Below are 144,179 nucleotides of genomic sequence, written 5' to 3' on the forward strand. Positions count from 1 at the left end.
ATTAGAGGCAGTCTAAGGATAAGTGGAAGAGCTAGTCACATTAAATTCTCTAAGGCAGATCTGTGGAGGAGCGCGGGTTGACTCATAAGTTACTCTCCTTCCACTATCTGATGCCTCACATTTCATTATTTTTAAATGAAAAATGTCAAGATAGTCTCAATTGAGCTGTAGGGAATGATAAACATATTACAACCTCTCCTCGGGGCAATGTAATATGTGATAAAGTAATGCATTCTTCCTCCTACGAAACAAAAGTGGTCTTCCTTGGTCACTAGGAGCAGAGATCAAACATTCAAGAAATGGAAGCCTTTGTTGTTGACAGAGTAATGAATTCTGAAGTGCACTCTAATAGTAACTTCAGATGGGGCTCTTGAACTCAGGACATACATTAAGAGGAACCATTAAGTTAGGGCACACTATAACAATAATGATCAATAAATCTAATCCATTCGTATAGTTTTCTCTACAGTGTTCTCTCTTCTCTCACCTCTCTCTTTCTCTCTGTCTCTTTGTCTCTCTGTTTCTCTGTATGTGTGTGAATGTGTGTGTGTATGTGTGTCTATTTTGTTTATGTACTGGTTTTCAATATATAAACTCCATAATTAAAAATTTAACAATGTGCAGAAACACTAGTATGTTAAAAGTGGTGAACAATTTTATTTCTGACTATGTCTTAATTATATCAAACATCGAGATTCTTCGCTTCAAAAACTTTCTTACCAATATTTAAACTTTTATTAAATGGATGTGATTCTCTGAGACCAAAGTAGACTGTGGACTCCCATAACTTTTTCAGAATTCAAATGGAGTTTATGCTTCTTTTTGAGGGAAAAGTGCCAAGCTGAGTATCTTTGATAAAGTAACAGGCCGAATAACTTTCTTGTATTAATACAAGACTTTCTAGAAAAAAATTAGTATTCTCTGTCATATTGTCCAGTATACTTACATCTTTATGCTCCTAAGTATTGGGATTTGCAATAGAAAAAGTATCTGTGAAAGGATTATAGAGTGTGGTGGTTCAATGATAAATGTTCATCACAGGGTCATACCTTTGCACACTTGGACCTCAGTTGGTAGTCCTGTTGGGGAAGATTATGAAATTTTTCCCTGCCATTATAGATTTCATTCTTCTGGAATTCTAATACAATTTAAATCATTTTCTCCTCTGAAATGGGCTTTTGTCACAAACATGTGTGTTCTGCAAGATATTTTAAAGAAGTCAATGTTCTCCTGTATTTAAGGGAGTTACTTATGTCCTTAAAGAACATGAGCTAGAGGAAGGGAAGGACGTGGGATAGAGAGAGGAGGGTGAGAGAAAAAAGGGATGCAGGAACGGGTATTGGAAGATACAGGAGAGAAGTGTATAGGATCAGGAAATTGAACAGAAACATGCAGCAGTGGAAGATGTGGGAACTGGGTTAGCCACTAGAAAGTCCCAGACTCCAAGTGAGCAAGAGGCTCCCAGGAGCCAATGGTGATGACTTTAGTGGAAATACCCAACAAAGGCGAGATACCATCTGTACAGACCACCTCCAGTAGATAGACACAGCCCCCTGTTGAGGTATGGGGCCACCCACACATCTCACAATTTTAAACCCTGAAATGTTCCTGTCCAAAGGAAAGACGAGGACAGAAACCGAAGGAAATGTCATCCAGAGGCCTCCCCACCTAGGGATCCATTCCATCTGCAGATACAAAACCCCACACTATTGCTGATGCCAAGAAACACTTGCTGACAGAAGCCTGGTATGACTGCTCTCTAAGAGATTCTATTAGAACCTGACTAGTACAGATGCAGATACAGCCAACCATCTGATTGAGCCCAGGGACCCCAAAGGGAGAGGGAGGGGAAGGACTAAAGGAGCTGAAGGGGATTGAAACTCCATAAGAAGAACAATATCAACCAATTGGCCCACCCAGAGATCCCAGGGACTAAACCACCAACCAGAGTACACATGGAAAGAGCCAGGACTCCAGATACATATGCCGTAGCGGATAGCCTTATCTCACATCAGTGGGAGGGGAAGTAGGCTTGATGCCTGCAATGTCTATTCCTGGTTGTCAACTTGACTATATTTGGAATGAACTACAATCCAGAATTGGAAGTCTCACCTGTGATCCTGATCTTGAGGCTGGGAGATACAAGTTTCTGACCTGGATCTTGGCAGGGAGATGTTGAATATGAATCTCAGAAGACTAAGGCAAGGAGATCTCTGAGTTCAATGTCTTTGATCTGGGGCAAAGCAAGTTCCAGATCCAGGTGTGGTAGTAAACACCTTTAATCTGGGCCACACCTTCTGCTGGAGACCTACATAAGGACATTGGAAGAAGGAAGATTCTCTCTTCTTAGCCTGCTTGCCTTGTGGGACTAAGCAAATGCTAGATCCTTGGACTTCCATTCACAGCTGCTCCTGACCATTGTTGGGAGTTGGACTACAGACTGTAGTTCATCAACAAATTCCCTTACTGTATAGAAATTATCCATAAGTTTTGTGACTCTAAAAATTCCGAATAATACAATGCCCCAGCATAGGGCAATGCTAGAAGGGTAAAGTGGGGGGTGGGTGAATGGGTGGAAGAACACCCTCATAGAGGTGAAGAAGAGGGGGGTGAAGAGGGTAAGGAAGGATGGGATGGGGGTGGAGGGGTAATCAGGAAGGGAGGTATCATTTGAAATGTAAATGAATAAAATGATTAATTAAAAAATGACATCATGAAATTAAAACGATTTTTAAGTTAAAAAATAAAAGAAGGCAACTACTAATCCCTGTGTATTCAATCACAGCAACAGAGGAGAAAGTATTGTAAACTAGAAGTAATAATTATATTCTGTATGATTTTACAAAGATCACAGAGGAAACTTCATGGTATTCAGAGGGATATCATCAGCCATACAGGGATTGTGTTAATATTGTTTGTTTAAAAGGGTAAGAGACTACAATACACCTGAAACAACAGAGTTACAGCTGTGTGGTTTGGGAAGGTCTTAGGAAATTACCTCAGGTGCTGTTTCCTACACTTTGCAAGGAAGACTGTAAAATGATAACTATATATGCAAAATCAAAACTATGATCAAAACAGCCTGTTTAAACTATATATAATGTTAGTCTATTTATACTATACATCTTGGATGGAAGAGATAATCCCTTCAGCACGTCAGTAGCTCCCTTCTAGATAGTGCACAACTATCTTTCTCTTCCTTCCTGAGGCTACAAGGTGAGATTTACTTCCATTGGATGGAAATGTGCAGGAGTGCAAGGCCAGCAAATGAAAAGGAAAATAAAATCAGAATGAATATTCTCCATACCATCTTCCTTGTTTCTTCTTTTTTTTCATGATTCCACTAGATACATTCATGAAACACAATGAACAACTATGAAGGATTTGTGTGCTCTTCAACAGGCTGTTGAGCTCACTTTTCACACTAACCTCAACTCACATGAGGCATTACATGCACTCATGCATGAGGAAAATAACTACCATCTCTTGTGTGAAGCAACTCTAATTTCATGTGTTTTACTATAGTTCACATTTTCACATAAAACAATGAAGTGTTTGGATAGCTCAACAATACGTGTAACCCATAATAAGTCTTCAAATTATTTACAAGTTTTTATAGATACTTATTGCTCAATAAACTACCTGGTAATTTTCCAATGGAATGAACTAATTTGGTAAATAATGTTTTTCTTATCTCTATGAGGTAAATCTTCTATCACTTATAAGCAATACTTAAAGTTGCTAACTCCAGCTGAGAATTTTGATGGGAATTTCTCAGGCAGGATTTGGAAGGACAGTTAATTGTTCCACAGACTGGGTATTTGTCAGCTCTACACTTGTATTAAATAACCTGGAGAGGTTACTTTTATTTTCAGGAACTGAGGAGCGGCCTGGGACAGGAGCTTTACAGTTTTCCTCTGCTCTGGGAGCTGATTCTGTGGCACAGGGCCCAGAGCTGATCCTGTACTTCAGTGATCCATACCCAAATACCACTGGGAGAGAGCTGACCTCTCAGGAGTGTGGAGAAGCCTTTGAGTTCAGGTTAGACCACCACTACTGCTCAGAGGGACCCGCCCAGAACCCTCAGGATACTTTTATTTTCAATGTATTTTATCATTCCTTGTTTTTGATGGTTTGTCAACATTAATTTTATTATTGTTATTATATTATTTGTAAACATTATGACTAAAATAATATTTTAATAAAATATACAATATGTTATATTGCATTGTGTTATTTATGTGTGTACTTTGACATTCGAGTATAATTTTTTTGCTGTGGACAATCAAAGTTATTCTATAATATTGCACTAAAGATCATCTTATTTTCATAAGTCTAATTTTCTTAGGAGTAACACTAATTTCCATACTAAATTCATACTAATGATTGATTTGAGATCCCATGAACTGATTATTTGAAACTATTGAGCAAAGCATAAAATCCCCCCAAATTCATTAAATCTATATTATATATTTTTCAATTAATATTCTTATAAATTGAACTTATGTTCACTTACCAAATACTCAGAAAAGCAAAATTCCTTTGGTCTTTGAATGTCTTACTTGAAAGAGAACATGCAAATGTAATTGGTTCTGGATAATTTGCATTCCTTTCCAGCGTAAAAGAGATTAAGATGGTGAAGTAATAATTTAATACATCCAACTTAGACTAACATTGACTTCACTAGGTTTTCACAGTTATCCCCATGCAAAAGTCATGATTTGTAAGCTTTGAGATAACTAATAAATGCCTACTGCTTTCAGGAAAATAGCTAATATGTCCCTATTTTATAAAAGTTTTATAAAGCATGGGTACCCTATTAAGAATGGATTATTTTAATGACATACTTGAAACACTCTAAAATATTTTCAATTTTTAAACTGCTTCTGGCTAACAAACACTTATCACTTTATTAAATTAAATTGAAAATTCATGTTACAGTCCAAAAGGTTTCTCTTCATATAACACAAACTAAGCATTTCCAATGAGTATGAGTTAATTTAAACTGTATGTTATATAAAATTTCAACAAGTAGAGTGTAATTTATATAAACACATTAAATTTTTATTAATTATAAAATATCCAGTTAATTGCAACATTCAACAGTATTTCATAAAACTATTTTAAAATATTTAAATATTACCTACTAACTAAAAGATTTTTTTGAAGTTTCCTAATGACTGACATAAGGATTGTCTAGGGTTCTAGGTTGTCTGTTTTTATTTTTAGCTTTTCTTATTTTATTTATTTACATTTCAAATTTTCCCCTTCCCAGTCTCCCCTCTGCAAGCCCACTTACCCATTCCTCCCTTTCCTTCCCCGCCATGAGGGTGCTCCCCCACCCATCCACTCCTTCCTCACCGCTTCTAGCATCCCCATATTACGGGGCATCAAGCCACCACAGGACCAAGGACTTCACCTCCCACTAATGTCAGATAAGGCAATCTTCTACTACATATGTAGCTGGAGCCATGGATCCCTCCATGTATACTCCTTGGTTGGTGGTTCACTCCCTGTGAACTCTGGATGGTCTGGTTAGTTGATGTTGTTCTTCCTATAGGGTTGTAGTAACTTTCAGCTCATTCAGAGCTTCCTCTAGCTCCTCCACTGGGGTCCCGAGACTGATGGTTGGCTGTGAGTATCAGTATCTGTATTGGTTAGGCTCTGACAGAACTTCTCAGGGAACAGGTTCCTATAACAGCCTCTATAGCAGCCTACTGTCAGCACCTTGGCATCAACAACAGTGCCTGGGTTTGGTGTCTGTAGATGGGATGGATCCTTAGGTGGGGCAGTCTCTGGATGCCTTTCCTTCAGTCTCTGCTCCAATTTTTGTACCTGTTTCTTTAGACAGGAATAATTTTAGGTTAAAAAATTTGAGATGGTTGGGTGGCCCTATCCCTCACCTTGGAGCCTTTGTAGCTACTGGAGGTGGTCTTTACAGGTCCCAGCTCCCCTTTGTTGGGTATTTTGGCTAATGTCATCCACACTGGGTCCTGAGAACCTCTTCCTTTTCTGGCATCTGGGACTTTTTAGTGGCTACCACCAGTTCCCCATCTACCACTGCTACATATTTCTATTCATTTTCCTTTGTATTTCTCTCCTTTTTCTTCCCATACCTGATCATGCCCCCTTTTCCCCTCCCCCTCTCCCTCCAGGATCCCTCCCTACCTCTGCCTCCTGTGATAATTTTGTTCCCCTTTCTAAGTAGATTTGAAACATTCACACTCTGATCTTCCTTCTTCTTAAGCTTCATATGGTCTTTCTTCTAAACTTTATAAAAAATATGGTCAAGTGTTAAGAATTTCTGGAACAGGTGTCAGATTTAATGTGATATTGTCAGACTAAAATGTAGCTTTGAGAATTTCTTATAGAATCTCAAATTAGCCCCAGTGAGAAGCTGCTGTCTCTGTTGGTTATCATCTTATGCTGCAATTCTGCATGGCTCACTATTCTTGGTATACATAGGTGCTTAACTCCTTCCCCCAGTCCTATCCCTAAGTCTAGAATTGCGATGACAATAAGAATTCTCACTTTTTGGTGTTAAAAAATTCACAAAATTGGATGAACTGGTATTGAAATTACTGCAAACAAACTGATATCATCTTTTCCATGAAATTCAGATGAAATTAGCTTGTGTATCACAATTAACTAATGTTGAAATAATTTAAGTAATTTTTCAAAACTCCTATGGTCTTAAAAATAAGCATTTTCTCCTTAGTCTTTTGAAACAACTTCACAAAAATTCTTATATCTAGCCTAAGAAGGCATTTGAAGACCACTGAAACATTTTGCAGCTGTGGATTATATTATAATAATACTGGTATTTAGATAGCATGTTTATGAACTTAGCTGTTCTCTCGTCTTAACAAGTTCTTCTGACTGATTGTTTATCTACATGACATACACTATAGGCCATTTTAAAAGGCAGAAACTCAGCTGAAAAAATGCCCCCCACAATCCTACTGTGTGCAAGTGGTGCCTGTTCTGTAGTGATGATTGATATGGGATAGCATAGCTCACTGTGAGCAGTGCCTGCTCTGGACAGGTTGTCTTGGATGCTCTGAAAAAGGCAGTGTAAGTAAAACAGGAAGAGCAAGCCAGTAAGCAGCACCTCTTTCTGTCCTTTGCAGTAGCCTATTTCCTCAAGCTACCCACCCTGCCAGAATTCCTTCCATGACTAATATAAATAGACAGGCTGTGTCCTGGAACTGTAAAGGGAATAAACTCTTCCCCATGTAACCTCAGACCATGGCCCGAATAGACAGCAATAGAAACCCTAAATCTACACAAGGACGATTCATAAAAGAGTTTCAACGGTAATTACTCTTTCTGTCTCCTCCCATTTTCTTGCCCACACTCTGCTTGCTGTCTCTCAGTACAGCAGTGACATTGCTCCCCTCAGGACCATCATTTGCTGTTCTTTTCTCAAATGCATTGGCCAAGTCTTGTAGTCCCTTTTTTTCAGCAGCAACTAATATGAATGTCAGCACACCTTCCTGTCGTCAATGTATGCTCTTCTAGGACATTGATTTTTGCTAGCATTTTCCTCATTTTACTGGATTTTTCTTCTTATTAGACCTATAACTGTGATGTGTGTATATCAGACCATTTACTTACACTACAGAATTACATGTGTAATGGCCTTCAACTTAGCAAAACCAAAACTATCTTGGGGTTTGTTTTTTTCTCACATGTATTCCACATTCTTTCCTTGGTACCTTAGACATAAAGAGATTCAAGTTTTCACTTTTTCAAATTGAAAGTTTACAGCTTTATTTAATTTCTGACTTCAGTTTACATTTCACATCAAATATTTCAAGAGGCTAAATCTAAGTGTAAGGGGAGATTGATCTATATTTAGCAAACAGTAACCCAAAGGGCAATCATGTATTGCTTAATGTTGAAAAAAATCAGGGATGTGTACTGAATCTTCCATAACAAATATTAGAATAAGAGGGAATGCCCAAGTTAATTTGTTGGTACACAAGCTCAGCTGAATGGTTCTTTGCTGTCCCCATGCAATTAGAAACTTGATCATTGGTCATAAACTGTACTAACAATGGGATCAAGATTTTCAATTTGATCACTTTCTTTGTAATCCCACCCTTCCTGCTGAATCACTTGTTCCAAATCTTCTAGATTTTATATTTAGCCCATAAACTTGAATATTTAAGCATGGTACCACCTCCACTGATGAATAATTGATGAGTTTATGATGTCTAGTTGTGTGTCAGTACTTCCATCAGCCTGGAAGCAAGGCTTTAACAGAGGACACTTTTGGGGAGATACTTTCATATGCAAACCAAAACAAACATCGTATGTTATCCTTTAATATTTAAATTGTTGTGAGGTTAGGGGCTAAACAGTTTTAAATCATTAAGGTGGCATATGGCAGTCACATCCCCAAAGTATGTCTATGCATTTTACCTAGGTCAAAATTTATAAATTTTATTAACAAAATCAGCATTTGTTTTCAAATTATATAAAATATTTAATGAACATGAAATATGTTTGAAAACTTACATAGTTAAAAAACCTGAGAGAGGAATATAAAGGTGAGTTATGCAAATTATAAATGATTGATTTTGTATATCATAGTCTTATCAAGTTAAAAATAAATATTTGAAATCACATGTAATCCTGGTATAAACACGCATTGTGCATGTGAGTGCGAGTGCGCGCGCGCACACACACACACACACACACACACACACACACATAGAGGGCATATAATAGAGTTAATACAGTATAGCTCTGATCTTGCTATCTATGAGGGCCTCATTCAAGTTCAGTCTGTTTAATTTTAGATCCTTGATATGTAAATAGTGCTACCTAGTCCAATTTGTTTTTCATGAAATTCAGTGGATCTTCCATACTTAAAACATGTTTTTGAAATTGTAATTAGTGTGCCTTAAAAAGTATAAAATACAGCTGTAGTTTAGTCCTTATTTCCAAATGTTACTAGCAAGTGAGATTTATTAGTTCATGTGTAACCAGCACAATTAAATTCTGGGCAAGGCTCACTGGGCTCTTGATAACAACAACGGCTGGGCTTCACACAGTTAATAGAGCAGAGCACAATACACAGTTTAACTGTAATATCACATGATGAAGGCCTAATTGTTTTATTGTATGCTGCCAATGTATTTTGTCAAATTTCTTTATTGAACATTTGGTTTTAGTATATCATGCTAAAATTTTTAATTTGGGGAAAAACAAAAACAACACCCATTATAGACTTTGTTCTCTGGTTAATTCTCAAGAAGATCATTTTTAACAAGTGCAGCAAACTGAGAAAGGGAAAGTACAAAATATATGGTTCAAGTATTAAAGGGGCACCAGGAAGTAAAATGAAGCTAAATCTTGTTGTTTATGGATAATAAATTGAATTAAGGGAGTAGTGACCTTGGGGCAAGATCTCACCTAGCTAAATTTAGGTCAAGGCATGCTAGTACTAGCCGTTAATCCAAAGAGGCACAGACAAGCAGATCTCTGAGTTCAAGGCCAGCCTAGAACAGAGCAAGTTCTAGGAGAAGGAAATCTTACACCCAGGATTGGTGAACCAAACCTTTAATCCCAGTGTTTAGAAGACAGGCATGAAGATCTCTGAGTTCAAAGTCAGTCTATAGAGCAAGTTCTAGGACAGCCAAGCTTAGGCAGTGAGGTGTGGGACTGTGTTCTGATTGAGCTAGGTTTGAACCCTGGAGCCCCACCACACAATTCTGGAAGGGACAGAAGTTCAGTTTGCAATTCTCTCAGACACCAGGCTCCTGACAGGAGGCCTCAGCTCTACACAATGCTGTGGCCATTAGTCATGTAGGACAATGCCCCAAGCTCCTGGTATTCTGTCTGGATTCCACCCCACAGTTACCTGGAAACAACCAGGTATGCTCCTCCCCACAGTTAACTGGAAATAGCCAGGTAGGCCTGGCCTACTCTAAAGGGAGATGTTTGCCCCCTCCTCCCTCTCTTAATCGCCCTCTTCCTCTCTGTTCTCTTCCTCTTTCCCCCTTCCTCTCCCCCTCCCCTCCATTCTGGCCCTTTCTTCACATGGCCATGGCTGGCCTCTTCTTTGTACTCATCACAACCCTCCACCAACAATAAACACTTTGAAGCCATGGACTGCCTCCTCTCATTTATACCCGCAGTACTGGAGCAATGGCGCAGGTCTCCATCTCAAGAGCCTCATCTTATCTCCCACAGGGAAACATCTCTGTGTTCCAGCCAAGGTCACCTCCAAGCCAAGTCGAGCTGAACAAGCCAAGGACTCCTGTCCCTTAGGGAAGCAGCTGAGCTCCTCCTTTCCATCTTTTTATTTCAGCTAGACCCAGTCTGGCAGGACCCTGCCCTGTTCTCAGATCTTCTGTGACATCCAGTGGCATCTGTGGTGTCCAAGAGTGAGAACTTGTCTTCTCTACTTCCACGAGGCCGGAGGACCCATGACCTCAGGCCTGCCAGTTCCCAGGGAACACCAGACTGCCCTTTCTCCACCTAGGGAGTGGGGTTCCTGCAGCCTCTCACAGCCTGATGCTCACCCAGTGGCAGAGTAGGGGTGAGCACAATCCAATTACCCTCATCTGCCTTGCCTTGTGGCCCTAGTCCTGGCCAGATGAGTGCCATTACTCTTAACCCACAGTGGGGGAGTTAGAAAACAGGAAGCTGGTAATAGGATAAAGGGCCATGTTCCATCTCCAGCAAGCTGCAGGACTTGGCAGCTTTGTCTGTGTGACACTGGCTTTAGAGTCCAGAATATAAGGGACTACTGGGACCATTGATGTTGGTGAGCTAGAGCTAAGAAATTGGTCATGATTAATAAAAGACCAGCATCACTGAGGTAAAATCTTCTGGGAAGTGTTTTCTGAGAAGACAAAGCAGCTGTGTTCCAGAGATAGTCAAAGTTTTACCTCATACTGCAGAACTGTAAGAGTCTCCCAGGTAGTACTGGTTTTGAAGGCATGAAGGCTAAATGAAAAACAGCTGAGGCTTGACACTGTGAGAAGCCATGGAAGGTCATTGGTGAAGGTGCAGCCTTAGTTGTAGTTGATAGCCCAGGACTGAAGGGGTCATGCAAAGGATTTGAGGCTTGGCACCATGAAAATAGCCTACAAGAGGCTACTGGTGAAGCCTAGTTGCAGTGAAAGACAGCAGCATTTTGGAGAGTTCAGTTCCATGGGATTATCATCCATGCTGGACCATGATGGAACAGCAGCACCAATGGAATGGATCAACGTGACCTTAGAGTGCTACAGGGGGCAGTGCTGGAGAAATGATACCAGCCCTTTGGAGGAGCCTAAGATATTTGCGATAACAGAGCCATGGGCTATCTGCCAAGGAAAGCTGCTAAGTGGGAGTGGAACCAGCCCAGGAGAAAGAAGTTTGTTGCAGTCAACAAAGGTGAAATAAAGGAGTTGGAGATCTGAAGATTGCTTTGACATCAAACATGGAATTGCAGAGTGTGGAGTTTGCCCAGCTGCTTTCCTGCCTTGCTTTGGGGAATACAGTTAATTGATAGGATGAATCTCAGAAAAGACATTGAATGTTGAACTTTTAACATTGTTGAGCCTGCTATAGACTATGAGGACTTTGGAAGTTGGACTAAATGGATTTTGCATTATGCTATGCTTAGGTATGGCCCCCATAGACTCATATGTTTAAACAAGCCTATGGGGCCCAGGGAGTGTAATGTTGTGGTTTGAGTAGGTTTAGCCAATGGAGTGGCACTATTTAGAAGTGTGGCCTTGTTGGAGTAGGTGAGTTACTGTAGGTATGGGCTTTAAGATTCTATTCTAACTTCCTAAAAGTGAGTCTTTCACTAGCAGCCCTCAGATGAAGATGTAGAATTCTTAGCTCCTCCTGCTTCATGCCTGCCTGGATGCTGCCGTGTTCCCACCTTTACGATAATTGACTGAATCCTGGAACCTGTAAGCCAGTCCCAATTAAATGTTGTCCTTATAAGAGTTGCCTTGGTCATGGTATCTGTTTATAGCAATAAAACCCTAAGTAAGACACAAGACAAAGAAAAATGTTAGTTTCTCAAACATCTAATCAGAAAAGAACGTCATATCATACTGATTTGGATATGAAAGTGTCCCCCCAAATCTGTGAAGAGCACAGGTTCCAACACATGAAAATATCACTTAGCCAGGATTTGTCACTGCTGGCCTTGTTCAGTTTATTAACAAAACCCATCATAACCACACCCTTGCCACCTTTAATCTTCAAGATATCCATGATTATTTCTTACCTGTAACTCAGGTAGATTCATTCAGGGAGATTTTGCATTCCCAAAATGTTTTGCATTGCAGCCTTCTTCCTTTGCTTGCTGACACAGATAACAATCATGATTTCTCCAAGAGACATTTTAGAAAGATGAATGGTTCACTTAGACTAGTATGTCCAGACCTTGATTCATGTACACATGTCAGAACTGACATGTATGCTGACGCAGCTCTGGCAGTTAGACTTCTCACTAAAACTTCTGGCTGATTTCTTGTGAAGGCCATGTGACAATGGGCTGACAATCTAGGGACCTGTGTTCTTAGTGCCACCATAATCTAGGATATGCCTGCTTCTTTTATATGACACCTCTTACATATCTATGAAGGATGGATGCACACACAATGTCTTTAGTAAAATCAAAAATGAAGTTTATGGTAACCTTTTCTTGTATCAAATTGAACAAGCATTGAATGACAGTTCTTTCTATTGTTTCCTTGGGATCAAATTCTCTTCTTGGAAGGAATGTGAAACTTGATGGAATATGGAAAATTAAATTCTAAATATATTTGAAAAATATTGAAACAAATTAAATCTTAAGAGAGATAAAGAATATTTAACAGATGTGGGGATAAATGCAGACGTTAGGAATGGGTTTCAGATCCCAGAGAGCTAGAGGTACTGATGGTTGTGGGTCACCTTATGTGGATTCTCAAAACCTGACTAGGGTCCTTTGAAAGAGATGCAAGTGTTATTCATCCCTGAAGCATCTCTCCAGACCCCACTTCTAATTTACTTTTTGATAACTTATCACTGTTCTCTACAGCTAGTTGTTGTCCTGTCACTTAACACAGGTAAGCACAGCATCATGGTGTATTACCTACTTCCCAGGTAGCCAGTCTTGGAATTATATGGCAACCATATTTTAATTATATATTAATCATTATATATTTTATATAATATATTAGATATTAATATATTTTATATTAGAACTGATAGGAAGGTTAAGAAATGAATGCATCTTATGAGGAAAATGACAAGAGGCAAGACACCTGCTGAAGCCTGCAACCTTACCATTTCTGAATCTTATTTTAAGTATAGATGGTTAATTAATATTCCACTTATGTAAATTTTAATAAAACCACTTATTGAAGTCCTTTTGATCATGCTGTGGCCCAAAATGAAGAAATAAAAGGAAATACATAATTTATGAAGGCCTTTTCACTTTAAAAAGGGAATTAAAAAATAAACAGGAATAGACTTGGATTTACTTAGATCAGTAAATATGACACTGTGAATATATAGTAATCCAGGATATGTTAACTTTAATTATTATAGACTTATTTCCTACCAGACAATAGACAGAAAATAATTTTCTTTTGATGGGAGAACAGGGGGAGGGAAGAGGGCTTATGGGACTTTCAGGGAGTGGGGGACCAGAAAAGGGGAAATCATTTGAAACGTAAATAAAAAATATATTGAATAAAAAAAACACTGTCCATGTTTCCAAAAAAAAATTATTTCTAGGAGGTTTGAACATGAAAAGAGTCATGTTTCTGCTGGCTTGCACAACAGGGATAGGTGGCCTGGTTGGAGAACAGCAGGCAGAGTCTAATGCAAACAATGTCTCTCCTCGTTCCTGTAAATTAATCGTGGCCTTCCTCCTGGTGACCTTTCCATACAGCAGTGCAGAAGTACACCTGTGACCTGCTGGTTGGCTGATCAGCACATCTGTGCAGAGGACAGTTGCCAGGACAAAGCCATGAGGCGCTGAGCCAGGACTTGTCACCGCCATCCCACCACATGCTGGCCCTGTTGAATTTATGAACAAAACCAAAGCCCTAAAGACTTTAATGATAGGAGAGAAGATGGTAGCTCATCATATTACCAGTGATCACAGCAAAATGAACCTTGCAAAGCCAGACGCTATAAAGCCAATTGGCTGAACTCCACATAAAACTGATTCTGAGCATGTTAATTGAGCATAAATTAATGTGAATGCTATAATGATCCATGTGGATTGCGATGATTGACTCTATCATTTATCTCCAAAGCATGAATAATGTGAACCCCCTTCTCCTCTAAATGATTATGGAAAACACATAAGACCTAACTGGATAGTGAAATAGAGGAAATGAAGATGTAGAAGTAGGGTTCAAGGGTAATTGATCAACATCTGCATTACTAGAATTCAGGACATTCTTAAATTGATAACTTTCTCACAAAGCTTATATTGAATGCCAAATTGAGGTAGCATTTATAGTGATATTTATCCAGGGACCGCCCTGTATATTAACTGTAAAGTTATCTATTGAAAATTTAACAGAAAAAATATTTAAAAAATCATTTATCACTTAATTTTTAAAATAAAGGTACATTCATGCTGGTTGTTCCCAGTGATCTCTCTACTTGATATTAAAATATTGAATGTGACCAGGAAATACTAAAATTGCACATCACAAATATGTGCTCACATTGCACACACACACATACACACACACACACACACAGATGCACACGCACACACACATACAAACACACACACATACGTGCAAAAACCTACTCACAAAAACTGTTAAATAATGGTAAAGAAAAGAAATACAATAAATGATCACATATTGTCAAGGCAGAATGTTGTTTACTTTTAAATTTAAAGTGAATGACTCATACTCAGAAAAATAATAATATATTATTGATAAAATTTTGACACTTTAATCTGATTATAAGTATGTCCTTTCTTTTTTATTTTGGTGTTAAAAAAAAAGTATACAACCTGTTTCTGAAATGTTGAGGGGTTTCTTGTTATTCTTTATTTTATTTTTTAAGACAGGGTCTGATTATGTATATACTAAAACTTTCAGTGTCATTTCTTTGCCAGGTCACACAAAGATCCTCCTGAGTGCTGTGAGTAAAAGCAAGGGATAGCGTGCCCAGCTCAATCCTGTACTTTTCAAAAGACAAGGAGCCTGGCATGGCTGTTCCCTGAGAGGTTCTGCCAGCACCTGACCAATACAAATGCAAATACAGCCAACCATCTGACTGAGCCTGAGGACTCTAATTGAAGAGCTAAGGGAAGGACTAAAGGAGCTGAAGGAGATTGTAACCCCTTATGAAGAACAGTATCAATTAAGTGGACCACCCAGAGATTCCAGGGACCAAACCACCAACCAAAGAGGGAACTAGTACTCTAGATACATATGTAGCAGAGGATGGCATTATTTCACATCAGTGGGAGGGGAGGGAAGCTTGATGACCCAGTGTAGGGGAATTGTAGTGGGGTAGACAGGAGTGGGTGAGTGGGTGGAGGAGCACCCTCTTAGAAGCAAGGGGGAGGGCGAAGAGAATGGATGGGGTGAGGGGAAGGTTGTGGAGGGGTACCCAGGAATGGGAATATCATTTGAAATGTAAATAAATAATATCATTAATAAAAAGAATTATCAAGGTAATCAAAAAAATGATCTCTTCTGCCTAGTCAAAAGAAAAGACACTGAACTTTAAGTGTGTTGGACATTTAAAGAATGTGGGAATTTTAAAGTTGTGTTACAGTTTATATCATTATATTAACATGAAACCTTTAAAACAAACAAGAAAGCAAAGAACGGGATTTGAAGTGCTATGTTTTTGTATAGTGACATGGAATGAAATGACATGCTAAGTTTAGCTGTGAATTTGATATAACCAAGAGACACCCCAGAAGACAGACCTTCAGTTGAGAACAGTTCCTAATCCAACTGGCCTATGGCATTTTCTGTGTGGCAATTTTTTTTTCTTTTCTGCATATTTTATTTATTTTTTCTTATATTGGATATTTTCTTTATTTATGTTTCAAATGTTATCCACTTTCCAGGTGTCCCCTCTGGAAAGCCCTTATCCCTTCCCCCTTCCCCTACCTGTATGAGGGTGCTCCTCCACCAACCCACCACTCCTGCCTTCTTGTCCTGGCACGCCCCTCAGACCCAAGGGCAGCTCCTCCCACTGATGGCCAACAAATCCATCCTCTGCCACATATGCAGCTGGATCCCTGTGTCCCTCCATGTCTACTCTTTGGTTGGTAGTCCAGTCCCCGGGAGCTCCAGGGGGTCTGCAGGCACCCGCTGATGTACTTGTCAGGCTCTGAAAGAGCCTCTCAGAGGACAGCTATGTCAGGCTACTGTCTGCAAGCACTTCCAAGCATCTCAATAGCGTCCGGTCTGGCGACTGTATATGGGATGGATCCCCATGTGGGGCAGTGTCGGATGGAGCCTGTGTGGCAATTTTTAAAATTGCTAATTGACATAGAAGGGTTCAGTCCACTGTGGGTGGTGCCATCTCTAGATACGTTGGCATGGGCTATAAAGGAATGGTAGCTGAGCAAATGATTAAGCAGTGTTCCTCTGTTTATGTGTGCTTCAAGTTCCTGCCTGGAACTGCTTTCCTGACGCCCATGGATGAAGAACTACAGTTTGTGTTATAAAACTCCCTTTCCTTTTAAAGGTGCCTTTATGGTGTTTATCATGGCAACAGAAAGCAAAATAAGCCAGGCAGCCTCCTAGCACTCAATTAAAGGGATGCTGTGTTCAGAGACTGTCTGCTACGCAATAATCCTCCACTCCTTCAGATGACAACGGGATCAGGAAGGAACCAGAAGCAACACTGGTGGTAAGGTGAGATTCTTTGACTTTCTCTTTATAGAAATGGTCAATGAGATAAATACCTACGGTGAGAGGAATTAAACTTGGGTAGTGAAGTTACATGTTTATAAACTCTGTGTGTCTCTTGATTTAGCGCTAACTATAGAAAGACTCATGGGGATTGTGGAATAGTGTGTTAGCACAAAGGAGGAGAAAGGTACTTCTGAAGAAGATGCTTTGCAAAGCATCCGGAGATGGCACAGCTAAACAAATATGCTTACGTTATTAAGATGCACAAAACTTTTTCTGAAATTGGTACAAAACCCATTAACCAAATGAATTCCAAGTGGAGAAATAACAGACAGTATTCAAATATGGTAGTTATGAAATATTTGTGAAGAGACACCACAACAGAAGGAGAAGAAAGTGTAATTAAAAATATAATTATTTTATAATATATTTATATTTATATTTAAAAATATAAAGTCTTCATATTTATATTTAAAAATAAAATTATTTTTATTATGTTTGGGAGGCAGAAGCAGGTGGATCTATGACTTTAAGGCCAGACTGGTATACAGAACAAATGCAGTATAGTCAAGGCTACATAGAGATTTGTATGTATCTCTGTCACAAAACAATAAAACAAAGAAGAAAGGAAGAAAGAAAGAAAAAAAAAGAAAGAGAAAGAAAGGAAGAAAAAAATGAAGGAAGGAAGAAGAAAGAAAGAGGATTCTACAGCAAATCCAACTAAAATGTTATAAAGGACAGACATTTAATATTCCCACAGAATGCTGAAATAACAACTGAGTAAAATTTAAAAGTGTAGGGATGTAGCTGAAAAACATAACTTAATTATAGGGTGAGCAGGTTCACTGAAAAATAAGAAGGCTAATTTAAATATAAATGTATATTATAAAAATAAAAGGAAGTCGTACGAATTTCAAAAACAACTAAATGCATAAAATCAAATTAAGTTCCTGAGATTTCAGATGGAAGAGCTCATGCTTTTCCTTTGAAGTCTCCTCTAGAAGAAATCAATCTCGAACTTGTGGAAGGTGCTAATTACAGTCATAAAACTGAATTAAAGTGATCGGAGCAGCATATATCAGTGTTGAGAATGGCTCACACATCTTCAGATGACCTTCTCTCTCTACCTTATCCCAGTCCATAGGGGAAAGCACTGAGGAGCAGACAGGATAGATGCTTTCTAAGGTAGGCCAAGATGTCATGGGCTGAGAGAGATGGTAATAGGGAAGGATTAGCTTGCTCGCTTTAGTGTATCTCACTCCCTAGTTAAGATAAATGAATTTTCATAGTCCATTATAGGTGGAAACTCAGCATATGCTACTGATCATACCTAGATGTAGAGGACACAGCCCTGCAGTTCCAAATGACTCAGCCAACAGGCAGACACATTAGCAAGAGCTATAAACAGCACTGAGCAAGAAGTTTGTGAGACACGAGATCAATGACAGATGGCTGAATATCCTAGCACCTCAGTGTTATCTCTGTGTACAACAAAAAGGGAGAAGATAAGTACTGGCGGAGGAGAAACTACTTAGCTTATGTATGTTGAACATGAAAAGTAAACAATACTTTATCAGACAGTTTAAGGCTGATACCTGATGCCCGCAGCTCATTTGTGACAAGTGTTTGTAATCCTGCCTATATTCTCTTCAGTGAGACGCCCATCTTTAGGAACACTAAAACAGAGTGTATTGTGTACTATTGACCATTTTTTACATAATTTCTATGATTTTCATCACCTTACTTTATCATTTCTATCATTGCATCAAAATTCTAGTAAGTTGTGAGAGTTTATACTTTAATTCTGGCCCTCCAGGGCCAAGGATTTAGGATCATGTCTTCAAGACAGCTTGGGACACATAATTAAATCACAGTTTAATTTAATAACTTAGTTACTAGGCTACTTGCCAAGCATGAAGGAAGCCGTGGGTTTACCCACAGCACTGCATCAACAGGGCATGGTGATAGGTACCTCTTAATCTCAGGCCTAGGGAAGTGGAAGCAAGAGAGATCCAATGTTCAAGACTATCCTCTCCTTCCTTCCTCCCCTTCCTCCTCTCGTTCCTTCCCTTCCTCCTCTCCTTCCTTCCTTCTCTTCCTCCTCTCCTTCCTTCCTTCCCTTCCTCCTCTCCTTCCTTCCTTCCCTTCCTTCCTTCCTTTCTTCCTTCCTTCCTTCCTTCCTTCCTTCCTTCCTTCCTTCCTTCCTTCCTTCCTTTCTTTCCTTATTCTTGAATTGCTTCGGTTTTAAAGACAAGAACAAAGATTTTTTTAATTGATTTGATATAATTTGACTAATCTGATAGCATAACTGTACACATTATTTTGACTTTATAGTGAAATGGGATGGCCTCAAGAAATCTTGGAATAGAGAAATTCCTTTATTCCACATTTGATTTCACCACATTCAACTCAAGAAGTTTCTTTGAAGGCATCAGAGGTTCTGTAGATACTGGGTAGTGGGCACTGGGCATCCTTCAAATTAAATTTTCTGAACTGTTAATGAAGTTTTACCTGAATACTAAATGCTCCTTAAGAATTTGGCTAAGTATACAGATAAATAAGGATTCTTCAAATAATGAAGTAATAAAAATCATAACCAAATTACTTCTAAGGCATAAGATGACAAGACATTATTTGAATAAAAAACAGAAAGTATAAAAGTCTCTTGGATATTTGGGGATGTTAAGTATTTAACATACAGTTAGGGTATTTTGAAAATTAATATGTTAATTTTCAATGTGTGACTGTTTCAAGTCTGGGGAGTCTCTCTCCTATAAACATTTTTTTCTAATTTTTTGGGCAAAATATTCATTCTTAGAGATAATTTCTCAATGTCTTACATTTCTCATCCCTTCCACATCCTGTGAAAAGTTTGGATTAAAATATCCCTGTACCATGAAGGAGAGGTCTGTGTTCATTTGTTTTCTTCTCTGCATATGGAAGGTATTTGGCCTCTTTAAATTCCACCATTTCATTGGGCACTGTCCTGTGAACTTTGACCATTAGAGGAGAAATTTCAGTGCTATTTCTTCTGCTTCTCCTCATATTCCTAGTTGTCTTTCCTTTTTCAAATATTTATGGACTGTCTGGACAAGGCACTATGCAGGACACTTGTGGGAACAAGGGAATGAAAGGGGATGTTGAAATGAGACATGCACTGGGAAGGCCAGTGCATTAAAGGGTGATGATCTCTCTAAGACCAGGACCAGGAGACCATGTCTGATGCTACTTAACCAGAACAAGGATTTTAGATGAAGTCTGAGGAGGATAAGATGCTCAGAGCATCACAGATGATTAGAACCAATCTGGAGAAGGTGATTTCCATTAGGATAGACAAAATTGAATGAAGAAATTACAGAGACAATGCTATCAGTCAGGAAAAAGATTAATCAATTGCTGATGATAAAAGATCATTTTTGAGGGAGGGCTATGTCAAGACAGATTGCATCTGGGAATTCCTTCTCTTGAACATTAGAGTATTCACTACTATCTGGCCTTTCATTATGGATTATCTATTCTGTTAACATCTTTGGAGTATCATTTTCATATGAGTGGCTGTGCTATCTTTCTTTCACTACCCTTGCCTCAGATTTTTCAATCTAGATTTTGAAAGTATGGACTCCCCTGTCCTCATGCAGGAATGATTTATTGAATGAAGAGCCTGTCTTCTGAAGATTCCATCTTACAAACCTTCCACAAACTCATCTAAATTATTTTCAAATTCTTAAGTCTTTCAGTCACTTCATATGTTCCTCTTGCGTTGCCATCTATAAGAAATTCGTAACTTATTCTTCAAACAGATTTTTTAATGGAGTTCCAGTCACAAAGCTGTGTTTTTTGAATATCATAAATTTTCATGTAACCGTTAGCCATCTGTAAAGAAAGGTTTTAGGAACTTGAGCTATAAAGTCAGGCTGGTAATCTGTTCCCTATTAACCCTGTGTCTTTAGCAACATTACCTAACCTCTTTGTGTTTCAAATATGAAAGGATATTGGCTTCACCATTATCTATTGAATACAGGATTTCATAAGATCTATGAATAAATTGAAAAATGGCATTGCTGTGTGCGTGCCTCAATTGAATAGCAACATGAGATTTTGTCCAAGCCTCTTATTATGGTAGGTACCATAATAAGAGGCTTGGACAAAGACTACATTTTTTTCTCATTGATAAAAGCCCTTTTACTTCTATCTTATCTATCTATCTATCTATCTATCTATCTATCTATCTTCATCATCATCATCATCATCATCATCATCATCATCAGCTCTTTACCTCCCTGTGTATGCACATATGCACATATATACCTGCGTCTGTCTGGTTGATAAACAAGTCATTGTTCATTTTATTGCACTGTACCTCACAAATAGAACTTTCTATTCAGCAACATTTCATTCAGTATATATAAAATGGTTTCATAGATTTCAAATACACAACCCTTTCAAACAGAATCTTAAAATAATAACCCAAGCTGTCAAATGCACGAAGTTTTCTTTTTCTTGATTGTCAAAGACTTTTACTTGTACATGGTATATTTCATTCTTTGAAATACAAAGCTATTTCTATTTAATTCTAAATAAAAGTACTCGACTTTTTTCTTTGAAAACAGTGCAGCGGTTATAACGTTTTCAATTCTCAGTGGCGTAACTTGTAAATAACTTCACTTTGCTTTTAGAGATTCTGCTAACATCCTATCTGAGACGCCATAGGTAGAGTGGGTGTGAGTTTATTCAGTGTTGTCCAAACCAGTTATGAAAACAATTGCACATTCTCATGTGAGAAGGCATTTCATCAATTCCGCCAGCTTTGGTAAACAACACATTTTCAAATGCTTCACATAAGAATGAAAAATATTTCACAAAGAATTCTTTAAAGATATTTTATCAAGAATGGGCTGAAGCCAGTGAATGTTAAGTTCATTCACTTTTGTATTCATTTTTGTATTTACCCATCAAACTAAGGCTATTGCTGAAAAGATATGAATGCTTAAAATTATACTAAACGATGAGAAGTGTAACAAGTGAAGTTAAAAATATACTGTATGAGTAACAAAGTAGAGGGAAGTTCAATGCTCTGTGAAGATAAACAGTGCGGGTGGAGGTCTGGGGAGGTGGTGGGTCTGCCCCTGAGGAAATAGGATGATTAAGACAGCTTATCAGAGGAATGAATTCATAATAGTGTCTAGGATGAAAGCTTCTTGTGGTGACTAATGAATGATATGATGATACTCCACACAGACACGTGGCATGCACCAAGTGTGAAGTCATGAAATGCAGAATGGAGTCACAGGTTTTCATTTTTGAAGTGGACAAAAAAAAAAAAAAGCACAGAAACTGGACAAGAACAGAGACTAGACTGAAACATCTTCAGTTCAGTGATGTGTGGGTGGATCGTTGTAAGATCAGTTAAGATTCTCCTGAATCTTGCATTCATCATTTATTTCTGACTTGCAAGAACTTGAATCAACTCACCCCTGATTGTAGCACAAATTAAGAAGACTTATCTTGAGCCAAAACAAGACTAAAGTGAAAGAGTTGCCTCAAAATGTCCCTCAGAAGCCTTGACGCAGAATATACATACATTCTAAGCGCTCCTCAGTGATAGGAAGGATGCAGATAGGTGATCTGACATTTTCTCAGAATCAAAGAAGAGCCACCATAGACTCAAGCTGTAGCCACCATCAGGACACCCTGGAGAATTAATCGGAAAAAAGCCAGCGCTCCTGAGCCCCTCTCTGCCCCCCAGTGTTCTCCAGCTCCCTGGTTTCTGCTGACTTGTAGCCAGAACCCTGAGGGTTGCTTTCCCTAGTCTAATGTGCTTTTGGAGTTGAAATTACAAGGCTTCGTGGACCAAGAGGATAAAACCAATGGTAGTTTACTTCCTATTTTGAGGTCACAGCCATGTAAACTAGAGAGGCAATTGTCTCCCATCACAGCTTTATCTGGTTACAAGCACCTTGCTAAACAAGATCTGCTCTCTCTCTTTACTCTAAGCTAGAGCACCTCTCTGACGGCCTCTCTTCCCCTCTTCCTGCAGTGATGCCCAGTCATATCTAGAGCACCTCTCTGATGGCCTCTCTTCCCCTCTTCCTGCAGTGATGCCCAGTCCTATCTATTCTGGAGAAAAGGAAAAGGAAGCCCACTTCCAGGCCGGTGTTTCTTAAAGTAGTCTTTGTTATCATTTCTTTGTGTTTATTCTTCTGCGTTTTTAAAGAGATGGTTTGTAAAGTATCTACTGCCATCTGGGACCAAAGTTGAATAAAGATGAAAATAGATTCAAAGCTGGGTCCTATTTCTCATAAACAAAATATTTATTATATTGAAACTTTGCTAGGTAGATAGAGTTAATAGAAAGATTCACTTTATTAGTAGACTAGGTGTGTGTGTGTGTGTGTGTGTGTGTGTGTGTGTATGGGCCATTATACATGAACATGTAAATGAGTTACATAATTTTATGCCCTAGTGTACCTAGTTATGATATCACTCTTATCTGATGGTTATAAAATAAATTAACACATTTCTGAATGGATTAAAAGTATAAAGTCTTTATCATGTCATTCAAGATTTTTAAATGTGGATCTCACTGAGTAAGTCTGAAAATCATTCATTTTATGAAGGTATTTACAGTGAGTCCTTGTAAACTAATTCTATTTATTCATCCACAGAAAATTAGTTTCATAATGAACAAACTCATGATGAGCAACAAATTGATTCCTTCATGGTAATTTTTATGATTATTTCTGCCCAAATCATTTATCAATGCAAATATTTCTCAAAATATGTGTTGTTATTAACATGGTTAAAGTTATTTTATACCAAGGCATTTCCTGCTACACTATAGGTTTGCTTTGTCACTGTGTGAACTCTGAAGAGTCCTCGTGGTACGTTGTTGTACCCTTATGTCCAAGAATTTCCATATCAGGGTCATTCCAAATTCCTCTGTAGTTTGTCCTCTTTGTGGCCATATTGGTATCTAATGCTACAATCTATTAAAGACATGATTACTGATTGCCTCATGCTTGAGGAAAGATAGGGTTAATGTGTAGCTTTAAAAAAATCTAATGATTTATGGCAGCTTGTTATTTTTCTCTTTTGTAACATTAAATTGAAGAACTACTAAGAATTTACATATGTTACTAGAGATGAGGAGAGAGAGAGAGAGAGAGAGAGAGACTTTAAGATTACACAAAATGCCAATGCTAAGTTCCTCACATTGTTGATGAGGTAGTGCTTAAACTAAGCGGTTGAAACAACACAGTGTGGACAACTACGGGAAAACGAGAAGCATTGTGAGTGCAAGCATCCTTACACGTCCTCCTCTGGATGCCATTGTGCTCGGATCTCACAAGGATAGGAGCACATTACTGGGAGAATGTCCACTTTGCGGGTCACATTGGCTGACAGGCATTGAGCTTTGTTAGTCTGGTCATCACTGCAAACTGAAGACTCATGTTCCTGTAACACAGAGGCCTACATAAAAATGCCCTTCCTTTCCTGCTGTGGCTGCCTTCCCTCAGTTTGCATCCATCTCCTTTCACTCTTACAGACAGACACAAGGCAAGTGAGTGCATCTGTAAGTACAAAGTAAGTTGTGGTAAAATGTACTTACATTTCTATATATTTGATTTTTGGCAGTAACCCATATTTTATGGCACATTTTGTATGTTTGTCCAATACTTCATTTTTCTTTCAAGATTAAAATACTTCTATCAAAACTTCACCTGAAATTGCATAGAGATGGTATATATTATATATCTTATTTTAAAATGATGTTGTCAATATTTATGTATCAAAGATCACTTTAAATTCTAGCTACAGTATAGCATTGTACAATTATTTGTCATCCTAGATTTTCAATGCATGAACATGCTCATCTAAGATTCATTCATACGATAGACTGTTGATGTTGATCTAATGGCAGTCCCTAAGGCAAATGGCAATTCATTCACTTTAATGTTTCAAGCATAAATTACCAATAATTCCATTAGAGTTATTTTGAAAACTCTATAATTTCAGTACATCTAATGCGTTATGGCAAATTGGGAGATTTGATGCATTCATTTAATGACAGAAAGTCATAATAAAATACATAGCAATTAATTACAAAATATTTATGCAAAACACACAAATTTCAACGAGAATAAAGTAAAGCAAAAATGAAGACCACAAGAACCAACTCTGGCTCTTTTGCCTGTGCTTGGCACCTTTCCCCTCCTACTGGGTTCCCCTTTCAGCCTTGACACAGGGGGGCCTGTGCTTACTCTTACTGCATCTTGTTAAGCTGGGTTCAGTTGATACCTCTGGGGGGCCTGCTCTTGTCTAAGGGGAAACTCAAGAGGAGTCCATCTGGGGGAGACAGGAGGTTGGGGGATATCTGGGACGAGTGGAGGGAGGGGGATCAGTTTGGGCTGTACTGTATGAAAGAAGAATAAATACATAAACAGGAAAGAGAGAAAGAAACAGAGAGAGGGAGACAGAGAGAGGAGAGAGGAGAGGGAGAGAGAAAGAGAGAGAGAGAGAGAGAGAGAGAGAGAGAGAGAGAGAGAAAGGAAAGGAAGGAAGGAAGGAAAGAAGGAAGGAAAGAAAGAAAGAAGGAAAGAAAGTAGAAAGATGTGCAACTAATCTAAAAATCAAGTATTAGAAAATCAGAATGATTGGGCTGAGCATAGCCTATAGAAGCAGAAAATGTATATGAATATAGTCTGATGTGCAAATTGATGAGTAAAGACAGGCCAAAGTTAAATGTTACAATTTTAACAAACATATAACTGAAAGCTAAAATACCTGTCTGGGGGAAAAAAAAAGGAACCAATGAGTGTATCTCCTTGGTTCGTTCCCTCTGTCGGAAGGAACACACCCTTACACACATCCCTTAAATATGCAAGACCACAAGCCTTTTGTTTACAATGATTTATTTTTATTGAGAATTCATAGTCCTCCATCTAGCCCTGGCGCCTATATTCAGAAGTACCAGATAAGACCACTCCAGATCAGTTGCACACCCAAACACTTACTTGAGGTTTGGTGTGTCTCTCTCATTAGTATACATTTTTAATGTAAATAAACTCAATATAGCACATCCAGAATTCCAGACAATGTTCTGACAGTGTGAACTCATAATCTAATTGCTGTCAACCTGGACCAGCAGCACTGTATGTGATGCAGCTCATGGAGCGGAAGGGAGAGGCATTACACCTTCCCCTCACATCTCATCCAGGTTAAAATGACTTCAGTTAAGACTCAAACCCCAAAGTAAGGGATAGATACCTTCTTTCTTTAAGAAAAATAACCGAAATGGAACAAAAAAAAATTCCAAATAAAATAATTAAGTCAGATATTTTTAGTTGATAAAACTTCTAAAATCAAATGTAAAAATAAGTGAAGTTATTTCATCTCTAGCTAATATGACAGTGATGAGCTTTTTGTTGTTGTAGATGATAAAAAACCATTTAAAGAGAAAACTTGAGTTTCTTTTCAAACCATCTTTATCAATGTAGTTGGAAGCCAGTCAATCCTTATGCATGAAGGATGACTTTTGATTCCTTTTCATTTTATATGAGTGTATAGAGACATGAAACATTTCTTATAAAGCATTAGAAATAATTCTAAGCTGATCAATCACAATATACAATCATTTGAGAGGAGAAAAGTTACAGTTAGATAAAAAACATAATCTTAGATTGATTTAGAATTAGTTCACATGCAAGATATAACTGTGTTGTCTTTGAAAATAAGTAATTAATACACACAAACAGGAAAAGTCAGGAAACACACCAATAAATATAACACATAATCTTGAGAGACAAAGCTTTATTATTATCCACGAAACACCGAAAAAATATACTTGAACTCAAGGTAGAAAAGGGGATAGTTAAAATAAATTCTTAGTGTTAAATTCTGGTGTTCTGAATATTTTATATTCTATATTTATAAATTCTCATATTTGAGCTGTTTATGTATTGTTTTTTATCTTCTAAAAATATAAGAAAAATGCCCATGTATATAACTATTTACTGAGTTTCTACTATCTATCAATGTCCTAGATATAAATCATTCTTATCATTTAGTCTTTGTTGCAAAAGTCTTCACTACTAATCTCACTTCATGACTTATGACATCAGGATTTAGACCAGAAGTTGCTAGACAAATTGGTACAAAATAACCAGAATTCTGAACTCTATCTTTACTAACCTACCAGTCACCTCTGTGAAAGAGGTGAATATGCAATTATCAACACTAAAATAGATAGGGAACAGCCTATTCCATTAAGTCATATTAATAACTACATATTTATATGCATGTCACTAATAATATATCTGAATTCTCCAAGCATGATTTTTCCTATCAACACATAACAATTTCAGCACAAAATTTAAGAAATGTTAACTTTCTTGGCTGAAAAATGTTACACCTTAATGTATATATTTCAATAAGTGGATTTCATGCATCTCTCATCCTGAGGAGAATTTTTAAATTTTTAACTTCTGTTGAAAGTCTACTTGAAAATCTGAACTTGTCTAGTGTGTGTTAAGAAAGAACAGCTGCACATTGGCAGCCCTGGAAGGGGGCCCAGTCAGTGTGAATCCAGAAGGCAACCAACAGGCTACTGTCATTTATTTGGGAGAGAAGAGTCATTTGTTTGACACACTGAAGTCAGCCTCGGGTGAGGAAGCTTTGTTCAGCAATGATCAGGCAGGAAATCTGATTCCTCAGTGTTCTTTCTGATGGGCAAACAACAGAGCTTTGAGCTAGCCACTTCTGGATAAATATAAAAGGCTGAGAAACAGTATGTGTGAGGGGAGTAGTATGAAAGTCTTAAGATGTCACCTCCCTTCATTTCTAAGATGTGAATAAATGAGTTGATGCTCAACAAGTTTATGAATATTCATTTTCACTCACCTGGTTTTCCTGAGGAAAAAGTTTCCCCTTGTCTAATCTTTATTTGAATGACTGGGTTTGCTTATATGCTTTGTTGCCTATCTCTGTGATCAAAATATTCAGCTAGACACATTCAAGACTTGATGAATTACTTGCTTGAAGAAATTAATGTGCTACTGCATTCAGAATTAAAGATGTACTTGTGTGTGAGTGCAAACACAATTGATAATACTGAGAAACTAGAAAATGTCAAGGCAAAAACAAAATTCGTTTTGTGTAAAAATATTGAACTCAGAGCTGCTTCTTGTATATAGTTTTATTGCACATCATGAAGGGTAAAATGAGAGGCTTTTATGTCCAGATCACAGCATGCACTAAACATCAAAGAGATGGGAGTCAGTCTTTGGAGGACAGACTTAAATGATGTAGGTTGCAGAAACTAAAACAAACAAACAAATAAATAAATAAAGTAAAGATTAAAGATGTGAGGGTTGATGAAGGAATGGTTCTGAATTCAGTGATCTCTTTCAAAGAACTTCCTTTGAATCAAGAGAGAAGAAAATTGAAAGTATATAAAAGAAACTATATTTGGCTTGGAGCAATGGTTCTCAGCCTTCCTAAGGCTACAACCCTTTAATACAGTTCCTCATGTTGTAATGACCTCCAACAATAAAATTATTTTCATTGCTACTTAATAACAGTAATTTTGCTACTACAATTATAAAATCTATATTTTCTGGTGATCTTCAATGGCACTCATGAAAGGGTCCTGGGACCCCTGAAGGATTCGAGACTCACAGGTTGAGAAAGACTGATTTAGGATAATTATTTCATGAAGTTCACTCTTGTAGTTTACATTGCTAGAGTCAGAATTAAGACTGGTCTAAAAATAAAATATTCTGAGTATACATAGATTGATTTTTACTGTAATAGACAGGAAAACAGAAGATCAGTACACTATGTATTTCTTCTTGTCTATGACTAAATTGAGCTAAAGAATTTCAACAGTAGGCTGAGAGAATGAATTTTGCAATGTTCTTAGCAAGATTTTCTATTCCAGATCACCAGAGTCCTTGCCAGTTTTGGGGAATCTCATTGCTCCGCTACACAGAGCCTTTCCATGGAATGGCCCACACCAACTTGCCATACTTCAATGTTTCTTTCATGGTGTGTACAAAGATATCCATTGAATTTTCATTCCATCTAATAGCTTGTGATAATGGCTGGCCTATATTCAGGTTAGTTTGAATTCAGCCCCATGGAAGAATTTGGTCTGCCACTTTTAACTCACTCCTTTCTTAGGTACAAAAAATTCTATTTTCTTATTTTGTCTATAGAGATGACACTTGTGTTTTGCAGAAACTTTTCCACCTGCTGGATGTTGTGACCCTATCAACTCCCTGGGAACAGACATTATTCATAGATTCAGAGCTAAGGTGACAAGGCTTAGGAACGTGTATAAAATTACATGACCAACATGAGCCAGTTTCTGTCTTCTAATTACAAATCTTGTGGAGACAACTCCTGGCCCCTTGTTCTGTAGACCAAGAATTCTGATTAGAGGACAATCATTTTCATGAGGTCCCATGCTGTGCAGCTCAAGAAAGAATATCCATTCTCATGTCTTCAGAATTCATTAAGCCTTTGGCAGTTCTTGATGTTCACATTCTTCTCTTGCTTCATGACACAATAAGTCCTCAAGTACAAAGTAATCAAAGGCCTAATGGAAGTGTACATGTACTGATACTTGTGAGTAATTGAGTTAAATAGAACTTGTCACACAAATAGTTACCTATATGAGTGTCTGGGGAGGGGTGCATAATTCAGTCCATTTCACTGAAACTTAACTATTTCTTCCGAAGTCATTTCTATTATTTCATTTGTTACTGGTTACATCTCTGTCATCTTTATACTCTGTAGCCAGGGTTGTACATTTACACATAGAGGCAGAGGCAGTTTTCCAGACGGTGCCTTGGGGATTAGAATTGCTTTGACTTGATTTCTGTTTCGAAGCCCCAGCCATTAACAGGAAACAAGTTAAACAAAACTCCTACAAGAACCTAGCATCTGGTATACTGTTATTATGAATTCATGTCTATTGTACTTTACCGCAAACAAGAGATTTCTTATTATTTCCCTGTCTGCCTTTTAGTGAGTCCTGCCCTACAAGAATGGTAGAAGACAATGAAATTAATACCACTTCACAAAACAAAGCATGACTCACCCACCTAAATAACTTTTCTCTTTGGACAGATTAAAATATGCAGCAGTTAAGCATCTTATATAAGAGTACTCACTGCAATAGAGGGATACTTAAAGGAATATGCACTTATTATATCATGATTTCTTCAATTATTGCTTGGAATTTGTATATTTAATTAATTTGTGCTTCTGTGGAATTTTGGAAATAAAATGCTTAAGTGAGCATTGATTGGATCTCCTTAGTATTTTGTAACTCAAGAGTGCCATATAAATATAAGTCTTTCACTAGAATAATGCTTTCTTTTTTTGAAAGGTTTATTTACTTATTTTCTGTATATAAGTACACTATAGCGGTCTTCAGACAGATCATAAGAGGGCATCAGATCTCATTCCAGATGGTTGGTAACCATTATGTGATTGCTGGGAATTGAACTCAGGATTTTTGGAAGAGCAGTCAGTGTTCTCAACTATTGAGCCATCTCTCTGGGACCAAAATAATGCTTTCTTCTAAATTGGTTTGATCTTTTTGTACTGTTTTATTAGTTTACCAGCTTTAAATAACCTGTTGTAGTCATAGCCACACTGTGAGAACATGGCTGTATAAATTTTGAGAATGAATTAAACTCAAATTACAAAATCAAAATGTGTGTGTGTGTGCATGTGTGTGTATGCATGTGTAAACACATATATGGAAATGTGTATGTGTATTTGTAATAATGTATAATATGAGACCATTAAATCTAAAACTTACTGTTAGCTTTATAAGTTTTGCACATTGTACACTCACCTGGGAAACAGACTCTCAGTAGTGAATCCTCTAGATTAGGTTATTCTGTTGGCATGTCTAAGAGAGATTATCTTACTTGAGTTAATTGAGGTAGGGAGGCACTTCCACTCTTGGTGAAGCCATTTTTCTGATTGAGATCTAGGCTTCTATGAAACTAGAGAAAGTCAACTGAGCATATATGTCTTAATGGATTAATCTATCAATTCCTGCTCTTAGATGCTGATATAACATGACTTATTCTGTCAGGTTTTGCCACCAATATGTCCCTGCCAACTGGACCTGGAAGTCACAGAAATCCTTTATCCTGAAATTACTTGTTCAAGATAACAACAGGATTCAGCAACAGTAAAGGAACCAGGAACCGAGACACTAAGCTTAGAGTTCCATGAATAGTTAATAATTTTGTGTCATCATCATATCAAGAGTTTATGCATCCTCATAATCCATTCATGTTCCATCCAGTTAATTATCTTAGGCCTCCAGTTAATTATCTTATCTTTCTGCTACAATGATATCTGGGGCAATTGTATCTGCTACAAGAGTATCAGCTGTAATGGTGTCTGCTGCAAAAGTATCTGTTGTAATTCTGTCTCCTACAGTGGTGTCTGCTGCAATGGTATCTATTGTAATGATGTCAGCTGCAACAGTATCTGCTGAAAGGATGTCTGCTACAATGGAATCTGCTGCAACAGTATCTGCTGTAATGATGATGTCTGCTGCAGTGATGTCTGCTGTGAAGGAATATGATGAAATGGTATCTGTTGCCATGGTGCCTGCTATCCAAGCTTTAATGGTATAAGTTAGCTTCCTTTTTAAGTTTGTCTGTAAAAAGACCATATTAAATTATACATTTTAATACAGATAACAAATGTCAAATTTGACAATGTCTTGGCCTAAGATTTGGTTATAACAGTCAACTGAGATTCTTATAAAAAATAATTGATGCATCTTGTCCAAACATGGATGTTTAAGAAATCAAGCCTTGATTTCATTCATCAGGATTCCAAACAGAAATTCAAACCTAAATAAAAGATAAAAAATGAACTTTGGAATTAATTTAATATAAGGGATCCTTATAGCTCATTTCTTCCTTAAATCTTACCACTCACACTAAATTATTACTGCATCTATTATTGTTAATATTATGTTTAAGCATGCTCCTCAGTTTGAGATATGTTTGACTTTACAATTTAGCTAGGAAATCCTCTTCTGTGACACACTATATGATACCTGGTAATGTACTAGTCAGAGTCTATGGCCACACACACAGTTAGCCTCATTATTACAAGTACGAGCATGCATAATTCTTTACCATAGGCCTAAGCCAGGGTGTTCAGAAGGCCAGGCCTACTTAGTACATTTTCACTTACTACATTGTCTAGTAATATATCAAGATGTAACTTGGCAAATCTCAAGCAGCATCCATATCACGTCATAGGCAAATCTATAGAAGTGGTTTCCAGTGGTTAATATATAATAACATTTCACAACAAAATATTATTAAAATTATTTTAAAGTGTTATTTATACATTTTATCATGATAATTATTTATAAAAATTATAAACCCTAAGTGAATGTGGACCACCAGTTAGCATAGGTGAACTAAGTGCCCTTACACGCGTGACAGTAGGGGTGATGACTTTACATTCAATTAACTCTAACACTAACCACACCTTATTCCTAGCAATCTGTACTAACGTGTTTTATTGTCTTCATAAACTCATGAAACAGATGATAACTTTAGGAGATATGGAGATGGCCCAGTGGTTAAGATAACTGGCTTCTCTTATAGAACCTGAATTCATTCCTAGAAGCCATATGCCACCTCATAACCATCTGTGACTTCAGTTCCATGGGACAGGATGGTTTCTTCTAGCCTCTCAGGTGCCAGGCACCTAAACATGAAATGCACATAAATGCACATAAATTTTCATATACAAATTAAAAATAAGTAAACCTAAAAGAAAAATATAACTTTATTATAATCTACATTATACAAAAATATATACCATGTCAGACAGTTCTTAAGAGTATGTAAGAGTTCAGGATGGCTATGAAAACTATTCTGACAAACTATATTGCACATAATTTGTTTTGCAAATATTCTTCATAAATACAGACATAGTCATAGAGAGGGAATAAGGCTGATAATGTTGGCATGAACAAGTGATAAGTTACCAAACTGCATTTAAAGGGTACTCTACTGACCATATTCATGAAGATTTAATTAAAGTTTCTTCCAAACTATATCGTATATAAGATAGGTTTTATGGAGTGGTTTTTCTCATTTCCAAACTCATACATTGAATGCATTTGGAAGAAAACCCAGGGCTCTAGTTACATATGTAGCAGAGGATGGCCTTGTCGGGCATCAGTGGGAGGAGTGGTCCTTGGTTCTGTGAAGGCTTAATGCCCCAGCATAGGGGAATGTGAAGGCAGTAAGGAGGGTGGGTGGGTAGGACAACACCCTCATAGAATCAGAGGGAGGTGGGATGGGATAGGGGTTCCCAGAGTGGAAACTGGGAAAGGGGATAACATTTGAAATATAAATAAATAAAATATCCAACTAAAAATAGATTCTAAAAATAAATAAATCACTGAGCTAATGATAACTCTGCTATATAATCAGCTCTCTGCTTCAGCACTCTGATGGACTTTCCTGAGTTGACTAGGTTAGTGCCTTTGGAGATGGGCTGTGGACATGAAATAGTACCAGAAAAGTCACATACAGAAAAATCACTTCAAAGTGATATTAAAGACTAAGTGACTGAAAGAGGGAAAAGGCAGTCAGTCCCTTATCATAAACTTCCGGATTCTTCTATGATCTGACTTATCCACCCACACAAACTGTGATTACCCAGCCAAGACTTGATTTCATACCTCATTGGAAAATACGTGGATTTGCAAGTTACATTTTTATGGGCTATTAACAAAATAATTTATTCTGAAATTACTTAAAATATATTTACTTCTACTTTCCTCATAGGTTGTACAACTATTTAAAATGATGACTTTTAGCTAGACATATCATTGAGAACATTGGTAAACATTGGGCATGTGAGTAACACATAAAACTAGATTAAAGTTAGTTGACACTATTGCTTGAAGAAATATATAGCTTTCTTAAAAAAGAAGGATGTTCTTCCCTCTAGGAAAAAAGTTATTGTTTTATAGTCAGAAGCTTGGACAGTCTTGCAATCACTTTAACATAAGCTATGGCATAATATAGACCACAGCAAACAAGAAATTGGTAACCCCTAACAAAGCAACATGGTGCATTGAGGACAGAGCTGAAAATGACCTCCATACATACACATTGCAAGCAAGCAAATCTTGTGAATTCCTGATAGTGCAAGTGTGGAAGGAAGTACCTAGTCTTCTAGTACCTGGTGTGTTAATAACTGTACCAATCTCAATTGCAAAGATATTTCATTACATAAATTGGTTATCTCATATGCCAATAGTCTTATGAAAAAGTCAATATTTCAGCATGGCGAATACATACCCCTCCTCAAAACATTATTTTACCCTGTGAAGAAAAGACAAACTAAGGTGCCAATGCTAAATGCTGGTAACACATCAGTGCTCTGCATGGAAGGTTGTATGATGGTCCAGACAATCTTCCTCTAGCCATGTGACTATTGTGAACAGCTGTTTATTACATGTGACTGCCAAGCACATGGCATAAAGCAGATGACAGTGAAGCAGTGCAGTTTACATGTCATCTAAACCTTGACATTGAAGGGCTGCAGTGCCTAAGTGATTGTCATTTGGGGACAGGACTCACAGTCTGGGGATTAAGCACAACCACTTACCTGCTCATTCTTCAGCTTTCTTATAGGAGTAAATTAAGACTCATGCATTGTCAAAAAGACAAATTGAAAGTTACCCTGTTTTGAGTTGTTGAGGAATAAATTTTATAATTCTAAATTAGTATCCTGCCTTGTTTTTTTCTCTTTGCCAACCAGCTAAGCAAACATTATAGTTTATAATTATAATTTTGTAGTCTCAATATTAAAATATATCATACTTTAGAAGTAAGTTAAATATTTTTAAAATGTAAATAATATGTAGTATTTTCAAAACATATATAGCTGCAATTACAAGGATAAATATTCGCAGAGGCTTTAACTGAAGTTACTAGACTACAAGTACTTTTCGGTATGTTCTCTAGCGGAAGCCATATTAGAACAAGATCAATGTTGGTCCATTGACTTATTGATAAAAGTCTTTGCAGCCTAGTCTGTCACCCATGATTCCCATACACAAAGGAAAAACAAATCTCTATATGTACAACACACACACACACACACACACACACACACACTACACACACACCACACACACACACACACACACACCACGCACACAAACACACACACTACACGCACACACACACACACACACACAACACGCACACACACACACTACACACACACACACACACACACACTACACGCACACACACACACTACACGCACACACACACACACACCCTAGAATAAGTTATTCTCATTGAGGCTTTTCAGTTTCCCTTGCTAACCCATATAAATCTATGAAGGACTAGCTTGCAAATCAATATGATATGCTTCAATTATATTGATAACTTTTAATTATATGAAATCACTCAGGTTGTTGTGAGATAATACTGACAGAGACAGAACACCTGGCAGTTGCCCTTTTAAAGAGTAGAGTCAGGATCAAACAGCCTCCAAGTATATCTTTCTACCTAAATTAGTCAATATTTGTTATCCTAATCATGTATGCCTTAATTTATCTTTTCCTGTCATTAATCTGCAATAAAACAGGACTATAATTCAAGCTAATATTATGGTATTAAGTGCATTTTCATCATCAAAAAAATCGTCTAATTATTTCATCAATAGATCTATTGCTTAATTGCTGTTTACCTAATCCCTCTGTATATATCAGAACTGAATCAGAAGAAACACCAGGAGTGATTTTTTTCTACATGCCCTCAATGAACCTGTGATGTTGTCTTGGAAACAAAATATGTTTTTAAACTTAGAGACAAAGAACTTAGCATCAAGAGTAAAACTTACACCTCTCTTTTTCTAGCTGTATTTCCTTCAGTGCTTATTGGAACTCTAGCAATTAACACTCAGATATATTTATAGAATAGATGTTATATGAATAGCATTTAATTGGCATCTTGGCCTGATAATGTAACTTCCTGCAGTAAAATTAATGTTACACCACTAATCTATTCTTAAAATTTAACCTTGTTGCTAAGAAGGAAACATAACTAAAGGAATTAAAAAACAATAGTGTTCTGTTGTTTTGCTGATGGGGGCTGAGGCTTTCAGCTCTGTTTCCATCAAACTCCAAGAGTGATTTTCTCTTCTGTTCCTCTGTCCTCTGCCAGTTTAAACCATGAATCTGGAGTCTATACACAGATATTTCTATACCAACATGAAATAATTTTTAGTGTCCACTCAACCTAATCGGTTTTACTTCTCAATGTGTCCTTAGCTGCAACTTCAATATTTAAAGTATATCTGACATCCGGTCTTACAACACAAGTGCTTCTGAAGAGTAAAGGTAGCATGTGGCATGTTGATTACAGTCATTATTTCCTTTTTCTCCACCAAGTCAAAAAGCTCCTGGAGGTGAGAACTGTTATTTGTTGGGCTTTATTGATTAATTATTCATCTTCTCAGAAGTCACAGCTTAAATACAATACAGTAGTGGGTAAAGGTGGATCTAATTTCTGTGATGACAGATCTTTTAACAAGAATCAAATAGGAAAATAAATGACTCCATGATTACAATCCAAAACCTTCTTTATAACTGGGTAAAATAAACCTAAAGAAACATGAAATATTGCTCAAACTGGAAAGGGGAACATTGTGAAAGGACCTTCTCCTTAAACAATGTGACTTTAAAGGAATGACCAAATAAAATATTTGGATCTTAGTCCATGGTCATTATGAATTGCAAGATAGTTAAAAGTGATCAATATAATAAATGAATAATAATTTAAGTTCTTATTATTGAGACAGTGTAGGAGGAAGAGGAAGTAAATAGACTCTAGGAGGAAAATTAGCTGGTTACCATAGTAATTCTGGGGAAAGTGTTCTAGATGGGAACAGAGTAGGAGTTGCTATCAGAATAGTAGGCTACATTAAGATGCACTTTGAAAGGAAATTTGATACTTGGTAACAGGACATAGTGGCTTTCAAACACTGCTCACCACATACCACATACCTCTGAGTCCTTTATCCAGATACTTAACATTACATGCAAATGTAATTTCCATTCCTATCCAACATTCATTTTTTTCCCTTTTCCTAAAAATGGGAGTCAGTGAATCATTGACAGGATTTTATGCCTCAGGTGACAACAGCTCATGATAGTCTAATTAGATAGCTTTCAGTTTTGTTAATCTGTATTTTTGTTTGTTTTGTGTTGTTTGCTAGTGATTGATAACAGAAGGTCCCCAGCCCTTATTCTAAATAATATCAAAAGGAAATGACAGGCTAGGGTTCCTAAAAAGATATTGTTTTTCTGATACCAGCATCATGAATCCTGCTGTGTACCCTTTGCTGTTTTTCCTCATGCTTGACTAAGTTTCTTATTACTGCTAGGACAGATTACCACAGAGTTGATGACACAAACACAAAAAAGTAATTATCAAACAGATCAAAGGTCACAAGTATGAGGCAGAATCCACCTAATAGATTCATCTCCAGCCCTTAAGGAAGGCAGTCTCTTTGCCATTCTGAGTTTCTGAACTATATTTTTCTTCTGGCTCTGCCTGGTTCCCCAACTTCCTCCAGTGAATGAAATAGTGGGTCCAGAGCTTCCCTCATATACTATGTATGCCCAGCTCCTCCTCTGAAAGTCCTGCCCCCTTCTTTTATTGTAAGATCTCTTTGAAACTCCCAAACAAAAGCCAGAATGCCCTCTTCTTAAATGATATCCTCATACTTTCTTTGACTTTACGATCAACCATTTGGGGAATAGTGAGTAGACATATTTGAAGTTAGGTTTTTGCTGGCCTATGTCACTCTTTTCCTTTCTTGGACTATAAACATGAGGTATAGAATAGCCTGCCCTCCTAGGATGGTAAGACCATTCCAAAACAAAAGAGTTGACAATAACCAGGTCAATGAACTATGAATGTTAACTTCAAGTCCTTACTGTGCATCACAACCATCTTACAGCAAGAAAGCTATTTTATGTTCTCACCTTTCATCTTGTCTGGAAACCTTATTTTAAAATGTAATTTTCTATGAATAAGGATTTTTAAGTTCTGTTTGTTTTTATGTTCTCCACATTAAACTACATTGTATTTGAATTATGCAAACAAAACAATTTTCACAATGCAAACACTTAAGGAAGACACTACCAGATGCTGTTGAGCATGTGAAGGATGAACCCATAACATGTTCACCAGCATCTGGTAGTGTCAATGAGGTTTCATTCCTGAAATCCCCCCATCCTCCACATCCAAGAAAAGACTCTGCTTCATTGTGCCTGGCCAATTTGCATTCTTTGTGATGATTTGTCTTCCACTGGTTGTCAATAACTGTACAGACTCAAGGCATTTGGATTTTAAAGTCTTTGAACAGGAGCTATAATGTTAAGTGCATTTTATACCAGAAACTACCACTTCTACTATGATGATGACAATGACAATGTTTTGTATGTGCATATACACAAACACATGCACGCACACTTGTGTGCATGTGTTTGTTTGTTGTGTGTTTTAATTCATAGCTGTTAATTCCAACATTAAATTTCCAAGAAAAATTAGGTGCTGTCTAGAAAGATTACCCATATTATCAATAGAACCCAAACACATGTTCAGCTTCGTAATATACTTATTTTAGACAATTGCCCACATTCTGTTTCATACTGGATTATTACATTTGTAAGAAAAAAATCTCTTATGTCTGTGAAATGACAAGGAGGATCAGGAAAAGAATGACACAAAACCCCTCCAGTTCCACTCTGTTCATTGGCACTTAAGAATAGTTTCCAGGAGTTTCACTGTATCAGGTTTTACACTGAATTCCTTCATCCACATGAACTTGAGTCTGTGCAGAGTGATAAATATATATCAATTTGCATTATTCCTCATGCAGACATCCAGTTAGACCAGCACTATTTGTTGAAGATGCCTTCTTTCTTTTTTTTTGTATTGTTTTGGCTTCTTTATCAAAAATCAAATGTCCATAAGTTTTTGGGTTTATTTCTGGGTCTTCAATTCCATTGATGAACGTGTCTGTCTCTGTGTGATATACCATGCAGTTTTTACCACTATTTCTCTGTAGTATAACTTGAAGTCAGGGCTGGTGATTCCTCTCAAAGTTGTTTTATTGATAAGGATTGTTTTGGCTATTCTGGGGTTTTATTTTTCCATATGAAGTTGAGAATTATGCTTTCAAAGTTTATAAAAATTTTCTTGCAATTTTTATGGGGATGACATTGATTCTGTAAATTGCTTTTAATAAGATAGCCATGTTCACTATGATAATCCTATCTATCCATGAGCATGGGAGATCTTTCTATTTTCTGATATCTTCTTCAATTTCTTTCTTCAGGGACTTGAAGTCCTTGTCACACAAAACTTTCACTTGCTTAGGAAGAGTTACACTAATTGTAAAGGGTTTGCTTCCACAGTTTCTTTCTCAGTCCATTTATCATTTGTATAAAGGAGGGCTACTGAGTCTTTGAATTAATTTTGCATCCAGCCACTTTGTTGAAGGTGTTTATCAGCTGTAGGTGTTTTCTGGTAGAAATTTTGGAATCATTTGTATACAGAGAACTTTCCACAAAGGAATCTCAAATGGCTGTGAAGCACTTAAAGGAATGCTCAAAGTCCTCAGGGAAATGCAAATCAAGACAACTCTGGGTTCCATCTTACACTGGTCAGAAGGGCTAAGCTCAAAAACTCGAGAGATAGAATATCCAGGCAAGGATGTGGATCAAAGAGAGTACTTTTTCATTGTTTTGTGGAACGCAAACTTGTACAAACACTTTGGAAATCAATTTAGCAGTTTCTCAGAAAACTGGGAATAGTTCTACCTTAAGACCCAGCTTTAACATTCCTGGGCATATACCCAAAAGATGATTCAACAACACACAGACACTTGCTCAACTATTTTCATAGCAGCTTTATTTGTAATAGTCGGAAAGTAGAAACAATCTAGATCTCCCTCAACTGAAGAATAAATAAAGAAAATGTGGTATACAAATTGAATACTAGTCAGCTATTAAAAACAGACACATCATATGTTTTACAGGCAAATGGATGGATCTTGACAAAATCATCATGAGTGAAATAACCCAGTTGCAACAGGACATGCATGATGTGTACTCACTTGTAAATAGATATTAACCATAAAATACGGGTAGTATGCTATACTCCACAGACCCAAAGAAGCTAAACAAGGCAATAGCTCCCACCAAGGGAGCTTGAATCTCACTTAGAAGTGGTGGTGGGGGAGAGATAAAATAGTAATAAGAGGCAGATGGAGGGAGAAAACTAGGGGAGAGGGGAGAGGGAGGGTGGTGGAAGGTTCAGGATTAGGTGTGGGGAAGGATAGGAGAGATGGCTAGTTGGCAATGAAAATGAATGGAGTAAGGATGTGGGGATATCTCCAGTATGAGGCAGAAACCTGAAATGAGAGAGGTGACCAAGAATCAATCTTACAACCTTGGCTTATATGGAACCAGAAGGGGCCACCTCCTATAGCCAGGCATGAATCCCGCTGAAGCAATAGAGACACCAACCCATCCACAAAACTTTCAACCAAAAACTTATCTATCTACAAGAAATTCAGGAAGTGGGGATGGAGCAGAGACTGAGAGAATGACCAACCAATAACAGGCCCAATTTGAGATCCATTCCATGAACAAATACCAATCCCTGATGCTATTAATGATAATCTGCTATTCTTGCAGGCAGGAGCATGTTGTCTTCTGAGAGGCTCCACCAAGCAGCTCACTCAGACAGATGCAGACATCCACAGCCAAAGAGTGGATGGAGTTTGGGGACTCTTATGGAAGAATAGGAGGAAGGATTGAAGGCCCCAGAGGAGATAGCAACTCCATAGGACGACCGGCAGAATCAACTAACCTGGACCCTTGGGGTTCTCAGAGGCTGAACCACCAAGCAAAGAACATAGATGTGCTGGACCTAGTCTTTCTAGCACATCTATAGAAAATATGCAGCCTGGTCTTCATGTGTGTCCCAAACACCTGGAGCAGTGGCTACCCCAAAAGCTGTTGCCTGTACATGAGATATATTCTTTTAGATGGGCTGTCATGACTGGCTTCAGTGGGAGAGGATGTACCTAGCCTTGCAGAGTCTTCAAATGCCATAGTTGGAGGATACCCAGGGTTCTCCACCTGCTCAGAGGAGAAGGACATGGGGGATGAGGGAAGGATTGTGGGAGGGGTAATTGGAAGGGGGCAGTGAGTGGAATATAAACTGAATAAGTAAAATTTAAAATAAAATTGTTTCTAAAACTTTTGTCTAATCAAGGCCTGCTCCTCTTACCTCCTCTTGCTCCTGAAATAACTATAACTAGCCTTCCATTTTCAATCATTCATAAGCTGACTCTTAGTGCTCAAAACTCAGAGACTTCTGATTCCATACCCTGTGCATTACCTATGACCAATGTCACTTATCTCTGTTAAGAGTCTCATGTTCTTACAACTCCTCGTTCTCTCTCTTCCTTGTGTGTCTTCCAGTCCCTATTGGTTTGCTATCCACCTTATATGTGAGATCTGTCTCCCAGTTTTGTTATAAACACTGGACTCTTTTGTGAGTCTTCAATTATTTTTCATATGTAAAGGTAGCATCATTGAAAAATTGAGTACTCAGTATGGACCAGCCTACATAGTGACAGAATTTTAGGTCATCACATTCATTCTTAGCTCACCTTGTAAGCGTGACACGTGTAAGAAATGGCAGATTTAGTGTAGAACATTATAGGTGTCGATGGTTAAATTTGATCTGACTTCATTTAACTTCCTAAATGAGATGCTGTATGGCTTGCCCAGATCCTCAGTTAAGTCCAAATGTGAGCAGAGTTTCTGCAGGCCAAAACCATAAGCCACTCTTCCTACAATATGAAAAAGCACAGATGATGAATGAACAAGTTAGAAGGTAAGAACTGGCAGCAATGCAAGGAGAGTGTCCAGAATTGTGCCAGTCCCTACTAGACAAACTCAGGCTGTGTTGGAGCTCAAACTGAGAATTATAGCAAGCCTCAATTTAAAGAATTATAGCTCAATTAAAGCTATTCTTTAATAGCTCAATCAGATTCTTATATATTCACTTTTCTCTCTTGTGATAGTTTCTACTGGACAGATTCATGTTTACTATCCACAAATCTGATTTTATCCTAGTTTATTGATTAAAAATAATCACCATGTTGATAGGTTATTTGCTTGTGAAATGAGCCAATTCAAGACAGATTAGATTCTATTAAGGGCAGGTTTATTGGGAAGCTGATCTCCTGCAAGTTCACTGGCCCCAAGGATTGAGACCAAGGGAGTCACATTGGAAGAGACAGGCGTGGGGTCAGGGAAAAGAGAAGAAGAAAGAGAGAAGAGAGGCCAAAGTGTCTGGATTATATATAAAGGAGTCTGTGGTGGAAGGGCAGTCCAGACTCTGGGTTGGAAAGTTCAAGTTTGGGAGCAGGGTATGCCAGGTAGGGACTGAGGGATGAGGGATTCTGGGAGAACCTGGAAGCCAAATCTGCTTTGCTATGTACAATGATGCACCAAAGTCCCTTGTCCCAGCGACTGAAACCAACACAAGGTATTACATGTCAGTGTTGGGTAGGGTTTCTTTGTATGCTGTGGTGGTTTCAGATAGCCATCACTCTAAGGGCAGTGCATATTTATAGTATCCCATTCAATAGTTGCTGTTTATTTAGAGTTTGCTGAGATTCTGATCACTTATGCAAATCTTGAAGCCTCAGAACTCAAAGGTGATTTTCTGTAATATTTGTCTTTAATAGTATAGTTTATACTGAACCATCTTTATTGACATGCATTTTAAGGATCAAAAAGACATTTCTGTCTTTGACACCCAGCATTTGAAAGTGTATATTAACTATTAAAGAACAAATTCTGGACATAATAGATGTCTCTGCTGAGTCTTCATTCAGTAATGTTAATTATCAGAATAAACAATCCAGACTGAGTTTCCAGCTCATAATTGGAAGTTTCTGTGATCATGGAGATGACTCAGTTAGGGCAAATTGCAGATAAATGCTGGGCAGCCATAAGGCAAACAGGGAAATAACAAGAGAAATTATCTGTATCAAAAACAAAGTTTCAAGCCCAAAATATTTAAGAGTAGTACAAAATTGTCTGACTCAGGAAAACCAATCAAATTCCAACCATTTAATGCTAAAGTGATTACAGGAACCAGGTACTAGAGGTACTTAACAAATTTCATGACAGTTTTCCAATGAGTACCACTAACATTAGTGCAGCTATATCAGGAAGGACTACTGGTTTATTTTTCCTGATAACTACATACAGCTGTAATAACTCTACATTATCCTTTGTTCTAGTAACCTCTAGAGAACCTACACTGCAATGAACCAGGAAGCTGAAAGGACATATTTCAGAGTTTCAGTTTAGAGAAAAGATTCTCAGTCATTTTTGTGGATTTTGCTAATGAAAATTTTATAGAGGTTAAAGTAAAGTTTTACTACAGTGTTACAGAAATACAAAGAAATCATATTGTATATTTCAGGAAGAAATGAAAACTAAATTCAGCTGATTTCTTTCACTTCAGGGAGGGGATAAAATGCTAGAAAATTTGAGAAGGAACAGAAAGTTGTGGCGAAAAAGAAGGTTACCAAGAACTCAAAGGCATGCCTGTGGTTTTCTCTAGATACTCTCTCCACAGAGCCTTCATTCTCAGAATGCTACAGTATTGAGTTTATTTTTTCCTGACAAATACTTTCATTTTATTCATTTTAAACAATTTTCACTTACAATAGATGAATGGTTTGTGAGAGTGTATATTTAACCAACACACGAGGTTTAATTTGTTTCTCATCCCCATCAAAAGTATCTCACCAAGTAGAATATTTTCAAAAAAATTTGTGCTTAAATACAGTGGTATAGTAAAACTTACTTATTAAATGCCTTGAGTTTTGAAACTAGGAGTAAGACTCTGTGGTAAAGTCCAAGATAAGACTTTTCAGAACCTGAGTTGGGAGTCCCCAGAATGCACATAAAGGCCGAAATGTGCAGCACCAGTGTATACAAACCGAGCACAGCCACAATATGGGAAGCAGAGAGTGGAACGTTTCAGAGGGTCATAGGCCCACTATTCTGATTTATGCAGTGAAAAGTGATATTGCCTCAATGAGGTAGAAAGGCAAGAGGATCCTGCAAAGATTGTCCTGTGACCTACACACACATGCCTTGGTGCACCTCTACCTGCATACACATGCAGAGACAAGAAGAAAAACCCACATGCCCTCAGACATAATGCATATATTTGTGTACAAATATATGTGTATATGTATGTTTATATTTATATACATAAAATGTATATATTTATGTATGTAAGTGTATAAACACATATACATATATTCATATGTATATATACACATATACATACGTGTATATATAAATTTGTGTGTGCTTTATGTCATTGAAATGTTAAATTATTTATTATTCAGCAATTATTTGAATAACATACTCAGCTTATTAAAACTTATGGAAATAATTCAAATGATTTCAAATTTAAATAATTATTTGAATAAAACAATATTATTATTTATTGTTTTCAACACTGCTTTGGTTCAGCTGTGGACTGAAAGACTTGCAAGTCATGTGAATATAGTCCATGCTTATCATTACTAGTTAGAACTGAACTTGAAGGAAGTATTACTTCATATTTCTAGCAAAATTAGGGAGACATTGCTTGTATTTTTCATATTCAACAGAAGACTTTGTTTTATGATTTCATGGTAAGACATGATCTTAGGACAAAATACAACTTTGAAGTAATCACCAAGAATTGCATTTCCAAGCACGTCTTGACCATATAAATAATATCACAGAGTCATCCTATTTGCTGGCTTTGCTCTGCCAGGTCAAGCCCAAGTACCTTTGGGCTATCTATCCATTACAAGAGAACATTTTGATGTGGGATTACACTACTGTAAAACACTGTCTAAAGTAACTCAGTTTTATAAAGACAAAGTGCACTTGTCGTTGATTGTAAAGCTATAGAGAATGCACATTTCTATTCTCAGTTGACAGATTTTCCCCTATCACAAAGAAGATATTAATTCTTTGTCTGAAAATTAAACCGTATGCATTTCTCTCAAAGCCATTTGATGTGAAATACTGCCTATTAGAAGCAAGCCAAGCATTTTGCCTATATACAATTCATTTTATGAGAGATGGCGTTTCTCAGTAGGTCATAATCTGAAGATCCATTGCTTAGTGCTAATTATGACTCCTCCCAACGAGTATCTGAAATAATTGCAAATAGTCACACAATACAATTATTTGAAGTTTCGCTTTAAAACTTTTTTCATTTAGAAGTCCAACATACAATAAAGGTTACACGGCTCGGTCTGTCTGACAGACCCTTAGATGGATGGGCCTATTACAATCTCTCCAAACAGGGAGGCCAGGTCACTCATTAAACCATGGTCAATAAAAAATGGTGAAATGGGTTTGTCCCAAGGACTGATGGCTCAATAATTTGACAAAGGAACAGAGAAAAATTGTGAAAAACCAGAAGATCGATGGCTATTAATTTAGAAGCAACACATATCCTAGAATGAAACAGTTTATGTTGTTATGTAGGATAATTACCAGTTTCAATTAGCTGACATTCTACACTGCTTTGGGACTTTAGCAAGAAAATAAGCCTCACCATCTAACACCAGAGCTGTATAGTCAGTGGCCCCCTGATGCTGCTTCCCATGCAAACTGAATATTTACTCCAGAGTAGTGGCTCTTTTTGTCATAAACAGCAAGAGTTCAAAGGAAGTTCAAATAGTAGAGAGATGTGGGAAAAATGTGTCATTAATATTTTCCTGTATACTTCAATTTTTCTGACAATTTTGTTAATAAGGATGTATGCTTTAAATTCAGTGGAACAATAATTTAATTATATTTTGATGATATTATGAAAAATAATAAAATTAGAAGCTTCTATGCACAGATTTCTATCCCTATAGTGTCTATAGACAGCTACCTATTTGAAACCATATTTTAATATGAAATATTTATGTATTTTACTTACTATGGGTTCTAAATGCAAAGAGTAATAGTCATCTTAGCTTTAAATGAATCCATTTTAAATTTCTCATAGAAAAAGCCACCACTAATCTACCAAGGTAATGTAAGGGTCTATGGTTTGCCAAAGAATGATACACCAGACACGAATAGTATGTAAATGCAAAGAGTGTTTTATTCTGCAGAAGTCCAGCATGCTAGGGTCTCCCATTAATAGCTAGAAGCAACCAAATGAATTCACAGGCCTGAATTAAGGCACTTTAGGGGAATTCTGGGCTAGCTTACATTTATCTTGCTCCATCTCTAGGGATATGAGAATGGTTCTACCAGTAATGGTTCTATTACTGAGGCATGGAGGCTGGAAACTAGAGCTGAGGAAGTCTAGAAACTACTGCTGACTCATTATTCTTGCCTGAGGCCAGGTGAGAAGGCAGCTTCTGAGGACTAAACTTGCCTGGATTTGCCCAATTCTTGGAAACAGAGATTTAGGCCTAGTCTCCTGACCTGACAATTTGAAGCCTCTCATGGTGTCAGCATTGCCTTCTCAGTAAAATGTAATTTTAGGGATGATAATAATATTCTTATTTACCCAACATAACATGCCATTAATACAAAGACATAGTGTTAACTCTATTCTATTGTATAATTCACACAATATGTACTTAATATCTCATCCTGTGCTGAATAACAGATTTAACTAAAAATTCCAGAGCTGTGGAGAAATCTTATGAAATATATACTAAGTAAAACACTACAACTCAAACCTTCTGAAACCTAAAATTTAAAATAATTGATCAATAACATAATCTGTATTTACAAGGTATTAAAACATTAGCAAGAAGTGAACATATAAGCTTGTAAAATCATCCTGAGAATCTGGTGAAATAATAAACATCTGGCTCAGGAAAGAAGAAACCAGACACTTTCTAAGACACCAGTGTTTCAAAATTAGATACCAAATGTTATATGTTACTTCAGGACATTTGAGAAACTTAATCCACATTTTTATCATTTTTTTTCATGTTGGATAAATAACCATGTTTGAGATCAAGTTTTCCATTTCAAACCATCTAAAACTACTGAAGTATAAAAAGCCAATCATAAATAAGATGCTATCCAATTAAATCCCTTTGTTAACATAGAGTTTCAGAATTATACTATTTTACATGCTTCTCAGGATTTTAATTTCACACCCTTCAGAGTCATAGCTATATTGTCAATTAAGAATGCCATTAACAAAATTGGAGAATCTTCAGACATAGTCCAGCACCCTGAGCAGCAATTAATACCAATGTGGTAGTTCCTGAAATGAATCCATGAGTAAGACCTATTTCATTCTAGTGCAAGGAAAGGATTCCATTCAGAGTCATATTATATTTTCATCCTCAGTGTAGAGTCACTGGATGACAAGAATTAGTTGGGTGTTCTAACTTTCATAAGTTCAACATTTTTACTAGAGTTGTCTAGCTCTTTTGGTCTTTGATCCAGCTGTGCCATTTGAAAAATTGTCAAAGGACCTTGAAGCTCTTGTTCATGATGTCCAACAAGGGCATTCCTAGGTCTTTTATGAGAATAAAAGGTATCGGTGCAAATTTACTATAAGCGAACTAACTCATTTATATATGTTAGTCCATCTCAGTTTTCTAGTCTAAATATTCTATCACATTAAAGGCAGAATTAGTTTTGTTCAGTCCTGTCTGTTAAGGCTGTGAGCCACGAGCACTGAGAGTAAATCTTGATAAACATTCCTAGGAATCAAGAATTTATAAGTGAAAGATAAAGACAATGCCATTAGACTTCCTTAAACATGGAAAATTCAGAAACATCCACAGAAAAAGAAGCTACGTTTCCCAAGATGATAGAAAGAAGAAACTATACAGACTCAGAATTAAAATCCTTATTAAAACAAGCAAAAAGCAAACCCTAAAATCTGCTTAAAATATTCTTTGACTTGCATCAGTGGCTAGTTAGCCTTCTGGTTGCTCTAGCATGAAATCTCACAACATACATTCAGACAGAAAAAAGTTAGTTCGCTGGGTGGTGGCGGTGCACGCCCGTAATCCCAGCATTCTGGGAGGCAGAGGCAGGAGGATTTCTGAGTTCGAGGCCAGCCTGGTCTACAGAGTGAGTTCCAGGACAGCCAGGGCTATACAGAGAAACCCTGTCTTGAAAAAACCAAATCAAAGAAACAAACAACAACAACAACAACAACAACAAGTTAGTTCACCTGTTTCAGAGGGCTCATTCAGTCCATGGTACCTGGCTACATTTCATCTGGATCTGCACTCACAGTAAGGCAGAACACCACATTGAAAGATAAACAGTGCTGGCAGCAAACCATTGGACTGAGTTCAGGGTTCCAGATGGAGGAGTTGGAGAAGGAACTGAAGGAGCTGAGGGATTTGCAGCCTCATGGGGGGAGCAACAGTGTCAACCAGACAGATATACTAGAGCTCCCGGGGACTGGACCACCAACCAAAGAGAACACATGGAGGGACCCATGGCTCCGGCTGCATATGTGACAGAGGATGACCTTGTTGGACATCAGTGGGAGGAGCGGCTCTTGATCTTATTGGGGATTTGATGCCCCAGTGTAGGGGAATTCCAGGGCAGGAAGGCAGGAGTAGGTAGGTGGGTAAGAGGTAGGTAGAAGGAGGATGAGATAAGGGGTTTCTGGAGGGGAGACTAGAAAGGGTATGACAATTGCATTGTAAATAAAGAAAATATCTAATAAAAACAAACAAAAAATAGTAGTAAGAAAAATAAGCAGTGAAGTGAAATGGCCCACATCATGGCAACAAGGAATCTCTGGCTTTCCTTCCCTCTGTGAATGTATAGAGAAGGCCGAAGAACCACTGACCAGTTGTTCAAATGGTAAGACCTGTTCAGGGACTAGGAGAGAAGGTCCACCATGCTTATATCACTCAACTTTGAAGGGACCTTTAACACATAGTTCTTTTTTTTTTTAACTGAGCACTTACTATATGGCAAATTCTGTGCAAAACCCTGGGCATGCATCCACAGTGACTGATGACATAACACAAAGTTCTTGTCTTCTAGATTTTTCATTGTTGCTGATTGTTAAAATGAATGATGGCTTAATCTAGATTTCATCCCTTCTCTGAATGCACACAGATTGTCTACCTGTGGCAGTCATTCCCAATTTCTGTGTTGTAAGCCCTATTGGAATCACATCAGATATCCTGTATATCATATATTTTTCTACAGTTCACAATAGTAGCAAAATTACAGTTATGAAGTAGTATGAAATATTGAAATAATGTTATTTTGGGGATCACTACAACATTAGGGACTATATTAAAAGGTTGTGACATTAGGGATATTGATAACTACTAGCCTATGGAATGGTGCCTCCTATGATGAGGATATATCACTCCCTCTTTAGTTGATTGATAGTCTTTGGACATACCATCACTAATATTCACAGAGAGGTATTTTTTGTTGGTCTCCTAGGCCTTTCTCGATTGCAATGGTGTTTTTCACCACAATATATACCAGCTTAATTTGCATCTTTGAATTATTATCTATGATGTCAGTCAAAAGCCACCAACAAAAAGGCTTTTTATTAGTTAGAACTGAAATGTGAAACAGACACTGATCAAATGCCCTGTCAAAACATTTCTGCCATGTTCCCAGTTTATAGAGACAGAACTCTTGAGGTGAGAGGTTGGAATAGGCAAACTTGTATGATTTGACCCTCCTGCTCCGTCTTTTGTCGTATTAATTTGTATCAGGTATACTCTGTTTCACTATAACCTAGTGCATAAGGACAACAATAAAAATATCCACAAAAGATATGTTTTAGATAATCATATATTCATGTAATTGATTGTGTTCCTGGAAAATGAGTTGTTACCATGGGTAACAGTGAAATGCCACCAATTACTCATTTTATGAAACTGTATAGCTCTCGGCTATTAATTATATAGGTATTTTAGCTTCCATTCTAAATCCATTCATTGTAAAAACAGCTAAGGAACTCCAAAACTGCATCCTCGGGTGGTATGTTTATAAATACAGAGAGATTGATAACAGTATGGTCCCACCGTCTACCTCTGGAGTCCCATCCTCTGCTGCCTCTCAGGGAGTTATAATCACATGCATTGCACAGTTTCACCTGGATATTTCTTTAAATTCTACCTCTAAATTACACCAAGTTACTGTCGCTGCATTCTTAAAAGAGTTCAAGAGTCCAGGGTATTAGAATTATCTTTAACAATTCAACATAAATTGTGAAATGAAAATAAGTTAGAAAATATAAACACTGACAAATGAGGTTATAAGGTGCACATTTCTGATGGTTCCTGAAAAACTTCTGGATGTCATTTCCATATGCCCCTTTCACATCTTGGGAGAGAACATGATCTCTTCAACCCCAATAAGACTTGGCATCTAATGAGTGTATGGTCTCCAGACAGCTGCAGGGAAGGGCCTATGGTCTTTCTAATTACATGGTTGTGGGCAGTTTCTGCCATTTAAATCTTTAGAGGACCATCCCATTGTCAACTCTGTATATTATTTTAATCTCTCATTATGAAACTTCCAACTTTTCCCATGTGGTTAGTTGCTATGTAATAGTTGATATAAAAATGTTGCCCAGAAAAACTGTAACATCAAAGAGACAGACCAAATGTCCCCAAACTTGCTCTGAACATGTGAAAATGATATTTGCACATAATCATGTTAATTTTATGCCCTTCTTATAGATTTGAAGACTGAGTAACTAATGAGTAAGTTTAACAATTTTCTACAAATTCAGATAGGTCGATCTTTGTAAATTTACCCAGAACACAAAAGCTTGTTCAATTCTGTGTCAGCCCTTGTTTCTCTGATTTCCTCAACTCATTTCTGATCGTTGTCTTCAGTAATAGCATTACAACAGATGGTCTGAAAATTTAAAGAGACCTTAGAAAAAAACTATTTGAGGGAGTAGGTGGGGGAGGGTGTTCTCAGTTTTGCCTTAGATAAGGGATTCATCTTAAATAGCAATAGCTATTCAAACTGTCTAAAATATATGTTACCAAGTCCTATATAACCTTCCTCATGACATAACTTGGAGTTTAGACACTTAATCACATCAAAGAACAGTTAAACGAAAATTTTCACCTTCGCCAGTTTTGGTAATAGAAACAGGACTCCATGAACATGTCCCACAACTAGACAATGGATTCGGGGAAGGAGGTTCTCCAGAAGAAAGATACATTCATTCTTCATTTGCAAATAACTTTGCTTTGTGTAAAAGGCATTTGCCATTTGGAATTTCCTTTGTTTAAAATTACACATCGTCTGGGCAGTACAGCAATCCAAAACTTGTATTAGGAATGTTTCCTTGTTTGTGTAATAGTTCTAGATATTGAAAAAGTCATTCTGTATCCTCAGATTTACCTTCCTCACTTATGAGATATGTATAATGCATACTTCTGTATGTGTATGCATAAAAATAAAATAAAATGGACAACATATGTGTGGAACAGGCAATGGTATAATAAATAAGCAACATACTCCTCAATTGGGTAATCTGCTTCTCTGCAGTCTTGTTTTTTGGAATATGAATATAAAGAATAATCATCTATACAAATTTACATATATTTCTAAACTTATACTAATATATATGTTCTTACTTAAATTTCCAACTTGGCTGTTGTGTGCTTTTCTTAATGTGGGTAGGAAGTTTGGCCTATTATCTTCTCTCTTTCTCTTATTGTCTTCAAAGGACACCAATCACATCCAAACAAGCTTGGATGATTAAGGTGAAATGGTTCAAGGGCCTTATTAACTTTTAAAGAACTTTTATGATGTTCAAAACTTCTAAGACTCTCTTCAAAGGCCATTTGAGAGAGGCTTGTTCACATATCAGATTACAAAGCATTATTGGCAGGCAGAAGTAGAAATGCTGTCCTACATCAAGGAAATGGACGCCTCAGCCTGCCAGCTCTGATTAGAAAGGACAGAAAGAACAGTGAGAAAACAGTTTAGCATGGTGCACACCAAACCCTTAATTAGCACCTCATACTCAGTCCTTTCGAGTCAATTGAATCAAAGCATAGCCTCCTTCATTTTCAGAATGAACAAAAATGAAGGGATTGGTATTTTCTCCATGGTATTTATCATGCCCTTATTATGTTCAAAACATCATGCCAATATTTTAAACAAAGTACATCTGTTCATGTTTGCATACTCCTATAATATAAATATATATTATAAAGGACAATATATTATATAACTTATATAATATATATGTTATATTATATATTATATTATATATAAATTATATTTATATATAATATATAATATAGTATATATTATATTATATATGTTATATATTATATAATATATATATAAGTTATATTTTATATTACTCCTATAATATAAATTAACTGCAACAGGTTAAAACATTCATTCACAATATATGGCTTCATATTTGCATTTGTATTTTATTTTTATGTAACCCTAATCTTACAGACAGATATTCCCCAACACTTATCTTACAGAGATAAAAATAAGTTATTGTTTTTGTTGATGATGTATTTCTCTTCTAATCAAAGTTCAATAACAGAATGATTTTTTTAAAATGTTGTATGATTTAGAATCAACCAGGCCTAGCATTTTAGTTTTAGCTACCTTGATGGTCTTGACTAAGTGGGGCAGGCCTCACTCAATGCAGGTAGAACAACATCTCCTGGTGGTATCCTGGATGATGTAAGTGGAGAAAAAATGCTGTGTAGAAACTTGCATGTATCACCTCCTGCTTTTGGACTGTGGATTAGAAATGACCAGTTGCCAAAACTTTTGCCATAGGACTTTACTCCCTTGATAGACTTCAGCTAGAGGTGTGAGCTAGAGAAAACTCTTTGTCCCTTAACTTAACTTTGTCAGTTATTTTGTCATAGTGGTAGAGAAAGTACTAGGAGAGTCAGGCTTGGGAACTCACACCCACAGCATATTCTAGTGATGGCCATTTTAATTTGAAGTTTGGCAATCTTGACTCTTCCACTTCACATGCCAGCAAGAGCACTGGATTTGTTTCTCTGAGCCTTATTTTCACATTAGAAGAAACCTTCCTTCTTGCGTGTAAACGTTTGAAATTTAGTTGACCTCCGCATAAAGGCTGAAATGAAATCAAACCAATGAGTTTTGAAGGTAGAAAAAAATAGGCAAACTAGTTTTGCCTGAAGAAAGCTCGGAGACTCAGCCAGCAATGTGGAGATCACATCGCTGTCCATCTCGGTGTGTAAAATTCCTTGTTTTTCTCATTTCAAAGCAAAGTTCCCACTCACTCTGCTCTGATATCATGGTGGTTTATATTTTAAGTTCTTTTTTTTTTTTTTTTGAGACAGGGTTTCTCTGTGTAGCCCTGGCTGTCCTGGAACTTACTCTGCAGACCAGACTGGCCTCGAACTCATAAATCTGCCTGCCTCTGCCTCCCAAGTGCTGGGATTAAAGGCATGCACCACCACCACCTGGCCCTAATATTTATTTTTGTTTCATTTGTTTTGGTTGAATGTATGTGTGTATGCCAAATAAAGGCCTATTGTCTGCAGTGACCGGAAAAGGGCATTGAACCCACTGTAATAGTGTTACAAGTAATTATGAGCTATAATTTTGGTGTTAGAACCAAACCATAGTTCTCTGCAGTAGCAGCTAATTCCTTTAACCACTAGAGCATTCCTCCAGCCCTGGTTTATGCAAATTCTAAAGCATACAGAATATGTTCCCTTAAGTGTAATGACCTCATAAACCTTCATAGACAATTTGAACTGCACTGTTAAATTATTTGATGTCCCATTTAAAAATAAGTGTCAAAATACTATAAATAGTTTACTGTTGGCATCATTTTTTATTAAGTTATTTCCTTCATTGTTTTTTTAAAAACCCTTGTTATCTAGGTCATCTATATATCTATCAGCATACATCTCTGCTGCAAGTTAGAATTAGTATCTATAGAAAGTTTCAACATTTACTATAAAATGTGATCTATCATTACCTATGCAGTTGTATAATGTGTTCTAGTATTGAATAAAATTTTACATGAGCAATTTAGAGTTAATTGTTCAGTAAAGAATCCGATAGTTTTTCCACTTTTTGAACAAAGCTAATTTTGCAAATTTTGGCTTCCTTCCTCTTGAAATGCACATAAGCCATCTGTCATAGTCACTTTACTAGACAATATTGTGAGTCTAGTTTTCTTCATTTATATTATTTAATCCAAAAATATACTGATATGTTTAATATATATTATGGGTAAACAAGTATGCATGTACATATCTACCTATTTATAAATTTTCTTAATTATGGGATAAGAGATATGGTATGAATACAATTGACATTGCACAAAATTCTGTTTCTTGATACACTATGTAACTTCATGTTTTAATGTGATTTTAAGTCATTTCTTCTTATTATTAATGATAAATTTCCCAGAATGTTGACTTCCCTGGGACTAGACTTAGAGGTGTTTGTGAACTGCCTTTCTAGGTTGCTGGCAATATATTTAAGGTTCTTTGGAATAGTAGTAAGCACTCTTAATCCACAGAGTCTTCTTTCCAAAACCTCTATAGAAGTTGTGTTTTTGTTTCTTGTGCTTTTATAACTTTACAGTGTGTCTGAGCTCTACTCAGATTCCAGTCTCCCAATTACTCTTTCTCCTCCTGATGCCTTTGCTGTAACATATTTTTTTTTCCTCCGATTGTAAAAACACTATTATGTCCCACTAGTTTTTTCTGCCTAGAATCCATGTTCCTGGAGGAGTGTGTCCTAGCTCTCATTTATGGTCTGCTCCGTTTACTCTCTTGCTTTTCTACTGTTTCTTCACTTCAATCAGACTCTTGGTCTTTATCATGTCTTCTCCAGTTCACAGCAATGGCCAACCTTCAAGACCAGGTTCAACTAGAAGCATTTTTAAAGAATTATGGTTTTCTTTACCTATGGGGACAACTAACTATTCACACTGTGGGCTGTAAATGAGCATTAAATTTCTTTTTTTGGGGGGGGAGGGTGGCATTGCTTTACAGCTCCCTTACTGTGGCATAATGACTCAGGATCTTTCTATATCTGTGAAGGATGTATAACATACAATATTGCGATCGTGTGTGTGTGTTTGACAAATGTCCAAATGACTATCATGCATTGAATTTAAGTATGTTGCAAAAGATAGAGACAGACAGGCAGAGAGATGCACACACACACACACACAAATACACACATAGATAGACAGAGACACAAAGACACAGAGACAATAGAGAGAAAGGGAGAATGATGAATGTGATCTTGCCTTTGTAGACCTGTCTATCTTTCTTAAATGAAGAACAAATATTTGCCTATTATATCTCTCATCATGTTTCATTTTGTAAAATACAATAAATTTAGCAAAGTGACATGAAATGAGTAAGTGCAAATACATTTCATCCTTAAGGACATTGACATGAAAATATAGGGTGTGCCTTTCAATCATATAAATAATTATCATTAGTAGCATTTTCAGACTTATTGAGAGTAATAATTTTATGTGCTGGAGAAGTGGACCACTGGGCAAAGTACGTGCTATAAATGAGTGATAGCCCAATGGCATCCACATCACCCACGAACAAGCATGCATGGAATCACTTGGATATTCCAGTGTTCCTCCAGAAACATGGGAGGCATTCGGGAGAATCTCTGAAGCTTTATGTGGCAGCTAGTCTAAAATATGAAGACACAAGTAACCATTTCTAAACCTGTGGAAGATGAGGACTGGCAACAAGGAGGTCCAATGTTCTCTACATGCAAGCATGAACCCACACTCACACAAATGATTACACACACACACACACACACACACGCTATCAACAGCCAGATGCAAAACAAAGAAAGTACCAGTTTTATTGTACAAATGAGTTGCTATGTTGGCATATTCAAGTAAAGAGAACATGAAACACTGAATTGGTTTCTTCTGTACATCCCTCTTATCCATAGGATACATATTCCAACAAAACTCCCTTTGAGTATCACAAACTGCTGGCAGTGCCAACTTTCATAAGGACACACACACACGCACAAATGCACATACATACATACATACATACATACATACATACATACATACATACATAATGATACAATACCCCAAAGCAATAACTAAGAAACAATTACAATCTTAACTCATGCTCTATCTTCCAGGATATAGAACCATAAGCTCTCAGATCACAAAGAGCTAAACTTTTCCTAAAGACAGACAGACAGACAGACAGACACACACACACACACACACAGAGAGAAAGAGAGAGAGAGAGGGGGAGAGAGAGAGAGAGAGAGAGAGAGAGAGAGAGAGAGAGAGAGAGAGATCCCTATTACCAGATATATATGATAAAATATGTAACATTGGTGCAATAGAGATTAGCATAATAGGGTAATTGCAATGCTATACGATAATAGTAATACCTTGTCTACATTTGTCTTCCTTCAAAGAGTGTTAAATCAAACCATGCTTTCATGGTGATGTGGTATAGGCAGATGGACCCAGGCATTGTATCAGCACTAAGCTACCACTGACCTTCTATTGGCCCATTGGAAGGAGAACTGAGTCAGAATAATTCCAGTTAACTTTAAACTATGGAAGGAGGAAGTCCACATATAGTTTATTTGTTGTGATTAATCAGGCTATTTTGCTTCCCACAAAAGTGCTTCAAATGATATTCTGGTTTTAACTGAGATTTCTATTTCATCATTCGTTTTTCTCTTTGATAGTCGTAGGGCGGAGATGTTCACAGATGAAACAGAATCAGGGGAAGGGGGTTGGCATGATGTGTGAAATACCCAATGAATAAATTATAATATATCAAGGAAAGTCAATGTAAGGCAAACTTAAAGCATGGCACTTATCACCTGGAAAGAACCTCACTAAGAACTTTTCTGTTTCTAAACTATAACTTGGATTTGAAATAGAAGCAAAATTGGATCCCACTAGATGTTTCAAAGTAGAGAAACATGAGGGGAAAGAAGGTGAAATTTTCACTTAAAAGTAAAACAAGCCTGAGACACTGGTTATATATCAAAACTTGTCAGATATGTGGTGCATGCATTTCATACAACTAACAGAGCATAGAGGTAGAAAATTATTAAATACAGCAAAGGGAAATTCGAGAAGTAATAAATGCACAGAGGAACGCCGTGGGATGGCAGTATGTGTAGGACAGTCAGCCTGTCTGCTCCCTGCCACAGATTTCTCATTTGGCCACAGTGAACAATCGTGCAGCTGTCGGTGGAAAATTTGTCATATCTGAATCAACTTTTAATGTGCCAAAAACAAGGTCGGAAGTAAAAGAAAAGGTTATCCTGTCATTTATTGGATTTGACAGTAAATTACACTTGGATGAGCAGATGAAGTTAAAGAGATTTAAATTCATAATCTAAGTGTAAACCCAAGGAACCCTAATTTGGAATTCTCAAGTCTGTACATCGGTGAAGGGTGCATCCTGAGCCCTTGTCACAGAATCCAGTTTTGTTTTCTAATTAATAGCACATCCACCAATGTTTAAAGAGTGTCTCCATAAGACATGCACGCAGACAGTTATGTAAGTGTGTAATTCAATGTATAGTATTTTTCTAAATAAAATGGAAATTATATCTTAAATAAGATGAATCACCAAATGCAAAGGTATTCTTTCTTGTATAATACACTAACTCTGGCTGGATAAATCATACAGCACATGATATTGAATGTGCTTTTATCCAGAGGCAGCAAGCTGTATGCTTTTAAATGATATTAGCAAGGACTGTGGCAAAAAGAACGGAAAATGACAGACAGTAGGAATTAAGTAGTTATGAGCACTAACTTATAGTGTTATACTGCACAGAAAGATGAGCTCAGATAATGATCATGTACTGTATAATTCAAACATCTGGAAGGAAGGATTATGAAAATATAGACATAAGTACTTGATAAGTCAATATGGTTATATAAACATTTGGCAATAAGTACACAAAATGAAAAGGTACTCTATAGCTATAGTGTTTTACAATTAGAAATACAAAAATTACTAAATGGAGAAAAACATCGTTATCCTAATCTTAAATACTGAGTTCTGACAACATGTTTTGGTTCACCGAAGACACAAAGGCATTGTGTACTAAGTGTCCAGAGAGCAGTTATACCTAGCCTTCTCCCTTCCTAATCAGTGACATACTGTGTAGCCTATGCTGGCTTCCAGGTTGCAATCCTCCTGCCTCAAACTCCAAGATGTGGTATTACTGGTGTGTGCCATTGTGTTTGACTTCACTGGTATAAACTTTTATTATTGTGTTTCTTAAAGCTGGACATTAATATCCTAATTATAATGATAATCAGTCCATAAACTAAAGAGGGGAGAATTCCCTAAATATGAACCCATACTACACATGCTGAGAGATTTAAAATTATTACTCATCATGGAAACATTATCTGTGTCTTCCTCTTCTCTGCATTGTTGTTTTCTATCCCTTTTATGTCTTTTAATAAAAAATGTGTAACTACGTTAAGCCGTATAACTCTGAAATGGATAATAAATCTTGCATGTACTTCAAACATGTGTAGACTATGATACCAAATTAGGCCTAGAGAAACTGAAGCACAGTTACAATTTACGAGTGCCATGACAAACGGCAGGCATAACGGAAGTTTACTGCTTTGATCTCCCCATATTGGAGCATATGCTTGCAAGAAACTTCTTATTGTCTCCGTGTAATGTCACTAAGATGGACTCCTTTTAGTTTATGGAAATGCCTTGAACAACTGAAACCATCAATCTCTCTTAATTGCTTACACTTAGTGACAGAACATTCATACAGCATGTTTGTGCCAGGCAGAATGGGATCCGTAGTCTGTGTGATGTAAAGTAAGAATAAGCAAGATGATGATATTAAAACTAACTTAAAAGCCAATATCGCGTGAATGTGAGGGTGGTAAGAGTCACATGTGGTAGAAGAATATGGTAAAAAATATTACAGTAACAACAAAATTTACAAAAAAATTTGTAATTTTTTGTAAATTTCAATGTACAAAAATATTGAAAATTCTGTGAACAAAATTGTAAGTCATTAAATGGACTTTGAGCTTAAAATTTGAGAGATACAGAAGGCCTCAATGGTGACTCATGATGTGCACTGAATACAAACATTTGGCTCAAATAATAAGATCAGGTAGATGTTATACCCAGTGGACTTTGAGGTCTTTCAATGACAAACTTTGAGGTTTCACCTTAGCTTTTCACATGTAAAGTCAACTTTTTAATCTAACTTTCTTACAACATATATGCAACTCAAATGTAAGGATGATATAAAATTTAACAACAAAATTTCATATCCCATATTTTAGGACATTAGAAGCCTTAATTCATCTAACTTTCCTTTCTTTCCTGTGCTTGGTTAGGTGTTATCCTCTCCATATAAAAATCTATTTACAGTATATAATGTCAATCATAAAATGAGAATGCTGTTGTACTCCATGGAAACTGCATTAGAATCAGATCTCGTTAAACAACATATCCTTAGAGGTATTTTAATCACACCTAAAGGTCATCTACTTTGTTTATATTGATTCCAAGTTTTCAAGCATATCTTGAAAAATTCACATCATATGATATATATCACATATGTGATATAGGAGAGAGAAGGAGGGAGCACTTCTTTAGGAAAAACCTGATTCTGGCTTTAAGTATTTCTATTTTTTCACTTCTAGTACTATAGTTAGATGAACTGACTTACCATAATCATGAGAGCCCTAGCATATGCTCTTCATGATTCTTCACAAAAACTAATGAAGTGGCCCTTTTATCGTCAATATTCAGTATCCTCAGTTAGCAAGAGAATATTTTATGTGTGAATATAAAGTCCCAGGATTCTACTGCATCCAAAACCTGAGAGGGGAGACTTGTTCTAAGTTCACACTACTTTGATTTCATATATTTAATATATATCATATACAAATTAAGTGGTTGTTATGGAAACAATGAATAAATTATCCCTCTTATAGACAAGATTCAGGAGAGGTAAGACTGCAATAACCTATTTCTTGCTACAGAAGAGTAAAATGAGCCTACTGCCTCAGATGTTTCTTATTGCCATGTTAAGATGGAGTAGTATTTTCCATTTCATGCACAAATATACTTAAGTTCCTTGCTCTCTTAGTGCGTGTGTTTGTGTGTGTGTGTGCATGTGTAAGTATGTGTGAGTTTGTATGTGAGCATGTATATGTGTGAATGTGTGTATATGTAAGCATCTGTGTATGAGTATGTGTGTATGTGTGTGTGAGCATGTGTGTGTGAGTAGGTAAGTATATGTGTGTGTGCATGTATGTTTGTTAGTATGTGTAACTATATGTGTGTGTGTCTGAGAGTATGTGTGTGTATGTGTGTGTATGTGTATGTGCTGAAATATAAGTCATAATCTTTCCTCACTGAAGTCTCTATCTCTGTCTTCAGAAAGAAACAGTGAATAGGAAGCCAAGGTAGATACTAAAAGCATGGAATTTGATTGGTGGAATAAGAGCTATCTGACTCATCCCCTGACAGGTGAGTTTCTAGTTCAGTTGTGCCACAAAAGATGTCCTTCGTATTCATGAACACCAGGTGTGTCACAAAGGGAAACTAATAAATGCTTTCCTCTGAAAATTCTTTAGACTATTTTGAGTCTTCAAAAGTTACATTGTATTCATAAAGGCACAATGGGGATCCCCAGAACACATTCTATAGTGAAAGAAATAGAGACATAGTTTAGCCAGCTTGCTTCTGATTAAAACAATAAACACCAGAAACAGTAATGTAAATCAAATTCTGATAACACCATGTCAAGTCACAGCTGACATTTTATAACTGCTTGGCATTTAGAAAAGAAGAGAAAATATCTTTAAACTTAAAACCACACCACAGAAATATGCATAAAGTAATTAACAGCCTCTCCCTCTCCCTTCCTCTCCCTTCCTCTCCCTCTCCCTCTCCCTCTCCCTTCCTCTCCCTTTCCCTCTCCCTCTCCCTCTCCCTTCCTCTCCCTCTCCCTCTCCCTCTCCCTCTCCCTCTCCCTTTCCCTCTCCCTCTCCCTTCCTCTCCTTCTCCCTCTCCCTCTCCCTCTCCCTCTCCCTCTCCCTCTCCCTCTCCCTCTCCCTCTCTCTTCCTCTCCCTCTCCCTCTCCCTCTCCCTCTCTCTTCCTCTCCCTCTCCCTCTCCCTCTCTCTTCCTCTCCCTCTCCCTCTCCCTTCCTCTCCCTCTCCTTCTCCCTCTCCCTCTCCCTCTCCCTCTCCCTCTCCCTCTCCCTCTCCCTCTCCCTCTCCCTGTCCTTTTCTCTCCCTCTCCCTCTCCCTCTCCCTCTCCCTTCCTCAACCTCTCCCTCTCCCTCTCCCTTCCTCTCCCTCTCCCTCTCCCTCTCGCTCTCCCTCTCCCTCTCCCTCTCCCTCTCCTTTTCTCTCCCTCTCCCTCTCCCTCTCCCTTCCTCAACCTCTCCCTCTCCCTCTCCCTTCCTCTCCCTCTCCCTCTCCCTCTCCCTCTCCCTCTCCCTCTCCCTCTCCCTCTCCCTCTCCCTCTCCCTTCCTCTCCCCACCCTTCTCTCACATATGTGTTGTTTGGCTTTGAGGAAGATGACTCAGATTAGGGAGAGATATATTTAAATTTTAATCAGAGGTATATGTTTAATCTTGGTTGGCTTCTATCAAGAGATTAGCTGGTGAATTTCCTTGCATCCCTGACCCTGAAAATGATGCCTCTGGAACCAGATGGATAAAATCTGACAGGTTTCAAGCCATTTTGCATTATAAAGGAGATTTTTGTTGTTAACAGGATTTTGTAGCATAAATAATCATGTTTGTTGAGCAAGTAATTGATAAGTTTTTATGAATTTCCCCATTTCTTTCTTTTTTATTTATTTATTTATTTTTATCGATATATTTTTTATTTACATTTCAAATGATTTCTGCTTTTCTGGCCCCCCACTCCCCGAAAGTCACATAAGCCGCCTTCCCTCCCTCTGTTCTCCCACCCACCCCTTCCCACTTCCCTGTTATGGTTTTGCCTTATACTGCTACACTGAGTCTTTCCAGAACCAGGGGCCACTCCTCCGTTCTTCTTGTACCTCATTTGATATGTGGATTATGTTTTGGGTATTCCAGTTTTCTGGCTAATATCCACCTATTAGTGAGTGCATACCATGATTGATCTTTTGAGACTGGGTTACCTCACTTAGTATGATGTTCTCCAGCTCCATCCACTTGTCTAAGAATTTCATGAATTTATTGTTTCTAATGGCTGGCTAGTACTCCATTGTGTATATATACCACATTTTTTTGCACCCATTCTTCTGCTGAGGGATACCTGGGTTCTTTCCAGCTTCTGGCAATTATAAATAGGGCTGCTATGAACATAGTGGAGCATATATCCTTATTACATGGTGGGGAATCCTCTGGGTATATGCCCAGGAGTGGTATAGCAGGATCTTTCAGAAGTGACATGCCCAGTTTTCTGAGGAACCGCCAGACTGATTTCCAGAGTGGTTGTACCAATTTGCAACCCTACCAACAGTGGAGGAGTGTTCCTTTTTCTCCACGTCCTAGCTAACACCTGCTGTCTCCTGAGTTTTTAATCTTAGCCATTCTGACTGGTGTAAGGTGAAATCTCAGGGTTGTTTTGATTTGCATTTCTCTGATGACTAATGAAGTTGAGCATTTTTTAAGATGTTTCTCCACCATCTGAAGTTCTTCAGGTGAGAATTCTTTGTTTAACTCTGTACCTTTTTTTTTTTTTTTTTTTTTTGGATTTGGGTTTTTCTAGACAGGGTTTCTCTGTATAGCCCTGGCTGTCCTGGAACTCACTCTGTAGACCAGGCTGGCCTCGAACTCAGAAATCTGCCTGCCTCTGCCTCCCAGAGTGCTGGGATTACAGGCGTGCGCCACCACCTCCCGGCCCTGAACCCCATTTTTAAATAGGGTTATTTGGTTTTCTGGGGTCTAACTTCTTGAGTTCTTTGCCCATTTCTAGTAGTGATATACAATTACAAATGATTGGAGCTAGAAAAACTGTAATGTTACAAATCCACCTGCTTTCTTTATGTTGCTGGGTTTCAATTTCCCTTAAAGGTATGCAGATATCATATTTTAAGAGGGATTAAGGTATTAAACATGGCTTGATTTCATCATCACTGGATTTTGTATTTTTTGTCTGAACATTTTAAGACCATAAAATATTTCACTTCCTTTAGCTAGGATCTACTATTTCATAAAAAATTACAAAATGTAAGTTAGTTTATATTTCACTTTCTCTCCAACAAATTTGTTTGTCATTTGTCTAGAGTGTTCAGAGCATGTGTGATGAGCAGATTGAATAACCCAGATCTCCTTTTGTGTCAAAGAGTCTTACACATTTATGTTATGAACTCTGTATAGAAGATACCTACACACTGTCAAACAAGAGTATTCTCTAAAATGCCACTATGGCATAGTAGGAATAGTATTTCAAGATAATTTCCCAGTAGAGGGTGTGTGTGTGTGTGTGTGTGTGTATGTACATGTATAATTTATATATTTATATATGAATAATATGTATTTATATAAGTTATGTAGCCACTGGAATATGCTTTGAGTTCTGTGGGCATTTTCAAAATTATAATGCAAAATTACATTTGCAGGAAGTTTTACATTTCTTTGAATACATGGTTTCTATCTCATAGACTCTTGGACGTATGAGATAAATGACAAAAGGTTAACATGAACCTCTCAATTCAGGTCAGAATGAAGGTAGAAAACTATGGTGGCATTGGACCGGTGACACGTGGTTTATTAGTGCCACAGGGTGAAAGAACACTAACATTGTACTATGTTCTTCCTTGTTGGAAAGAAATCTTTATTGGGGACTTCCTTTCACAGTACCCACTTGCAAGTGGTTGGGGTACCTGAGATGCAGCCTTCTATGCCAATTTTATGCTTCTATATGCTCTTCGTCATGGAGTACCTTAAGGTTAAAAAGTCAGTAAATGCTGAGGAAAACAAATCTTATACATCATGGTCTCAAAAGTTACGTCTTATTGACTTATTTTCTAAAACTGAAACATGTAGAAATGTAATGTTTTCACACTTCATATTTGTAATTATATGTTCTGTTTGATTATACCTAATACAGTTGGTGAAAGGGTATCCGGGCTATTCAGGAGCTGGAAAGTTACTCCATAGTCACATCATACCACGAGGTCTCACTGGAGAGATTTATTGAGCCAGGACAGAAAATGGCTGCCTCTGAGTGGGAACCTAAGTAGAGCAGGGATGGCTGGTTTCATAATGTGAGCGGGAGCCTGTGTGAATAGAGGTGGAAAAGTCCTTCAGCTGTGGCTGAGTTACTGACATTAGTGTCAGGGAACTCTGGAAAATCTGGTTCCAGAGTCAATCAGAGATCGTGGTTACTAATGTTCCACTTTCTCAACAACTAGACATGACATTTAATGATATTTAGTGTACTTTATTATATATAAATATAAATTAAAAGGAAAAAGGGTTGCTAACAGGCCACAAAATGTGAGAGATGGCCAGAGAAAAATGTACTGAAGTTGGTTCTCTCCTTCCATCATGTGGGTCCTGGGGATTGAACGCAGGCAGCAGGGTTGGCAGCAGGTAGCTTTACCCACTGAGCAACCTTACCAACTAAAAATTGATTGTAGTCTTTCTAAGAATATGTTTTACTTCTGATTCAGTGAATATGTTCCAAATAGTGACTTTGGCAAGTGTTCTGTAATAATCAGGGCTTGCTAGAGCTCCACTGTGTTGCTATTTTTCTGTTCACAGATATCCACACACTAACTCATGCACATACATACCTTGCATCTGTGATCTAACATTCTAAAGAATCACTGTGGTCTCTACCTTCTTCCTTTAGCTATTCTTTGCATATGCTTTTAAATAGTAAGTCCAAATGATAGTTCTTTTAAATTCCAAAACATGAATTTATCATTTTAACTAAATATTGGTAATATTAGGATTGTCTCATATTAGCATCTGGTTAGCGTAAGTCTGTTATCTTCCCCCAAATATAGTCTTCCCCATTGACACCATTCAGGTATATAATATAATTGCAAGAGAGGTTTTGCTTGTTCTGAAAATATTTAGCATTACATAGAAATATACTTGTACTAAATAAATAATTAACTATTAATAATAAACTATTTAAAATGTATATTCTTTATCTCTACTTAACATTCTTTTCTTGCCAACTTTACTCTGTTGTGTTAACATTTCCTCCATGACTGAGAAGCTTCCATGATTAAAACAGCTTCAGAAAGTCCTGGAAAATGAGCAGGCTCACCAGGCCCTGCTCTACTCCAGTAATCAATAAGAACTGAGAGTCCCTGTCAGGTGAGAGTGAGGTGAGCTCTCAAGAAGACTTTCAGAGAAGAAAAGCTGCAGAGACTCAGAGACAAGACAGGTGCCTGGAGGAAGCAGATGCAGCCAGGCTGCTGGGGAAAGATTTAGACCATTGATACCTGGACCAGACAGGTCCAGTAGAACTCCTTTGTTCACCACATTGACCTTTGGTGGCATCCAGTCTTTGGTCTGTGGAATCCTTATCTGCGGGGAATAGACATGTATGTTCTGTTGCTTCAGAAAAAGTTTTGTCCCACAACAAAGTACTCAGTTCTGCTACTTCTGTAGTTTACACATTCTAGCTTAAAGCTCAGACCAGTCTCTACTGGCAATTTTTATGGTGTAGAGATAAGAGGTCTTCTGCTTTGCTTGTTTATACCCACAGATAATGCTCCTCTCAACCTTTATTAGAGAAATGTCCCTTGCGATGAATGGACTTTAATGTGTCTTGGCTAACCAAGATGACAGAGATACGTGGTTGGAGCAAAGCCCTAACAAAGACATTTGCATCATTACTTCTAAGGCTCAGAAACATCCCAGAAGAAAGTATAGAGAGATTATGAGAGACAGAAGGGAGGAAAACAGGATATGGAATTCTATCTTCTAGGCACAATGCTACACTGTAGCCCTGAATTCACAATACCTGGAATTACTGGCATAAGCTTGCATCAGATTGGTCCTAGCAAGATTCAGTCACGGATGTGGAGGGGCGCTTTAGGCCCTGCTGGCATATCTGCTGACAGATTTTGTGAAAAGGGCTTCATTGTCTTTAGTTGTGCTCCATTTAAGGTGAGCCTTTGAGACTCCAGTGGGCACTTCAAACTCATGGTCACGCACACAGAAGAGCCTGACTCAGTCGGTCACAGGACAAATGGAGAGTCAAGAATGGAGAGAAGAGTTCTGGGTGGTGGGGCTGGGGGAGAGGAGGCACGGCAAGGGAGTAGTCAGAACACATGACGTACACGCATGGAAGCAAAAAATAATTAAGGAAAATGTTAAAAAGCAAATTTTGAGTAGAGACATGTATCATTACCTATAATTATATAATTTGTAAAATTAAAATAAAAAGTAATCGACTTCATTAAGTTATTTGCATGTTATGCTGTTTTTAGTCTCCTAACTCTCTGCTCTTCTCTTTTCCATTTATTTTTTACCCCATATTTAAGATCTGTCCCATGATCCCTTTCAAATTTTATTATATACATGACATATATTTCACATATAGTATAAGCCATGAAACAAGTTATACATATATGTGTGTGTATGTATGTGACTTAGCACATATACACATAAAATTAAGATTTAGGATTAACACATAAGAAATAAGAAGAAGTTATATCATTTATTGCTCTTGTGTTGCTCAATGTAAAGATTTCTATTCCACTCATTTTTCCTGAAAATGTTGTTATCATTATTCTTTAGACCAAATAAACTTCCATTGTATATATGTTATTTTCTACATTCATTTGTCCATTGACGGACACGTAGAATGCTTTCATTTCTTATCTGCTGTACACCGTGCACCTATAAACACAGGTGCAGGTGTATCTGTAGTAGGACTTAGGGGGTTTTGATGTACCTAGGAGAAGTTCAAGTAGTTCTACTTTTAGTTGTTATTTTTTTTTTGAGCAAATTTTATACAAATTTTCATAGGAAGTAGATCAATTTCTAGTCCCACCATCAGTAAATTGGGATTTCACTTTCCATGTATTTGCCACCATTTGTCATCAAACTATTATATGTTTTCTAATGTCTTATTATCCACTATTACAATAAAAACAACACAACTTAGGTAATACATATACTTTATTATGATTGAAGTCTTGCCTCTTGCATATATTATACTAATTCTCATTCCTGCCATCAATGAAAATACAATTATTTTGATAGTTTTCTGTGTTGAAACCTTGGATTAATATACTATATGTTATGTATACTAATTTTTTAAAACTATAGGTAGATGATATTAAGGAAACAGCTCAAGTCTCTGAAGAGATTTAGAAAACATTGTTCATTCCATTTTCTCATGGATTGAGTTGGTTAGCTCTTTTGTACTATATTGATAAACCATGAGAAATTTATTTGTTTCCTGACACTTCGGCATTGAAAACTATATGAGTAGTTGGGAAAAAATGATCTCATGAAAATTAGAGATAAGTGGGTGAAGTTGGGAATAATCATTTTAAATTATGAAACCCAGACCATGAAAGATAAATGTTATCTCTTACATAGAAGCTAACTTTAACTATGTGTGTTTAAAGTGGAATAGGTTTAAAAGTCAAGAAATTAGTAAGGAGACAGGATGTTCTTTCAAAGGAGGGAGGAAATCCTGCCTGGTGCAATGATAGAAGGGGAAATTATGGAAAAGGAAGAGTAAGGTGTAGTGGGGATGGAATTATAGAGGGTCAGAAGGATGTAAATAGAGAGAGAGGTAACACTCAAGGCCTATAACAGAACCACATGGAAACTACTGCAGGAGAGGCTACATAAAATAATCCATATACAAAAGGAGTTTCACTTCATTTAGACATGTAGTTATATGTCTAATTACATTGAAAATTCAATAGCACTATTAAATGTATATCCACTTAGCACAGGCTTGTAAGGTGGCCTCTAGAAATCAGAAGTCATTTGTCAAACTGTAAAGATCTTTACATTTAATGCCATATTTAAAAGGTGAAAGTAATAATATGTGGAATTACTTGTCCATGGCAGAATAATTTATTACTTAACTTTTAAAAGCATATGACTTCCTTTTTGCATGACAATTGCATTATAAATCATTTAGACCGTTGAATTTTATCAAATGCTGCACTCAGGATTAAATGTTAAAGGATTTTTTTCACATTTCTTGAGACTAATTTTACACCATTTCTAACCTCACAAATACTACTACTATATCAAAATTAAATCCTACTACACTCAGTGAATATTAGTTTCTACCTACAGCTCAATTTTTATATACTGTGTTCTATGCTTATCTGGAAATGTATGCACTTTTTCTGCATCAAAAATACAATGAGCTAAAACGCAAGCCTAATGCTTACAAGTATCAGGTAGCATGGAAACTGTGAATAGATGCTTACTAAGTTTTATTAAATCTTGCATTCCTCAATGCAAAATGAAATTGTATGGAACCCCAAATATCTGACTGATCCCCCTGCTAAGGTCATTTTTCTTTATATATAATCACTAAAAATATTTAAGAAATGCTGTTTTTCTGTTTGATGTTTGAAACATTTAGCCTTGTCCCAGAATCAAAATACTCAGTGTCAGACCTATTATTTTTTCATTGGCTTTTTTTTCTTCCTCTATATAGCCCAAAGTTTTATAGTTTTCTAGACATTAGGATTATCCACTCTTCTTTCTCTATCTACCTTCAACGTGGACATCTATTATAGTGTATACTTCTGTAAGTCTTCCCTAAGCAATACAAAATGCCCTTCATGATTAAAGGTCATCAGTCTAGCATGTCTGCTATACATTATTATTGGAGTTCTATATTAGCTACCAATATTAAATTGGCATAAGTTATGGTTATTTTTCAAAATGTTTACTCACTGATACATTTCTTCTCTAAAGATGAACCCATCAGTAACTGCAGTAGATAGATCAAATTAGAATCCATACTGGGACCTTTCATATCTATATTTCTAGGAGCGTCAACAATGGGAGACATAAAGAGACCCTCAGCAAACACTGTTTCACAGATGTATTTTACATTGTCTTCTTAGCCAAGCATTTTGATGTTGAGCTTTTTGTTTTGCCATTTCAATAATTTATGCACAAAACTGATAATATTTCTCTTCTGCACAATAAATACATGTTCTACTTAGGTTAGACAAGGCAGCCCAGTTAGGATAAAGAGGTTCAAAGGCAAGCAAGGTAACCCAATTTAAAAACATGAGGTACAGATTTAAACAGAGAATTCTCAAGAGAAGACTCTCTAATGGCAAAAAGTATTTAAAGAAATGTTCAATATCCTTAGAAATCAGAGAAATACAAATCATAACAACTTTTCTTTTATATTATCATTAATGATATCCCCCTTCCAGGCTTCCTCTCTGAAAACACCCTGTGCCTTGGCCTTTATGAGGGTGTTCCTCCACACTCAGTCAACCACTCCTGCCTCACTGCTCCAGTACCCCCTACACTGGGGCACCAAGCCTCCACAGGATGAAGGGCTTTCCCTCCCATTTGTGTCAGATAAGGCCGTCCTCTGCTATATATGTATCTGTTGCCATGAATCCCTCCATGTATATACTTTAGTTGGTGATTTAGTCCCTGGGGGGCCTAAGTGGTCCAGTTAATTGATATTGTTCTTCCTCTTGAGTAACTTTAAGTTTCATCTTACATTCCTCAGAGTGGCTAAGAAGAAAAAGTCAAGCGACAGATCATGCTGGTGAGCATGCGGGGCAAGGGGAACACTTCTCCGTTGCTTCAGTGAGTATAAACTTGAACAACCCCTTTGGAATTCATTTTGGAAGTTTCTCGAGATATTGATAATAGAACTACCTCAAGATTCAGCCATACCACTCTTGGCCATATACCCAAAAGACATTCTACCATATCACAAAGAAACTTGTTTAACTACCTTCACAGCAGTTTTATGTGTAATACTCAGAAGCTGGAAACAACCTAGATGTCTCTTAACCAAGAATGGATAAAGAAAATGGGGTGCATACACAATGAAATATCACTCAGCCATAAAAAAGAGAGACTCACAAAATTCGCAGTTAAATCAATGCACCTAGAAAATATCATCCTGCATGAGGTAAACCAGACCCAGAAAGACAAACATGCTATATACTCATAACTGTATATCAGCCATAAACTACAGGATGCACATGCTTCAAACCGCCGACCCAAAGAAGCTAAATAACGAGAGGCCCAAGGTGGGGTGCTTGAATCTCACTGAGAATGGGAATTAGATTAGACATCATGGGGCAAGGCAGAAGGAGGGTCCTAAGGGAGGTGGATGGCATGGAAACAGGAGTGATGAGGTGGGGGAGGATGGAAGGGGTAGTACTGGGACAGACAACTGGTTAGTGGTTTCTGAAAGTAGCAGAGAAATCTTCATTGAGGATGAATATCATCAAGACACCAGGATTGCCAAGTATTAGACTTTCCCCTAAAAGATATAGAGTGACTTCTAATATCGTTTCTCTTAATCCCTTTTGTATTGAATTTCATTGAGCACTCCATGCACAGATGCCTTTACTGAGCAAAAATATCCTTGACATATGCATGAAAAAATGGTTTCTACAAATAACTGGCTTGTGATTCCTTGATAACTGTAGAGGTCTCCTGAATACTATGCATCTTGAATTTATACATATCTGCTTTAAGATACATTCTTCTTTGGAAAGATAATTGCAGAATTTTTTCTTTGAATTCCTATGTAGAGAATCTGAATGATATTTTCATATGCACTGAAGTATTCAGTTTCATAATGTCAGGATATCTATCCAAATCTGTTAGGAGCAAGGAAGAGTGAAATGAACTAAAGAAAAAATGTTGGAAATTAACATTTAAGTTTTCATGAAGGGTTATCTCTACTGTTTCACAGATAGACCATATTTTCATGTAAAGTGCCTACATAAATACACTTATTTTGATTTTATTGTTGCCTTTCGCAATCATTTCAGTCAGGTATTTTTAATTTTCTTAATTTGTCTTGAGAAGATTTCACTTCACTCCATGCACTCCTACCAACCAAATGTTGTATTTATTTTGTGACTCAAAGACTATTGGTTTTTAGTTCTTCTTCTTCTTAAACAATACACTCTAACTAAAATACTTCACATAGCTCTGCACGTGGTCCTTAGCCTCTCCAGCCCATTTGATTACTTTTTGACCCCAGCTTTTCTCTTGAGCACCAGACCCATGTGTGCTGACTGTAGTTTCTTTCCTATTCATCTATTTCCTAGAGGCCACTGAGGAATAAGAAAGCTTTGCTTAGAGCCTTGTTATACAATTGAGTCTACAGAAAGTTCTGTTCACTTCCAGAGTTAAAGTTACTTTTCCCACCTAAAATAGAATCCCTACCACCAATTCATGTGAAATCCAAAGAATACCAACTGCCCTTGTGATAAAGTCTAGCTTATGGATCATATATTTTGTTGTTATTATTGACTGATTTTATTCTGAAGAAATACTAGATTTTTTTTGCCAACTTCAGCTAATGTAGACATAGTTCCTTTACTCCTCTCAGCAGACATCCTTTAATTGTGCTGCCACATATTTTACAACAATCAGCTTCTAATTTTCTGAAAATAACACAGAGATAACACACAAAAAATTAAAGAACATTGATGAAATTAATGAAATGCCAAAAAAAAAAATCCAAAATCAAACAAACAACCCAAATAGTATTAGTGAAACAAAACGTTCATTCTTTGAAATGCTAAAAATTTCAGCCAAACAAGCAAAAGATACAAATTAATAAAATTATAAAAGAAAAAATTTCCTGTGATACCAATGATTGCAATTTTAATTCAGCAACATGGCTGCTTTGGCTAGAGTACACACATACCCTTAATTCACACCTTTAATGCCAAGAGACGAAGGCAAGCAGATCTCTGAATTCGAGGCCAGCCTAGTATAGAACAAATTTCACATAAAGAAAAGCTTTTAATCTCAGTACTCAAGAGACAAAGGCAAGCAGATCTTGGTTCTGTCTCAGTTCTTGTCAGTTCTGTTCAGTCAGAAGTTGGCATTGAGTGAGACACAGTACAACACAGTAGTTGAGGTCAAGGCAGTTCAGTTAGTGGCAATTTAGTTCATGGTGTTCAGAGGCAGTTTTACCAGGAGAGTTTTACAGGGTACAGAAAGAAAAAGCTAGAACAGGTGAAGACAGAACAAGCCAGAGAACAAGAGGGAGCTAGAAGATTGGAACAGCATTGTTACAGTTAGTTTGAGGCCAAGCAGAGCAATTCAGTCAGAAGTTGAGAGAAGCTGGATTGAATGAGTCAGCTTGGAGAGGAGTTTGGGCCAAAACAGCTGAGACGAACCAGCTAACCATGGATCTGAAAGAGCTAGGAAGGTGTGAGCTTATTCATCAGTAAGCCTCCATGATGACACTTATATGTCAGTTACATTTGCTAACGTAACTTTTGTTTTTACAAAAACAAAAGTGACTTGTACAAAAGATTCCAATAATTTGAGTAACAGTTTACAAATCCCATCATTAAGTAAAATATCAAATATAACTTGTTTCAATTAACTTGAAACTCAATGTTTTATTTGACATCCTAATGCTTTTTGTTAAGTCTAACTTGAGTATAGTAAAAGTTTGAATTGAATGTTAAAAGAATTCTCTACTATCAGATGTTTGTTTATGTAATGTTGGTTTATGCATAAATGGATATATCACCTTCGTGCTATTTTATCAGAGTGAGAAAAATTGTGACCAAGGTGGCAAAACAAAAAGAGAAAAGAAGAGAAAGAGAGAATTAGAAAAGACTTCTTCAAGGTTAGCTGAAATGTTCAGGTCATATGAATATAAGTATGGTAAAGATATTGAAGAGATATCTGAAGATCCATGGCTTAATGGATGAGGTTACTCTTCAAGCTCTTTGTCCTTACTAGGAAAACACTTCCCCCTCTTTGATAAACTGGGTTGGCTCCCTGGAGATATTTAAACTATATGTTGGTTTTAAGAAAAAATTGTAGGTTAGAAAGCCCATGAGTCTTTACATTGTTTTGTCTCTGTGAGCATTTTTACAAATAAGTAAGTAATCCTAGTGCACTTGAGGCAATGGGAATACCCTTCAAATTTCACACTCTAATTGAAATTCAAATATTCTCTAAAATATTTCCGGTAACATTTCCATTGTTAAATACTTACACTGAGATAACGGTCACCTCATAAAAAGTGTATGTGAATAATTGTACAAAAATGACACAATAAAGCCAAGCTAATCACGAGTAAATGAAACCAGGGAGACCTTTACAAGTTCATTGCTCAGACCTTTCTATTAAAACTCACAGTCTAAGAATTTGTGTTAGTTGGACATCGTGGTACAGTGGGGCCACCTACATGAGCAACTAAGGTGAGTTGTAAATTCAAGGTCTCTTTGGATTAGAGAGTTAATGTGAGGCTAGCTATGGGAACTTGGCAGTCTGTCTGTTTGTTTCATAATACAAAGTGAAAGAACAGCCAAGAGCACAGGTCCATAGCAGAATGCTTAATATTTGTAAGAGGCTGGGTTCATTTCACAATCATATGTCCACTCCTGTAAGTAAGGTTTGTCCTGTAGGCATACGTATAACTCTGGTTATTCATCCAATAAACTCTCTTTGCAAAAAATTAGAGACTTCTAAAGAAAACAACAGGCCAAATTGCAAAGAACTGATTGTCAGATGTTCAGCCCCCAAAGTCTATTTGCAAAACAACTCTTTAAACTAGGGTTATAGAACATCAAGGAAGAAGAACTAGAAACACTATCGGAGCCAGAAGACCAGAAAATCCACTATAAAATAATTTCTTCTAGAAATGACAAGTAAACATCGCCTGTGATTCATCAACAATACATCTTCCTAAACAAAATCTTAACAGGCATGATATCACTGGGCATGTTAACTGAGAACTGAAGAACTCTCATTAGGCTTCATCCCTAAACAAAGAACCTCAGGCAACTAAGGAATGCTGAGTGGGAAAAACAGTCTTCCTCAAAGATGAGTCTTCTAGTCGGTTAACTAATACCAATTGGTCAGCTCTGAAAGCATAAGCACGCAAGTAACACTAAATAGACTGAGAAGCGGTATTTATATATGGATATTTGAATGTTTGTGTAAGTAAGAATAACAGTAGGAAAAGAGGGCTATACATTTGAGAGGGAGCAAGTTGGGAGTGGGGCATAGAAGGACAGGAAATAAGAAAAGAAAGAGGAAAAATGATTTAACTACTTTCTAATTTAAAACAATGAAAATAAAAGAATGGTACATTTATAATAAAAAGCAAATATATTCAAAAATAGAGAATTTGCAAGTGAGAAATAAATGTACTCATTATTGAATATCATTCCCACAGCTCACCACAGCAAAATTGATAGTACCCATCATCCAACTGAACAGGTGTGTTTTAAGAAATATCCTCATGCATGTTTCGTTATGCCAATATTGCCAATCATATCTGGTTCTGTGCCTACCATCTTGAGTTTGCATTGGCCTGAAGTTATTGTTCAAAGGATGCTTTGTCATTTTTGTGCTGAGGTCACAGAATGTGATCCAGCCTTAGCCTGCTACATCTGAAGATGTTCTCTTGGCACCAAGCTATGAAGGTACAGAGAATCCCAGGAGTTGTCAATTGATGGCTAGTGAACAGCTTTCAGATGCGCATAGCTTCTCTTAGATAATTCCTGTCTCCCAGGTTCACTGAATCTCCAGCTACCCATCTAGAATTTAAAATACAGAATGTCTCATCTCCAGTTGTGTTAGCATAAACTGGTTCAGAAAACCCCTGAGCAAAATAAAAGGATTATTGTTTTATGCCAGCACCTTCAGGGTATTGTTTTGTCACGTAGTAACTGGCAGCTGGCTCACACTGTGTTTGGTTAGTTGTTTGTTCTTAGTCTACCATGTATGATGTGAAATATGGACTAGAGGACCCCCACTACAAAGGACCTAAAATGAACATCCTTATTTTCCCTGCTACAGAGTGTTGATGTATATCAGTGGTTTAAGCACATAATAATGCATTTCTGACTCTTTATTGAAATATAAATACATTCATTAAAAGAGCTCCTTTCCTATAATTATTATTTCTCAAAACTCTTATCCTATTGAAAAATCCTGAACTGATCTGTTTTCTTAGAATTAATCTTAAGATGCCTTCGCCTTTCCAGAGCAGACTCCTCCAGATATGAAGCCTTTAAGCTGCCTACTGGTAGTTTGCTATGAATACAATGGTTCCCCTGAACTTGTGAGAAAAGTCTGCTTTGTTAGTGTTCCATGGTAGAGTTCTAACATGCTTCGTATCCATCGATTCTTTATCCCTCACACAGCCTAGAGATTCTTCTGTTTGTCTATCCCCTGCTAGGTGTACGACAATTGCTTCTGCTTTGTCCTGGAAATACATGGTCCACTGATAGAAAGTTTTTGCACCTTCATGAATACAAGATTATATTTAAAGATGGAGCTGAATTTTAACCATGCATCAAATTATTTTGGAGGAAATATCTGGCCCAGTTCCATTTTAGGATGCATTAGGAGAAGAAAACCACAACGTAGACACTGAAATATAAAAAATACAGATTTTTTAGCTTCAATGTTCTTTTTCATAATCCTGTGAGTTTAACCTCTATCAGGAAATGGTATGTGACAATTTGATGCTATTATTTACTTAGAGTTTTCTATGTGTTAGACATGTGACTGGAAACTTTTCCTATCTTGTGTTTTAATTTACATTGCCATTTGTTATCAATAATATGTTGCATCCCCTCCTCCCACAATCAGATTAGCCAAGCTATACCGTATGGCAGGTTCTTTAGGAAAGACTGCTATGTAGCATGCTAATGCCACACTAATATTCACTAATGATATCAGTATGGTTTAATACCATTCCTGAGGCAGGACTGTAAAATAAAAATTATTAAGGGACGTGTAGCGGGAAAAGAGGTTATCACCCCAGAGCCTGGTTATGGACTCTTTCTGCAAGATAATTAAGAATTTCCACACAATTTACATTTCTGTTAGTAGTGCCTATATAGTGACCACATTACTTATGTCCACAACCTGCAAATAACAGTGTTAAAACACCAATAAACCATGAGCTTTTCCATATATGGTCTTCCTCCTTTCCCAGCTGTGAAGCTGAATTTCTTAAAAATCTCCCATGGAGCCTCTTTACAGGAAAAAGATACCTTAGCCCCTTTGATACTTGTGGCCCATGGCTTTATGTTATCTCAGGTTGCTATTTTGTCCAGGTTACCCCTGAAGCCACTGCAAAAGCCTATGTAACAAAACAGAAGAATTTTTTAAAAGGAAAAACAATTCTGCTCTCACTGAGGTCAGACCAGACAGTTCTCTGCTGTATTATATATCGTGGCCTATGACTAGTTTGTGTATGCTGTCTGGCTGGTGGCTCAGTGTCTGAGAGATCTCAGGGGTCTGGGTTAGTTAAGACTGGCCTGGTCTACAGAGTGAGTTCCAGGACAGCCAGGGCGACACAGAGAAAACCTGTCTCGAAAAATCAAAACAACAACAACAACAAAAAAAATTCTATAGTAACATTTGGAGGTGTAACTTGGAAGCCACCAACATGATATATGTGTCTACCACTTAAATGCTTAAGCCTGATTCTCTGGAGAAGTCTACACTATAATGCAGGTGTGTGTCTCACCCTTTTTTAAAAGTGCCATTTTCTCCCCTTAATGCCTTTTAATATTTGTTGATGTTTCTTTCTAATAAAGTACATTTCTGCTTCTTACTGACTTGTCCTGAAATTTAACTCTGATGTTAAGCCCATCTTCATCCAAGCAGAGTCTCAGATAGTCTTTTAGGACCTGAGGTCACTGAGCATGCCTGCTTCTCTGCAGTAGTCACTATGATCTCCTTGGTCATTATTTAATCACACGCACTTATGTCTACATATCTAGTACTGAGAAGATATAATGTCAGTTCAAGTAACTGTAAGTAGCATTGGGAATACATAGTCAGTGCCTGCCTCGTGGAGAAAATTGGGACATCCCCCCCACTGACCACGCCCACATTTGTTTTCATCAGAATTCAGGTTCATCCTCACCTTGGAGAAGCAGATCTACCTATCACACATGGCTTTCCAACTTTCTCTTAACTTTTCAGACAGTGCTTACTTTGTGGCCTCTACCCTCTCTTTCAGTCTGTGCTTGTTTGATCCTAGGTTATTTCATGACTACAGCATAGACATGTAGAGACTGGTTATTGTGAGGTACTTATATAAACTCACAAAGACAGAAGCAGCATGAACGGGCCTGCATGCTGCTGTATCAGGTCTTCTGCATGTATATTATGGCTTCCAGTTTAGTGTTCCTATGGGATTTTTGAGTGTAAAAATAAATGGGTCTCCATACCTTCTCTTGGGATCTTTTCTATATGTTGGCTTGTCATGTAAATCTTTAATGTGATAGTTTTGCTTTAGTTTGCTTTTTTAAAAATATTATCATAGTTTATTCTGTTTTACTTTTAAATGAATGAATGAATGAATGAATGAATGAATGAATACCTAGTCACTAGGATAGATGTTATCAACTTGACTGTCAGTTATACCTCCTCGGGGAAAGAAAGTCAGTTTTCTCCAATGGGACAACACCTGGTATACTAACTCTAGGTCATGTGTTCAGAAATAGTTGACATACTTCTAAAGGATTCCACTTTGTGTGCATATGTATGTATGTAATTATGTGCATAGTTTAGTGTTTTGTTGTTTTTGGTTTGTTTTGTTTTTGACTGTGTATTTATCTTGAGATTTTGTTTTTTAAGGGGATTGTTATTGCATTGCAGATTTGCTTTGTTTTTGATTGTTTATTTTATTTTTATTTTTTAGAAAGAACTTAGATTTGGGTGGATAGGGAGAGAAAGAGGGTCTGAAAGGAATTGTGGGAGGTGAATAATATGACTAAAATCCATTTAAATTTAGAAATTGTTTCAAGTAATAAATTAATTAAAGTGGAAATGTCATCTACCACTGATTCATATAAAAGAGTTTATCCATTCACTGAATGAATGAAGTTATTCATTCATTTATTCATCTATTTTAAAACATGGAACAAAATAAACTATAATAAGGTAAATAAAGAGGATGGCCTTGTCAGGCATCAGTGGGAAGGGAGCCCCTTGGTCCTGTGAAGGCTCGATGACCAAGTGCAGGGGAATGCTAGGGCGCTGAGGCAGGAGTGGGTGGGCGGTGGGTGAGTACCCTCACAGAGATGGGGGAGAGGAGAATAAGATAGGGACTTTGTGGAGGAGAAAGGAGGACGGGGAATACCATGTGAAAAATAAAGTTAAAAAAATAAGGCAAAGAATTCTACAAAACAAGTGTACAGAAGGGAAAGAGACCTAGAGAAGGGACAAGGACAAGGTAAGGAATGTCAACCATGTGGTTAGCTCATGCTTTCCAGACCTTCATACTTTAGAAACAAGCACAACTTGGGGTTTGGAGAGATGATTCAGTAGTCAAGATCAGACTCAGGTTCATGGTCAGCATCCAAAGGAAAGCACACTGAAGTCTGTAACTCCAGTTCCATGGTATCTAATGCCTTCTGATCTGTGGGTATCAGGCATACATGTGGTACACACAGGCAATATGTGTATATATTTAATATATATATAATATATACACACAGCAAACCCCTTTTCTTTTTATTGTGATTTATTAACCTCTCATTTATTTGGGTTTCACTTGTTTTGTTGCATTTCATATTCTGTTTCCTCAGGATATTCCTGTATTCATCCCTGAAGACGTAAGGCTTATAAAGAGGATCACCCATCAGCCTGATCCTTCACTTCCTCACCCCTGTGATTTGAGCTGTTTACTTACCCATTTAACAACCTAACAACACCACTACCTCAGCCATTATTCTGCTACCAATCTGGTGTTTCCTATTTTTACATATTAGTTTATATACAGTAATTTTCCACTTGCATATCAACAGAATCATCCATTTACTGATGCCATCCACTGTTCTACATTCACTCAGAACACAGAAGAGAGCTAACAACATTATTCTCCTTTATCGTCTACTAAGTGCGAGGCCTGGGTCTGTGCAGACATTCCTCTTCCCTTCTGATGGGGAACAGTTTCCCAGGCTTCGTCTCTACATAGAACCACATCCCTGCATCAGTGTACTCACACTTCTGGGTATCATATGCTTCCACTGTACCATGTATTACTCAGTTTCCGTAGTTTACCCGCCATCACTATAGTCTCGGTCCTCAACACCATCTCATTGACTATTGCAGTGGTTTCAAAGTATTGACCTGAGGACTCCCAGTTCGTGTTCCAGCATCTTGCTTATGTGCTTGACTTCTGCTTTAATGAAATTTCAGACGGTTCATCTCTTAACTGTCCAAAGATGCAGGGTTTTTTCCTAATACTTTCTCCACTACCAGTTTAGAGTATAGGATTTCTTCTTTAGGTCTCAGAGACTGCTGTCTTCATAGTCTCTCCTACTTACTTCTGAAGGGTTAGAATTCATTTCCAACACAGAATAATTGGGTTAAAGCCTATAATATTTTCCTGTTATTCTTGTGCTTAAAATGTCCCTGTTACTTCCTCAATAATGCTTCTTACCATGACCTCCCTACCTACGCTCTGACAATCTACTTAATTTTATCTCCATTTTTTTTTCTTTTACAGAATCATCTTCCTTACCTACATCAATTCCTTGATATTTCAGGTCTTCTTTAATTATTTAATCTTCGTGTACTACATTTCCTATAGAATATATTTGTTCCATCATTACATAGAATTCTATCACCACCTCAGCTAAGGCAGCCATGTGCTTTAAAGCTACACCTTTACCACGGCCCTATGTTATTTTCATCACTGAGGTAACCATTGTTGGGGTTTTGTCTAAGCTCCACCCCACACCTACCTGGCAATAGCCAGGTATGCCCCGCCCCAGAGATCTGGCCCACTATAATAGGGGCTACTTGCTCCTCCTCTCTCTCTTTGCTCTCTGCTCTCCCACATTCTCTTACCTCTCTGCCCCTGGGGCTCTTCCCCCCTCCACGTGGTCATGGCCGGCCTCCACTCCACTCTCTCTATTCTCTCTCTATTCTCTCTCTCTCTATTCTCTCTCTCTCTATTCTCTCTCTCTCTCTCTCTCTCTCTCTCTCTCTCTCTCTCCCTCTTTCTCTGACTCTCTCTACCACTAACTCCCATCCCCTACTCTGAATAAACTCTATTCTATACTATGTCTGTGTGTGTGTGGTCCCTCAGGGGCAGAGGTGCCTAGGCAAGGGCCCGCCTGGACATCTTCCCCCACGCCGCCTAGCCACACTCACCTAACTTTTAGGTTCCCCCCTTTTAAGCCCTTTCAACCATTACCACAAGACACATTTTTAATATGTTCACCTATTGGGGCAGAATTCTCTTGAGAGGAGAATGTTCTTCTGTATGCTAGTTCCTGTTTGTCTCTTAGAAATGTATCTGCACACAGAAAGCAGTTAGATATTTATAGACTGGTGGACAAATGAAAAGTTTGTAGATTGTATATATTATCATCACAAAATTGCCAGAACCTCAAAATATGAGGAGTTAGATTGGTTTGGGAAAAGGTATAATGAGTTCACTAAATTTTACATTGATAAAATACCAATTGCATTGTGCTCTTCAGTATCAGAGACTTATAATTTAGGATAGTTCTACACATAATTTTTATACTGCCCCTCGTGTTCACAAAAATGATTATTTTGGTTGAAAAATAATTGTTACAATCACATGTATGAAAGTTTACATGTCATATAATTGTACTCAAGTATTTTATTTATAGGCTTAATTATCTTTATAACTGACAATTGCTTTATTTTTATTACTTAAGCCTGCATTATCCCTCTAGGCCATAGACTCAGTCATATTTGTTCCACCAATTTAGCTTTAATAGCCAGCAGGCTTCTAAGAAATTCCTGAAAGGACCAACATTTCTGCCTTTGGGGATTCTACTGAGTTTAGTGATCTTCTTAAATCAGTGACAGCTTTAAAGCAAGAAGGGATAATCTCAGCCGCCAGGAAAAAAAAATCAAACATGACAGAAACACAGAATATTCCCAACGCCCAACCTGGATCAGAAAAGTGTGTTAAGTACACAGAAGATGCTACTGCACTGTGAATTATCAAGCAGGATTATTCAGAATGAATGTTTGCAGACTTTTATCCTAGAGGATGGTTGTGTAACATCAGTTTAATCCCCCTTCCATGATAATAGGATGAAAACACATAGTAAACAATCATGAAATCAGCAAATATATGACAAACATCATCCAGAACCCTCTTACAATGGGTAGCTCCTTTTAGCTTAAACACAACTTCTTATTCCTGTTTTCTTAACACTGACTTTAATACTTTAATTGAAACAGAATTATATCATTTTCCAGACTTTAACTTACTCCAGACTTTAACTTACATCCCATGGCCCTCACTCTCAAGTTGATTCTTAGATTTTTGCAAGCATGTGCACACACATGTAGTCTGCTGAGTCTATTTCTGTTTTTTGTGTGTATAGGATCTCAAGGTTGACCACTCTACACTGGACAAATTATAAGGAGACTCATTCTTGGGACATGCTAATTCTTCTTCCAGTAATGATTAATTGTTTGTTGCAGAATATTTGATCACACTGTGAACCCTGAGATTGTGTTGTTTACTGGAAAACCTTTAAACAGGCTCCATCTCACTATATCCCTACACAATCTTAATAGACACCTTTAATCCAACATAATGAAGGTAAAGTTAATATGTAGAAAGAAACACCCATGTTTGAAAGCAAAGTCTAATTATGTGGCAGAGAACATGAGGAATCAGAATTATTTGACAGAATAGGAAATGCTCAAGTCTCAGGAGAAGAGAGAGAAAGGAGAGGGTTCTTAAGGGAGAGCAGTGCAGAGAGGGAGAGAGGGAAGGAGGGAGGGAGGGGGGAAGAAGCAAGGGAGAGGGAAAGAAGCACGGGAGGGAGAGTTTTACTAGGATGGTGGGACAGAGACAGATTGCAAAGAAAGAACAAGCTAGACACAGGTGAAAACAGAATGATCCAGAGAATGAGAAGGAGCCAGAAGATTTGAACATATTGCCAAGATTAGCGTGAAGCCAAGCAGAGCTTGGGGAAAAACTGAGAGAAGCCATATTGAATAAATCAGTTTGAAGCAGAGTTTTGGTCAGAGCCAGCCAGAGTTTAGAAAAAAGAAAAAAGAGTGAGTTATTCAGTTGTAAGTCTCAGAAATTTAAAATATTCTAGGCCTAGACAAATTTCTACAGAGGCTAAAATCCAGGCTAAAGTTAGGTTAACAGACAGAGGTAGTAAGCCTTCGAGATGAAAATTAAATCAGGAAAATAAAAGGTACTTTTTCAATTGTCTATAATTCTTTGTTTAGGAATGGAACCCCACAGAAAATTTCCCTTGCCACCTTAATAAGTACAATGATAATTGTCATTGCTATAGTCTTGCTCGTTCAAGACTATTTCCAGGGGAGACACCTCAGTGCAGACTCCCTGGTCTTCTGGGTCTTATAATCTTTCTACTCCCTCGCACATGCTGCCCCATGAACCACTGATGCAGGCGCTATGGTGTGAATGGATCCTATCTGCCTGGGCTCCTTGCAGTCAAGTGATCTCCATACTGAGAAGACCCAGCAGTAACAAGCAAGGTAAGAAAGACATCCTTAAGAATGTAAGATGTGGTAGTCCCATGTTCTTGGTAACCAACAGCTGTCTGGACTTAAAACCCATTCATCAGAAGGGAACTCACATCTGGTAGTGTAAACATTGTAAACTTTCTGGGGCTGGTGAGGTCATGGATATTCGAAAGGAATTTATTACCACTTACACAGAAAAACCTTCCATTACAGTTATTTATGTATTTCAGTACAGGGGCAAGTATACCAAGCCATGCACGTGGTGGCCAGAGAACACCTGGTGGTCATGGTTTTCTGCTTTCACTATGTAGGCCCCTGGGAACCAAAGTCAGCTAGTCAGCAAGTGTTTTACCCACTGAGTATTTGGTGTGACCTTTAACACTTACTGTGTTAAAGTCCTACAGATCCTATAGAGGATATGCAAGGTACTTAAAATACACTCCTGTTCTTTAATTTAATATTTTTAAAGTTCATATTTTCCTAATTGGAAATATTGTATATATTTATTACATATATATGACATGCTATAAAACATAAGAACTTATATGCATGATTATATGCATAACATATGCATTATTCACACACTTGTCAGTTTGATGTTTGGAATGTTTGAAATCAATGTTCCTGGGAGTAATTTTATAAAGTGTCAAATTTTGTTAACTGTATAATATACATGTAGTCTCTGGAAAGCACAGTAAATCTCTAAGTATCCCAGCTGCCATATAAATTGTATTGGTAAATCTTCATGTTGAGAGCTGACACCAAGAACAAGAGAGAGGCTCCTTTGTTTTAAATATAAGCAGGCTTGTGTCAAGTGACCTGCAGAACTCCCTGCATGGGGCAGACCACTCCCTGACCCTTTACCAAACAGAAAGGTGAACTACAGGGAGGGTCTAGAAAGCCTCTTGCCTCTGAGAGCAGTTAGAAGTTGAGACATCTGCCTGGAAGAGAGGGTAGCATAGTTTATCCCAGGACATAGCATTGCATGCTGGGAGAATAAGAATGCGGCCATCTGTCCTTACACGGGGAGGAAAGGACACTAGCTGGGAATCTCTCGGGAACCCTGCATGGCTGCTTCAGCGGGGGCCCACTGTTGGTTTATAATTTGTCTATTTTCTAATTCTCTGACAGTTGTATACATGTAAACAATTAATTAATTTTGTATGATAGCTGCAGGTTGTTTTTTGACATAGGGTTCCAGGCAGCCTATCTGGGACTCCACCCTCTTTAAAATTCTCATCATCCATCTTCTGAGAGCAGGGCAAGCATCCCGTCATCCAGCACCAAGGTGTCACTCCTGGAAACATGCATATAGGTAGCGTTGCAGAGACTAAGCATGGTCTATCTATGTATTTAGGAGAATGTTTTTAGATATGTTTATGTATATGCATCTATGTGTGTGTTTATAACAAATAATGAAAAAAGGAGTCATGAGTCTGAAAGAGAAAGGGAATTTGGTATGGTAGGTTCAGAGAAGGAAGTGGAGGGGGAAGTGGTGCAATTATATTATAGTCTCAACAATAAAATAAATAATAAAAAGAAAATGTCAAAGATAAGAAAAAAGAACTAATAGTTTGCTAAAATATGCCATGAATTTTCTTTTTCAGGAGGATTCTTGCAGGTTTGACTTCTCTGATGGGGAAGAATGAGTATTCCAATTTCTTAAGTAGGCCACATAGTTTTATTTACTAAACATATTTCATTATAACATTTTACATTTCCGTGATTGTTAATTTTAAGGTATTCTAATAATTTATATTTAAGAATATATACTATTTTTATTGTTGCCATTTTAAAAACTCATTTAACCTATTATGATATGACTATTTTTTCCCAAAATTTAATAATAGGACATCTTTTTAAATCCACAATTTTCATTGGATGGGACTTTTCAACATGAATATATTTTGATAGTTATTTGGTCTAATTTTTGGATAGCATTTCAGGAAATGTTTTTGTATGTTAATTACTCTGTTATTCTTTTAATCTTTACCCCACTGATATTTAGAGATTGATAGTATTTTCCGAGGTTGTCAAAACAGTATTTCAAAATTGTTTTGCCTTTAGATTTTTCAATTATGTTTTTAGTCTGTTTGTGATTTAATATTTCTATATATGATACTTGTGGTAAAGGGTGTGCATAAGTTCTGGTGCCCATTCCCACCATGGGGGAGGAGGAATAGTTTGTGTGTATATGTGTGTGTGTGTGTGTGTGTGTGCGCTGGTGCACAATCACACTGTATTTGGAGGAGGGAGAAGAAAATGTGGCAGTTGTTTCTTTCCATGGGGTTCCAGGACATCAAGACTTAAGTGTTAGGAGTTCTAACCCACTGAACCAATCCCCAGACATAGTTATGAAACCATCAGTTTGAAAACCAGATTTAGTCTTTCTTTATTGATTTACAATATGGTTAGATTGAAAAGGTGATGGAAATGTTTTATAAAAAATTATAGAAGGCAAAGATAGGCTGTTTTTCAGAACCCTATATTTTTGTGTAATCTTTGTCTTAAACTTATGAATCTGTAACATGGTTTACTAATTGTTACCTGGATATACCTTGCAAGCTGGAGTGAATAAGATAAGTACCAAATTTAAGTATGAATTTTCCTAAGGAAAAGCCTCAAAGTTCTGGAATACTGGGTTAAAAAAATATAATGTATATTAGACAAACTCTTAAGCTGCCATTACTGACTGATCACTGGGATCTACTTATGGCTCTTATGTGCAGGCTCAGTATCTTTGTGAAACATACTTTTTAAACAACCTCAGATATACCATCCTTTGTCTGTTCTTCCTACATAAGCCAGTGAGAGAAACCATTCTTAGTGCTGTAGTCATGGGAAATCTGAAGGAACCGGAAGACTGATTACCAGAGACAAGCTATGTGATCATCTGAGTGGATGTTATAAAAGAGTCAAGAATCTCAGAGAAAATAAAGATGGTACAGTGGTTGTCATTCTTACCCAAAGAAACTTCCAGAGTTGACTTACTTTAAATGATTTTTTTTCTTATCAAATCAGGTCAGTCAAATAAATTATGACCCAGGCAGCACGTCAACTGCAACAATTGATAATGTGTCATAACTCCAGTTGTATCCACTATGTCATCACCATACACTGATCAGAAACAAAATAAGAAGCAAAACAGAGGCAATAATGAGAACTAATTCTTTATATTTACATTTGTTAAAGAGAGTGATGTAGGACTATCCTTGAGACAATACAAATATTTCCAATTATATTTTGACAATATTCCATTACATAGGTTGTCGTAAGTACATTTGATAGGAACTGAAGGGCTACAGCAATGTGATTTTCTATTACTAATTGAGCTCTTTGTGTCTGCCTCACAAACACTTCACAAAGCAGTTGGGACTGGCTTATATTTCCAGATTAATTGACATTGAGGATGAAATCTCAGAAGATGATTTGATTCAATATAATACTTTTAAAATTGGTGGTGAATATCTGAAATTATATTTGATGACTACATCTCAAGGTTTCAATGGTCTCACAGGTACAGACTTACCTGCTCTGGGATGTTTTACCTAAGTTCTTACCAAAGGCGATACAGTAACCTAATATGTTCTCACTCAAAATTCTGCCTACCATCCTTCCCCAATCTCACTCACTGTTCCCACAAGGTAGAGCGATTCAAAAAAGTATTAACAGTCAGATTCCAACAAGTATTTTCCCTTGAGAGTGTACACTTCTTTTTCTTTGAAAATAAGCATCATTCAGTGAAATGTGTATAAGTTTCTAGGATCGGGTAGTTATCACATGACCTTTATCAGTCATCTACAACACATTGGAAATCTAAAACTCCATGGGATTTATATTGCAAAGATGACAAATACATGGTAATGTAAAGGCAAATATGGCCTTTAATGCTCCCTCCTAAGTTCTTTTTCAGAAGCTAAACTGCCACGTTCCAATAACTTCCATACAACCAGCATCTTCTTCAGTGTTGGGAATAACTGCTACTCCATAGGTGTATGGCTCAGTTTATAGATACTCAGATGCTGACCACAAAGTGAAATGCCCTCACTGAGTGTTCAGGTAACAGGCAGAGGGCAGATTCCCATCTCACACTGAAGTTCATTATGCTGATCTGTGGCTCAATTTTTGCATGATTTAGCCTCCTGTACTTTCTGTTTAATTCACCACGGTTGATGGGTTGGATAATTCAATTACATTATAAGTTGTGTATAAATCAGCATGTTCATTTTTATTCTATTGTCACTCATCGCAGGACTATGATCCACTTTTATACCTGATGTTTCTAATTTTTGGTGGAGTAGGGAAGGATTTATTGTTTATATACAGTATCAGATGTCATCAAAGCTTGGAGTAAATGTGAAATGAAAATACAGCTAGCAAAGTTAGACATATAAGTAAATGTGCAAAATAAAACAAAAGAGGAAACATCTACTCTTTATAACTTTAGTTTATTAATTCACCGATTAATTAATTAATGTGACTATATAGCCATGGATAGCCTGAAACTTTCTATGTAGGCCAGGCTGGATCTGGAATTCAGACTCACCAGCCTCTCCCTCTAAGTGTTGTATTTAAAGGTGCACCAGTTAGAATTTCTAAGATTAAAAACACAGGAGACAGTAGGTATTGGCAAGGATGTGGAGAAAGAGGAACACTCCTCTACTGTTGGTGGGAATGCAAGATGGTACAACCACTCTGGAAATCAGTCTAGCTGTTCCTCAGAAAACTGGTCATAACACTTCTAGAGGACCCTGAAATACCACTCCTGGGCATATGCCCAGAGGATTCCCCTGCATGCAATGAGGACACATGCTTTACTATGTTCATAGCAGCCCTATTTATAATAGCCAGAAGCTGGAAAGAATCCAGATGCCCCTCAATGGAGGAATGGATACAGAAAATGTTGTATATTTACACAATGGAATACTACTCAGCAATTAAAAACAGAGAATTCATGACATTCTTAGGGAAATGGTTGGATCTGGGAAATATCATCCTAAGTGAGGTAACCCAGTCACAAAAGAACACACATGGAATGCAGTCACTGATAAGTGGATATTAGCTCAGAAACTCTGAATACCCAAGACAATTCACATATCAAATGACTCCCAAGAAGAAGGAAGGAAAGGTCCCGGATCATGAAAAGGCTTGTTTTAGCATTGTAGGGGAGTACCAGGAAAGAGAAGTAGGAGGGGGTTGATAGGAGAATGGGCGGAGGGAAGAGGCTTAGGGAACTTATGGGAAGGGGGGAAACAGGAAAGGGAAAATAATTTGAAATAGAATTCTATTTGAACATAGAATATAGAAAATTTAAAAAAAAGAAAAGGAAAAAAGGAAAGGTGTACCAACATACTCAAAAAAATTTTATTTTTAATGAATACTATAATACATTTTGTTTTAAAATCAACAATGCTTTCCATTAATGATATGTATGTAACTTTTTGCTTCATTTTTGAGTAAATATAACTAACATAAAATTTGAGAACAATGGCACCCATGTGTGAGAATAGAAAAGTACAGGGAACACTGGTAGCTTAATTGACAGGAAGAGATAAAGCTGTCAAGCAGAACAGGTTGTTCTGAAGGAGGAAATACTCCAACCCTTGGTGAGATTGGGCTCTAATTTGGTCATATGTCAGGAAAGAGTGAGATACAAGACCACAGCAGGTCATTATGCAGAGAGACCTTGAACTCTGTGAACACCTGCATCCACAGCAATGACCACCAAGCATGCACTCCTGAGACACAGCAAGTCAAGTGTCATTTAAAAAGATGTTGAACAAACTTTCTGAGGAAGTGAGACTTCTAGAACGAATCTCACTATCAAAGAAAGGAATTTCAAGCATATAAAGTCAGATATTTTCTGTCTTTTCTGTCATAATTCTTAAGCAAACACAAATAGGTCATAAAGTTATTGAGTGAAGGAATGTTGCTTTTCTACAATGAAATGTGGGCTTGGATAACCATCAGAGTAGCTTGTGTGCAAATATGTGTACGAATCTCTGTTAGCAACATTTTTTGTATATTAGCAATTTTATACAATGACTATAAAGCAAGAATAACAGAGAATTTGCTGTAAGATTGCATAACCTAGACACATTCAGTCTCATCAATATGGATACCAAAAATATGACAAGAACAAGGATAACACTAATAAACACACTATATGGAATGGGGAAAACTCATTTGTCTTCAATATTAGGAAAAGTACTACAGGTAATTAAAGAATTGAGACAGCAGGAGAAATAGTCTTCCCCAAGGAAGAGCTCACTACTGCATCATCCAATACAATAGCAATATTTTAAATATGAAAACAAAGGTCATGAATAGCAATTTTTAAAAATGAAAACAAAGGTCAAAAACAAAATATGCTGGGACAGAACAACTGGAAATGAAGAAAACAATCTTTGAGAACAAAGGACAAGCAGTGGGAGTATGTTTAGGGACAGAGTGGGGAATTGTAATACAGCTTAGAGAACTTACAATCATCATCAAAATCTAGCTTTTAAAAATAGATGTTTATTTTAGGGGATGATAGAGCATTGCCACCATCATCAGAAGGAAATCCAATGACTAATGACCATTATGAAGACTCTATCAGAAGAAGGAAGAACAAAGCTCTGAAGCCTGACTTCCTGTACTTAACTTTGGATAGGCACAGTTTTCTGCATTCGTGTTGAATACCTTTAGTTTGCTGATTTTCTTGGATCTCCAAGGGTGTTGCTGTTGTAGATTGCCCTGGTGCTGTTTGTATTTTGATGCTAATTTTGTTTCCTCAAAAGGGGCTGGCCCTATTAGGAGTGAGTGGATCTCATACTCAGGTGATTTCATGTGAGCATTCTTCCCATTTTAACTGATCAAATAAAGGCTAGAGCCTGTGATGGGGCAGTAAAAGGGAAAGGTGCTGCTGGAGATTTTAGAGAGGGAGGGAGAAAGAAGGGGAGGGGGAGATGAGGAAATGGAGCAGAGACCATTGGAGGAAGAGGAGGTGGAAGGAAGATGGAGCAGAACCATGTGGCCTGAAAGAGCTTCAAATAACAAGGGATTTCTTAGCTGGGGAATAGAGTAGTGTAGTGGTATATCTGCCCAATCTAGATTGTGCAGCTTATAATTATTATAACTGAGTTGTCTGTTCTTTGCATGGGCTTATTGGAGGTAGAGAGTTACCATAGCATGTTGCAAATGAAATCTTTGTGGTTTCACTTTTATAGTTTTTTGTTGGAGCCCAACCAAAGTAAAATCACTATATAGTACTTGGCATGAAGAGCAGCAATTGATAAGCATAAATAGCAAATGGATATGAATTTGATATTTTCTACTCTATCACATGCATGGTTTCTCCCCAATATTTTAAAGTATGCTGGTCCTCCTACAGGGCCATCCATCTCTTCAACTTCTTTCAGCCTTGCCTAATTCAACAATAGGGGTTAGCTGCTTCTAGCTATTGGTTGGGTGCAAATCTGCATCTGACTCTTACAGCTGCTTGTTGGATCTTCTGTAGTGTGGTCATGATAGATCCCTCTTTTGTGAGCACTCCAGAGCCTCAGTAATAATGTCAGGTCTTGAGATCTACCATTGAGGTGGATCCCACTTTGGGCCTTTAGCTCAGCCTTCTTTTCCTCAGGCTTCTCTCCATTTGCATCCTTATAATTCTTTCATACAGAAACACTTATAGGTCAGAGTTGTGACTGTGGGATGCCCCCCTCCATCATTTGATGCCCTGCCTTCATGCTGGAGGTGGGCTCTATAAGTTCCCTCTCTCTACTGTTGGGCATTTCATCTAAGGTCTCTCCCTTTGAGTCCTGAGAGTCTCTCACCTCCCAGGTTTCTGGTGCATTCTGTAGGGTCCCCCTAAACTATCTCCCAAAATTGCCTATTTCCATTCTTTCTGCTGACTCTCAGGACTTCAGTCCTTTTCCCCTCACCCAATACCAGATCAGGTTGCCCTCTCCCCCAACTCTATCAGGACCCCCAAGATCTCTCAAATACTGGACCACCAACCATGCAGCACACACTAGTTGATATGAGGCCCCCAACACATATACAGCAGAGGACTTCCAGGACTGTGTTCAATCAGAGATGATGTGCCTAACCCTCAAGAGACTGGATGCGTCAGTGAGTTTAGAGGTCAGGTGGTGTGGTGGGTGGGGACATCCAAGTGGAATCAGGGGAGTGGGGAGAAGGTATGGAATGGGAATAGTCAGAGGGTGGACTGGGGAGTGGGGAGGCGGGTCGGGGAAGTGTGTGTAAAATATGGAACGTAAAACAATAAATAAATTTTTAAAAAATATTTCAAAGTATGGCGGACCGGCCTTATAGTTCTCATGCTGTTCTGCTACTTACTCTAGGTTCAGTGATATTTGTTGTCTGAGCAGATTTATAGCAGCCAGGGACAGATCTTCAGGGCATAACATTAACTGCTCTCTGACTATGTGATGAAACATGTAATTTTATTACTGATGATGTTCATTGGGCTACAGGAATTGGAAATGGGTATTTTCAAAGCAAAGTTGCTACATAACATTAAGAAAATTGCTATGAAAGCACAGTTAATGATCTCAGTTGGTAGCATTTAGCTAAGGCATTTAGACTAATAGCAACATCACACTGAATTTACTGTAATTCTGTTCCTTTCTCTTTGCTTTGCTGCCGACATCTTCATTCTCCAAACAGCAATAACAGTAAGAGATTGCATTAAATTCAATTGCTTAAAACAATTCACAGATTAATATACTGCACCACTGTGACAGGATTACATTCTATTATAATTATTAGCAAAAAATTAAAAAGACAATAATGTTATATTGAGGAAAATGAGTTAAGAGAAAATAAAATCAAACCCTAAAATTCATTGATATTAGCAAGACACTACCACTAGTTGTGCCTTCAATATAATAAAGCATGTTTATAGTATGCACCTACTGTAATATTTGTTAAATATTTTTGTGTTAGAAACCATTGGAGCACTTCCAAACTCCTTCTACAAAGCCACCATTCCTCTAATGCTAGAACCAAATAAAGACAACACAACTGTGCCTGTCCCTGGGAGGCCTGTTGCGAATTTTGAAGGGAAAGTAAAGAGTAGATGGGGGTAGGATGTGACTTGGAGGAATGGAGGGAACAGAAATTACAGTTCCAAAATAATGTGTGATAGAAAACAAATAATAAATAAACAATTAAACTATAGGCCAATATCATTGAAGAACATAGAGGCAAATATCTCAATAAAATTCTTACAAACATAGCACAGTCATATATCAAAACAATCAACCATCCTAATGAATTTCACTTTATTCTAAGGATGCAGGAAGAAATGGAAGACAACAGAAGTAATAAATTATGTAAATGGATTTAAGACCATTCATGGGAACATATCAATAGCTGTAGACTTTGACAAAATCAAACAAACCTTCATGAAAAATCCTTACAGAGATAGGACAGGCATGACCATATTCCAACAGAAACCCTAATGTTTATATTCTTTAAATATTTTCTTTTTATTTTGGATGGTATTTGGTAATTTATATAGCAATACATTGCATATAATTCTCACTCAAAGTTGCTACATTGAAACCACATTGCTAGTATGATGAGATTAGGAGGTACAGCATTTGCTAGAGGTTAGGTTCTAAAGATGCATCCTTTACCTATTTATAAACACTCTCAGGAGTGAGAACTGAGATCTTTTATCCTGTCTGCCCATGTGGGCAAACAATACAAGATCTACAATCCAAGAACCTTGCACGTTGCAACCTGCAAAACTGTGAGATAAGTTTGTGACTCTTTACATTATCCTGTTACAGTGAAGCAATTAAAGGAAGTCGTGTTGCTGTAAAATAAAGAATCCTCGAGATAGGGATGATCTAAGCAGGAAACATAAGTTATGTAACGTCACTCTCATCTATTATAGCAATGTGACAAAGAAGTAAATGTGTCAAATAGTTTATAGAAGTGATCTTTGATCTTTAGAAACATGTCTATCAGCAGCCACTGTGATTACTTCGAGTCACACTGAGAGGCTGTACATGAGATATGGCTCAACTTTGTCCAGCATCCAGCAAGTATGCAGTGGGAAGAGAGACATATTAAGACTTTTGTCTCTCTGACAGGAAGACATTGAGAATTGTTCTTTTGTTGTGGCCTGGAATCATGCTGAGTCATAGTGATTCACACTCAGGTTTAAACAAGTATTGTAAGATTCTGGAAGCTTCCCTTTCAAAGGTGGGCCTTGTTTGGATCTGCCTTTAAGAAGGCTCAATAGATGCCTCAACAAAGGGAAATTGAGGGGGGAGGGGTTAGGTTAGGTTGGGTTAGGCTTATACTTGGAGGCAGGGGGTGGGAGGAAGGGTTGGGGTTTTCGGGAGGGAGAAACCGGGAAAGGTTTTAGCATTTGAAATATAAATGACGATTATATTAAAAAAAGATTTTAAAAAGCCTCCTTGCTTTCCTGTTTTACTAGGATGAACAAAGGGACATAGGTTTAGCTGAATAACATGTGATAAATAATTGTCCAGTACCAAATTTTGTGTAGGTGTTGTTGGTAATGTAGGACAGGTCAAGAAAAGACAAGTCACACTATTCAGCCTTTCTGAGCAGGAATCACCTCACTGGATGACCTGTTTGTAGGGGCACAGGGAAAACTGGACAGTGTGAGACCCTATCCATATTGTGTGTTCATTTGTGTTGTCTCGTGTTCTGCAGCATCTCTCCCTGCTGCCAGCCTTAATCAGCCTTTCAAAATGCATGCTCCTTGCCTCTCCTTATCAGTCCTTTTGCACCTGAGGCCTGTATTAGGTTGAATGAGGATTACTTAAACTCAAGCACACAAAAAAAATGTCATGATTAAATAAGATAAATTGCTACCCTGAATGACTCCTAAGTGACTAGCCGTCGAGACCTGATTCATAGTAAAGGCAGATCCAAGTGGGACAGTCTGATCTTTCACCATTTCACTCAGAACTGAACACAATTTAAACCTTATGAACTTTTTATTGCTGTAATTTCTCATTTAACATTTTGGAGTCAGCTGACCACAGGTAATAGAAAATGAAACTACAGATAGAGGAGAAGATATTTGCTTGGGGTGAAGCAGCTTTCAAGTCTCAGCACAAGAAAGAAACCACCCAACCTTGGCATCAATAACCCCCAATGTGACTCCTCTTTCTCTGGCTTATCTCAGAGCAGTTACAGCCAGGACCTAGTGAAGTATCTGGGACAGTAGAAGGGATGCTATGTTTTCCTATGCTTCAAGCAGTGGGTACCAAAGCCTAGGAAGTCAGAAAGGTACATTTTGAACAGTTTGAGACCTAGTCTTTAACATCAATAGGTATAAATTTTGCTCTATCACAAGAGAAAAGCTATAGGATTTTGAAAAGCTATTACTAAAGAATGAATGTCTGTTTCATAAGCTACTAATGGCAAGTGTGATTGATGAGAATGTCCTTTGAGACACCAGGAAGCAGTTCCTTTGCATTTGTACCTGCTTACTATATCGAACTAAAAGAGAAAATAAAATCCAGTTTCCATTTGTAAGTACAAAATTTTCAACAGAAAAGTATTTTAATATTTTCCTTTGGAAGTCAAAGTAAAGTAGTTCTCTTTAAGTTTACTCTAGTTATTTAAAATATCTTAGCTTGAAATAAATGAGATTAATAAATTGTTTTATTGGTTAGACAATGAAATTTTCAGAGGAAAAACCCTTAGGCCATTCCTGTAAATAAAAGTCAATAGGAATTTAATGCTGTGACCTCTCCTAGTATAAGAGGGAAAAAACAAGAGAAATAGTCTTCAATAGCTTTTATGGCTAAAGATACTTTTAACACAATTCTTGCCTGAATAGAAAAGATCTGGGTAGAGGGAGGTAGAGGAATGACCAAAAAGGGTGCTGTCAGCAGCTCAAATATAGGACATCAGCCTACTCAGTAAAGATCTATGTCCAGAAAGCTTCAGGATATTCTTCAAGAAGAGAATTTTTCCAACCAAACACATGCAGATGGAGAGAGGGGAAGGAAACTAAAATCTATTAGTCTTAAGACATTCAGCCCATTGGTCTTCCCTTCTGAGTCTCCCACTTTCTTTTATAAGTCATTTATGGAAATCACTCCAGAACCTCATACACGCCAGACAAGTCTCAGCACATATGCCCCATCCCAACCTTCCCTCTTGTATTTGATATAATAGCTGTAAATATTAAACTATGCCAGTGGCTGCAAAAATTTTTGATATACTAGTTCAGAAATCATTATCAATTGCTTTCCAATGCTGTAAGAATGTCTCTTTGTTTTGCCTGAAATGGGGCCAAAAGTTTGTACATACTTTCTAAAGTTTAAAGGCAAACACACGCTTGACAGTTTCAAATTTATTTTCATTGAGGGAAGTGATCTCAGAGATGACATTTCCTGGTATTTAACACTGGTCCTTTCAAGTAGGGTGTGACCACAGAAACGAGATTCAGTTTGAGAATCAGTGTACCAAATATTCCAGGAAGGGTGCTCCAATGAAGAGAGATGTGTTATAAACAATGTGGAGTCATTTTTTACAGATAGAATAAGCAATAACAATGCTTACCTGTTTCTCAGTTGAAAAAAGAAATATTGCTTGGTCTTTGCTGAAGTTTAATGAAGGATACAGATTGTGCATGGCTTTTATGAGAGTACGGAATCACTTTCCTGCAGTGGAGAGGGCTCTGTTGATGACCCAGGTGGCAGGCTTATTGATTTTTATGAGTAAATGAGTTGCTGCAGCTTCTATGCATAACTAGTCTTAAGTGCTTCCCTGAGTGGAATCGACAGTTCATTTTATTTGGTTTGCAGTTCTCACCCTTTGCTGTGCACGTCTTGTAAGCCAAGTGAGAAGAAGTTGTTTACCCACTATTTACACCAGGAAGACAGTGTTTACTGTTCAAGGCAGTGGTTGGGCTCTAAGGAAAGGTTGGGAGCGTGGAATATATTTTCCAAGCAATGATCTTATATGCCTTCTGCTTTGTTTTATTTCGTTTTTCCATGAGAGTCCTATGTCAAGTGCCCTTACGATTTTGTCTTTCAGTTGTTTCTCTATTTCTGGAAATTTGCCTTACTGCTGGCATCATAAACTCAAACATGAAATAAAAAACAGTTAAAAGCCTGAGCATATCTGCCTACTTAACTTGAAGACAAAGCAATCACTGAAAGACTTATCTTAAAGAACAATTAATAACACTCAGTTATATTGAGATGATGTGTTGTCACACTACATGAAGTGTTTGTTAAAACAAAACTCTAGCTTCTGTGTTATAAAGTGAATTCATTCATACATAGGGATGCGAATAGGACTCAAAACTAACAATCTTTCTATCCCTGTGAAGAACTGAGTCAGAATTTTGATAGGGATTGCATTGAATCTATAGATTGTTTTTAGCAAAATGGCCATTTTCACTATTAACATCGTGAAATATTTCACTATTAACATAGTGATCCATCAGCATGGGAGAACTTTCCATCTTCTGAGATCTTAAATTTCTTTCTTAAGAGACTTAAAGTTCTTGTACAGATCTTTCACTTCATTGGTTGCTGCAGACCAAACTCAGTCACAGGATAACCAGGATTCTTTTGGTCCAGGAAGGCACGGGTTCAGTGAAATTGACACACAGACACAAAGGTCGTTTTTGGATCTGAGTGTAATTTTTGTTTCGAAGCATGAGCCTTTTAAGCATGAGGAATTGACATTTACATATCAAAAGATGAATCCAGTAAAGCAGGCACAAGGAACAATTAGCATAACCATTTGGCACAAGGAAGTATAAAATCAACCTGGTAAAACGTTTTCCCATGTATCAAATTTAGAAGCTCGAACACAGACAACAATCTTCTTGATATAAACTTTTAAAGAGACTTTAAGGGGCATTTTGTCAATCTTCCTGAGTCTAAATGAGTCTCCGAGAATAATAAGTATCCTGAATTACACCTTGATAAGTTAAGAATGTTGCTTTGGCCAAAGGAACTGCATCCTGAACCACACCTGGATAAGTTGAGAATGTTGTTTTGGCCAAAGACTCTCTAGATAGGGTCTGCAAGACAAAAGCAGTTTCTCCCAAGCTTCCATTGAGGCAGCTCTGAGCTTTGCACCAACTCAAATGTAAATTCTTTCTAATTTGCCCAATCACCCCATGTTGGCCAGGACAATGTATGAGGTTCCTCAAATGTAAATATCTTCTAATCTGAGCCTATTGTCTAAGACCAGACCCAAATCCACCCATCCTGCAAGGACATAGTATAAGGGTCGAATAACAAAAGGAACCTGTAATTTTAGGATTCCTGGAAAAATTCTACTACCTGCTATTAATGCTTTTCATACCATAGTGTCAGAGCCATACTTCGTTTATACACTGTTGGGAGGTAAATGTAATTACGTAAACGACTGGAGCAAAGCATTGCAGAATTTTCTGGCTAGTGACTTATTTTAAGATAAGTTCTTTTACATCTTAATTTGCTTGGTTTTTCTAAGTCCAGGCTACTAAGAAGGGGGAGAGTTTAGAAGCAAAGCAAATTGCTAAGTGAGATTCTTGGCTTCTGAATAGAGGTGTTCTGGAGAGCCCCAGGAGGCATTTCTCACCTCAGTCTGTAAAACTTTGCCTTACAGAGTTTACTGGGGCCACTGCAGCAATTGGTTAGTCACACCAAAATGTATTATGTTATTTTTGATGGTTGTGAAGGGTGGCATTTCCCTAATTTCTTTCTCAGTCCATTTATCCTTTGAGTATAGGAAGACCACTGATTTGTTTCAGTTAATTTTATATCCAGCCACTTTGCTGAAGTTGTTTATCAGCTGCAGGAGCTCTCTGGTAGAGTTTTTGGGGTCACTTAAATACACTTAATACACTATCATATCATCTGCAAATAGTGATAGTTTGACTTTTTTCTTTCCAGTTTGTATCCCTTTGACCATCTATTGTTGTCTAATTGCTCTGGCTAGGACTTCAAAGTGCTATATTAAATAGATAGGGAGAGAGTGGGAAGCCTTGTCTAGTCCATGATTTTAATGGAATTGCTTCAAGGGGTAGGGATTGGGATAGGGAGCTTGTAGAGGGGAAACTGGGAAGAGGGATAACATTTGAAATGTAAATAAATGAAATAACCAATAAAATTTAAAAAAATAACCCAGTAATTTTTGTAACTATGGAACATACACATATTTGTGTCCCTTCCCTTACTCTCTACATAAACCCTACAAAGTATCCTTCTTTTACTTTTTTGCCTAAACAATTGAATTCCAAGTCTGCCAGTATCTCAGTTGTCTTGCTGCCTGTTCCTGTGCTCAGCATCTACAATCAGAATTGTACTGTTCTTAGTGTAACATTCCATTGAGACAGGTCTCACATACTACCAAAAACCATTATTTAGAGTATCCATGTCATCTAGTGAACGTGTTAATCTCAGTAGCTTTTATCACAATAAAGTTTGAGACATTTCATCACCCTCTAAGCATATATGATACACATATTTCCATTGCTTCTGCCCATTTCCTCCTGTGTCTCTGAAGACATTCATCTATGTATTTTGACCTCTGTAGATTTGTCTATCCTGGAAACTTATCAAAATGGATCTATGCAGGGATGGAGAGGTTGCTCAGTACTTAGAGCACTGGCTGCTCTTTCAGAGGGCTCAATTCCTAGACCAGCTGTCTGTAATTTTGATTCCTCTGCATCTGACACCCTCTTCTCTCCTCTGTGAACATGAGGCATCCAATTAGTAAATAAACATGCATGCAGACAAAACACTGATGCATCGAAAATGAGTAAATGCAATTTAAAAATGGGATAAAACTATAGTTTAACTGTTGAGTTTTCAGCACATTTCAAATGTTCAGCATATAATAGCTTTTAGTTGCTGTTTCTCTAAAGGGTAATAAGCCACTCTGTTATTATTCTATGTATTCATTTATCAGTTTATAGACATTTGAATTCTTTTATCTGTCTGCTGTTACCAATATTGCTGCCATGATGTTCCTATGCATACTTTTGGAGTATATCCTTTCCTTTCATTGAGTATGTGTCTAGGCATAGAAATATTAGGCAATATAAGAATATGTTGAACATTTGGGGAAACTGCATGGCTGTTCCTGAAAGTTGCTTATAATTTTGCATGGCCACTAGAGAAGTGGGGAATCCCAGTTTATCCAGGGTCTCTCACAGAGTGCCAATTATCTGCCTTTCTGATCACAAGCACCTTAGTCTGTGTGAAGTGGGATATTATAATGTTAATACCATCCACATTTACTTCACGTCTAGATAAGTGGAAAAGGGTATTGAACATCATCTCATGGATGTCATTCCTTCTTGAGAGTCCAGTGAAAAAGAATGGACGATAAACTCTTTGCTTATTTTAAACCTAGATTAATTGTCTTTTTATTAGAATTAAAAGTGCTCTTCGGTAGACACAGAGACAGATAAAATGTAAAGTAACTTATGAAACATATGCTTGGCAAACATTTTCCCTCATGTGGTGAGTCCTCTTTTTATATCTATGAATTTATCCTTTGAAGTGCAAACCAATAAAATTATGATTAATAATTTATTGTTATCTGTGTCTTATGCTTTTGATATCACATGTAACAACGTTGTCTTAACTGAAAATTATATATACTGTCTTAAATTTTGTTATGAGTTGAGTAAGTTTTTGATGCTACATTTATATTTATGATACATATGATGAGTACAATACATAAGTCAACTCTCTTATGTGTGAATATCCAGTTGCCCAAACATTTGAGGAGAATTCAATTGTGTATTCATTGCTTTTTTCTTAAGACCCTTGATGATTTGCTTTTACTGGCTCTTTTTTGGAGCCCATTCACACTACCAAATATGCAGCTTCCTCTTTCTGCCTTGCCCCTACCTAATCACAAGCATTTTGAAGGTAATTCCTTGATGTTTTTCTAATCTGTCTCCTATCTAATCTTGCCTTACCCTAGAATGGCCCTTCTTCTTCTTATGCCAAGGCTAAACATGAGACTTAGACATGAAATTCAGAGGGAGTTTTGTTGAGCATGAGAGTAGTCTTAGAAGAATATGGAGAGGGAGAAATGATATAAATACAGTATTCATGGATAGTATTCTCAAAGAAATGCTAATTAAATTCAGAAATCATCAATGTGGCATATCAGTCTCATGTACAGAAGAAAATTCATAACTTTAGAAACAACATAAAAGACAGAAAATAGGAAATTCAAATCATAGTATATTGAACATCATTGTAGATTATGATTTTATCCTTGGCTCAAAAATACGTGCATTAAAAATCTATACTTGATGCTTTTTAATGGGAAGAGAGTCAAGCCTTGCTGCTGACATTTAAGCCTTTATACATACTTCTTCTCAGCCTCCTTTCTTGTTCTCCTCTTAAAAGCACAGACTGTGATGACAGGTTTAGTTTATAGCCTTTAAATGGATGAAGCCCATTTAACTCAGTTTGATGTTTTTAACTGTGTCCAAAGGTTATAGATATCTATAATTATCCAGGATAAAAATCACCATGTCCTAGTCTTTCTGCCTTTAGTGTGTCCTCTTGATGAATCCTAACAATTTCTTATATGTCCAATACTTCCATTAACCATCCACCAAAAATGAATAGTAAGCAGCAAATACTACTTAGTAAGTAAACATTAAGAGCCATACTGAGAGCTTGAGTTTTATGGACTGTACACATTGTTCTTATGATAAAAGTGGACACTAAAATCATTAGCATGCTAATTTACAGTGTCTAGCCAGGAAAATAATCATGATTTGTCCTTTTATTCTGGAACTAGATTGTAATCTGTACTGTTTCAAGGCAAATTGCTGACACTACTTGAATTTCAATGTCACTCGACTGTGAAAGAGTATTAAGAACTTATAAAACTAATGCCCCTTATAATGTATGGGTAGAGTCAGCTCCAGGGCAGAGGAAATGCACTAGATATAGGTCCAAAATGATTTAACCAAGGCTCAGCCATCGAGCATAAATTTGACCTTGGAAAAGTCATTCTGGTTTCTAGTATTTCAGGGGTTGTTGTCTATAAAATGGGAAAAGAAGCAGGGGATTGCTTCAAGAACTTAATTTGACAATGGGGCTAAATATCACTTAGCACATAGTAAACTGCTATAATCACTAATTTCATGTGAATCACACTTGAAATTCTGCATTCCTCTCACGGTGGCATCTCTATTACTAAAGACACTTAGAGTTGTCAAGATCTTTTGATATATTTGTTAGTAAACTTTCAGTGTTTAGAATTTAACTTGGGACAGATTTTGCCAAAATAATATGTCAAAAAAAGAAATAAAACCTTGAATGTCTAGACATCAATTTGTCTCTGCGTAAATATTTAGTGTCTATAACTTTTGTTAGAGAAGTAAAATATAACTCATTAATTAGTGCACAAAATGACACACTTTCTGTCTCTAATGGATCATGTAAAAACAAATATTTTAGCCTTTTTGGACCTTGTAGTCTGTCATTCCTATTCAGTTGTAATTAGGCACAAAATAAACTCTGTATAATTATTAATCCAATAAGCATGCCTATGTTACATAAAATACTCATTTATGAAGATAGGAATATCAAGATCCTCCAATTTCCACATTACTATGTCACACTCAAGTGTTAAAGAAATTATGACTCATATTCCATACAAACTCAAGCAACAGGGTCTTTTGATATAGATGGTATACTATATACACTTTGCAGTTTACTTAATTTCAGTATTATTTTTCATTAGCCTTTGTACCTTCGCAATATAGATGCCCTATAAGCACAGAGTTCTTCCTTAGTTATTCACTGATATATTCCAAATGCTTCAAACTGCAAATAGTATATATTTTCAAAGGAGAGTCCCGTATTTTCATAGACATGGAAAAGCACTTATTCCAAGACTTTTAACATAAAGATTGTTCCAAAGCAATGTGATAATATTAACCATTGACAGGAAAATGCTACTTTTATATTGCTATTTCCTATAAATTGAGGCATTTACTCCCAGAGGCAAGAAAGAGGCTCAAAACACACAATATAAATGAAAATTACATGGCCCAAAAAGGAAGCAAAACTTACAAGTCTCAAAAGCTCTGGAAACTTACAAGATTCAAAAGGCCCCTCCTTAAGCTTATCCAGAAGCAACAGCCACTAAGATGAGTCTCTAAAACTTCCCGGGATATGACTTAAATGTGATAGCATCCATATTGTGGTGGGAAATTTGTTTAAAAAGCTGATTTGGAGGTCATAAATCACTCGTATTAAAACCCTACCCTTACTCCTGTTGGTAACCACAATAAACCCATTTGTTTATTAAACTAGAGTTACATGGAATTGTGTCTTTAGTTTATTTTTTCTTTTTTTCTTTGATATATTCTTTCTTTACATTTCAAGTGAGTTTCCCTTTCCTGTGTCCCCCCTCTCCGAAAGTCCCATAAGCCCTCTTCCCTCCCCCTGTTCCCCAATCCACCCCTTCCCACTTCCCTGTCCTGGTATTCCCTGCTGCACTGAGCTTTTCCAGGACCAGGGGCCACTCCTTCCTCCTTCTTGGGTATCATTTGATATGTGCATTGTGTCTTGGGTATTCCAAGCTTCTATGCTAATATCCATTTATCAGTGAATGCATACCATGAGTATTCTTTTGAGACTGGGTTATCTCACTTAGGATGATGTTTTTCAGTTCCATCCATTTGTCTAAGAATTTCATGAATTCATTGTTTCTAATGCCTGAATAGTACTCCATTGTGTATATATACCACATTTTCTGTATCCATTCCTCTGTTGAGGGACTTCTGGATTCTCTCCAGCTTCTGGCTATTACAAATAGGGCTGCTACGAACACAGTGGAGCATCTGGCTGGTTATAAAATTAACTCAAACAAATCAGTAGCCGTCCTATACTCAAAGGATAAACAGGCTGTGAAAGAAATTATGGTAGTGTCTTTAGTTTATTATTGACATCCTGCCTGTGGTGACTATATACTTGATCATATCACTGCAGGTAACATAAATATGCTAAAGATAAGTTATTGGAGGAAGTATAGAAGAGTATGTGTACAGATGAAAATAATATACAAGCCATATATATATGTGTATATATATATATTTCTTTAGCATCTATCAATAAATAATAAATAATAAATAAATATTTTATGAACATGCAGACCTGATTTTTGACATATAATTTACATATCCAACATATATAGATTTATATAAGTTGCTATACTAATAGCAATTTAACTGACATTAAGTCAACAGATGTTTATCAGAGCAACTAAGTGGTAATGGTAACAATCAAAAAATGAAAACCAACATTATTCAAATCTCAGAAGTTATATGCTTTGCTGTTTTTTATTTGCCATGGCTATTTAGGACAATTCAGGTGTAGTGTTGCATTTTTGTTTGTTCTCAATAAACATAAATAAAAGCCAATAATTATTATAAGTTACAATCATTTATAATAGAAGAGAAACATAATTTTATAATGTATGTATGCAGTGTAATTTTTGAAAAATATGCTAACCTAGATGTTAACCTTTAAATTTCTACTTATAAGACTAATTTCAATCTTTATAATGGAAACCTTATATTGCAGATGAATTGGCTGTATACATTTTTAAAGAGGCACTGGTAAAATTTCTGGACATCAGTTGCCTTTTGCTGTATCTGGGGGGAATATGCTTGTCAGATTTGTAGCATATGTTAATAAAATGAGGGCTGAGAAAAATCTGAGAGCTTCTAGTATGACTATACAATGGGGTTATTGATGTAAGAGTAATTTGAATAGTTTTTGCAAAACCGTAATTTAGAAGTTTAAAATGTATTGTTCAGTTGAATGCTTGAAGAGCACAATTTAACCCACTTTAAAATTCAAGTTAATTAAAATTACTTTTAGATTATTTGCAACCAATCATTTGCAATGTTTGGTACTTCCTTTGTGTCACAACAAGTGCCACTCACTGTGTTTTCCTATTTAGGTTCCTACATTGAGGAAGCTTAGGAACTTCAATACTTGTTTCTCCTTTGAACTGGGAAAGGTCTTTGAGATGAACTGGTTAAACCCAAAAGGCCAGTTCATGTTTTAAGCACATTTAAATGCAGCATCTTGTTTCTTTCCTACTTAGAATATCTTTCTCAAGTGAGTGAACAGGACAAGGAGGTACCCAGCTGTAGCAGATCTACACAGTAAGCAGCTCCTATAAGGTATGTGATTTACTAAAGTAATTAGTTTACAGTTTAAACACAAATTAACTTGGATAATAGACACTACATTATCTGCTATGGGAAAGTCTTGGTGTGAGTTTATATGTAAATAGCTACTGATATAGAGAATTTACTCCATAGTAGAAATCATCTGTGAAATATGTCACAAGAATTGCTTATTCATATGTTACTTTAACAAATCCACACTGTATTTTAATGAATATCTTATAATACACTATGTCTCCACCAAAAAAATTCTAGTGAATGAAAAAAATTAATGTAGAAAGTTTCAGTATTATATAGTTGACATAGACCATACTTAATTTGGGAATTGAATGGCAATCTCTCTTTCCTTAAATTCTATACATCTTTTAATGGCACAGTATATAGTCTAAGATAACTGTTGTGACATATCAAGTTATGTGAACTATAGAATGAGGTCTCTCCATCAGCTGCAAAGTACACACTGCGGGTTCCCAGAAAATACCATTCCACATAGCTAGGTGTCTACTGTTCATCATCTAAATAAGTCACCTTTGTATTGGCCTGCAATTTTGTGCACCTCTGCACACATACAGGTTTTTCCCTGTGGGTATTATATTGACTTTTTTGTCCTCCTCTAATAATCATATTTATGTGGATTTTTGAAAGTCTGGTTTAAATTTGTAACTATTCATTAAATTATATTCTTAGGGATATATTAGCTTACCATTTCAGAGTATGATAAAAAACACAACAAAAACTTTTTGCTTATCACCTGTAATCTTATCTATAGGACAGATTCCCAGAGAACAAATTGTAAATCAGATGGCAATATTTGTTAAACAAGAAAGTAGAGCTAAATTTTACAACAAATGTACTTGACTTATAAAGCATCTGGCTTTAAATTTTTCTATAACTATCTGTGTGGATGTATTATTACTAGATCTTGTTTATATCTAATATATGAATTAAATTAACATGTAAGTTTATCACATTATTAGAAGAGTGATGAAACTAAGAACACTTTAATATATTTTTAAAGATTGTTTTATAATTATTTCCTGTTATCTTTTTCTCACTGGTATATGCTGAGGATTCTATTATGCTGCCTAATTGTTTTATTCCATGTACATTTATACTTTTAACTGCATTTTCATTGATTTTATTTAATGGGTTTAGTATATACTAATATTTTAATTATGGATTCTGAAGATTGAATCTCCTCACTTTCTTATCAAATATTTTTAAATGGTTTCCCTTTTTTAAATTTTTTTTAATTTATTGGATATCATCTTCATTTACATTGCCAATGGTAAAACCTTTTCTGATTTCCCTCCTCCCCAAAGATCCCCCAACCCCTCCTCCCACCCCCTGCCTCCACATATATGCCCCTCCACCCAACCCACTCACACCTCCCCTTCCTCAATTTCCCTTTGTTGGGGCATCTATTGAGCCTTCACCTGACCAAGGACCACTCCTCTCACGATGCCCACCAAGGCCTTTCCTCTGCCACATTTTTGGCTGGAACCATGTGTACCCCTTGGTTAATGGTTTAGTCCCTGGGAGTCCTGGGGTGTATGGGTAGCTGAAATCATTGATTTCCCATTCTTAACATTTTGAATGTATGATATTAATATTAGATATTTCCTCATCTAAAATGAAAAGTTACATCTGTTTCAATTTGCATGTGTGTGTGTGTAGAAATGACTAAAAGCATTATTGACTGAACAAAATGCCACTCTATTACAAGCCGTGTTCCCGACTGATTTTATACTAAGGTATAGATCGCATATATACCTTATTTCCCAGTTGTATATATCTTCATGTTCTTTTCAATATGGTTACTATTTTACTGAAAAATGTATCAAGGAAAGCTATCATAGAAATTTTATGAAATTATAATTTTTTGTTAAAGGACATAAAACTGAAAACATGGAACATATGTACACATGTAAAATTATATTTACATATATATGCATATATAATTAACTGTACAGGAAGGCTCATGTGGAGAAGCTTTAATGCCTTTCTCGATGCTAATACTTTGTTAACTACATCTGAAAAACTATCTCATTATTATGAAAGCTCAGGCTGGACTCATTCATAGTGCAGATATATAATACAGAATGCTAATTATTTAATTTAAAATGAAGAGGATAATTGAATGTGTTATACCCCAGTGACAGCCCTTGTATCTTCTATGTATTGTATTGTTGCAATGTAACAAACTACAGTGAAACACAAATTATAAGAAGAAAACCTGATTGAACATGAAATAAGAACAAAGGAAGTGTAGTTTTTAATTCACTATTTAATGGTGTGATGGGTCTGATGATCCAATACAGAACACCCGTTAGTTGGACAGGTTTTTCCTTTTGAATCCTTGCCCTCTAAGCCTCTTGATCATACTTCCATACCTTTTTCTCTATAAATCAATGGAACATCAACTTTTATTCTTAGTATACTTGTTTCTATATCCAAACATTACTGAAACTCTCACATGTCATCAAGAAAAATTTTGGCAACAGATAGATACCAGTACAGAGTATGAAACTACAGAAAATATAGAGAATAAGGAAGTATTGGGTTGTCCAACCCAATTATTATATCGTCACTACAATCCATGCTCTTATATCTCAAAGGGAAATGGCAAAAGTGGCAGATGAATACTGTCAGAGCCAAAGAACCAGGGGGTCTGCTGTGGTATAGTGTCCTCAAGGGAAAATTCACCCATAGATTCTAAATAATGTGGTTACCTGAACAAGACCAGCATAATCGCAACACTATTTGAGATGCTACTGCAAACAGGAGAAATTCCATGTGGCCCCACCAATATATGAACAGGTATAGGATCAATGTTGAGAGAGGGAGCATCAGACCCCTCCAGGGGACAAAAGTTTACATTGGGAGTCAAATCACATGTTACCAATCCTAAAAGCATATACATACAATCAAAGTGAAATGGATTTAGTAGTTCACTTACATTTGTGGGAATATATATCAAACTTTTAGAAATAATGTATCTGTTTGTATGTATGTATAAATACATCATGTAAATTTGTACATACATGTAGTAATAATAATTAATGAAGAACTCATAAATTTGAGAGAAAGAGACATGGAAGGAGCTGAAGTGGAAGGTGGGGAGCAGTAGTAATTAAATGAACTACTTATTTGTGAAATTCTCAAAATAATAAAACTATTTACAAGAAAGAAATGTAACAGAAAACAGAGATTCTTTAATGAGGTGGAATGACCGGTCAGCCAGCAGAACACCTACACTCACTGTGTAGTGATAAAAACTTTTACTTGCCAGATATAATTGTCATCTTAGAAGTGTAATCTGAATAAACTCCCCATCTAGTTCTTTTTGAACTCTGGCTGGCTGGTTCAACTCAGCTGTTCTGGGTCAAACTCCTCTCCAAGCTTACTGATTCAAACTGTCTTTTGACTTCTGACTGAACTGTTCTTTGGCAATCTCTTCTAATCTTCTGGCTCCTTCTCAAATCTGTCCTGGTAAAACTCACTCTCTCTCTCTCTCTCTCTCTCTCTCTCTCTCTCTCTTCTTCTTCTTCTTCTTCTTCTTCTTCTTCTTCTTCTTCTTCTTCTTCTTCTTCTTCTTCTTCTTCTTCTTCTTCTTCTTCTTCTTCTTCCACTACTACTACTACTACTACTACTACTATTACTATTACTCTTTTTCTTGTGCTGTTCTCATGAGAGTTGTTAACCATATCCTATCTCTGACTCTATAACATCTTTCTCTGATTCATCATTTTGTCTGCACCTCAATTTGATGTCACTTCTAAACATGGCTGCTTCCTTTAAAAACTAACTTTACTTTAATTGTTTGGAATTAAATTTGTGCCCTTAAGAGCACATCAGCATTCCAGCCAGAGGGATTAAAGGTATGTGGTATGTCTGTTTATCCTTTCAATTACACAGAACTGGAAGGGTTTTGGATGTGATTACTTCCCAGAGTAATCAGGTGGATAGATTAAACTTCCTCTACATTAAGTACCATACTGCAAGGAACGATACACACAGCAAAACCAACAGAATGCAACACAAGGAAGGTAGAATCTCAGGCATAGAAGATATGGTAGAAGAAATTGATACTTCATTCAAAGAAAGTATTAAAGCTAAAAGTTTCTGACACAAAACATCCAGGAAATTTGGGATACTATGAAAAGACTAAACCTAAGAATAATTGGAATAAAAGAAGAAGACTCCAAAATCAAAGTCTCAAAAATAGTGTTCAATAAAATAAAAGAATATTTCTCTAAGCTAAAGAAAGAGATGCCTATAAACTTACAAAAAGTTTACAGAAAACTAAGTAGACTGGATCTAAAATGAAAATCCTCCCAACACATAATAACCAAAACACCAAATGCAAACAACAAAGAAAGAGTATTGCAAGATGCAAGAGTTTGATCTTAGTCATTCTGATTGGTGTGAGGTGATGTCTCAGGGTCATGTTGATTTGTAGTTCCCTGATGACTACAGATGTTGACCATTTCTTTAGGTGCTTCTTGACCATTCGAGATTTCTCAGTTAAGAATTCTTTGTTTAGCTCTGTACCCCAGTCTTAATAGGGTTTTTTGTTCCCTGGAATTTTTTGGTATATTTTGTTCTTGAGCTTTTTGGTATATTTTGGATATCATCCCTCTGTCGGATGTAGGGTTGGTAAAGATATTTTCCTTACCAGTAGGTTTTGTACTATTGACAGTATCCTTTCCCTTACAGAAGCTTTTCAATTTTATGAGCATACTACATATAGGCCTCTAGGACTGGAAAGATGGCTCAGCAGCAACCCAATCACAAAGGAACACACATGGTATGCACTCACTAATAAGCAGATATTAGCCCAAAAGCTCAGAATAAACAAGCTACAATTCACCCAGCACATGAAGCTCAAGAAGGAGGACTTAAGTGAGGGTGCTTTGGTTCCTCTGAGAAAGGGAACAAAATACAGGAGCAATAAGGAAGACAATATGTGGATCAGAGACTGAAGTAAAGGCCACCCAGAGACTGCCCTACCTGGGGATTCATCCTATAAACAGTCACCAAACCCTGACACTACCATGGTCGACAAGAAGTGTATACCAAAAGGAGAATGCTATGGTTGTCTCTGGAGGGGCCCTGTCAGAGCCTTACAAATACAGAGGCAGATGCTAGCAACCAACCATTGGACTGGGCATGTGCCCCCAATGGAGGACCTGGAGGATGGTCCGGAAGAGATGAAGTGGTTTACAGTCCCATGGGAAGAACAATGATTTCAGCCACCCAGATGCCCCAGGACTCTCAGGGACTAAATGATCAACCAAGGGGTACACATGGTTCCAGCCAAAAATGTGGCAGAGGAATGCCTTGTTGGGCATCAGTGGGAGGAGTGGTCCTTGGTCAGGTGAAGGTTCAACAGATGCCCCAACAAAGGGAAATCAAAGGGGGGAGTATGAGTGGGTCAGGTGGAGGAGCATATATGTGGAGGCAGGGGGTGGGAGGAGGGACTGGGGGTCTTTGGGGAGGGGGAAATTGGGAAAGGTTTTACCATTGGCAATGTAAATGAAGATGATATTCAATTAAAAAAAAAAAAAAGCACTGGCTGCTCTATTGAAGGTCCTGAGTTGAAATCCAGCAACTACATGGTGGCTCTCAACCATGTGTTCTGTTGTCCTCTTCTGGTGTGTCTGAAGAAAGCTACAGTGTACTTACATACCTTTAAAATCAAATCTTTAAAAACAAAAATGAATAGGCCTCTAGAACTCCCAAAGCATAAGAGCCTACTGCCAGTCGAATCAGCACCATTTGTTGAAAATGCTGTCTTCTTTCCACTGGATGGCTTTGGCTTCTTTATCAAAGATCAAGTGACCATAGGAGGAAACCGGGTTTATTTCTGGGTTTTTAATTCTATTCCATTTATCTATATTTTGTGTCTCTATATCAATACCGTGCAGTTTTTATCACTATTGCTCTGTAGTACAGCTTGAGGTCAGGCATGGTGATTCTCCCAGAAATGCAAATCAAAACAAGCCTGAGTTTCCACCTCACACCAGTCAGAATGGCTAAGATAAAAAACTTAGATGACAGTAGATGCTGACAAGGATGTGGAGAAAGAGGAACACTCTTCTATTGCTGGTGGGATTGCATGCTCGTAAAACCATTTTGGAAATCAGTCTGGTAAAACCTCACAAAAATTGGAAATAGTTTTACCTGAAAACCCAGCTATAGCACTATTGGACACATACCTACAATGTGTTCTAACATATAACCAGAACACATGCTCCACTATGTTCATAGCAGTCATATTTATAATAGCCAGAAGTTGGAAACAGCTCTGATATCCCTCAACAGAAGGGACACAGAAAATATTGTACGTTTATACAATGGAGTTCTACTCAGCCGTTAAAAATGGTGACTTCATGAAATTCTTAGGCATATGGATGGAACTAGAAAATATCATCTTGAGTGAGGTAACCCAGACACACAAAAAATCTATACATGGTATGTATTCACTGATAAGTGGATATTAGGCAAAAAGTTCAGAACACCCACAATATAACCCACAGATCATATGAAGCTTAAGAAGAAGAAAGACAAAAGTATGGATGCTTTTTTCCTACATAAAAGGGGGAACAAAATAATCACAAGAAGTATGGGGATGGAGGGATCTGGCAGGGAGAGTGAAAGGGGGTGAAATGAAGGGCAGGATCAGGTATTAAAGACACAGGAAAGAAGGCTAGAGGGCCAGAAAACTGAATAGAAACATGTAGCAGTAGGGGATGGGAAAGTGGGGGTAGCCCTGCCAGATGCCAGGGAAGAGAGAGGTTTCCAGGTCCCAACAGGGATGACATTAGCTGAAATATCCAACAACGGGGAAATAGAACCTATAGAGACCTGCTCCAGTAGATAGGCAGGGCCTCCAGTTGAGGGATGTGGCCACCCACACATCTCAAAATTTTTAACCCAGAAATGTTCCAGTCTAAAGGAAATCCAGGGACAAACAATGGAGCAGAGATTGAAGGAAAAGCCATCCAGAGACCATTCTACCTAGGTATCCATTCCATCAGCAGACACCATACTCTGACATTATTGCTCATGCCAAGAAGTGCTTGCTAACAGAAGCCTGATAGAGCTGTCCCCTGAGAGGCTCTTCCATCTTCCAGAGCCTGACCTATGTAGATGCAGATGCTCACAAGCAATCATTAGACTGAGCATGGGGATGTCAAAGAAGGAGTTAATTGAAGGGATGAAGGAGCTGAAGAGAATTGCAACCCCTTAAGAAGAACAACAATATTAATTAACTGGACCACCCAGAGTTCCAAGAGGCTAAACCACCAACAAAAGAGAATACATGGAGGGATTCTGAGATCCAGCTATATATGTAGCAGAGGGATTGCCTTATCTGGTATCAATGGGAAGGAAATCCCTTTGTCCTGTGGAGGCTTACTGCCCCAATATAGGGGAATGCTAGAGAGGTGAGGCAGGAGTGGGTGTGTGGTTGGGTGGGTGGAGGCACACCCTCATAGAGGCAAAGGGGAGGCCAGATGGTACAGGGTGTTTGTGGAGGGGAAACTGGAAAGAGGGACAACATTTGAAATGTAAATAAATAAAATAACTAATACAGAAAGAAAGCTGAGAAGGATAAAGTTCAAGTGATATATAAAGGTTACCAGTTAGAATTACACCAGACTTCTCAGCAGATTCTTGAAAGGCTGTAACTGTCTGTGCAGACATCTGGCACTCTCTAAGTGATCACAAATACCAACCAAAACTACTACCTCCAGTTAAAGATTCAATCACCCTAGATGGAGAAAACAAGATAGACCATTTAAAAAAAAGCAAAAACAAAAACATAAATAAAAAACCCAGTATCTTTACTATCCTAGCTTTACAGAACATACTAGAAAAAAAATTCCAGCACAAGAAAGGCAACTATACCCAAAAATCCCAGGAGAAATAAATAATTCCACACCTGCAAAACCAAAACAAGAGTTTTACACACACACACACACACACACACACACTAACACACACCAAAGTACCAACAACAACAAAAAATAACAAGAATTAACAATCATTGATCATTAATACAACATCAGTGGTCTCAGTTCCCCAATAAAATGGCAAGCAGGATCCATCATTCTGTTATATACAAGAAGTACAGCTCAGCAACAAAGATAAATATTACCTCAGGGTAAATGTCTAAAAAATATTCTTCAATCAAACAGAACCAAGAAACGAGCCAGAGAAGACATTCAAATACCTAACAAAATAGATTTTTCAACCAAAAAGTAATTAAAAGAGAAGGGGAAATATACTTCAAACTCATCAAAGGAAAAATTCATCAAGATGATATCTCAATTCAACAACTATCCCCCAAATCCAAGGGCACCCACAGTCATAAAAGTAACACTAATAAAGTTTACATTACACATTGAACCTTAATAGTGGCAGACTTCGAGACAGAAATTAAACATAGAAATAGTGAAACTAATCAACTTCATCAATCAAAAGGCCATAACAGGTATCTACAGAAGAGTTCACCTAAACACAAAAGAATATACCTTCTTTCTTCTCATCACCTCATGGAACCTTCTTCATATTGTCTGTCACAAAGCAAGCCTCAACGGATACAAGATTGAAATAACTCTTGTATCCTATTAGACCATCATAGATTAAAGTCAGATTTTGACAACAACAGAAGCAACAGAAAGCCTACAAACTCATGGAAACAGAACAACTCTCTACTCTATGAACACTGGGTGAGAGAAGAAATAAAGTAATTAAAGACTTTTTAGACTTCAATAGAACTGAATGCTCAATATACCCAAACTTATAGTACTAAATTAAAACAGTGCTAAGAGGAAAGTTCATACACAAAGTGTTTTCATAAAGAAAAAGTATCTTATATTACCAATTTAATAATACACCTGGACACTCTAAATAGAAGAAGAGGAGGAGGAAGAGGAAGAGGGGGGGAAGAGGAAGCGGAGGAGGAAGAGCAGGAAAAGGAGGAGGAGAAAGAAGAAGAGGAAGAGGAAGAAGAAGTCACCAACACTCAATAGTAGTAATGGCAGGAAATAATCAAACTCAGGGATTAAATCATTAGAAACAAAAGGAAAGCAAAATCACTTTGATGAAAATCAACAAAATAGGCAAACTGTTAGGCAAACTAACTAAAAGGCAGAGAGACCATTCCCAAATTAACAAAATCAGAAGTAGAAAGAGAGACATAACAGACACTGAGGACATTTAAAGAATCATCAGAACTTACTTCAAAAGCCTGTATTCCACAAAATTGGAAAATCCAATTGAAACAGATAATACCACTTACCAAAGTTAAGTAAAGATCAGAAAAGTTATCTAACTAGTCCCATAACCCCTACGTAGATAGAAGCAGCCATTAAAAGTCTTCCAGCCAGCCGGGTGGTGGTGGCTCACGCCTGTAATCCCAGCACTCTGGGAGGCAGAGGCAGGCGGATCTCTGAGTTCGAGGCCAGCCTGGTCTACAGAGTAAGTTCCAGGACAGCCAGGGCTACACAGAGAAACCCTGTCTCGAAAAAAAAAACAAATCCAAAAAACAAAACAAAACAAGTCTTCCAGCCAAAACAAGCCCAGGGTCAGATGGATCTGAGTTAGACCTCTGTAGGCTCTGTGTGTGCTGTTTCTGTCTTTGAGCCCAAATGAGCTTTTATCACTTTGATTCAAAGAGCATTGCTTTCTTGGTGTTCTCCACTCTCTGTCTCTTCCCCTCTTTCTGCCTTCACTTGTACAGGTTTCCCTTAGCTCTGAGGGGCAGGATTTGATGAAAACATCCCATTTAGGGATGAGTGTTCCACGGTCTGCTGCACTAGGAAATTCCTTAATGGTGGCTAGACAAGGCCATTGATCCATTTGTATAGAAGTATGTCATTAAGAATCATTTATTATTACTTATTGCATATTTTGATTGTCTTCTTTTTCATAGCAACAAGGGTGTGAAAATAAGGCACCATAAGAATGAAGAATGAGGTAACTCTTTGGAGCCTTGAAGCACTCACTGAAGAGTAGCTCTGGGGCTGCGCCTTGAAGAATAGCATGGGTTCGTAGGTGAATAGACAGAAACGATGAAAAGATATTGCTTACCTGGGAAGGTGAATGAAGTAACGAACATTTCAATTTCCATAAATAATTGAAGTCAAGCTAATTTGTATTAGCAATTTCAAGTAGGTCAATCCTGATGTAGATAAGAATAAGCATTTTAAGATTTCTTGAGAAGAAAAGCCCTGCTAGGGCACGCCATAAGTTGGAATCATACAATCCTAAGGCAGATCATGATAGCATGCTTGAATACTGTCAGCTTGAAAATGTGTCAGGAGTTGTGACTGTGAATACAGGTTGGTGTGGATGGAGACAAGAAACTGGAGACAAGAGATGTTTATCTTCTGTTGTACTAGATAAGGGCTTTCGGCTGAATAGAAGTGAAGAGTGAAGGACTCAGAGGAGAGATATGATATGACCTCACCCTAACATAATACTTTTTCAGCATTCTTCAATAAACCACAAAATCACAATAACTCCTTTTATTTACTAAACACATCACTAAAGGCTTAACAAGATTGTAGCTTTATCATATATTTAAAAACTAAAGAACCATGAAATGTGCAGATATTTTTTATAAAATTCATCATGTTCTTAAAAATTCAAATAGCAATCAAATCACATGACATTAAAGCAATGAATAAATGCTCAGTTAAAGTACAATCAGAAAAAAACCTAAACTACTAGTCAAAGAATACAATATACATTGATGGAAACACAACTTGTAAAGATGCCATGCATACTTTATTGTGATTAATTAAAAATGAGAATAGATAGATCAATCTAAAAGGTATCTCAAGATGGACAGTTTCTTTCTACTCCTTTTTCTTCAAAAATTATACTCTATACTTGTGGGATTTGCATTGTTTTTGCTGCCATATTTCACAAATTGGCTTATATTGAGTACTAAAAACATCAATAAAGAACAAATGAATAAGCAGTAAGTATATATGTTTAAAATTATATGTCTCTGCTTAAATGGAATAGTATAAAAGTCAAAAGTATTATTACAGAAATATGTTACAAATGTGCTTCCTGAGGATTTTATACAGTTTAAAGATTTTATATACTATGAAATTCTGTTCAATTATTTCGTAGTACAAATTCTCAAATAATCAAACATAATGTGTTTGATCACTCTGAGCATATTTATATCCTGCAAGTTAACTTTAGAGTAGGTAATAAGCTCTTGATAGAAGTATATATGATGACTTAGATACTGATTTATTTTAATATTGAAATATTAGTATTTAATTCTTAATATTAGATCATTTTATTTTTGCTGGTCATTAGCTTTATTTGTTTGTATATAACTGTTGTTTTGTAGAAAAGCTTGTATTTGAAATATATAACTGATAAATATGCCTATATTATTCACATGTACAGGCGATATATTGCTTCAGACATTTCTCAGACGTGAATTGAAAATAATGTAAGTTTAGGGAAACTTAACTTCTGTATTTTAAAATAAAGAAAGAAAAATCTGGACTAAATTTACAAGTTATATTTTTTTTTTTACAAATTAAATTCTTCCACTATTCAGTTGTGAATTACTGGGCCTCATAATGTGGCTTAGTAATAGACTCTTGTAGTTTTTAAATGAAACTCTTAAATTATCCTTAAATATGCCTCTAGCATACATTCCTAAGAAATGTCATGTTTAACAGATTCAAAGCTTGAGGGACCTTTCTTATTTAACCAGGCAGCTGTCTTTCATTTTAAAGAAGACAAGAAAGGTCTGTAGAATTAATGAGTGTTGTACAACTTTACAAGGAAGATAACTACCAATAACTATCTATGCAGCTGCTAATAGAAAACAGAATAACATTGTGGCTGAGAGGCTAGGACAAATCCACACGTGCAGAATGTACCTGGTTAGGATTCTGGAGCATATCAAGGAACAGCATCTATATCAAACTTGTCTTCTTGTTACGATCTTTTATTAAGTCCTTCATTTAGTGTAGAGACAAACCATGTAAAAATTCAAAGCAATAATCAAATTAAAATGACTGAGTGTTGCAACGTGCTTTGAAACGGTCAATTCTTATTAGCGCTCTCTCTTCCCTTTATAGAAAAAGATTTAGTCTTCATAAGTTCAAATAAAATCACTTTATCTCCAAAATGCATTCATTTTTCAAGATTTATTTCTATTGTTTGCTGATGGGTTTGTCTTTATCATATAGTAAAAGTAGATTAATCAAGCAATGATTAGAAGGTTGTTTGTGTCATAGTATTTCAAACTGACTTCATCTTTAGCCTCTTTAAGTCCTCAATTGGATATGTGAGTAATCTGGACTCCACAGTGTGAGGCCACTCAATACAAAGATTGTCATGCTACCTAGTAGAAAGTGCGGCATTAGTTATTATTGGAGAGAAGAGGAGAAAATCACCACTGTAAAGTCATTAAAACATCTAACACATGGATGGAAGGGAACATACTTACTTACCATAAGAAAAATTTTAAAACTCTTTTCTTAATAATTTAATATAACTTAAACAATAATCCTCACTTCAAAAATAAAGCTCTATTATAAAAAGTGTAAATACTGGATAATTCATAAACAGTTTAATGGAAAAGTCAGCTTGGAAAAATCATATAAGGCAATTCAAATCATAATAAAATAGCTTTTAGTTATTCTAAATATATTTCATTTTCTATTTAAATCTTGCTGGTATATTTTTTTATGTTAGATGTTTCTTTTGAAATTTTAATTCTATGAGTCTCTTTATAACTTGGGGCAGGAATAAACCATCAACCATGAGAAAAATTGTTTCCACTTTGTGTACGGCATTTAGATAAGGCCTTTCTAAATTTTAAACAGAAATTTATACAATCGCTTTTACTCGTTAAAAGCAAACAAATAAATATTACATTGCCTCTATAATTGGCCAACAGTATATCAGGCTTTGAGTTGTTTTATAGTACTTCATTCATACAGAGGAATACTACAGATTTTTAGTTCCTTTAGGCAGTTTGACTAGCAACTAAATCTTTATGCCACCACTACTAACATTTCATGCATTCAATAGCATGTTAAGAAATTTCTTTAAGTAGGCAAACACAGTAAAAATAAAATGTCAAATGTTAAAAAAAATAGTCTCATGTACTTCCCAGTGGTATTTGTGAGTCAAGCATGTCTCAATTCTATACCTAGCAGAGATATATATTCTAAGAATTCCATCTCAGTGCATTTAATTTTGGTTGAGCGACAGGAGATAAGCTTGTGGTCACCCAAGAACCAGTCACAATACAAATAAGACATTTGCAAAGAGTATAAGCTATGCAAGAGGAGCTAAAAATTGACTGAAACTCTACCCAAGTTGTTAGAGTTTGCACTTGACCTGCACAAGGGAGCATTTTGGCTTCTATCAAAGTTGTGAGGTGAACGTGTTGTGCACACACTGTGGCATCTCTCATAAAAATATAAAACCATAAGCATGCATAAATGACAATGCTTCAAAATGTTTGGATTTATATAGTTTACATAGTTAATCCAGGGTTGCAGATAGCCATAAGATTTCAATATGGTTTTTCCCCATAGACCCACACTGTATTATGTAAAAGTATTCTGAACTACATACATAGTTCTAAGTAGATTCTGAGGAGGCAGAATGCTTCAATGCAAAGACTGATTGCTTTGTAAAACTGCTTAGAGAGATAGATGATAGACAGACAGATAGATAGATAGATAGATAGATAGATAGATAGATAGATAGACAGAAAAACAGCAAATGGTAGGTAGATATAAAGAAATTGATAGGAGACCTTCAGATAGGTAGGTAGATAGCTAGATAGATAGCTAGATAGATAGCTAGATAGATAGATAGATACATTGACAGAGAGTAAATAGTAGGTAGATATAAACAAATTGATAGGAGACATACAGATAGGTAGTAGGCAGGTAGATAGATAGATAGATAGATAGAGATATTAGTTTCCAATTATACTTTATCATAGCCATAGAACAAACAGACACAAGTGAATGCAAAATATTTAGTGATTATTGTTTCTTATGCCTTTTCTGTACTTAATAGAGTAATGTTTATTGTCAATAATGGTATGAACAAAGTAATATTGTCCTAAGCTAATTTAGTTTTAATTTTTGTTTGAGTCTTATACCGTTAAAAAATTATGCACAGCACATTACCAAGCTGAACCCAACTTGTCTGAGAAAAATATTTGACTTGTTTAACTACTTTCAGTAATGGACTTTCTGATAGCTTTGCAGTAATGAGTTAAAACAGTAGAAAACCCTTCCCTTTTAGCACAAAACTTTTATGTAATTGTTTGTACAGTCTATATATCCTGCCAAAGGAAAATTAGCACGATGCTATTTAAGCCACGTATGTCTTGAGAAAAGAGAATGAGGTACTAAGTTTTAAGAAATAATGCTGGATTGCTTATATCTGGTAATTCAATATCTTATTAATTGATATGCTTTTGTTCTTAAGTTAAATTAAGAGAATTAAAAGCAAAATATAGGTGTCATCCATAAAATATATTGCAATGATTGTGGTAGCTTTCTGTGATAAAATATCTGATGTGAACAACATTAGAAATGGCTTATAGTTTCAGAGTTTTAGGCTAGGGTCATTGGTACAATTTGATTTTGGTCTGTGTGAGCTTGCACACTGTAGCACAGAAGGGTCTTTTCTCAGAATAGTCATAATCAATAAATCAAGAGAAAACAGAAGACACATTTTAAATGAGGTGACTTTCACCATGCAGGATCTAGATCTTAAAATTCCTACATTCTTCCAACAGAGCAGGAGATGAGAACTAAGCTTTTTAAAAGATTATTATTATTATTATTATTACTATTATTATTATTAGTAGTAGTAGTAGTAGTAGCAGCAGCAGTAGTAGTATATAGTTACACCCAAAACGATGTCTCCTTTTGATACCCTCAAAAAGAGTTCAGTGCCCTCTGATAGTGTGTCCCCCTTGAGCAACCCTAACTCCCTAAGGGGCATCAGGTCTGTCCAACTTTAGGTACATCTTCTCCCACTGAGGCCAGAATAGGCAATTTTCTGCTATATATGTGCCAGGGACCTTGAACCAGCACCTGTATATTCATTGATTAGTGGCTTACTCTCTTGTATCTCCCAGGGGTCTGTTTTAGTTGACACTGCTGGTCCTCCTACAAGGTTGCTATCCTTTTCAGTTCCTTTAGTCCTTCCCCTTGTCCCTTCTCCCACAGCATTTGGCTGGACTTCTTAGCCCATCCTATTCAAGCTGTGACCTTCATGGCCAGCAGCCTCCACCCTTCCCCTGGTGTTATCTCTGGCCCTTGTTCCTTGGGAACAATACAGCCACTTTCACCTTAACAACCAAGGCTGCCTCAGGGCAGTCTCACCTGGAGACCAGCAGAAACCTATGCGACTGGAAGCAGGCGACCAGCTGAGAAGAAGAACCAAGGAATTCTCAGGCATTTGGGGGGCAGGGTTGTTTTCTAAAGACTATATATATTGGCTAAATAATAGTAAAGTCAGTCTCTATCGGCAACTGTCGCCTTGACTCAATTCCCTTTTGTCCCCTTCCCGTTTATCCCCAGAATTCTCTTCCAGGTATCGGGTTCGCATGTGGCCGTGGGCGGCTACATCCCCTAACTCTTCCATTGGAGCCTGTGAGGTCAGTCTAATGCTTAGATGTGAGTATCTGCATCTGTATCAGTCAGCTGCTGGTAGAACCTCTCAGAGGATGACCATGCAGAGGTCGTCTGTGAACACAATAATGCTTGTGTTGAGAAAGGGGAACACTCCTCCATAGCTGATAGGATTGCAAACTCATACAACCACTCTGGAAAAGAGTCTGGAGGTTCCTCAGAAAACTGGAAATAGTTATATCCAGCCATACTGCTTCTGGGCAATTACCCAAAAAATGCCCCACAATATCACAAGAACATGTGCTCCACTATGTTCATAGTAGCCTTATTCAAAATAGCCAGGATCTTGAAGCAACCCAGATGTTCCTCAACTGAAGAATGCATGCAGAAAATATAGTTCATTTTCACAATGGAATACTATTCAACTATTAAAAACTAGGACATCATGAATTTTGCAGGCAAATGGATGGAATTGGAAAATGTCATCTTGAGTGGGGTAAACCAGACCCAAAAGGGCATGCATGATATGTAGTCACTGATAAGTGGTTATTAGCCAAAAGTACAGAATACCCACAATATACCCCACAGACCATAGGAAGTTAAAGAAGAAGAACATCCACGTGAGAATGCTAAAATCCTACTTAGAATAGGGAACAAAATAATCTTGGAAGACAGAGGCAGGGAGGAACCTAGATAGAAGGAAGAGAAATGGAGGGCAGGATGATCTTATATGTGGGAATCAGGAGAGAAGGCCAGATGGCCAGGAGAATGAATATAAATGTGCAGCTACTTGGGTGGGGGTAAATTTAACCACTAAAAAGCATATATATATATATATATATATATATATATATATATATATATATATATATATATATGCATATACACATATATATACATATGTATATATATGCATGCATGCAATAGCAATTAAAATAAAGATTATTAATTTGGAAGAGAATAATAAGGGATATATTGGCAGTTCTGGAGGAAGAATATGAAAAAATATTTAATTATTATCTGAAATATAATTTTAAATGTTTTGAAATTCACCTAAAAATTTATAAAGCTGAATAGAAAGAAATACACAAATAGAATTGAATACTATTCAGTCTTTAAAAGGAAAAAAATTCTTATAATCCTTAAAGAGAATGACATATATTCAGTCTGTCTACACAAAATTATACTCCTCAACAGTCTGGCATTAGTGGAGGGAGATTCAAGTATCCCTACCCCTTACTGCTGAATTAGCTGCTACTGAAAAATTCCAGAGGAGCAGTAGTCATTTGCTCCAGCTGTGTACTCACTCGTGACAATATCAGCCTTCAGGAGATAGCTCAAAAAGAATATTTAACAGGTGACTGTGATTAAAGAAAATGGGTCGCAAAATGTGGGGCCAAATGGAACCGTGTCACAAGACAAAAATTGGGAAGGATGGACAGATTCTCATACTTGAGACTGGTAGGATCATTTCATCTGCTCCAGATTCAGTTCCTGTCCTGGAGCACATGACCACAGCACCCCACTTGAGGATCATGACAAAACACAGAGCACAGAGTTCTCTCTGCCAATGAGGTCTGTAGATCGGCCAGCCAGCCCTAAGGAGCTAGACAATAAGCTTCCCTTCTTGGACATTCCTTCCTGAACAAATGTATTTAGTCTCTGGTCCACCTTGAGTAAGTTGTATGTATCCATTTGTCACCATCAATAACAAACTTAGACAAGCAAGGACTGTATCTCTCATCAAAAACTGCTGTGGGGGAGGGGAGCCTTTCTCATATAGAGCAGCACATCCTATATCTCCTGCAGAAGGCCGCTCAGCACTCCATGCTCCTGCACCCTCCATGAACTAAGCCAGAGCCCCCCTCCCACTGGCCCCAGACTCATCCCAGGACCCTGTGTGCCCCCTCCATGCTGACTCATGCTTCGCAGTGGTAATCAGACACTGCAGAGGTGAGAAGGAACATAGAACCACAACAAAACAAAACCAGTCAGGAATATGAACCTGGGGTGTGTGTATGTGTGTGTGTGTGTGTTGCATTTGTGTGTATGGATATGTCTGTGTCTATGTTAAGAAAAAGGATATAAAAATGAGTGAGAAAAGAGAGTAATTAGAATGCAATATACATATATACACATGTATGTATATATATATATATATATACATTCATATCTAGATAGATTCATGTATGTATATATCATACATATATACGTACATGAAATTGTCAAACATACCAATAAAAATAAAGACATTTCATCATTTACATATGCATGAAATTTGAAAATATTATACAAATTTAAATTAATACTAAAATTAAGGACAATATTGCTTTTTCTCACTTATAAGTGGAATCAATAATAATGGAATTCATAGAAGCAGAAAGTAGAGGCTGTGTTTAGTGTCTGGCTTGGTAAATGAGAAGAATTTGTTCAAACTTAGAGTATGATAACCATGTTTGATGATACAGTATCATATATATTATAAATATTGAGTAGATTTAACACCAGTTCTTCCAAGAAAAGTATGAAATATTTGAGATCAGGGTAATATAAGTTTGGTTTAATCAATCTTTATTATGACAGCATCACTTTAAATGCCATAAATATAATAATTAATACTCATTTCAATAAGCATAGACAATAAACAGAACTATGTATGTGATTTTCTGCTCGGATGAAGAGTTAGTTACTCAGGTCTTTCTTTGGAAGCTTTGTTTAAAAAAACATAATTTACATAATTTCATTTCCTGAGTCTAATTTAAATGGCACATTAAAATCAAAGTAACTATCTTATATAGATACAAATTGTATTTTCACATACTAAGTAAAAAGTTAAATATCTTTAGGATCTATCCAGAGGCATGATATATTTTCTGTTTAATTATTTAAGAATATTCAGACACAATCATTTATGATATTGAATGGAAAAAGGCAATATAAAGCTGGCATAGTCCCCTTAGTTTGAAAAGTGTTTAATTCATCAAATTATGTAACAATATTCATGCACTCTTACAAGAAGAATGGAAAATAAATAAAAAGGAGAATACAAATCTTGGTAGAAATCAAGAATTAGTTCATGTGTTTGAAGAGAGGGCCTGAGGGTGAGGGAAACGATCTGGGGGGCAGAAGGGTGACAGAAATCTCTAGGATGTACCAGTGTTCTGGAGTGAGGGAGGCTCCCAGGAGTCAATGTGTGAGATGCCTAACAGTGGCAGTGGGGCATGGTGCCTGAAAAGGCCACCTACTGTAACCAGGCAGGACCCCCAGTGAAGGGATAAGGATACCATCCACTCACAAAACTTTCAACTCCAAATTTGTCCTTTATAGTTTTGCATATATATAAATATTTTCTAAAAGAAATGCAGGGACAATGCTGGAGCAGAGACTTAAGGAATGGCCAGCCAATACTCAGCCCAACTTGAGACCTATCCCACCAGCTAGCACCAATACCTGACAAGACAGTGGTAGTCTGCTATGCTTGTAGACAGGAGCCTAACAAAAATGTCCTCTGAGAGGATCTACACAGCAGCTGACTGTAATAGAACAGATACTCAGAGCCAAGCATTGTATGGAAGTCAGGGACACTTGTGGAAGAGTTGAATTGAAGGCCCAGAAGGGGAAACAACCTCTACAAGAATACCAACAGAGTCAGCTAAAATGACCCCTCAGAGTTCACAGTGTCTGAGCCACCAACCAAAGAGCACATCTAAGTTGGACCCATGCCCTTGCAACATATGTGGCAGAAGTCCCAATCAGTCTCCATGAAGGTCCACTAACAGTTGGAGTTGGGGGATGTCCTTAAACCTGTAGCCTGACTATGGAAACTTTCCCCAACTTGGCTACTTTGTCTGGCCTCAGTGGGAGAAGATGCACCTGATCCTACAGAGACTTGATGTGTCAGGATAGACAAATATGCAAGGAGGGCCCCACTCTATCAGAGGAGAAGAGGAGGGATGATGAGGAGAGTCTGTGAGGGGGGAACTGGTAGAGGGCACACAGGGTTTGGGATATAAATTTATATCCTGAATTTATTTTACACACACACACACACACACACACAGAAACACACACACACAAACACACACACATACACACACACATCTTCTAATACTCAAAAAAAATTCAAATTATTGGATATATGATTGAAGGTACTGTCTTAATTAGGGTTTTACTGCTGTGAACAGACACCATGACCAATGCAAGTTTTATAAAAGATATTTAATTGGGGCTGGCTTACAGGCTCAGAGGTTCAGTCCATTGTCATCAAGGCAGAAACATGGCAGTATCCAGGCAAATACGGTACAGGATATGTTGAGAGTTCTACATCTTCATCTGAAAGCTGCTAGTGGAAGACTGACTTTCAGGAAACTAGGGTAAAGGTCTTAAGCTCACACCCACAGTGACATACCTACTCCAACAAGGCCACACCTTCTAATATGGTCATTCCCTGGGCCAATCATATACAAACCATCACAGGTACCTACATAAATCATCTAAACACAAGAAAGCCTTCTTCCCTTTTTTAAAGGATTTACTTTGTGTGGTATGAGTCTGTAAACATATGTGCTATGCTACAGTGAGTGTGTAGATAAAAGCACAATTAATGTGGGAATGTGTTCTCCCCTTAAATGATGAATGTCTTCAGGATCAAACTCAAGCTGTTAGGCTTGACAGAGAAAAGGCACACAGTGAGCCATCTTGATTACTCATGAGCCTTTGTTTTGTTGTTGATACCAACATTGTTGCTATTGTTATTAATTGGTCATAATGAAAGATCTTTCTAGGCCATGGACATTACCATGTCCCTTTGTTGCATGCATCTCTTAGCTTTTTGCAGCTGTATCTTAGCTGTATAATATTGACACTGGGAATGGCTTATCTTTCATCTTGTTTAGAATCCAGAATCATAAGCAGTACATGGCAGTGCATGCCTATAATCCTACAGTAGAGAATCAGGGAATAGGATCTTGAATTGACTACAACCTAGTTTACATAGTGTTGTTGACCAGCCTGAACTACAGGGCAAGACCCTGCTGTCACAAACAAGAAAACAAAAAACAAACAAAACAAAAATTGAATTCCCCATCTCACTGATAGTCCCCAAATCACTTCACCACCAATTTACGTCTCCCATTATTATTGTTAAATGAGTTCAGATGCTGAAGTGCTTTCCTGAGAAAAATGATGCTCCCTGGCAGACACATGGGCCCTCTGTGGGACAATCTACAAATCTGAATGACTTTTTTTTTTCTAAAGTAAACCAATACTTGACCACAAACTGAATTATGAAACTGTATAGTCATTCAGCCACAAATAAATTACTGCTGCTTACTGAGGGTGAATTGCTCTGTTAAATGCCCACGGGAAAGCAAACAAATATGCAATGCTGGTATTATACTGAAGTAACACAGTTTTCTCTTTGAAGAGATGACACAAAGGCACTCAAAAGTAAATAATAATAAAAAGATAGATATCCATAGGCAGACATCAGATAGGATTGAATAAATGACAAGAGGCAGTGGCTTCACAATTTTTGGCCCCTACATAGCCTAAAGCCCTGAGGATAATTTCTTGATGGTATTGTGGATGTGTGACTGTTTTGTCTCTGCAGAAGAGTGTTAACTTGGTGTGTGTGTTGGGGGGGGGTGTTATAGGGCAGAGGAAGAGGCATTTGAAACTCAAGTGAGGAATGGTCTATAACAACTAGAATGGCCAAAACAATGTTCAATATTTCTTCAAAACTTAAGTCTATAAAAGAGTTTACAGTATTCAGTCTATATGGGATCAGAATATCATTATACACATTACTATTCAATGGCACTCAGCAAGGCCATCTAAAAGTATATTCGTCATAATATTTAAATTGTTAAGCATCTATATTTAATTTTGCTAATAAAGATGATTTTTATTTACCTTTGTAAATCTGCCTCTAGTAAATGTGTTAATTACATATCCATTGGAAAAATCAATAAACAGGTGTAAAATAAGTAAAGAAAACTATGGAACCAGCTCCTAGAGCATAGACAGTACGAAATGGTAGGTTCCAGTCTTCAGAGAGATATCTGAGTGGATTTTGGGTTGATTAGCAGTTTTGAGTTTAGGAATATTACTCCAGAGATGTCACGAATTGCACACAACGCGGGAAAGGATGCTGAACGGATACTGGAGGTTTCTTAAGCAGCATGGGGGAGACAAGGAGGGTCCTCAGAGAACATCTGAGCTAGGAGTAGGGAGTTTCAAATGCAAATCAAAGAGAGTTTGCTCTTATGGTGTGAAAATATATTTAAAATTGAAATAAATGCAACCTCCATGTTTTAAATTGTGAAACTGTAATTGTGATAGCCACATTAATTATAAAGAAGAACAAGTCACTTTATGAGAAAAATTATACATTTTCTAAATTGATAATAAACAGTAATCACTGGAGAGAGGAAACTCATAGAACCAGAAGTATGATCAATATTAATAACAAACACAAAATATTTATAAAGAGGTAAAAGCACAAATGGATATACTACATTCAAAGTCCAGAAAACCTGTATAGGCCAAAAAAAATCACGAAGTCTATTTTGTCAAATACTAGAATAGATAAAGTTGACTATTTCATGGTTCCATTTATTTAAGATGTCTTACCAAATTTTTACTCTCTGGTTAAGGTTGTATAACTTCAGTGGTAAAGATGCAGAGACAGATGGATTTTGTCATGCAAAGCAGTATAAATGGAGAGCGTTATTTGTTAAGACTGAGGACATGTGATTGTGGTGTTGATCCTTAATGGAACCCATTTATCAATGACCTTTGTAGGTTCTGGAAGCATCATAGAGGAGGAAGAAAGAAGAATCTAAGAGCCATCAGATAGAAATTGGTTTGTGCAGTGGTGTCTTCCGGACATCACAAGGCTGTTGCCCTTATGAACTCACACATCTGTGTTTACGCGCACAAGATCAAGCCATCCATAATTCCAGCATAGACGGGAAAGGAATTCTCAAGACCCCACAACTAATTAAAGAGTAGGTAATAGGTGCTTGGGAGGGAATGCAATTCTTCCATAGGGAAATCTAGTAAATAGACCAGGGGTCCTAAGGTCAATTTTTTTGTTTGTTTTTGTTTGTTTGTTTGTTTTTGTTTTTGTTTTTTCCACAGTTAGGTGGAAATTGGCAGTACTAAATAGATTCAATAGATTATTAAAAAGAAGAAAGATTTTAGATAGTGTTGTGTTGGGGACATCTGAGGGGAGTTGGAGAGGAGAAATGGAGAGGTAAATTTAATTACTTTTTATTGAATAAATGTATAGCTTCTAATAGAATGAATGTTTAGAATTTAAGTAAGGGTGCTTTGGTTCCTCTAAGAAAGGGGACAAAATACTAGCAGGAGCAATAAGGGAGACAATGTGTAGAGCAGAGACTGAAGTAAAGGCCACCCAGAGACTGATCTACCTGGGGATTCATCCTGTAAACAGTGAACAAACACCGACAAGAAGTGTATACCAAAAGGAGCATGCTATGGTTGTCTCTGGAGGGGCCCTCCCAGAGCCTTACAAATACAGAGGCAGATGCTAGCAGTCAAGCATTGGCTGGGCGTGGGGTGCCCAATGGAGGAACTGGAGGGTGCTCTGGAGGAGCTGAAGTGGTTTACAGCCCCATGGGAAGAACAATGATTTCGGCCACCCAGATGCCCCATGTCTCCCAAGGACTGAACCATCAACCAAGGGGCACACATGGTTCCAGCCAAAAATGTGGCAGAGAAAGGCCTTGTTGGGCATCAATGGGAGGAACAGTCCTTGGTCAGGTAAAAGGCTCAACAGAGGCCCCAACAAAGGGAAACTTAGGAGAGAGAAGTGGGAGTGTGTCGGGTGGAGGGGCATATATTTGGAGGGAGGTGGTGGGAGAAGGGGTTGGGGATCTTTGGGGAGGGGAAAATTGGGAAAGGTTTTACCATTGGCAATGTAAATGAAGATGATATTCAATAAAAAAAAAACAAAACTCACAGACATATACATAAAAATAAAATTTTAATCAGTTTTAGTATGCACTGGTGTTCTCTGTAAGTGTAACATTGTACATTATCTATCATTAATTTATCTATTAATCTATCTTCTATCTATGTGTCACTAGATAACTCAGTTATTTAAATTCTCAAATGTCAGTTGGGGAATTGTATTGAAATCCTCTTCTGTACTTATGAATGTGGATGGAGGCAAATATTGTTCAGTGAAGAAATTTATCATTTTTTTAAAACATGCATACAATATAAATATTCCCGAAGACAGCCTAAAACATACATACATTCATACATGGCTTAGTGCTTTTCCCAAGACTTGAAATTAAATTATATTATCTTAAATAGAAAAGGCCACATTTCCTTTTTAAAATGAAAAAAAAAATCCATATAGAAACAGTTTGTTCAAAATTTTATACCTCCTTTCTACATGACCCTATAAGCAGCCCCTTGCCTTCAAAATCTACCACATTTTACTGTCAAAACAAAGCTTATTTCTGAGAAATATAACATGGGTAGACATGGTCTTCTAGAGATGTATCAGATTCTGCATGATTGTCCAATGGGTGGGATGATAGCCTCTTAAGAATACCAAAAGAAAATCAGCTAATTGGGTAGAGAAAGACTTTACAAAATAATGAATAGATGTCAAATCAGATATTAAAGTAAAATAAGAGCTTGCATTATTCATATAAAATTCATTATCCAAAGATAGCTATCTTAATTCTAATAGTAAATGAATTGATTAATGATGTAAATGTTTTAACTACAAAGGCAAGCCTTCAGAATATTCTGCTGTACTTAGGGCAGACATATTGTTCATAAAGTCTTCAAAGAGTCACAGTGTGAGGGCCCACTGTGAGTACACAAAGGTGAGTTTTGACCCAGTAAAAATGTAAATCCTCTCTCATTTTAAGCAAATTACAGTGAGAAATTAATTTTTGTATCCCATTACTCACAATAGTATAATTTGTGTTCATAGTTAAACTGTATTTTAATGGACAATCATATCTCATTACTGGCAAAACTTTAGAATTAATGGAAAATGATGCAATCCTTATACATGCAAAATTAATACCCAGGGTTGTAAAAGTAGCAACTAAAAATATGGATTGTAGAATTAATGTCATTAATATAAAATGTATTTTTCTATGTTTAATAAATATACCAAGAATTCTATTAATGAGGAAATTACTCCAAGTATAATTTGTGGTACCTCTCAAGTGTGCAAAGGGGAGAATAATCTTGCTTATATGGAGTAAATAAAAATGTAGAAAACTACACTGAAGAAAATAAATGAACATAAACTTGTTAAATTCTTTCATAATTTTGTCTTTAGATTTTAAAGTGAAACTACCTTAATTTGAACCCAATTCGTTTTTTAAGTTTAAAAAATTAAATTAATATATTATTTGATAATGGGACTATTGGAACAAATCCTTCTCATATTTGCCAGACTTCTGCTCAAAACAGATATTAAAAACAGGTATTATAGATTTACAAAGCACAAATCAAATCTTCCTCCTTAGAAATTCACTTTTTCATTAAAATATAGCTTCAAAATGATTTCCCAGGGAAATAAATGGATTTATGTATTAAATTCAACAAGGGTTAGAACAACACACTAGTCGATACAAAGAATTATGGAAACAGAAGAAACAGATCATAAATATAAGGTTCTCCAGGGACTCAGTGGAGGGAAGTAAATTAAGCCAGGTGTGTGAGAAACCTTGACCACAACTCTGTAAGGGTAACTTCTCTTTGGCTTCAGTTGATTATGTCATCCTGGCTGGGGCACACAGATGTGCCCATTACCCTCTTGCGGTTCACTGTTTATCTTTGAGAAGTCTGTGTGTGTTTTTAAAATCTCAGAATAGACAAATAGTGCATAGACTAAACAAAACTTGCCCTGCAGCTGCATGTGTGAAGAGCCTAATGGTTTAACACATTTAATCCCCATGATTCATTAGCTCATGTAACTCAGTCTCCTAATTCAGATCTGGGATGAATTATCTATCTATAAGATCTTCATTAGACATCTATAAGATCTTCATTAGACATCTATAAGATCTTCATTAGACAATTTAAGGTCTTGTGTAAAATAATGTTTTTTTCAGCTAAGTGTTGTTTCACCCTTTCAAACTCTTACTTCATAACCTTGTTTTAGTTTTTGACTTTTTCTATCCAGTTGTAGTCACTATCATTATTTAACTCTTTTTCAGAGTTACCATGCCACTGAAACGAAGCCTCTCACTGAAGAGAGAACTGTAATGGAGTTTTCCTTCTGTTATAAACAGCACTAACAATGTCATTGATTTCTGTGACTAAAATTATTAACACAATTCCAGGGCTACCTGACAAATATGTAAAAATTCTTAGCAGCATATTTCCTAGATAAACAGCCTGCTTGCTACAGATCCTAATTTCAATGTTTTCTTAAAGGATATGTCCTATTACTGAGATAAAACAAATATTTCATATTTTATTAAATCACTGAATGAACTACATGATCTCAGTATTTTTTCATGATAGTCTTGTAAATTGATTAAAATGCCTTTATAGTAAGTAAATTGTCTTTCAGCTTGTGTGCCTATTAGTTTCTATGTTAGTTGGCCATGTGGTTAGTTTGCAAATTTTCTGCATTGTACTTAGATGTTTTATATGTATATTCTATGAGATGAAACCATGGAAAGTGACTTTGTTAAATATATACCTGAAACAGAGTGAGTGTGCTCTGAAGAGGAACTCACAAGATTTTAGATGTGAGTCCTAGTTTCCGGGACAAATGATGAGGTTTTGAAGAAAACTAATTTTTCTAATGTGTATGTAAAATGGGTGCTCCTGTGTTCTTTGGTCTGCCTAATAATTTAAATACATAAAAATGTGTGCTTTAGTGATAATAGAACACACTTTCAAAGAGGATAGTTTTCTGATCATATCCTTCAAAAGCCCATAACCCTAGGTAAACTATTTTTTGTAAGTCTTAGTGTTATATTTGAAATAATAGTGTCTATCAAAACAATAAACTTAGAACTGTGTGATTGTAGTTTGAAATGTGAAGCTTCCAATATAACCATCACATCAAATATCTATTAAGTAAATGCTGTTTTTATTGGTTAATATTTCCCAGAGTACAGTGGTGACCTCCCTGCAAAATATGCTGGTGTAACAGTGGTGCATATGTTGTGGGTGAAACCAACTACCCTGTACAAGGTGGCATCCAGAGACGAATCTGACTCTGCATGAGTGGTCATGGAACTCAGACTGGATAGGCCATGAGTTTTGGAAGTCCAATGTTGTTGTTTTCATAAAGATACATAATAATTAATGACACTCTTCAATACTCCTGAATTGTTGTCTTGCTCAGCCCTTGCTCAGAGAAACTCCTTCAGCCTAACCAGAGAACCTTAGGTGAGAACTAATAGAGAAAAGTTAAGTGGAAGTTATATAGCAAGTAAGAGATTTTGGACCAATCAATCTTAAATGAAATATCTTCATCAAACTTCTTCCCTAAGGACTCAGGGAGTTATGCAGAGAAGAAGGCAGACAGATTGTAGGAATCACGAGGAGGAACTGATGTCACCGAGGAAACAGTGCGCTCCAGACACAACAGGACGGATATAAACATGAACTCAGAGAGTCTGAGACAGCCTGCCCAGAGCCGTTCACTTCAGATGCGGCTCAGTGATGACAAGGGAAAGGTGAGAGAAGACACAAACTCCCATGCCTAATCGAGAACCTGTCAGCTATTGATACTTACTTACAAAGAAACACAGTTCTTTCAATGGATTCTCACTGGCTACATTAACTACACTTCAGAGTAGCTCATCCAACTGGAACTCACTCTGTGATGGTAAACATAAAACAGATACAATACTACTATATTTACAGTTTTGTAAATGTGTTGTCTCATACTGCATATTACTTTTGGCACTTTTTGTTTTATTGGTGTTTTATTTTTATATTATTTATATGTACCAATATAGTGTATTGTATTTTATATATGTGTATGAGTATATGTGTATTTCTTGTGGGTATGTTAGTTTGATATTACTTTTTGCTTTTAAATTTTGTTTTCTTAAGAATAAGAGATTAAGGGCATGAGATTGAGTGAGTGGGGACTGGGAAACATCCAGGAGGACTTGGAGGAAATAGAATGCATGATCAGAATATATTGCATGGATTCTTCATTAATAATAGCTGATATATATTAAAGCTGTTCTAACATATTTTTTTGTGAAAAAGAACTAATTACATCTTAAACAGTGGATGAACATGGAAAGAAAGAGAAAACTTTTTCAAGACTAGATAAAAATTTAAAAAGCAGATTTTGTTGTTGTTGTTGTTGTTAAGTCAGGGTTTCTCTGTATAGCCCTGGCTTTACTGGAACTTACTCTGTAGACCAGGCTGGCCTCGAACTCAGAAATCCACCTGCCTCTGCCTCCAAGATTGCTGGGATTACAGGCGTGTGCCATCACCACCCAGCTAGAATATATATATACTTCAAGAGGTAGAATACATGTAAGATGTATTTTAATAATGATACTAATAGTAATAGTATATTCAATAAAATTGAAAAGAATTTACAGAAGCAGAACTCTAGCTATAAAATACTGGTGGAACTGCAGCAAATCTGTGAAGTCCCAATAAGTGCCTTATATCAATGCTATATTGATGATTTGTTAAATAGGAACTTTCCACACACCCCACCTCACATAGATTATGTACTCTAATCTTCAAACAGTTCAGTGAGTGGAAATTATATTTATCTGCTGCTAATAAAGGAAATAGAGCTTAAATGTAATTTTTAACATATTCAAACTTAAGTAAGTTGTTGATGGAATTGAAATCAAGTCTACAATATCCAATTCCAGAGCCATGTGCTAACCTAAGAATTCTTTCTGACCTGTGCAAGGATCCAGATTTTTTCTTGTATTGTAGGCATCTCTACATCCAGTGAATTATATATAACCACAGGGATAGAGGTTGGGGGTGGGGAAGGAACTACTTCTCTTTGCAAGAGATGGAGACCAGTCCTAATAGTGAAATCTACAAGTTGACTTCCTCACCCTAAGGCTCAGGTAACATTGCAAAAGAGGAGGCAGAAAAATATCCTAAGAGCCAGTGCATCAAAGAGTTTGCTGTGAGATTGTGTGTCTTACTAAAGTCAGAAACACAACCATAAAGTATCTTCAACATGACTGTCCAAACAAGAGCTAAACAAGCCAAGTGGACTGGGAGGAGCCTCAGAGGCCTCATCCCTATATGAAGTAACAAGTGACTAAAGGTACTGAGAGTGAAGAAAAGCCTTCCCCAGGGATGAGCACAGTACTTGGTGGTGCAATCCCAAGACCTGAAGACATACATACAAGTAACATGTTTATATACATACTTTATATTATATATATATATATACACATATGTGTATATACATACATACATACATACATATATGCTTAGGAATATATATACATGTAACAATAATTAAAAATAATAATTTAATTTAATTTTTAATAATAATTAAAAAGAAACCATGTATCTGGAAGAGATCAAGGAGGGCTATATGGGAATGTGCTTGGATGATGTAATCACCAAATAAAAAACATATAGTTTTAAAAAAAATAAATAATAAAAACAAAGAAAATTTAACATGAACTTATTGTCTGTATCCAGGCAACAGCAAAGCCTCTGGAGAAAGCATCCAACGACTGTTCTGTTAGGTGGGAAAGCAGCCAGTGACTCTTCAGTGGGACCAGGAAGCAGCCAATGACTGTTGGAGGGATCACATAACTCACAGTTTCTCAAGCACACATTTACTTCATTGCCTCTAACTTCTTTAAAGATATTTGCAACTAAGAAAATTACAGGTTAAGTAGCACACGGTCTTTACTATAATGTGTTAACACACATCAGGTTTGGTTCTAACTCTAATAAAGCCCGTTCAGCTTAGCAACCCAACTACTTCACTTGGGTGCAAAGTGAAATTTCCGAAGATCTTGTAAAAGGTCAATGCCCACTACATTGAGATAGGCTCCAAAAATTAGAAAACTGTCTATAAGATAGGATACGTTTATCGTTGAAGTTAAGGCCAGAACAACTAATTAGAAATAAAATTAGAAATTGAGTAGAGAGAAATTTGGTAATGATAAATATGGACTTAAGCCTGTGGGATCAGTGTATAATGGGGAAACTATTTATCTGTAAATGGCTGCTTGCTGTCACAATATCTAGCAGATGTCTTATCACACATGAACTCTTCACACATTGTGGAAATGTTCTTTCCTACTTGGTGGTTAACACATGCTCACTGTAGGTTTATAAAGCCCTGAATATTGTGCTTGACACAGTTAGTACGTAAAAATTAATACATCTGGATGACTAATACGGTGCTTTGCATAGGACCTATACAATCTACATTTTAAAATCCCTGCATATGCCCCATAGCTTGATCAGCTCTAAGAGATATTAAATGACATGGAAAAATGCCCAAAATTGCTATCACTGACCTAGGAAACCAGTAAACGAGGTATTATTAAAACTTTTCCTTTCTCTGTGCCTGCACAAGATGTAAATTTTTATATTAGGTAAGTTTATTACAGAGGAGAAATTTGTCTGGAGCTCACATTTAGCAAAACTGTCATCATGAGTTTTAATACATCTCTAGGATGCTACTCCCGTTTTATTATTGGCATTCCTAGATTTTCATGGATCGTATTTTTTTTTTAATGTGGTAAAGTAAGAATTTAAAAAGAACTATATCTTATGGGTTTACAAAGCTCTAAATAAGCTCAATTTAACTTGATGAAGTAGGCAAAGGTAGCTACCTCAGTGAATATTATATGGTTCATTACATCACCTTAGCCAGAAATAGGATTGTTTTATGGGGTACAGCCTCTCAGCTGTAAGAACATAGAATACTATGTCTGCTAATGCTTAAGTGAGTCACTTGGGTACAATTTTCTGGATCCCTAAATGAAGTAGTTTATGCTTTATTTCACTTCATCTGAAATGTATGTGTGTATATACCTATGTATGGCATATCTACACTATACTAACATTAGTGTCAGTCCATTGGATATATAGCAGCCAATTTTAAAATTTATTAGTGTTGTCATAACTGTTGAAATAGAGTAGTGTTCTTAGACAGAATGTTTGTTGAGAATTATATAACGAGAGTGAGGAGATATCAGGGCACACTGAAATAAAAGACAAAATACTTTGTTCCCATAATGACAATTGGGGAAAAAGTCATATTATAACAGAACTTTCAACTCTTTTCTGTACATACAAATATTTTTTTTTTGCTCTATTGTTCCAGTAAGTCATACAAAGGCGATCACCAAGCTACGATTTGCCTGTTTAAAGTACAAGTCCCATAGATGAACTTCATATGGAGTTTATCTCAGGTGTGGTTCCATGGTGGGAAGGGATAAAGGAATTTTTGATGTCCTGGCCTCTGTATTTGGCACAGTGATGGACAAGCAATGTTCTGAAGCTCAGTCACGCATGGCTCTAGTTTTTCCTCTGTAATCACAGACAATTGCTCAGAGGTGAAAGAAAATGACCCCCAGGTAGGGTTTCCTCACATGTAGCACTACACAGAGGAACACTTGACTATCTTTGGGGTCATCTTAGTCTTCTGTAAATAATTCAGAGCTTACAGGCTGGAATCATTTCTTTTAGCTCCATTCATTGGGAGGTGGGTGTTTGTGGTGCTGTTGTTCCTTGATAGTATAAATCACTATCTTTCTACCGATGAGATACATTTTAAGTCAATATTAGAGGGAAAATTATAAATTGATAACGCATTTTATGTAACTGTAATAGACCTGATTCAATTAATTTGATTTTCCAAAACAAATACATTTGACGTAGCAGAGAAACTAACAAACAAAAATATGATAACAAATAGGTTTCTGGTTAATAATACCTTGTTCTGGTTCTCTAGAGCATTTCACGGTCAAGGAGCAGAAAGAAGAGACTGACTGTGGACTGGTAAAGTGGAATATTTGCATAAGTTTCTATTACTTATGCAAATTACTTTTCTATTTCCTGTGAGACTTGGCTAAGCTAACAATTGCGCTAGTTACCCACCAATTAGAAGCAACTAGTGCAACCTGCTAAATAATTATATACATGTGTATATATACACACACAATGTATCTGTCTTAATATGGCAAACTTTGTATATATTTAATTAAAAATATTTGCCTCTTCTTTGTACCAAATCAGTTAATTTTTTTAACTTTCAAACTGAAGAAATTACTGAACAAATGGGCTTAATTAGCTAAATTGCAGTGTCGTGGAACTGCTGAACACTTAGTGCTTTTTAAATTCCAAACGCTTTCTAAGGATTGAATTCTGTTCTGTGGGAACAGGTTTCCATCCTGATAATTGTATCCTTAGAGTTACAGTTGGCATTCCTGCAGCATCTGATTCATAATCTCAAAAAATTGTTTTTCTCAGCAAGTTCTTAAAAACCATCGAGACTGAAATAAATTTGTTATAACTAGTTAGGTGCTTAATTGTTAATTCTTAATCTTTGCAAAGTACTTAAGAGATTTCCTTATTAAATAATCACATAAGAGAAGACTGATAATGACTAGTATTATATTAATGAACTAAAAATTGGGCAGTGGTTGGCTTCTGAGAACCGTCTGTCATTTTGTTGTTGTTGTTGTTTCTCTTCAAAGGGTTTATACTTTGAAAAAAAAATCTAAAAAGCCAATATTCCTTTATATTTCATCAAAACAAGAGTGGATAAATTTATTTTTATTCTGTGATTTTACAGGTGTCAAAGTAAGTAATGATAACTGTTTCCTTTGCTTTTTAGGTTGCTCAATTGCAAGACAAAAAGCAGTATGGGTGAGAAAATCATGTTTTGAGATTTTCTTCCTATGATGTAGAAGTGGACTAGGTAAGTATATAACCACTTGCCTTTAGAGCAAGGAGGCATTTTATGAGCTAGTTCTTGGGGTAAGTCTGCTTCCTCAATTTAATTTTCTAAAATACCATTGAAACTCTAAGTAACATCCTCATTTAAGCATCCCTTAGAGTAACACACAGAAAGAACTAGTGAAAGCAAAGGATTTTAATGTTGCATTGGTAAAATGGACTGGGAAATGAGGAGCGTATGACAGTGACTGCCAGATGCATTAGGAGATTGTCCTTTTAATGATGAACTGGATGTTAGTGTCATATCTCTTGCAATTATGAAAGCATTCTTCTCCACATGAGGCTATTTCTGTAATGCACATTCTACTAACTGCTAAGAGCTAAACACGAGCACAGCTTTCTCATACAAGCATTTTGCCAACTTCTTTTTTTTTTCAGTCAAACCTTAACTTCTTTCTATATAATAGAATCCATTATGTAAACTTCTACAAAGGAAATACTGAGATATGAATTTATCATGCTAGGTAAGTATCTAGGGGTTGCAGGGCTCACTTAGCACATGTGATACCCTAAATAAGAAAAGTAAAATAAAATTTATCTTCGTCCAGCTTCTCTTATCCCTCCTCTCCTGTTCCTCAATTTCCTTCTCCTTGCCATCCTCTGTCTGTTTTGTCATCTTGACCATGCTAGGTTAGTACTCTCCCACTGACATACATTCCCAGTCTTACTTGCCTCTTCCTGAATTCTTTTATTTTTAGTTAAATAAATTCTTTAAATTTGTACAAGAAGATATTTGTCCACTCTAATTAGAAACTTAATACTCGTTAATATTCCCCAGATTAATTAGATGATTGAGATTCTCATTCACATTATAAAGCAGATGTGAAGACAGCCCCCTACTAATGTTTGTTTATTCATTCAACACCACTGCAAAATAGGACACCTGAAATCAATATCAATACAAGAACCAGACAACCAGAGAGCGCAATTTAGTTTGCCAAATTAGACAGAGCTAGGGTTTGGCAGCCCCCAGATCTTAGGCAGCGGTGTGACACTTTGTTATAATGAGTAAGAACAGACTTTAGAAGGGTTAGTGTAAACACTCAGATCAGGAGGAAGCTGGCGTTTCCAATGTTTCCTTATTAACTTTACATTTGTTTCAAGGAGATAATAGCATGCTCCCATCAAAATCACCTCTTGTTTTTAATAATAATAGGCATCTAGAAACTATTATTTAGAGATAGCTGGTATATAACACTGTTTCAGGAGGAATCATTCTTGTCACCTAGAGAGGGGGCAAAATCTCAAGTGTGAAGACATTGTGAGTGTTTGTTTTCTAAAGAGACTTAAATGAAACAGCTAGAATGGAGGTGAAGGAAGGAGTGGGAAGGGGTAGAGTGCTGAATTCTGGGAAGGGCAAAGCTGTTGCACTCATGAGCTCTCAGCAGCAGACACCGGGAAACCCTGATCCGTGCTTCCATATTCAACACTAAAATAACTCACTGGGTCATAAAAATAGTTGGGAAGAAGCATGTTTGTCTGAGTGTGAGGAAACAAGAGGAGAAAACAGAAACAGATATTATTAAAATAATGTATGTACCCATACAAAGGTGTCATAATGAAATCCACTCTTATGTATAGTTAATACATATTAATAAAATCTGAAAGCTAAGTTCCTGAAACCATATACATGAATCCCACTAAGTGGTCTGAGTAGACTCTGCTTCCAGCACCAAATATTTCCTTAAGAGATGAGAGGAAAAAAGAGAAGCATGAGGTATTCTAAATAAAGGAAGGTTGATGCAGAGATCTTTGGGGCTTGGGTACACCTGGCAGCCTCTGCGCTCTCTAGAGCAGGAACTACTGAAGAATGAGGCACCAGTACTGCACTGGCCCCAAACAGCATTCTTGACCTCACTTTTCTTCCAGTTTCCAAGAGGAAAAAGAACTCAGCTAGAATGGCAGGCTCCACAGTGGGCAGGAAAGCTTCCCGCATGAAACAGTTTACCATGGGAAGGGTGAGTGAGTGACTTTCCAGTAGGTGGACACTATTGATGTGGATCAGGACTGTGAGAACTTTTTGTTAAATCAAGATATCTATATCTATATCTATATCTACATCTACATCTACATCTACATCTACATCTACATCTACATCTACATCTACATCTATCTATCATCTGTATTATTTATCTATCATCTTTCTATCTATCTATCATCTATCTATCATCTATTGTCTATCTATTTTCTATCATCTATCTATGTATCATTTATCCATCTATCACCTATCTATTTATCTATCTATCATCTGTGAATGTCTATAGATATCTATAGCTATCTAGATATAGATATGAGTTGAGGCCCTAGAGGAAGTTACAGAAGAAAATGCAAAACCACAGAAAAACCTTTCTCTGTGGTGCATGTGAACGACAGAGACAATAGTCTAGGTACATGGAGGAGTCCACCAAGCTAATTGCTCTGATAGCTTCTATCTCATACTCTGTCCAATTATTTCTCTGACAGTGAAAATGGAATAGAGAAATGAAGAATGAGAGAAAGAGCAAGGCTCTTCCATCCTTCTGGAGCTAAATTTGGGTTTGGTGAATGTTGGATCAAGGGTGCAAACTGAACCTTGATTGCAAAGAGACCCTGGTTATCTTAACCAAAGTCAACTTGACCAGCGATTGAATACCCACCAGATTTACTTCATTTAATATTTATGTATGCAAATATGTTTAAATTTAGTGACTATAAAATACATTTGTCATGCTGTATCACATATTAACCAACCTATTTTTATTCAATCCTTGGCAATTGTTATTTCTGGATTGTAGTTACGTTATTTTCAAAAGTGAACCAATAGCACCCTACCATGATTCCATAGATACCCATTTGCTGCATATTATGTGGAAGTTCAATGTGTTGCCTGCACTTAATCAAATAAAAGCCTTTACAAACTAAAACTAAGGTAAAAAATCATTTATTTCTCATGTGTTATATGTCAGAAACTACATCGTAGATTTTGTAAAACAAAATGATCAAGAATTCAAAATGCTCCGTATTTATAAGAGGGCACACATGTAGCTCAATATTAATCTTAACAATATTAGATCTAATGTTGTCATTGTTTGTGTAACATGAATGTTATGAAAAAAGTCTCTTTATAGCAGGGGTTTATTTTGCTTTTAGGTAGAGTATAATTATAATTCTAGATTGCCCAGAATTTCTGGAGGTAGACCAAGGTAATTACAAACTCATAGAAATCCACAAGACTCCATCCTTGGCCTGGGATTAAATGTATTCAGCACCATACCTGAATCTGAATTTTATTATGAGAAAATATGTAATTTTGCTCAACAAATGTCTAATGTTATGAATAAAATGCATCTTGTCTCGAAAATTCTTGATGTTTGCTGTTTGTATTCTGAAATAAAACCAATCAAATAGCCCAAGCTGGCCTTGAACTACTACCCCTACTACTATCCTGTAGTCAAGAGTTCCTTCAACCCAAAACTCTGTGAAGCAGAGAAGAAATTCATGTTCAGAAAGAAGCTGAGGAGGAGGGTGACCATGTAGTAGGACCAGCAGATTCAATTAATCAGTCAAACACTAAGATCTCTCAAACACTGTAGCATCAAACAGGCAGCACACACCAGCTGATATGAGGCCTTCACTACATATAAAGCAGAGGACTGCTGGGTCTGTGTTCAATCAGAGATGATGCACCTAACCCTCAAGAGACTGGAGGCCCCAGGGAGTTTAGAGGTCAGGTGGGGTGGGGGTTGGGGAATAGAGATATCCTTGTGGAGACAGGAGGTAGGGAGGAGGTATGGGATGTGAAAGAGTCAGAGGGTGGACAAGGAAGGGGAATAAAATCTGAAGTGTAAAAAATATAAATAAATAAATAGAAATTCATGTTCTGCTTTTGATTTCTAGTAGTAAAGATGAGATAAACGGAGACCCCAGGTGTACAAATATGACATCTCTACCAAGTTAAGAAAGACTGTCTGAGAACAATTGTGTGAGGAAGGCATGAAGGAAGGGAATTCATACATAGAGTAGATAAATGTTCATAAAATCTCAGTCTCTTCAATCACTGGGAATATGGCTCACATTATTCAGAACATTCAAAATTAATTTTATATCTCATATCACAGTAAAGTTTATATATATATATATATATATATATATATATATATATATATAGTATAGAGATATATACATATGTTATCTTTTAGGCAGCTTGCTGGGCTAAGTATATCCATACATAAAAATATATATTCATGCATATATACAGTTTGCCTAGAGAGGCAGACCAGCCAAATCGTCTGAACAAGACAGAAACCTATTGAGTTACCTGAAAGAATTACCTACCTGTACAGAACTCCAGTTTTTCAGATTTCATTGTACACTACTCATACTGGTTTGGTAATGCAATTGTCTTTCCTTGAGTCACTTTTGCTCCTGTAACTAACCTCTTAACATATTCTTAAAAGTAACCCCAATAAAAGTCTATGCTACCCCAAGCTGGACTTTAGCAATATCCTTGCTTAAGTATGTCATTATTTGTCTATCTGGGATAGCTAGATGTTTGTTCATATTCTCTCAGGAATAGTTTCACAAAACAGAAGTCAAACCACAGTCATCTCTTAGTCAAAATACTAATGGAGAATTGCTTAGCTCTAGGCATTTTTTGTTAGCTCCTCATAACAGTACAGGTAACCTATAAATACTTCTAATTGTGCACACATTAATAGAATAAAATAGAGTAAGCTAAACTGCTATGTAGAAAGCTCCTTCTTCACCCAACTTTGGTCATACTGTCTCTAATACTCATTCCATATCCAACTAGTCTTCACTAATGGATTTGAGCAACAGTACCATGACATACTTGGAGAAAAATATGGCTATGAAAAACACATACAGCTTCATGGTTATGCATTAAGCAACCCAGTATGACTAACATTTATAGATTATTCATGACATGTTTGCATTATAAATGATGTCTACATGTATAATATACAAATACCATATTGATTTATGTAAAAATTTTAGGGATTCATAGATTCTCTATAGGAAGATGCTGGAATGAATTATCTTCACATATTAAGGATGATGATATTTATTTTCTTAGACTGGATTAGACAATTAGCAAAAGTGGTTTCTACTGTATCTTATTGAGGCTGTTTATTACTGCCTTCCTTCCTGCACTCATGATGCTGGTAAACAATTTGATACCTTTGGATAGTGTCCAGTTACATTTCAAGCCTGCTGTATTGTTGTTGAGAACATTATCAAGCTTGTCCAATGATACAACCCTCAAATCCTCACAATTTAAACAGATGACCACATGATGAATTTGTAGAGAAGACAGGGATCAATCCATAGTCTTTCTTCAATTGCACAATGATTTCCAAATAAGAAAATGTCCTGGGTAGGAAAAGAAGAGATTACTCATGGGTCACAGATGATGCATGACCCCTCATCCTTGTGTTCCAGGAGTCACTCTGTAATGGTAATGGTAAGGGAATGACTCTATGCCGCTGTCCGTCCTAATGGTTCTTCCATTTTCTAAGGAGAAATGACCAAATAGCATGTATTGGCATTTAATGACTTTCACTTGTCTCCATATTAGTTGTGCCTTTATTGTGTCATTAAGAAAATTTGATAGTTGGGCAATCACTACTTTTCACATCTCTCCCACACCTTGCTAAAATGCTATGGTATCCCAAGGCCTGTTTTTGCTGCCAGAAGCCAGAAACCTGGTATTTTATTTTACATTACCTTTTATTTTCAGACTATTTGACTTTTAGAAATTTTAGACAGGGTGTTGAGATAGAGCCTGTTTTGGCCTCAAAGTTTCTATCCCTTTGCCTCGAGCTCTTGAGTGCCAGGATTATAGGAATGTGCAGGCCTTCATTTTAGCAGATTGATCAACTGCCCTGAGTGATATTTCAGCTCTACCTTGCAATGCCCTGTGAGAACTTCTTGATCAAAATTAAGACTCCCCATAGGATTCTATCTTGGCTCTATTTCCCAGAGTGTTGGATCCTATTTCTAGTGAATGTATCACATCACCTTTTCAATAATTTCTCAATCCTCACATAATCACACTTTAGTCTTCATATATATTTTTTCCTTAGGCATATTTAATGCTATTGTTACTTTTATTCTGGTTAATATTCTATTTTAAATTGCAAATTCTCAAAGCCAAGAAATATTTCTTTAATTTTCTCTCTTGTGCTTCACAAAAAAAACCTTCCATAAAGATTTAACTGTGATACAGTCAAGTCTCATAGAAGGAGGAATGAGGACATGAAAAGAAGTGTACCCAAGTGACTGAAAATCTCGTTTTTGTTGTTGTTCTTTGATGTGTCAATCAGCCTTCTCATGTTTCTGAGATACCTCATGGTAAATGAAATGAAATCACCAGTATCACTAGGTTACTTGAAAGTAAAATGAACTCTTACATTCTCGAGAAACACCAAATCAAAAAAACCCAAGATTTTGAGGAAGTTTACAACATTACATTAGGTACTGAAGATGCAGAATCAGCATTGTGGTTTCTAGTAATGGACACTAGTACAGAAAAGTAACTATTAGTTTTACCCTGCAATGTACTCTGGAAGCTACAATAACAACTAGACTGAAAAGATATACCCACCATTGCAGTAGTAGCAGGACAGCTAGAGTATAATAATTGAGCCCTTTCCTTTGGAAATTAAACCTGGTTCCACAAGACAGAAATCATGCCTGGTACTGTTAACTGAGCCAAATACCTGTGGCTGGCTGTATTACAGGTCCTAGGGAAAAACCTAATTGTATTATTTTGCTAAATAATGTCTAACGACCTAGTGTGTTCTTGTTTGTATCCATAGTAAGTACATCTCTCATCCATCTTTAGGGAATGTTCTTCTTGTAGATGGAGATTAATATAGAGATTCCCCAGCAGGTGATTGTGCAGAGGATGAGAGCTTATAGAATAGTTCAACAGACTATCTATACCATACCACCTTTTCCAAAGGTTCCTTTATCATGAAAGAGTAGAGGAGAAAAAAATATCAGAGCATAGTTAGTGGTCTTCTGCAGCAAAATAATCTTTGTTGAAAATGATACTGTGAGTTCATAGCACATGAAGTCTCAGACGCTTCCACTAGACCTATACATGATTAAATGAGCCCAAACCCCAGCATAGATGCCAGAGAAACTCATAAAATCCTATCCCTACCTACAGCATTATGAGCAGTTAATGGCTGCTGTGGGAGAGACATTTGTATATGGTTTCAGCTTCTGAGAGATTTCCCCATGCTCTATTAGATAGCTCCATACCCAAGTATAGCATGAGGGGACTCAGCAAATTTTGTTTTTGTGTGTTTTTCAGAGACCACATGAAACAGGGAGAAAAGGGTATCAGCTAGCTGTGGAATTGGAAGGGATGGAATGAAGTGGATTAGATTAAAACAAATCTTATAGGTGTTTGAAATTCTCAAACAGTCAAAAAGATATAAAAGAACCTTATGTGAATGATGTGTTTGCAAATTAAGATTTGACAAACTAGTCTACATCATCTTATTTGGCTCAAACTATCAGAATAATTGCAAGAAAATCAGCAATTGATGTATTTATTTTATTTTGGAAAAGGATTTCACAGTCTTGTCAGAAACAATTGTGCAAATATTTGTTGGACTAGTTAATTGACTTCCTGTTGAGAGTTTGAAGACAGTCATTATAACTCAGAGCTTTCCAGTCCT

This window comes from Apodemus sylvaticus, chromosome 8 (assembly GCF_947179515.1).
Source record: "Apodemus sylvaticus chromosome 8, mApoSyl1.1, whole genome shotgun sequence".
NCBI lineage: Eukaryota > Metazoa > Chordata > Mammalia > Rodentia > Muridae > Apodemus > Apodemus sylvaticus.